The following is a 106,934-nucleotide window of genomic DNA, read 5'->3' as shown; positions in this document are numbered from 1 at the left end:
TGATGCTGACTGAGATCAGTGAGGTGCTTCGCAGTTCAACTGGCCAGTCATTCTGGTGAGGTCTATCCCAAATCCAAGGTTCAGGCAATGGCATATGAAGTTTCCCATGTCGTATGGTTGGAGTTGGCATAATTTCATCTGCTGAGGTCCATCGTAATAGACTGAAGTGTCTGGCTAGCACCTGCTGAATTTAAGAGACATGTAGCAGTGGAGTCCGATACTAAGCAGGAATGGAGCTGGATCCGGCCAGTTCTGGTGACCTCGGATATGAGTAATATCCCGAGGTCACATAATATAATGATAATATTAGCATAGATGCCATTAAATGTTTTGCAAAGTTATAGATCATGATCAATGTTTCCGGTTCTGGCACACTGATAATTTTCCTCAAGCAGGGCCTGTTATTAGATTGCAACCCCAGGAAAAAATTGGCCTCTGCATTTAATAATCCCACCGGTTACAATTGTGACTGAAATTTTGTTTGAAATTTGAAGGCTTTAAAAAGAGTTGCTGATTGATTTTACAAAGATTTGTAAAGTGCAGATTGTCTTGATTTCATGTGAACATTTCACATGAGTGGAGCAAGTACTCACATGACCAGAGCCATTTAATCACACTGTGAGCCGCTAAAGATTATTATTTAAAGTTGCCATAAAGTATACCATAAAAAGTATTACCATATTTTGTAAATATAATGTTTAAAGGGTCTATTATTGATTTATTAATAAGATTGCTCAGCCTCATATAAATTATGCTCAAAGGACAAGTTTACATGTAAGTGGTCACAATTGTGGGAAAATACAGAGACACATTTGACTGATTGACTCCCATTATAAAACTGCAGATTTCAAAGTATTATTACAACAAATAAAAAAAAAGTAAAAATACATATGCACTTATTCTTGGTTTGTCATTCCCCTGTCTCCACAATTGATTGATAGTAAAAAAATTTACTGTTTGCAATTTTTTATTGGGCCCTATTGAGGAACTGAGCATAACGACTGTATCACACTTTGTATTTTCCCACTGGTCACAACTGTGACTATGAATAAATCTAATACTTTCACTAATAATAATAATAATAATTAAAAAAATTGTATAGTTTAAAGTTTCTTTCATTGGGCTATCCAAAAAGTAATATACATGTGCCCACTAAGCCGGGGAAAATTTTGGAATAAACGGGTTAATACAATTCTAATGTCTCGAAATGTTTCCACAATGGGGGCGGGAAACGACACAACCCCCACAGTAAGAGCAGTAGTAGGGAGTGAAATGGCAGCACAAAAACCAGAGTGGGTGGAGGAAATTACCGATATGATCCGGGGGTTGGCTGTACCCCCACTCACATGCCAACAGACAAAGAGTTAATCTCTGCTGGTTGGTTAGAAGCTGCCCTGCATTAGTAAAGGTGGCAGGAAACAAAATGGGGTTGCAGTTGGCGGGACACTGCAGGCCCCCACACCCATGTCCCACCCCTGGAAGACACAGGATCTACAGTTACAGTGGTTTTGTCTGAGGTGGTGCCAAAGAAAACAGACCTGGATGACACAGCAGTTCAGCTTCGCACAGTTACTGGTGAGCTAGCACCAATGAGAGGGAGGGGACTTCTGACATTGATGGTTGGGGGAAGAACATGCAGCACCTTTTGTGGATAGCAGAGTTTCAGCACATATGCATTCTGGGTTTGGACTTTTTGAGTGACCATGACTGTCAGTTGGACTTGGTGAGGGCCACGTTGAGTTTCGGCAGTCGTCATGTAGTGAAGATGAGGCCACCACATATCCAAAAGGAAGAGGAACTGACAGCCGGGGCCCAGACATCCAGCTTGGGGGAAGGTAAACAATCATCCACTGCAGCACCACATATTATACCCCAGCCCAAGCTCCAGGTACAACCCGCACAGTCTCCACAACTTAGAGAGCCTAAAAAGGGAAAGGTCCTGAATAGAGACTGGGAGAAAGCTTTGTGGGAGGTCTGGCAAAAGAGTGCCAGCATCTTGGACACGCAGCAGCAGGAAGAGCTATTGCAGCTGCTGGTATTCAGGACTGCTTTGCATGTGACGAGGGGGAGTAGTGGAAAACCTCCCAGGCATAGCACAACACTGACACAGGGGTTGCTGTGCCTACATGACAACACCCATGACGCCTCCCCCTGGAGCGACCGGAAGGTGCAGAGCAGGCTCTGGTAAAAATGCAGTGTGGTGGTATCACTGAGCCTTCTGAGATCCCTTCTGAGATGAGGTCATGGTTCCTAAAAAGTGTGGTAAGTGGCACTTTTGTGTGGATTACAGGTGGTTCAGTGAAGTCACAAAAAAAAAATACCCCTCCCACGTGTGGATGAATGCCCGAAACTTGTGGCTGGCTCATGCTGGTTCTTGTCATTGGACTTAAGTGATTATTGGCATGTACCTCTTGCCCCAAAGGCAAGGCCCAAGATGGTGTTCTGCACAGGGAAAGGTCTTTTGTTTCAGCCTTTGCAACGCAACCGCCACATTCAAACACCTTACGGATAGGGTGCTGGAGTGGGTTCCACGTCATCAGTGCCTTGTCTTTCTGGACAATATTATGGTCCATGGGAGCTCATTCAATTCAGCTGTCACTGCCCTGCGTGAGGTCAAATCAAATCAAATCAAATCACTTTATTGTCACACTACCATGTACACAAGTGCAACAGTAGGTGAAATTCTTGTGTACAGTTCCGAGCAACATAGCAGTCATGACAGTGACGAGACATATACCAATTACAATAAACAACATACACAAAACAAGTTATAAAATCAAATTTACACATACTTACACAACACAATAATTATATACAATGTACAGTAAACAATACACACAATATACAATACACAATATACAATACAATAAGTAGGAGTATATGAAAAATATATATATATATATATATATATATATGAAGTAGTATATTGAGGTGCTGGGGAAAATCAGGGCTGCTGGACTGAAGTTGCACCCGGAGAAAAGAAGGCTTCTGAGCAAGGAACTGACATTTCTAGGGCATCATTGATTGGCACTGCAGAGGACAAGGTGCATGTCAGATGTGAATAGCCCATTCCAACTGACCAGAGACAACTCAAAAGCTATTTGGGACTGGCCTCATATTACAGGATGGTTGTGGAGGGTTTTTCCTGCATTGCAGGCTCTTGCAAAAAGATAAACACATTTTCTGATCAGAGGACTATCTTTAAATACTGCAGCAGTCCCTAGCAAGCACACCTGTGCTGACCACAGCCTACTATTTTTGCTGGACACTGAAGCAAATGAAGAAGGAGTAGGCACAGTCTTGTCACAGGTGGGTCCTAGGGGGAGAAAGTAGTTGCCTATTTTAGCAAGGTGCTAAGCAAATCTGAACAGAGGTATTGCATGACACGCCAGGAGCTTTATGCTGCCATCTTCGCCATCAGACATTTCAAATATTACCGGTACTGTGAGCGTAGATAGATCAAAGACTGTGAGATATTACACCGGGCGGCCATGCATGTGTGCTGAGAGCTGCAGGAGGTGGATGCTGCTGAGTGGGCAGAAAAGCAGGGGCAAGTCCCAGACCTGCAGCATGTGATACTGTGGGTGGGTCCGCAGCAGAAGTAGTGGCACCCTCTCCATTCACTAAGGGACTGTGGGCCAAGTTCAACAGTCTGCGGCTCCTAAAGGGGGTTCTCCAATGAGCTTGGGTGGTACCTCCATCAGGGTATAAGAGGTTGCAGGTCGTGGTACATGCGGTGTTAAAGGCCATGCATGGTTTTGCAGGGTTCAGTCACTTCGGAGTGACAAAGAAGCTCCGCCATCTGTGTCAGGCCATATACTGGGGACGGCTGCGGGACGTGGATGATTTGTAGGTACTGCGACCTTTGCACAGCATGCACAGTTGGGGTTTGTAACAGGGTTTAAAATGGGCAAGGACGAGGCGGGAACCAGCTGAACAGTCAAAATAAAGTTTAATGATAACTTAAAAGACATAAACATAAATACACACGGCAGCTGCATGTGGCTCTCTCTCTCTCGAACTGCTGCATCCGGCTCAGCTTTATCCGTGCGCACTCACGGCATCTTGCATTATCATTGCATGTTACAATATGTAGGAAATCATGACCACTAACATTAAAATACTCCAGTCATATCAGTAACATTATTAAAACGGTTTAATTCTACATGGAGAGGGTCTGCACATGGGAGTCACATGACCAGCCGAATACTACACGCATAATCTCAGTAACCATCCTGTTATTTTACACTTTCACTCATTTATTAAAGTAATCATAGCTGACTGTTAATACTACATTTCTACAATGCCATCTGAAACTGAAAACTATGATTTTAAATTATACTGCAAGTCGCCATGTGTCAGTGTAAGTCCAAGAGGTCATTAAGACATAAGTTACTGAGTGCATATATAAACTTTAAAAATTACATGTAACAGATTTTTTTAGGATATCAGTTACAGTTTAACATCTGTAACACCTACAGTATGACATTCATTGATGTCATAGGTCCAGTCGGAGGGTGAACCAACTCCAGGGCAAGGCTCTATGTGCGCTTCCCCTTGATGCATTTAAATCGATTTTTGTAGGTTTTAATCAACGTGTCGCCTAGCAACAACTTAAACGTCCCAGTATAAACGCTCCCGTTAACTAATTTGTTATTAACGCGACTACGTTTACAAACTGTTAGCAAAAAAAAAAAAAAAATGTTTTAGCAAAAAAGCAATCAGTACTAAATAATAATCAGCCAATATAAATAAACACTGCTTTACCTAATGCAGCAAAATCCTGCGTTTAGACCTGGCATCATATGCGTTGATGATGTCCTCGTTATTTAGTTTTGTGGTTATGTCACTCTCAATATGCAGCAGACTCAAGGATGAAAGTCTCTCCTGTCCCATTGTTGAACGCATCCAATTCTTTACGCGTCGCATAGCTGAAAAAGATCTCTCGCATGTTGCGGTCCCCACCGGTAATGTTAGAGCCAACTTGAAAAGTTTTTCGAAGTTTGGATAAAATCCAGTCGAGAGTGCCTCCTTAACGAAGCCAGGAGATGTGTGACGTGAGTTCAGTTTCAGTAAATTCATCTCAGTACATGCCAATTTAGGGTTGATAGAGAGGGTGGTCGCATATTTATTTAAAAGAAACTGCGCGCCTTCTGGGTCACATTTTAGCACTCCACCCGCGGTTTTAGGCGAGTGCGGTATGGGTGTCATTAGCATTTTTTTTTTTTAAATGAATGAATTTGTATTTAATGTGATCACAATTTAATAAAAAAATTGTAATTTATGAATTATATTGCTTTCATTTATTTAAAAATTGTTTATCGAAAGAAAAAAATCCGGCATATACATGAATTATCTCTGCGCGTGCGCACCGCATGCAATTTACGCTTTCCACAGACCACAGCTGAGCCAGCTCAGCCGCGCTTATCATTTGGTTTTGGAGTGGAGGAAACTGATCCTAGACCAGCAATTATGGGCAGCTTTTCTTTATAAAAGCAACTAGTAGTAGCAGGCAGGCTGCTTTTGAGGGATACATTTTCACTGTCGAATTGTATATTGCTAGTCTGAAGTCCGTGGCCAGGGGAAGGCTAAGGCTAAGCTTTCCCCAGCCTTACACACGCTCCGCCTATGCATAGGTCCATATTTAATACTATTGAGTCTGATATGATAAAATATTTTCTTCACTCTGCAAATCATAAATTGTACAGTAGGCTGATGAAAGCATTTTTGTTACGTTTTTAAATAACCTACTTAGGAACAATTAAATGTGCAAACTTCAGTTTCAACATACACTCATGTGTGTTTTTGCAAGATACTATGACCTTTAATTGAGTAAAAATGACAGTAGGCCTATACCCATGCTTTCACTTTAGTGTAATATCTGTGCATTGAATGATCCATAGCACATTGCCTGATAAAGTAATTATGTGGCAAAAGTAGAACGCTTCATTAAACCCTTATGGAGAAGAAGCAGGATGCTGTCCAATGACCAAGAAATAGCCAACGTGGAAAATCACTGCCTTTTTTTTATTGCTCCACTCTCAAGTTATTCATGAATGGGCTACTGTTCACGAGGTGAATACATCTTTGCTTGATTGCTCTCCTCTGACAACGCACAAAACTCACTTATAAAGATCGCGCATTTTGTATTCACGCACACCAGGATTAAAATATAAAAAAGTTTACGTGAGCACTTCTTTTGGCGTTCATTATTTTAGCTATTAGAGCTGCAAACATATATGCTATTATTATGCTCTTGTTATCACGGCAGGGTGATTAGTTGATAGCGGAAAGCATCGCTTGTGTTATTCTGCTCTGAGAAGCTGAAACACAGTCGCTTTATCGCGTTACCGCTTCAAATAACACAGCTGGACTTTTTATTAATGAAATTAGTTGATCGCTAAATCCTGGCCCCTGAACTAACCTGAGGCTTTAAACAAAATCCGTGATATTATAGTAGTTCGCATCTCTAGCTACAGGTCTGCAGTCATGACGCTACGTTGCTAACTGAGAAATAACATCCAACCAAGAAAGGAAAACGGCATGTTTTACTTTCTTGAACTGATAAACTGAGTTCACTTGTATGTCTGCTGAAATATAAATGTGTCTGACTACTTAAACTGTCACACATTTTGTTGGCGTGGACATTAGCCTGGTTAGCTTTGTGCGGGCGCTTGTGTTGCACACATGCAACTGCGTTTTCTATAGAAACTGTCATATTTCAGTATAGTAGTGGATAACTCATTTGTTAACGTATATGCTTGAGTACTTTAAAACTGAAGCGGACTGACAGGTCTTTGCCCATCCCCGGTCTTTACTTCGTAACTTTCAGGCGTGAATCTCATGTATGAACGTGAGATACATGCGAGTGAAATGCAGTGGTGGTGAGGAAGAGATCAATGCCGTGTGTGCTGGAGGATGATCAACATCATTAACAGAAGAATAATGAAGATCCTGATCGCCCTCGCTCTCATTGCTTACATCGCCTGTGAGTATATGAGCCTATATGCCTCTGACACACTTTGAGAAGATGAAAGCTCTTTGTCTGTCACACCTTCTCCCTTACTGTGGTGGTATCATGGCACGTGATGATGGTGCCATACTATTGAATGGTTACCATGTTCATGTATCATGGAATTATCATGTATGTGCCCAAAGACTATTATTTTAGCAGGGTGATATGTCCAAATGAACATTGTTTTATCATGCAGTGTTCACACAGTCATGGAAAACGTAAATATATAAGGACATTTGTGATTTCCAGGCCTGGTTAGGTCACAATTTCTATTGTGAATATGTTATTTCTAGATATTTCGTCAGCTTGAAATAGCATTTTGTGACATGTGAGTGCAATCTTTGTAAAATTATAAAGTGTATATATATATATATATATTACATTCTTATCCAGTAATCACAAACGCTTAAAAACTAGTGAAAATGTCATGGAAATGCCATTGAAATGTCATGGAATTTCATTGTTCAAAAGGTGTGGGAACCATGGCACTTAAGTTTTTCCTACAGGATTTTGTGAGACTGTGGTGGGTGGACCTCGGACCCTCTACATTTACATTTTAAATTAAATGCATCAATCTGGTGCACTTTGAAAGAAATAATTAAGAGGCTAGATCTATGAAGAATCAAATACAAATACAATATTTTTGTGCTCTTGTAAACTATTTTGTGCTCTGATAGTAATTTAATCATAAACACATTGGTTGTACAGATATGAATGGTGATGACACGACACAAAAGTCACACCCACAAAGCATAAACGAGACTTAGTTTAACACAGTTCACTAATGGTCAAAACACAAATTCACTAGAGCATACATTTGAGCCAGGGCTCGACATTAAGCATTGAATTGGTCATTCAATTGTCCGAATAAAAATGTACTTGTCCGGAGAGAAAAAAGGACATTTAAGTTACATGCTCCAAATAACATGTCAAAGTTTATGTTGTATATTTTTCTAAAATTATGACCGATGGCCAACCTAATAGTGTATCTATGTAATTAACTCAATTCTTTGTGACAGAAATGTAAACTGCACTGGGAGACTATTGTCATATGATCATTATTTTATGTTACGTATGATGGTCATATAAAGAAAAGGCTCCATCGCCATCATTAACAGCAGGGGTGCTCACACTTATATGGAATGAGATCTACTTTTTCAGCATGTTATTGCAGCAAGATCTACCATGTACAATAAAGGCTATACATTATCACAATACCAAAGTTTTAGGAGTCTGTTGAGAAAATGGACAATTCTCAATACCAGCTTCAAATCCACAACAAATAATAACAGGAAGCCATTCTTCCATAATTAATATATAATTGAAGTTCTTAATTATTCAAGACTAGCAAACTGTCAGTAATGAAATAACAATAAATTTACAATAAATGTGCTGGCCAGGATGACGTTCAGCAGCTGTTGCTCTTTTGGCAGCGACATGATTACATGTTACTGGAATTACTGGCTGCAGGACTGTTGCTGCAGGACTGTTTAACAGGCTTTGCAGGTCAGATCAGTAGGAGTGGTGGTGGTGTAGTGGTCTAAGCACATAACTGGTAATCTGGTAATCAGAAAGACACTGGTTCAAGCCCCAAAGCCACCAACATTGTGTCCTTGAGCAAGGCACTTAACTCCAGGTTGCTCCAGGGGGATTGTCCCTGTAATAAGGGCTCTGTAAGTTGCTTTGGATAAAAGCGTCTGCCAAATGCATAAATGTAAATGTAAATGTGTACAGATACAGTATGCCTGCAGTTGATTTTGATGTATTTAAAATGTGATCCATTTAGAGACGATTCTCTTATCATTGAGGACTTGTAACTAATTTAGTTCATCCCTTTAATTAGCCTATATGTTTTATCTAATTCATCAGATGTCCTATATAAAACAAAGGTGTTTCATTTATGGCGTATGTATGTTTATTTTTGTTTTTGTTTGTCTGTCTCTCTGTGGGACTCTGTGAGTGAGTGTCGTTGCCGTTAACCTAATCTTTGGAACTGTGATGTGAAATGGCTTTATAGTCAACTTTATGTGACAGCTTTAGGGCAATTTATTTAATTCTATTACCTTTGGCTAGCAGCAACACAATTAGATGATGAGGAACAGACTAATGTGACAATCATTATTAGCTTTAGAGCAACTACATAATGCACAAAACACATTTTCACATACATTTCCATTTTCAGAGATGTTTCTTCACAAGCTGAATTAGGTCAAATTAGAAAAAAAGCAATGAGTAGAGATGGTTTTCCTGACTAAATAGTGTGCGATTATGCTGTTCAATGATCATTTGTGTATTTGAAGACTTGCAAAAGGAATATTTCATTATCAAACAGGAATAATAGATTTAAATTACGGCTGTCGATTTAACATGTTAAAGTATGTAGGCAAACTTTTTCAGTGTAAAAATACTTTCTCCTTTCCCAGCTTAATATGCAGACACAGCCATAAATAAGCCATTCATTGGTTCATTTATTTAACATCTGTAAACACTGTGTCTTTGTGGCACTATTCAAATTATTCTGTTTTGCGCGACCGTCTCAAGTGAGACAATAACGTTGACTCAACTAATGCCGTGAATTGGGGGCGTGACTATCTGTCTGTTTGAACAACTGAAGATGTTCAGAAAGATGTTTTGAAAGCGATGTTTATTTTTGCAATTCCGTTTGGTGGCGGTAGTGGGGCAGAAATTTCTTCAGCTTTAATTTAGTGCAATTAAATGACAAATAACACGTAAAAAAAATAATGCAAATAATCATGGCATTCGTATTCATTCCATTGGAGCAATTCAAGCTTGATCTTGATGTATTTTATTTCAAAATAATAAATAAGTTGGCTGAACTTATTCAATCGTGGACAGTGGATCCACATGTTTAAAATTAGTTTTCTTAATTCAAAATGTCTTTGTAATCTCATCTCATACACTGTGTAGGAAAACCTAGTTGAATTGGCTAAATCCAACAAAATTAGATGTCAATGTAACTCAAATATATTTTATTTCTTTATGTACTAACTAGTAAAAGTGAATGCTAACATGATAAATGCATGCTGGTTGGAACCACTACAGAGTTTAGTGACTATGCTATTGTTAGCACAGCAATTGCTCAACGAAGCAAGCAATACATTTTATGTGTGACATTTACCTGTCCTCACCATTAGCACAATCCACTATTTACCATAATGGTAACCCCACAACTCTTGTATTCTTTTATATTCATCTTGCACAAAAACACAAAATAACACTTAATTTAAACATTTACTCTCCCTATCAAGTCCCAAGCAAAGCATGCTGTGAAATAGAAATCACCTTCCCAGTTTCGTCTACATTAACATTCGTCTACATGCTACATTAACATCACACAAAGTATTTACATAGTCCAACTCAAATGGATTAAGTAAACTTCCATTTTACAAATTTAAATGGATAAAATTAAATAAATTGAAGTCAAGTTGAGTGCAGGTGCAAGCAGAAGAATGTGTGAACAGCCCCCAACTTGCACTAAAAACTGACTAGAACCTGGCACAAAACATTTCTCAGGAATTCCGGCTGGGTTGAAGACCTCTATTGCACATGTAGAATAACTGAATAGTGATTTTGGTATTAGAATACAGGCACGTGGAACAGGCAACCTAAAAATAACTATCCGTACACATCCCTTTTGCATACATCCTTAGCCCTTTGTCCATTGATTCAATATTTTGGCTAATTTAATCATGATGCAGCTTTAACATTTGACAAATTTTAAATCCATTTTGCGAAAGCCGGCTATAAAAATAAAAATAAAATGTCATGATTAATCTTGGGCACCACCAGCATTTGTTTGCTTTGTAGTTGCTTGTCCATCAGTCTGCAGTCATGGTTGGATTAGAGACTATCATTATTATTCAGTTTTGCTTTGCCCATTAGATAGCCTTCTGCTGAAAAGACCAGTGAAAATAGACCGATTTTCTAATTATGCTGTTCACATTGAGAGTTGCATAGAGGGCTATTCATCACACTGATGGCTAATAGATGGAGCAGATTATTTAGAGATTATCCACTCAGTTTTCCTCTCTGGTGAGACTTTTCTTGATTTTTAAATTAAGTAGTTCATTGTAGTATTGTCTTTACAGAAATCATTGAAAACAAATACAGAAAAACTGCCCATAAAACAAAACAGTTGGACAAAACACAATGTTAAGAATCATGTATGCTGGGTTGATCTGATAGATTCATTAATATAGACCACATGCATGTCTCATAACATAATTTTATTCTGCAAAGATCCTCTTTTTTTTTTAAACATGCTTGCAGTAACATCTCTTTATTAATACAAAATATTATTATTAGTAGAAAATCAACAAAAAAGTAGGTTTAGATGTATTATTCCAAGATATAGGTTGGCATGCTGATGCAAGGGACAACTAAATAAAATAAATTACATTTATATTATTTTTCGGTTTTATTGCTCACCTAAGGATGCCAACCCCTATATCACTCTGAAAAGTCTGAACAGTTTTATTTTTACATAATTTGCATATAAATCTACACTTCTGGGTAAGATCACCATAGGACAGAAAGGAGTTAGCTGCATTCGGCTTTAAGGGGTCGGTACTCAGCAGCACTGTGAACTGTTGGTTTATGTGCCTAAAGCCTCAGAGACAGAAATTAAAGAGAAAGATTACAGAGGATCAGTGAAAATCAATCCGCTAATGGTTAGTGATCTGACTGTCTCAGTCAAACACAGCAGGGCAGACAGCACGGTTCAAACATTGCTTTGTGTACCATATGGCATAAAGTCACCCTTATTCTGTGGTTGCGGGATTTTCTAAGGAACAGAGTTCAGCGAGTGAGAATGGGTGGATCACTATCGGAGAAACAAATTACTAATGTTGGATCCCCACAAGGCTGTGTCCTCTCACCACTACTGTTTATATTGTACACAAATACCTGTATAAGTACCCATCCAAGGAGATATTTAATCAAATTTGCAGATGATACTGCATTAGTTAGTCTCCTTCAGGGGGGTGAGGACAGTCATGGACCTGTTTTAAATGAATTTATTTCTTGGTGCGACATGGCAAACCTTAAGTTAAATATTTCAAAAACAAAGGAGATGAGTATTGATTTTAGGAAGGAGTCTTCAGTGAGTGTGACCACTATTAAAGGGGTACCAATACAGAGTGTTAATGAGTATAAATATCTAGGGGTAGTCTTTGATCACAAACTAAGGTGGGATAAATGGACTGAAGCTGTGAACAAAAAAGGACAGCAAAGGCTATACTTTCTTAGGAAGATGCTGACATTTAATGTAAATGTTTCAATCCTAAGAGTATTTTATGATTCTTTTATTGAAAGTGTTTTTACATTTTGCATCACCTGCTGGTTTGGAAATGTCACAGTGAAGCAAAAAAGTTCGCTTAGAAAGGTTTTGATTACAGCGAGTAAATTAATTGGTATCCCTTTAAGAGGTCTTGAACAAATTTATAAAACTAGATGCCTTAGTAAAGTAAGAAAAATTATATCAGACAATAGACATCCTCTGTTTGATAAATTTGAGATATTACCCTCAGGTAGAAGATTCAGGATGCCAGCAATTTTTAAAAACCGGGGGAAAAATTCCTTCTTGCCACAGGCAGTAAAATTATTAAATGATAGGTAGTGTGGGTGTTCACTGAGCGGGTCTCGGTGAAAATTAGAATTTTTTTTTTTTTTTTTTTTTTTATATAAATCTGCATATTTGTTATATGTGTATTGTTGGTCTTGTATGTACGTATGTTGAAACACAAGCAACAAAAATTTCCCTAAGGGGATAATAATAAAGCAATCAAATCAAATTTAAAACCACAAAATTGTGCAAGACATAGTAATAGTTTACATATAACCTGTGGCTAACTCTAGTGAGACATTAATGATAATACATAACTAGTTTGGGTAAAACTTGCACATTTTTCTTATTTGGCTAAATTTGCATTCTACATTAACGCAATCCATTCATCTCCTCCATACCAATTAAACATGGCTAGTAGAGATGCACCGATTGCAATTTTCTTGGCCGATTCCAATTTCCGATTTTTTTTTTACAAGTGTGACCTGCCGATACCGATTTTTTTTGATTACGATTTTCTTACTAAGAACTATTATTGACTGCATATACAAACAAAATCTACCTTTCTTCAATGCTAAATTATATTTTCATAATAAAATTAATTATTAAATATTACAATTTCCCCCAAACTGCACTAAGTTTATAGGATCTTCTCTCACTTAACAACTCTCAAAATAGAGTGCATTGTGACTGAAAAGAGGTAGAAATAACAATTAACTTCAAATTAGTTGCTTTATATAACAAAACATATGTAATTTTCCACTATTTTTTTAAACTGAGCCTTTTCTCTTTATTATTCGTCTAACAGAACAATTCCAAAGATTACAAGCCTATGAACAAAACTGACATGTCCAATACGCTCAACATTGACATTACGCTTGTGTTAGATGTCCAAATATCAGTTGTAAAACTGATTGCTGCTTCGTGATTGGCTTGTAACATACCTGTCAACACTCCCGGTTATCCCAGGAGTCTCCCATATTTCACACCCATCTCCCACCCCCTCCCGTTTTTTATTTCTCCCGGGAAACTACCGTAGTTTGTATGGCCCAAACCACGTTATGTGAATAATCACATCAAAATATTATTCCAAGGTTGTCCAATTGCCAGATCTTGTATGAAATGCATCCTACTTACACAATCGACACATACAAATTTCTAATAATTTGTGACCTCAACCTGGCAACCAAAACCCAGCTGCTCTTTTGATATCTGCGCAGGCAGTAGACGCGGGAAGTTCAATCAAGCATCACTGGTAGATGGGAGGAGAAGACTCAGGTGGTGCTCCGGCAATATATGTATATATATACACACACACACGTAAATTTAACAACAGCTGGACGGAAGAATTTCATTTCATATCCCGAAGCCATATCAACAATACCTCTTGCAATGTGTGTCGCCCTGATTTTAATATCGGATGTGGTATTTTCGCTGCTCATACCAAGGAATGATAGGAGAGGCTGCTGACTTGTGGCTGGCTCTGAGTTCTGGCTAGCTTTAGCCGCTTTCCCTTTTTTAGCTTATTTTTTAAAATGGGCATTTTCAGCTGGGTGATGGTATTCTAAGTGTCTAAATTAGGTTTGTTTTTCTGAACGTTATTTTGGTGGTTCCCCCGCTGTTTACTTTAGCCGTACAATCATTACAAATTGCGAACTTTATGTATTCTTCACAGTGATGAGCTTCCACGCCAATGACATGTTTACATGCAGCTGTGACGTTATTGCCTGCGCCGCTGGCAACAAAACGGACCGGCTTGGAATCGGAAAGACACGAGGCTGACCGGCCGGTCACCGGTCCGGGCCGAGCATGTGTAAAATCGGCTGATTCCGGTCCCTGGCCGGTCGATCGGTGCATCTCTAATGGCTAGTCTTTATTTGCATATTCTCTATATTAAGCCCTATCATGTGATTTCAAATTGTCAGCCCAGAGTTTTCATGGCCCATCTGAGCTGCCAGTGGCCATATTCAAATTGACACTCGGTGAACCTTTTACCTAGTTTTCTGCCTATTAAAGTACGCAGGTGAGATCTAGATATAAACATGAGAAGCAATTCATTTCAGAGAAAGTGCGTGTTATTAAGATTGCATGATAAAAAAAAGTGTTCCTTTTGGTAGGGATTTGTCTGCTATTTTGAGGATTTGTAGGGATTTTTCTTTTTGTTTAAGTTCTGTTTGTTTGGGTGGCTTTCTCTTTGTTAGTCACTCTGTCTTCCCACCTTTTACTACACTCCACGTCTCTGGGAGATTTGCTGTCTTTCTGGGATAATCATCTTAGAAAAAGTCAGGCACCGTACCAACTTGAATCTACAGTAATTATCCGTTTATACTGGCCACTATAAAAAGTCAATTTAGGGAAGTAATAAAACCTGCCTGCCTAAACTGCCGTAGAGTTTAAATTCCAAAGTCACCTTTTCTGTTTTGTAGGAAAGTTGCAGAGCTCAATCGAATAGAATGTGCTCAACTGGCTCATTGTGTCAACAGTTTATCAGCACAGGATTGGGGTTTGGCCATATTCTGATAATACTGTTACAGTGCTTCCCATGAACTGACAAGACTCTGGCGGCCCGCCACAGTCTCATTTGTCCCGTCACGGTCTCATAATGAACCGAAAACATTTTTGAACATCTCATATCAAATGTTTTTGCACTTCTCAGTCTCAGAATAACATAAAATAAAAGGTTGTATTTTGTGCTCTCTCTCGTGTGCCATTCAGTTCAGTCAGCTCCACACCCGCTGCTGTAATCTCACGTTCTCACACACACTCACAGGTATATGCACTGGAGTATTCTTGGATCCATCTAACTTTATTTGGTTGAGGAGGTAATCTTTGAGGTAATTGACGTTAACTAACATTAAATGTATCCACTGCATTTATACACTACTCCACACACAATTTATCATCATCAGTATACAAGAGCAAACATAATATTACTGCTGAAGTTACAATCATGATGATTAACATAAATTAACGTTAGCTTTACTAAGTTATTTGGCATAACGTTACACAGCATATGCCTTCACTAGCTAGCTATCGTTAGCAGTCTGAGGAACATTAAAAGATAAAAAGCTGAAACTGACATCCCTAGTTTGTACCCTGCTTTTCAGAATGAGCATACAAAAATATTTTAAGAGACGTCAAACCCCAGATGAGGAAGAGACATGGTGTCTAAGTTAAATATGGCCCTGTGAGAGATTAGTTAGCACCACAGACTCAAGCTCTAGTCTGTGGTGCTAGTGTCAATCCAGCTAATTTTAGCCAATCGCTTTGGCAGGCCTTGCTCTGTCAATTAAACCCCGCTGGTGGTGAAGTGCATCATGTAAATGGGGACGCATTTGTGGCGCTGTTTCTTACAATTCAATTGATTTCAAAGTTGCCTACTGCAGCTTTAAGAGCACAAAATTGTTTACAAGAGCACAACACTAGCCTCTTAATTTAGCTTTCAAAGTGCAACAGATGGAAGTATTTAACTTTAAAATACACAACATTTTTCTTTCGGTGGATCATGCCTGCGGACCCCCCTAGAGGATCGGAGGTCCACCCCCATAGTCTCACAAAATCCTGTGGGAATCACTGATGTTAACATAATTATTACTATGCAATATAAATTGGAATATAATTTATTGTGAGTCTGCCAAATTCACATTTTGATCAAATTTTGCTTTTAACTCTTGTGGTGTAACACAAACACACAAATGTGGTGTTTAACTGTTAAATAGCCTAATATGAAGTGTAGGGCAATAATGTGTAAATATGATGTATAGCTTTATATGAAATCAAATGTCTATTTTCTCATATTTTCAGCAATGCTTTAGATCCTTGTATCAATATTTTATTTATTTATTTGTATATGCATATGATGTCTTGCAGATAAAAAGTTAAGCGGGTCATCAAAATAAATGCAAACTCTGATACCTGGGTTTTTCCACTGTGGTCACTGGGATCAGAGCCCCCCACTGTATTTTCGCCATCAGGCGGTTGAAGATTCTTCAGCTGAAATCAGTCTGTGCTTTTGTTGGATGAGAGAAGGATTTATGATGCCGTATTTGGCCAAGTGTGAAGTTAATTTTGGCAATACTTGTAATAGTTTGAATCTTATTGAATTATACTGTATTGGTAATCAGTTCTTGCTGAAGCCTTGCATACCATTGGAAAAGGATATTTTTCGAAGCGGTACGAGAAACTCTGAAGCTTGTCAGACCATTGTGTGTGGATGTGCGTTACGTCTCTGAACACTGACAGAGCGCATTTTATTAAAAGCCAACTTTCACCACTTGTTTTTCTGAATAATAACATGTGGAATGATAATTTTGTAGCCTTTATGTAGACTCTGAGTTTATAAATTTTATCCCAATGCAGTTAGTATTTGTTTCTATGTAAGCTTGTTAGTTCAAATGTTTATCCCCATATTGTTGTTTTTTTTTCTCCCAAATTTGAAGTCAGCTTTCTGTTTTTGGTGGCTTTTGTGAACAAAATATAAATTTCATGTGTCATACTTATTATTTTTAACTTACATTTTAATCAGTTGCGTGTTTGTTTGTGTGTAAGAATACTCAACTACAAAATTCCCTTCCCTACTTGTTGAACATATGACCATGTGTAAACTCCAGTTTACAGGTGAAATGTCCACAGAGTGGCGCCTAAAGTGAGTTGCTTGTAGTAGTAAATAATGTAACAGGAATGCATGTTTTTAACAATACGCCCCTTCCCTAAAACCTAAAAAAAAAAAAAAAAGTTTATTTTAGAGGGAAAAGGCAACATCTGAATAACACTCATTGATTATGTGAATGCAATTACTTCCCGGTTTCCACGGTAACAGAACTCATGTCTCTGAGGCTGCTATCAGAAGCCCCACAGAAAACGTAGAAATGCTTGAAGTGATGCAAAAATGTCTGATTGGAGAGGCCACTTGTCAGTAATTTGGCTGAATGGGGTTGATGTCAGGGTACTGGAAAATTTTTAAGCAACTTGTCGACTTCCTGTGTGATGATGTTGTCTATGAGGAGCAAGAGAGATTGAAACTGAACCTGCAGACTCAATAATTCTTTCACAGTTACAGTATGTAATACAATTCTCAGAATCTTGCGTGTGCACCATGTTTTTAAGTGATTTGTCAATCTGTCATAATTCAAAATGCTGTCTATCATTTTTACACAAAAAAGCAAGAAACTCAGTTTAAAACATCTTTACTTGGTATTAGTGGTCGACTGATATATCACAGAGGCCGATAAACTGGACGATATTCTGACTTTTTTAATTATCGGCATCGACCGATAAACTTTCCCTTTTTGCCGATTTGTTTCTAGAGGTTGCCGAGAATCGCCTTTTTGCATGTGAAGAAACTGAGACATGTAAACTACCAGTCATGGTTCATTTTGTTGTTACGTGTCATTGTGCTACTACAATAATAGTGCAACTGTGCAACACAGTGTCATTTAAACGGTCCATATATCAGAGCCGCGACAGATGCGTTTCAGCTCATAATGTTCAAGTGCTTGTCTGTTTCATTCTCCTTCTCTCTCCTCAACAGTTCCCCGTCTTGTCAGTTTTAACTGTCTTGTGTAATGATTAAAAAGGCAAATGTCAAACTAATATAAATATTCCTCTGAAGCACGTATTCTATCAAGCCAGAATAAAAACTTGAGGATCAAAAATTTCTTCTGATTCACAAATCATGACGAAAGTCCAAGTAGGTGACCCAGGCCATTTAAACTGTCAGGAGATTGCTGCTTGCGCTGGATACGCACAAGCATGTGAGGGCAACCAGAAAGAAAAAGTCTTTCTAGCAAGTCAGTTCACTGTCAGCCATCTGTGAAACACACTCGGGAGGCTATTTCCAGTCATTAAAGTGCAGCTCCTATCTACATGGAGAAAGACCAAAATCTCCTAAACGGTTGATAAAGATTACGATCAAAGAGCATATTTCAGCAGTAAAATCTGACAACACATGAATCATAAATGGTGTTTCTTTACCTCAGATTATGCTAAAAAACTAAAAGCTAATGTGCATGCGCATGCGCATGCACATTCTTGTGTTGATTGACAGGCGATGTCTGTATCTAAAAGGTGATTGGCTCTTTTACCTGTAAGGTGGGACTTCCTATCTACATCCGTAGACTGCAGTTGGGCGTTCTAATTTTTCCCATTCATTTTAATAGAAGTGGGTCATCTCTCTCTGTAAATAGTCTCTGGTGCAACTTCAAGGTAAAAGCTCTTCTCGTGTGCTATAAGTAAATGTCTTATTCACTATGCGCACTGTATGCACAATTGGTTTGATTTGGAATTTTTTGAGTAAATGAGATTGCTAATGTGGATATGCCATCCATGGTTGCTGGACTACTGTGTTTACTATTATTTCCTTCTTCCTAAAATATTAACACTTCATGTGCAAATAAATAAAGAAAATTTGACGACTAAACAGAAATCTGAAGAAACTGCTAGCTACCATTTAAAATACAATTAGTATTTTTTTTAGATTCTTTGTAAAAACTTAAATTGACTAAATGTCCCAGTGACGAATACGGGTTAAAACTAAAACTGCACGTCAAATTAGTTTTTGCCTTTTATGAGGATGTAATTGCCTTATTACTAAAATCTTATTTTCATACAATGTATTTTAAGTGTTTTAATTGAGAATCATGTGACGACACCAGTCACTCAAAATGTAATATGGGATAATGTTAATGAATTTTCAAAATATTATCATGTTAAAATATTTTTTTGTCAATAATACTTAATTAATATATAAAGTGAGGCAGTAACCAATATTTAGAACTTGGAAAATAAAACAATAAATGTTTCTCATTATAATTAGTTTTCTTTAAACCTGACCCTTGATATTTAAGTTCTTTACCCATATTTTAACCTGCAATGTGATTTAAGCTGCAAAATGTCAGAAAATGTTTTACAGTACTTGGCATCATACTATTATTGTTTTCTCAACTCCATAAAATGAAATTATGCATTTAAGGGAAAAAATCAGCGTTATCCTGCCTGACTGAAATTGTTACTCAGTATGACATCTTATGAGTTTACACATTAATTGTCATTTTTACAGAAATTACACATAATTGATGTTCATAAATCATTTATTTTTATGTTATGCAAAGGGAGTCACACTGAAAATATTTTTTTCAAGAAAATTCATTTTCAGCTACGCTGTAAAGAAACCTTGCTGCTCTCTCTTTGTTTGACAGTGGCAATTAGAAAAATCATCAAAATGTGAAAACTTTACATATAAATATTAACTGTTAATGATGAATAATTATATAAATATTTGCCTAGATGCTTAATGAAAAACACATATATAGTGCATTCTCTTTTGACACAAGTTTAAACATGTAATAACTAATAATGCACTGTGTATGATGAAGTATACTTAACATGCTTTATTAACAGAGAAGTTATTTAATGTTTATTAAGGGTTTATTAATGTGTGATGACGCTACACTTAATATACAATGTGACCCAACAATGAATCAGCAATAGTATAGGCCTGATTATGGAATAACCCTGATTTTCAATCCCAGCTTTCATTTGTCTTTGCATGCTCTCTACCAGTCTTTCACATTGCTGACTTTATGCCACTATTCAAGCAGGAATTCAACAGACACTGCAATGGAATAATATCGTACACCGTTTTGCGGTCCTCTTCAGCCTGTCATGACCGTTCAGCTTATCGTGGCCCGTTTTCCCCATTTCTAGGCCAGCCCACTGGGAAAAGTTCCAGTTCTTCCTATGGATAGTCTGCCCCTGTATAGAGATTAGGGCCGCAACTAACGATTATTTTGATAATCGACTAATCTTACGATTATTAGACCAAATATTCAACTATTTGGTTATTGCAACAATTAATCATTAGCTCTTAACCGACAATTCATCTTGTGCCTAGATTTAAAAGGTAGTGTTAAATGTGCTTCCTAACAATAAACGGGACATAATCATCTTTTGAAAATATCTCTAAATGACATTCATTGAATTCCAAGGAAAAAAAAATTATTTCAGTAAAAATTCACAGAAAAAAAAACTATTGTAATCAAGATTTTTGTCTTGAATTCCATTGTTTTCCACATATTCTCTAAAAGCAAGTCTTAATATCTTATATGTTGCTTCTCAGGTAAATGTATCTTGCTTTTAGTATGTTTTTAGATATTTTTAAATATTAAATATTGTATTCAACATTCTCCAATAACAATTTTTTTTCTTATAGCTGATAATGTAAATGTACAGTGTTTTAAAGGACTTTTAGATATTATTTTTGGAAAACAATACATTTTATTGCAGTGTATAATGTGATAAGTCTTCACTTCGATCCATCTTTAACTCAAAAAACAAACTCTATCTTCCTAATAGAGCTGCGTATCGCTGATTTACTTAACAATAAGATACACACGTGACAAATAGACTACAGTATATTATGATTCAATATGCCACAATCCATCATGTTATTAATCTAGCTACAGCAAACACGCACGAGGGACTGGCATCCCCGCGCCAGAGGTTGCCTCCAGTCAGGTGCAGTTTCAATATCTCCCCCTTCACGTGACTCGTAGACGTAACGCTAACCGCACAGAGAAATGCCATTTTTGTAGTTTATGATGCACTTCCTTATTATTTGAACTTTAATAAAGGATGCATTAAACATATAATGCAAGGTTGTTTGATTTTTAGATGCTCAGACATGCAGGTTTTGCATAAGTGGAATGCCAGATCCGGCTCTGCTTTATTTCACGATGACAGTGCTTCTGTATTTCCTTATTTTGCATTTTTCCATTATAATTCCATTATATTTTGTGATCTACATTACCAGAGGTTGTATTGAATGCATCTGGACATGTGATTTCTTCCTCTTCTCAGTCAGGCGCGAGCTGCTGTGCTCTGCTTCTGTATCTTCAACGTTGTCGATAACGTTGACTAATCGTTTCAGCCCTAGTAGAGATACTGATTTAAGAAGCATTTGGAGTGGTCTCTTAATTTTTTCCAGAGCTGTATACACATATATATGTGCTTGTATATGATTTTCCAAAGTTTGAGTCCACTTGTGCAAATGTTTCTATTTTGCATTTTTAATTGTTTATTTTAAAAAAAATTACAAATGATATTATCAGCAAAACAGTTTGAGTGAAAACCGATGATTGTGATATAATCATGATCCTGCATGTGAGTTTTCACAGAGCATCTTAAATGCTATAATGAATGAAAACCTGTCCTTTTTGTTAGGCTACTAAATGAGTCACAATTAATGTCACAAATTTGCTTATTTGAATACGGATCCCGAAATGTTGTGGAATCTAAAATATTTCTTATATTATGTCATACTACATTTTCGATATCACACAGAGGGGTAATTACTAGCACACAATCAACAGCTAGGAGACTCGCTCTGTGTGCAAGCCATTCGCACATCACAAGCCGATCAACTATTTAGCCTTTTTTGGTGAATCACACCTACAAAATCCTGAACATTTACAAAAAAAATTATTGGACTCAGATTTTTATGCTTTCTCATTTAATCTTTTAATGTAATTTTGAGTGTGAATGGTTAAAGGAGGGCGTAACTGTTGCTGGGTTGGAAATCTCAAGGAGTAATACAGTTTTTTCCTTATTACATCACGTATTGTACTGAAAGCATTAAGAAACAAATGAAACACGGAATACAATATTAGCTAACAAAAAACTTGGTCTAGCTAACTAGCTAGTCTGGTTGTTGAAGAAAATTTGATATAGTTAAACTTTAATATTTTGCAACATTTTTATTCTAATCACTTCTGGCATATTTTATGCCTACAGGGTTAACATGTTAAGCTTGGGCAGAGCAAGCAAGAAAACCTATGGAAAATTTGTCGGTAGGAAAGTAAGATACTCACTCACCTCAGTTGAATTTCCTGCCACTGAAGAGAGAAAAAAAAATGCATGGTGCTGTCACTAGAGTTGATGGCCTTTTCTTAAAGGGGCGGATTCCCCAATATGATCGGTTGGACAATCATTTAATTTTAATTTAATATTATTATTATTATTAATATATAATTTGTTAGTATTTAACTAAACAATGTTCATAATAATGTGTTAATATCACAATAAGACTGGAAATTATACAAATGAAAGCTGAAAACTATATTAAAAGAATATAATGTCAAACATTATGTCATCCGAGATAACGGATGACATTATGTGCTAACAGAAAATAACTGTTATCCTATGTGACAAAATTGTTATCTGGTATGACAATTGTATGACTATGTCTAATAATTTTTAAACTTTGTAAAACACTCATTGCATGTTCATATCATTTGATAAACAGAGATTAATAGTCAATAAATAGTCCAAAAAAAAAAAAAAAAAATGAACATTTTGCCTTATTTTTACTCCATAAAGGGGTTTGGACATCAAAATTGCACGTCACATCATTGGTCCAAATATTATGCTAAATACAAGTTTTTGTTAGTTTTTCTTTTTTAGACGTTTATTTACTATATTAAATTATGTGATATAGAGACATTGTTTCAGCCTATTGACCACCATGCTCTCTGGATATCGGCATCAGCCATTAAAAACACCCATGTCGGTTAGGGCAACCTAAAGGTGCGTACACACTGCCAGCAACTTTGTCGCCAGTGGCTGGCGGTGAAGTCGCTAGTGGGTGTTCCCACTACTGGTTGCCTAGTAACGTTTATAAATGACATTCACGGATGTCATTCCATTGCTGTTGACAGCGAATCTCTTTTCTTGCCACTAAAAACAAACATTTTGGAGGGAAAAGACTAAATATAAATGGAATCAGTACATAAAATGCTTTATATCAAAGATGAATGAGAAACAAGGCGTGCTGTTTGCCATAGCGACTGTTTATCTGCGGCGAAAATGCAAATGCCGGTCTGTCTGGGTCCACAAAATCCCTGCGATCTCAGATACACATTTCCATGCAGTATTTTGTATCATGCAGTAGGGAAGAGACATATCATAGAGCACTGGAAAATTTCTAACGGCAAGAATTAGATTTTCATCCATCTTTCAGAGAGAGAGAGAGAGAGAGAGAGAGAGAGAGAGAGAAGGATCACGTGAGCTCTCCCGTCTTCTCTCCTATTGGTTGTAGCTTCCGTTAGTCGCTCTTCATTTGAATAAAGTTGAACTTGTCTCAACTTTGTCGCGTCGCTGGACACGCCCACATCTAGTCGCCAACGGTCGCGACAGCTTGTGTCGCCGGAAGTTGCTGTGCTCTCATTGAAAATGAATGGGATGGAGTCGCTGGCGCGCGTGATGTCGCTGGCGCGCGTGATGTCGCTGGCGCGCGTGATGTCGCTGGCGCGCGTGATGTCGCTGGCAGTGTGTACGCACCTTAAGCTGTACCTTGACCTGTTGTACAATGGGTTCAGGCTCGACAGAACCTGACACTGTTGAAAATTTAGTATCAAAGAGGAACAGTATGTCAGTTGTGTGGACTATTTTGGCTTTAAAAAAGAAGATGCTGCGCAGCACCACGTATTGTGCAAAACCTGCCTGGCTAACGTGGCTACCTCACGGGGCAACACTACTAACCTGTATCAGCACTTAAATAAACACCACAAAGCCATGGACAATAGTTGCATGGCTAAAAAGCCAAACACCAGTGTGTCAAGTAAGCCACATACCAGCCGACAGGGATCACTGACCAAAATGTTTTTAAGCGTAACTCCATATGAATGTACTTCAAAACGGCACGTAGAAATTTCTCAAGCAGTAACAGAGTTCATCGTGAAAGAGGTGATGCCCCTCAGTACGGTGACCAAGCCTGGGTTCACGGCTTTGATAAATACACTAGATATGTGGTACAACATGCCCTCCCGCACATAGTTTAGCCAGGTCGCCATACCGGAGCTACGCAAAAAATGCAGAGCTGAGACCTATCAGAGTCTTATGGTGCATTTCATTATTGAAAACTTCAAGCTCAAAGCTCGCTGCCTTCAAACTGCCTACTTCCCTGATGACCACACAGGGGAAAATATTGCAGCCAGTCTAAGAGAGTGGCTTGTCAGCTGGGCTCTCTGTTTATTACAGTGACTTTGAATTATCTGAATAATACAGAGTGTGGTAAAGCCACAGATTTGTTTTTATATTTCTGCAATCTGCACTTTAGTTTGTGTGATTTGTTATTGACTTTCATATTAATGTTTACACCAGGCTTATTTGTCAGTGCTCTATTTTGTCATGATAATTATTACATGTTTACAAGGCTGGAAGTTCAACAAATCAGTAAATATACTACTCTGATTGACATATTTTTGTGTAACTACTTCATAACAATTCATGCATCACCTAATTTCATTGTAATATATAGGCCTGGCCTACAGGAAAGAACAGTTTATGTTTAATCTATCATCTGTATTATTCAACAAAGACAAGCAATAACTCATTGTATAGTATAAACAACACAATATTAGATAGAGCTTTAAAAATAATTGCATATTAAATCGTAATCACAATATTGGTAAAAAAAATCGCAATTAGATTATTTCCCAAAATCGTTCAGCCCTATTGTCGGTCGACCACTACTTGGTAGAGCTGCCTACGCAGCTACAATCTCTCTAGGTCTCTGCATGCATGGTTGAGAGAATTTGCTGAGCACTTGCAGACATGTTAGCATGAGAAAACAGTGTTCTTAATGCAAAAAAATAAAAATCCCTAACACGCCACTTTTAAAAAGTAATTTGCAAATGATTAGACTCTACAGTATATGTTTGGGTGTTCAGCTGTCACTCGCACCTGTCTGGGCAAATCATTTTTCCCATTTGTATGCTGTAATTTGCACTCACAAATGCCACAGAAAACCCTGAGTTAGACTACATATACAGGAGTCACAGGTTGTCAAAATGTTTTCCCGTCTTGTTTGCCATAACCACATATGAAGGGGTGTGCTTGAGGCAGAATACTGAATTAGTGCTAGCACATTTTTTATTCTGAATGAAACCTAAGGAGGTTTTATCTTTGTCTGTTATTTAAAGCATCAGATTTGCCCTTTAGGGTTGCAGATGGTTCCCTCTAGTCCTGTCCTTGATCATCCCACTTTATGAATATTCATTACATTTCCTGTTTGGCAGTAATTCAGTTTTGATCTCATAATGCTAATAATGTGTGTGATTTCCTCTGGTGTTCTCATGTGTCTTTTTTGTTTGTCTGTCTGCATAGGCTGTAATAATTATTTGATTAGTATATTTCTCATTAGAGCAAGATCGGTTTGGACGTTATCTGCCAAATTTTCGTTGATTTTCGATGTTTAGTGATAATACATAAAACATGAATTGTGCTCTTGACACATTTTGGAATGTAACTATGTGAGAAATTGAGCTTGCCTATGGCTAGAAGCATCTATGTTCATATCTTGTATAGAGTAGTGTTCCCCTAGGATTTTTTTCAGCAGCGGTGCTGTTTTGCATGCGTCCACAAGCCTGCAACGTCAGACCTGTATTAATGTGTGTTGGTCAAAGAATAGATTACACCAACTCAATTTCAGCTTGGCCACATCAGGGTTTATTTGTGCCCTCAAAGACCCTATTGAAAATGTGGCGCCAGCACCTTTGGTAGCACCAATGCTAATTTTATTACATATTTTATACGGATGGAAAACTGATAGCTTGGTCCTTAATTATCAAGATGCACCATAGTTCTTTCATAGTATCACATTATCTATAGTTTTAACAATTATATTTGTAATAGTTCATGGTAACCATGTAAAACCATGCATGGCTCCTCACTACCATTGTTAGTAACTATGGTTTCTATATAAAGAACTATGGCATTTTTGTAATGGAATAAACAGCAGTCTAAATATATTTACGATATATAGGCTTACACGATAAAGCAAGACACCTTGATTTCAAACTTTGAACATAATTTTTTTTATTATTTTAACTAAAAGTTCAAATGAAACTGTAAAAAAATAAGTGCATTTAAAATGTGTTTAACTTTTTGAAAGATGGCTTTACAACAGTTATTTGTTTAACAATTAGGCAAGAATCCATCTAAACATGCAGGCAGAATTACTTTCACAAATGAAGACATACAAACAATTCTAAATGTAAAAATAATAATTAAAATGATGATAATCACTGAAAATATGGTGAACGTGAACGTGTTTTTGTAATATTTTATAAATTTTGTATTTTATATAGTTTGTATTATTTTACAGGCTGCAGAGTTGCGTTCACAATAAACTGCTCTGTGGAAATAAAGTGAACTGAACTCAAAGCACTGAGATGAGATGTCTGAGGTCATTTACAGCACTCGGAAGGCAGAAACAAAGCATGAGATCCTTAGATGCGCATGTTCGACGAGACTGCACGCCTTTGTATCAGCGCGTCATATATGCGCATATGCGGCTATTCTGTCATCTGTACTTAATAATATAATAAATACTGTTTCTTCAAACACGTGTCTTTGTCTATGGGCAAATTATTTGTAATATTAATAATAATAATAATAGTCTAATAATAATAATTTAATACATGGGAAAACGAGCCAAATATCGTCATGACTTGGTCAAAGGCATCAGCTGTTGGCGATCACTCTGAGCATTATTGATCACGAGCTCATCATCTGTTTGCTCAACCCGAATGTGCATTTCTCTGTAAATTAACAAAATGTTCAGACAGTCTCTTGCTGTTTTTTCCGACACATTCAGAATCATTACCGCTTTTCCCGGTGTCGCTGTGGCTCGCTTCGTAAAAAAATATATTTTAAAGGCTCATTATTACGGTTTAGTATTTCTCTGTAATGTAGAACAGTGTTAGCAATATTACTGTGGCAGGGCGGAGGGCGGGGCCGGGTCGTGATCCTACACACCCGGTCCCGTATTAGGCTAATCAAGCCTCCTGAGAGGGATAAAGGTCGACTGCAGAGGATCGTGCGGGAGAGAGATATCGTTTACGGACATGTCCGTTGTGTGTGTGTGTGTGTGTGTGTGTGTGTGTGTTTAAGTTTTATATTCAAAATATTATTTATATTATCAAGCCGGTTCTCGCCGCCTCCTTTCTATTGATCCCTGGTGCCGGAAACCCGGGCAGGAGGAGGGATATGCCGTAGTAGAGTTCTCGCCACTACCGTCCACCCCAATGGAGCAGTCGCGGCCATCTGCCGGGGGACGAGGAGCCCAGCCTCCTGAAAGAGGACGATGGCCGCCGACCACGAGGGGAGAAAGGGGCTCCTAACCGACCGCTGCCAGGGGCGCAGGAGTCGCCTACCGGCCGCTGAAACGCAGCAGGGTTTAAGACCGCCGACCGCGAGCAGGGAGGGGCTCACTGCCGACCGCCTGGAGCGGGATAACCGCTGCCGGGGCAGGGAAGACCCCTTCTGTTCCCCGAGAATGCGGCGGGGCGTTCTGTCCTCCACGGGCTGGAAGTCTGCCTCTGATCCGCCCGGAGAGGCGCGGCTGTCGTCCGATAGAGGGTGGAGGAGTGGCCGAGGAACAAGCTACGGCGTATCGGAGAACTGGCGAGTAAGAGTTTTTTTTTTCATCTCTCTCGCTCTCTCACTGCTGCTCTGCGTTGGCCTTTTCTCTCTCTTTTGAATTTTACAGTGTTTTTGGGGGGTACCCCCCCAGTTTAATAATTTCTGTTTCCCTCCCCTTGTCCCCTCCCTCGTCCAGGTAGACGGGGATGACCTGCCAGCAGACGGGGCTTATGGCACGCCCTCCCCCAGGGAAAGGGGGGGGGGGGTGTACGTCATGCTGGGGGCTCCCCAGCCTGAGAGAACGAGGGAGGAATGTGGCAGGGCGGAGGGCGGGGCCGGGTCGTACACACCCGGTCCCGTATTAGGCTAATCAAGCCTCCCAAGAGGGATAAAGGTCGACTGCAGAGGATCGTGTGGGAGAGAGAGATCGTTTACGGACATGTCCGTCGTGTGTGTTTAAGTTTTATATAAAAAATATTATTTATATTATCATGCCGGTTCTCGCCTCCTCCTTTCTATTGATCACTTTACAATTACTTATAGCCCTGGAACTCAAACCATTTTCTGATACTAGTGTTTTGATAAATGCTTATCAATGACATTGACGAGATTAACCCCTTAGGTATCGAAATTTGGTACCAAACGACAAGACTTTTTTCAATACTCGATTGTTTAGAGGCAATTCGGTCGGTGCCTAAAATGTATTGAACTCGATACCCAGCCCTGCTCCCCACAGATGCTCAACAACAGAGTGACCTTGGCAAACCAGACTACTGCTGCCCACTTGCCCCAGCCAGAACACAACTACCCTCCCTTTTCACATGCCAACTTGTGGGCTGTGCTAAAAATAATGTTGCCAATGTGAGAACTTAGTATTTGGGCATGGTCCAACAAGTTTATTTCCTGTTTATTTGAGTCTGTCTCTTGGTAAATTTGTTTTATAATTTTTTTTTTTTAAATGGCCATTCCTCTTCCTTGATTTGATTTATTTCACTGTGCTTTTGGTTTGATACATTTATTTAGATAACAGAAATGTTCTCATAAAAAAATTTTCATCAGAGACTTATGAACTCAATTGAGAATGGATTGCTGTTGCGACTAGGCTAATAATAGGCTAATGTTATAAAAACAACGATATATGATATAAATGATCTAAAAATACTACAAGCAATATACACTCACTGAGAACTTTATTAGAAACACTATACTAACACTGGGTAAGGCCTCCCTTTGCTCTCAAAACGGCCTCAATTATTTGAGGAATGGATTTCACAAGATGTTAGAAACTCCTTTGAGATTCTGGTCCATGTTGACAAGATTGCATCACGCAATTTCTGCAGATTTTTCAGCTGCACATTCTTGCTGCAAATCTCCAGTTCTTAATTTAAATTTACATTTATGCATTTGGCAGATGCTTTTATCCAAAGCGACTTACAGAGCCCTTATTACAGGGACAATACCCCCGGAGCAAGATCATGTAGATTTACACTCTACAATATCAGGAAGATAAGACCCTTCCTCTCTGTACATGCCACACAACTGCTCGTTCAGTCACTTGTCATAACTAGACTGGGCTACTGTAACGCTCTCATTGCAGGCCTCCCTGCATGTGCTATTAGACCTCTCCAAATGATCCAGAATGCAGCAACACGTCTGGTCTTTAATGAACCTAAGAGAGCACATGTTACACCACTCTTTGTCTCTCTCCACTGGCTGTCGGTTCATGCACGTACTAAATTCAAGGCCCTGATGCTGGCATACAAAACAGTCACTGGGTCTGCTCCAGCATACCTAAAAACATTTATGCAGAGCTACGTTCCCACCAGAAGCTGCGGTTGGCTAAGGAATGACGCCTTGTCATACCAAAACAAAGAGGCACCAAAACACTTTCCTGGACTTTCAGTTTCATCATACCACAGTGGTGGAATGACCTTCCCAACTCAATCCGTGAAGTTGACTCACTCTCTGTCTTCAAAAAACAGCTAAAACACATCTTTTCCAAAAGCACTTAACCAGTCACAAAAAAATATATAATAATTTAAATTCTTGTTGCACTTAAATCTGTTTTGTATACTATTCTGATGATAGTGAAACTTTGTAGTATGGCACTTTTTGTACCACTGTCTCCTTAAGATGATTCGCTTATGTTTTCCTCTTTGGATAAAAGCGTCTGCCAAATGAATAAATGTAAATGTTAGACCACTACACCACCACCACTCCCAAAGGTGTTCTTTTAGATTCAGATCCATTGTCTGGGAAGGCCACTGAAAAACAGTGAACTCCTTGTCATGTTCATGAAACCAGTTTTAGAAGACTTCTTTGTGACATGGTGCATTATCATGCAGGAAGTTGCAATTAGAAGATGGGTAAATTATGGCCTTGAACGGATGCACATGGCCAGCAACAATACTCAAATACAGTAGGTTATGGCATTCATGTGAAGATTGATTGGTATTATTAAGCCCAAAGTGTGTCAAGAAAACATTCCCTCCCTGCATAATTGCACCACCACCCCCACCAGCCTGTACTGTTGACACAATGCAGGTTGGGTCCATGGATTCATGCTGTTGGCACCAAATTCTGACCCTACCATCTGTGAGCCTCAGCAGATTTTGAGATTCATCAGACCAGGCTAAATTTTTCTAGTCTTGAACTGTCCTGTTTTGGTGAGCCTGTGCAAACTGCAGCCTCCTATTTCTGTTCTTGGCTGACAGAAGTGGAACCCAACGTGGTCTTATGCTGTTGTAGCCCATCTGCTTCAAGTTTCGACGTGTTGTGCATTCTGAGGCTATTCTGCTCACTGCATTTGTACAGATTGGTTTTCTTAGTTACCGTAGCCTTTGTCAGCTTGAACCAGTCTGGCCATTCTCTGTTTACCTCTTTCATCAACATGGTCTTTCCGTCCGCAGAACTGCCGCTCACTGGAAACTCCTGACCTGTATCTATATGATATTATGCATTGTACTACTGCCACATGATTGGCTGCTTAGATAATCACATAAATAAGTGGGTTTACAGGTGTTCCTAATAAAGTGATCAGTGAGTGTATTGTCTGCTAAAGCCACTTTTTGTATTGTATAATCATGCTTTACTTGTCTTCTACAATAATGTGAAGTATTTAAATTATTTGAAAATTTGATTATATATTGGTAAATTTATAATTATGGAAAATTTATATATTCAATAATTTTTATATGGGGGCCTTTCTCAGAAGATATTGCTGTGCAATTAATAACAGTAAAGTTGGTTAATTAATTGGCACGTCTTTGTGTCAACTGTGCCAAGGTTTGCCAAACCACTTAAAACAAAGAGCTACATAAGTTATGTTGGCAGTTTTGCCTTGAGCGAATGTAGATGTGAGAGATGGATGTGAGGCAGCGGAGAATGGGACACGTGCATCTTTTATATTATTTATGGTGGTGATTTTCACCTGATCAATCCCTGGTCACCTGTATGACATGGATTGGCAGGTGGAGGTATTTGCTTTTGAGATATGCAGCCTAGTTGGTGTTATAGAGGGAAATAATGAGATTATCAGATAAAGGGCCTGTGTTTTTTATCTGTATTATTAATGCTCTTGATACTGATTTATTTATGAAGGTTAGACCTCACATACCCAAGGCAGATTCCTATTCGTTACATATGTGTGCTTTGCTCAGAACACTCATAGAGGAGAAACATGATGGAGACGGTATGTGTCAGTGATTATTGTTTTAGCTTGTAAGTACTGTTTATAGACGTTGGATGCTTATTCTTTTATTTATGTTCCACTGTGCTGAGGAATTGCCAGGGAGATGAGCAGCCTGGACTAGAACTTAATAAATGTTAATTACTTACTGTCTTGCAAAATAAATCCCAGCACTGTCCCACAAGTGTCTATTAAAGAACTGCTATCGCACACCTTGTGATCTGAGAAATTTGGATTTAAACACATTTTCTCACTCCTCTCCACAATAAATATTGGACATATCGCATAGTCATGTATCTTTACAATACTTATCTCCCCTTTTTAACTGAATAAACGTTTTACCACCTGCCTAAGGAACCTAACAGCTTGTCCTTATATTTATTAATAATCTCTTAATGGAAATGACTGAACGCAAACTCAGCCCCAATTTGTAATTGTATGGTGTGATGAATGATGTTGTTGATTTGTTAGTGATGTCTCATTTCTTCTGTTCACCTTTCAGCTGTCTGGGGATCCTACGCAAATATGAGGTAATAACGATTTCTTTTTGTGCTTGCTGAAGTTTCAGGTTTTTCTCTAGCTCAATGTATTGCTAAAAGAAATCCCAGTTCTTTATCTTTTTGTTGTGTTTGATGTCAGAGGACCTGCTATTCCTGTCAATGGGCTACTCAAAGCTGTGGCTGTTAATAGACCCACATGGAATCTGCTCTCTCTTTTTTGTGTTTCATTTTGCAATCACTGTGGGCAACGAAAGCATCATGAAACACAAGCAGAAAAAAATTTGTGTGAATCGTTAGTAAAACCATTCTTAATTAAATTGTAACATTATTAATTTATCAGTGTACTGTATATTATTCTTAAGACACACACACACACAGATATATATTTCATGAAAATTTATGATTACAGCGTTCAATTTAAGTCTGCTCATGCTGCTTCAATGGTTTCCATTTACAACATGTTTTTGCAGCTGTTGAGTATTTTTACCAATCACTAACAGCCACTCAGAGCCGCTTAGATTAGTCCTTATCTGTAATGACAACAGATCCTAATGCGCAAGTTTTAAACCATCTGAATGTGCAGATGCTTGCTTTATGTTCTTGCTCTGTTCACGGAGCACACAAAAATTAGTACTGAAGAAACATCACCTGACACTTGAAAAGAAGCTGTAGAACAAGCGCGAAAAGCACTTTGTAAATATTTTGGATTCATTGCATATTGCACCGCTGGCTTTGAACGTAGATGTTAAATACACTGCAAATGAGCAACACGACAAAACTAAAATGATTCTGTTCTAATCGAATTTTTTTATGCTTATTAGACAGCTTTGAGTATTCGCAAGAGTGCATAACATTGTGTTAAGCGTCACTGAGCTCGCATCAAAATGCAGATCTCAAACAGTGTAAACCTGCAGTGAGTGACAGCAGTCATTGTAATGGGAGAGATTGTCGCGTTGCTCGATTTCTGTGTACAATTTATTAATGTAATAACAGTTTTGTTTTGTCATGTTAATAAGTAGGCCAATGTGAATTTGATTTGTACAAAATAGCAATAAAATTATTCAGTTTAACTGTTCTAAGTGTGTTTTGGAGGTGTAGCCAACATAAAGAATATGACATGTATAGCTTTCAGGAATCACCATCAATGTTATCGCATCTGCTCTAATAAAACCCATTTGCCACGCAGCTGGTATTGGTAGATTTAACATTTTCACAAATCGCAAATGACTGTTTTTAATTTCCAAAGTGCAACCGCTGAGGCCAAAATGTATCTAACGATGATCTTACATGAACAAGATCACCATTGAAGATCTAACGGGATGAATGGCCCCCTGTCTCTCCATGAAAGTTCTTACTGAACGCAATAACTTGGACGATTTAAATCAGCCGTTAATAAGTTTGAATATTGAATATGCCATAGTATTTATTGTACGTGGACTAATAATTTAAGCAGTACTTTAGCAATAATTCAATTTATTCTATACCATAGATATCAATTTACAATAATTTTCATTTGCTTTACCTTAACAAACATTATTACAATATAATGCTTAAAAGAAACTGGAGCGCAGCTCATATCCACCATTGACATCTGCTCATCTGAAGACTCACACGGTTGCTTGCTTTGTGACGTCACATTAATAAAAAATGTTCATCAACATTAATAATCGCGATTACACTATCAAGAGCAATTATCGACAATTATGATTTTTGCTATAATCATCCAGCCCTTTATATATATATATATATATATACACACACACACACACACACACACACACACACACACACACACACACACACAGCACTGTGCAAAAGTTTTAGGCACTTGTGAATAATGTTGCATATTGAGGATGTCTTCAAAAAATAATGACATAAATAGTTTTCATTTATCACTTAATGTCATACAAAGTCCAGTAAACATAAAAAAAGCTAAATTAATATTTGGTGTGACCACCCTTGCCTTTAAACAGCACCAATTCTCCTATAGGTACATCTTTACACAGTTTTTCTTGGTTGTTGGCAGATAGGATGTTCCAAGCTTCTTGGAGAATTCGCCAATTTCTATTTCTCAATTGCTTCTGTCTATTTATATAATCTCTGACTGACACGATATTCAGTGGGGGGCTTTGTGGGGGCCATAACATCTGTTGCAGGGCTCCCTGTTCTTCTATTCTAGTGTTTTCTATTTGCAAAAGTAATGTTTGGGAGTCTAACATTTAGATTTCCTGTTGACACACTAAAGCAGTAGATATAAATAACCATCTTAAGACAAATGCTTTTCTGAAACATATTATGTGCTTAAGACTTTTGCACAGTACTGTGTACAGTATATACATACAGTTGAAGTCAGAAGTTTACATACACCTTAGCCAAATACATAAACTTAGTTTTTTACAATTCATGAAAGTTAATTGTAGAAAATATTTCCTGTCTTAGGTCAGTTATGATCACTATATTTTAAGACTGTGAAATGTCAGAATAATAGTAGAGAGAATTATTTATTTGAGCTTTTATATCTTTCACTATATTCTCAGTGGGTCAGAAGTTTATATACAATTTGTTAGTGTTTGGTAGTATTATTGCCTTTAGCAGTTCTCACAATAAGTTGCTTGAATTTTGGCCCATTTCTCCAGACAGAACTGGTGTAATAGAGTCAGGTTTGTAGGTCTCCTTGCTCGCACATGCTTTTTCAGTTCTGCCCTCAAATTTTCTATTGGATTGAGGTCAGGGCTTTGTGATGGCCACTCCAGTACCATGACTTTGTTGTCCTTAAGCCATTTGCCACAACCGGAGTTATACTAGACCCATTTGTGACTGAGCTTTAACTTCCTGGCTGATGTCTTGAGATGTTGCTTCAGTATATCCAGATAATTTTCCTTCCTCATGATGCAATCTATTTTGTGTGATGCACCAGTCTCTCCTGCTCCAAAGCACCCCCACAACATGATGCTTCCACCCCCATGCTTCATGGTTGGGATGGTGTTCTTCGGTTTGCAGGCCTCACCCTTTTTCCTTCAAACATAACAATGGTCATTATGGCCAAACAGTAAAATTTTTATGCCGGTTTTGGAGCAGTGTCTTCTTCCTTGCTGATCAGCCTTTTTAGGTTATGTCGATATAGGACTCGTTTTACTCTGGATATAGATACTTGTCTACCTGTTTCCTCCAGCAACTTCACAAGGTCCTCTGCTGTTGTGGTTTCTGGGATTGATTTGCACTTTTGGCATCAAACTATGTTCATCTCTAGGAGGCAGAATGCGTCTCCATCCTGAGGATTATGATGGCTACATGATCCCATGGTGTTTTTACTTGCGTACTGTTGTTTGTACAGATGAATGTGGTACCTTCAGGCATTTGGAAATTGCTCCCAAGGATGAACCACAATTTTATTTCTGAGGACTTGGCTGTTTCCTTTTGATTTTCCCAGAGGCACTGAGTTTGAAGCTAGGCCTTAAAATACATCCACTGGTACACCTCCAATTCAGTACACCTCATATCAGAAATTAATTGTCTAAAGGCTTGACATAATTTTCTGGAATTTTCCAGGCTGCTTATAGGCACAGTTAACTTGGTGTATGTAAACGTCTGACCCACTGGAATTGTGATTTATATAGTAAAGTGAAACAATCTGTCTGTGAACAGTTGTTGGAAAAATGACTTGTGTGTCATGCACAAAGTAGATGTCTGTAACGACTTGCCAAATCTATAGTTTGCTAATATTAAATCTGTGGAGTGGTTAAAAAATGAGTTTTAATGACTTCAACCTAAGACTTCAATTGTGTGTGTATACAGTGCATCCGGAAAGTATGCACAGCGCTTCACTTTTCCCACATTTTGTTATGTTACAGCCTTATTCCAAAATGGATTAAATTAATTATTTTCCTCAACATTCTACAAACAATACCCCATAATGACAACATGAAAAAAGTTTGTTTGAAATCTTTGCAAATTTATTAAAAATAAAAACGAAAAAAATCACATGTACATAAGTATTCACAGCCGTTGCTCAATACTTTGTTGAAGCACCTATGGCACCAATTACAGCCTCAAGTCTTTTTGTGTATGATGCTACAAGCTTGGCACACTTATTTTTTGGGCAGTTTCTCCCATTCTTCTTTGCAGGACCTCTCAAACTCCATCAGATTGGATGGGGAGTGCACAGCCATTATCAGATTTCTCACATCACAGCCATTATCAGATCTCTCCAGAGATGTTCAATCGGGTTCAAGTCTGGGCTCTGGCTGGGCCACTCAAGGACATTCACAGAGTTGTCCCATAGGCACTCTTTTGTTATCTTGGCTGTGTGCTTGGGGCCATTGTCCTGTTGGAATATGAACCTTCACCCCAGTCTTCCCCAGATCTGTGCCTCGATACAATCCTGTCTTGGAGGTCTACAGACAATTCCTTGGACTTCATGGCTTGGTTTGTGCTCTGACATGCACTGTTAACAGTGAGACCTTATATAGACAGGTGTGTGCCTTTCCAAATCATGTCCAATCAACTGAAATGTCAACCAATAGCCACATTTTATGTTGCTGCCTTATGCTAAAAATGATTTAAATGATTACATTTTTTTTCACATAATTCTTTAGCCGTTTTTTGAAGACAGAGAGTGAGTCAGCTTCACGGATGGAGTTGGGAAGGTCATTCCACCAACGTGGTATGATGAAACTGAGAGTCCGGGAAAGTATTTTGGTGCCTCTTTGTGTTGGTACAACAAGGCAATGTTCCTTAGCCAACCGCAGGCTTCTGGCAGGAGTGTAGATCTGCATAAATGATTTTAGGTATGCAGGAGCAGACCCAGTGACTGTTTTGTATGCCAGCATCAGAGCCTTGAATTTAATACCTGCATCAACCAGCAGCCAGTGGAGAGAGACAAAGAGTGGTGTAACATGCGCTCTCTTTGGTTCATTAAAGACCAGACGTGCTGCTGCATTCTGGATCATTTGCAGAGGTCTAATTGCACATGCAGGAAGGCCTGCAATGAGAGAGTTACAGTAGTCCAGTCTAGTTATGAAAAGTGACTGAACAAGTAGTTGTGTGGCATGTTCAGAGAGGAAAGGTCTTATTTTCCTGATATTGTAGAGTGTAATCTACATGGTCTTGCAGTCTTTGAGATGTGGTCTGTGAAATTTAGTTGTTATTGATGGTTACCCCTAGATTTCCGACTGTTTTGGAAGGCGATACTGTAGTTAAACCCAGCTGCACGGTGATGTTATGTTCAACAGCAGGGTTGGCTGGAAAGACAAGGAGTTTGGTCTTTGCTGGGTTGAGTTGCAGGTGGTGTTCCTTCATCCAGGCCAAGATGTCTGCCAAACAGGCAGAGATTCGAGCAGTCACTGTGGTGTCGTTGGGCTGAAAGGACAAGTAGACAAGATGGTCACTCTTGCGTTGTCTAGTCTGTTTACTTGGGGTCATTGTCCTGTTGGAAGGTGTAACTTCTGCCCGCTCTGAGGTCCTGAGCACTCTTGACCAGGTTTTCATTATGAATATCTCTGTATTTTGCTTTGTTCAGCTTTCCTTCAGCCCTGATAAGTCCCCAGTCCCTACCGCTGAAAACCACCCCCACAACATGATGCTACCACCATGCTTCACTGTTGGGATGGTATTGTGCAGTTGATAAGCGGTGCCTGGTTTCTTCCAGACATGACGCTTGGAATTGAGGTCAAACAGTTCAATCATCATTACATCAGACCAAATAATCTTGTTTCTCACAGTCTGAGAGTCCTTCAGGTGCTTTTTTTCTGTGTTGAACTGACCAGAGGCTTTCATCTGGCCACTCTGCCATAAAGCCCAGATCGGTGGAGTGTTGCATTGATGGTTGTTCGTCTGCAAGTTTCCCCCTTTCCCCCATCTCAACACATTATCTCTGGAGCTCAACCAGAGTGACCATCAGGTTCTTGGTAACCTCTCTTACCAAGGTCCTTCTCCCCATTTGCTCAGTTTGGCCAGGCGACCAGCTCTAGGAAGAGTCCTGGTTGTTCCAAACTTCCATTTAAGAATTTGAGGCTCTTGGGAACCTTCAATTTAGACAAACTTTTTTGTTGACACAATCCGGTCTTTGAACTCTCCTGGCTGTTCCTTTGACCTCATGGCTTGGTTTTTGCTCTAATATGCATTTTCAGCTGTGAGACCTTATATACAGGTTTGTGCCTTTCCAAATCATGTCCAATCAATTGAATTTGCTACAGGCCAATCAAAGTGTAGACACATCTCAAAGATGATCCAGAGAAATGGGATGCACCTGAGCTAAATAATATTTTTGCAATTTAAATGTCATACCAAAGGGTCTGAATAATTATGTCAATGTGATATTACATTTTTTTTATTTTTAATACATTTGCTAAAATTTTAAAAATCTGGATTTTGCTTTGCCATAATGGGGTATGGAGTGTAGAGTGATGTGAAACAAAAAAAAATTATAATATTTTTATTTTAGAACAAAGCTGCAACATAAAATGTGAAATAAAACGAAGGGGTCTGAATACTTTCTGAATGAACTGTCTGTCTGTCGGTCGGTCGGTCTGTCTGTCTGTCATCTAATTTTTTTTTTTTTTTTTTTTTTACCAATATCACATGTGCAAGAGTATGATATGGCCCTGTGATTACTTATACAGTTGAAGTCAGAAGCTTGGATGTTTTCGAAGACTAATTTTTTTAACCACTCAAGTTGTTTACAACATCTACTTTGTGCATGACCCAAGTAATTTTTCCAACGATTGTTTACTGTCAGATTTTTTTTTCTTTTAATTGACTATATCACAATTCCAGTGGGTCAGAAGTTTACATACACTAAGTTAACTGTGCCTTTAGGCAGCTTGGAAAATTATGTCAAGCCTTTAGACATTTAGTCAATTAGCTTCTGATAGGAGGTGTACTGAATTGGGTGTACCTGTGGATTAACTTTAAGGCCTACCTTCTAACTCCGTGCCTCTTTGCTTGACATCATGTGAAAATCCAAAGAAATCAGTCAAGACCTCAAAAAAATATTGTGGACTTCCACAAGTCTGGTTCATTCTTGGGAGCAATTTCCAAATGCCTGAAGGTACCACGTTCATCTGTACAAACAATTGTACGCAAGTATAAACACCATGGGACCACGCAGCCACCACACCGCTTATGAAGGAGACACATTCTGTCTTATAGATTAACATAGTTTGGTGCCAAAAGTGCAAATCAATCCCAGAACAACTTCAAAGGGCCTTGTTAAGATGCTGGCAGAAACAGGTAGACAAGTATCTATATCCACAGGAAAACGTTCTATATTGACAAAACCTGAAAGGCTGCTCTGCAAGGAAGAAGCCACTGCTCCAAAACCAGCATAAACAATCCAGACTGCAGTTTGCAAGTGCACATGGGGACAAAGATGTTACTTTTTGGAGAGCTGTCCTCCGGTCTAATAAAACAAAAATGGAACTGTTTGCCCATAATGACCATCATAGTGACATCAACCAAGAAGTTGAAGCTCGGTCACAAATGCGTCTTCCAAATGTACAATAACCCCAAACATACCTCCGAAGCAAAATGGCTTAAGGACAACAAAGTCAAGGTATTGGAGTGGCCATCACAAAGCCCTGACCACAATCCAATAGAAAATTTGTGGGCAGAACTGAAAAAGCGTGCAAGCAAGGAGGCCTACAAATCTGACTCGGTTCTCAGTTACATCAGTTCTGTCTGGAGGAATGGGCCAAAATTCCAGCTACTTATCGTGAGAAACTTGTGGAATGCTACCCAAAATGTTTGACCCAAGTTAAACAATTTAAAGGCAATGCTACCAAATGCTAACAAAGTGTATTGAAACTTCTGACCCACTGAGAATGTGATGAATGAAATAAAAGCTGAAATAAATAATTCTCTCTACTAATATTCTGAAATTTCACATTCCTAAAATAGTGTTCCTAACTGACCTAGGACAGGGAATGTTTTCTATGATTAAATGTCAGGAATTGTGAAAACTAAGTTTAAATGTATTTGGCTAATAATAATAATAATATATATATATGTATATATAAAACTACTTTTTGTCTTCATATGAAGCAACTTTTCTTTCCTATCACCTAGGCCACAAAGACTATTGGTTAATATCAACCAATTGCCACATTGCAATTTAGCCATGTTTTTAGGTCACTGTTGTAGTTAATGCAGACTTCCTAAGATTCTGACAAAAGTTAACAATAATGCAGTGCTGCTTTACATTACTCTGATAAATATTATCCCAATAATTGCAAATAATTATACATTTTGGGGAAAAATACCATGGGATACCTTGAGATTTCAAATATTGTTGTCAGATACAAATGAAGTTGACCGTAATTGAGTGCTACAGTCTTATTGCTAGCTGAAATGAACCCAAAGGTTTTATTTAAGTTGTGTTCGTTACTTAATTGCAAATAGACTTGAACAAACAGTCAAGTGGGATGTGTGGAATATTGTAAACAGTTGGCATTTAGATAAAAAATAAAAAAAAGCTTTTGTTGGTGATCTGTGGGCACGGATAAAATATTGGTCTTGTTATGAAGTAATAGACTACTTAATTGTACGTTAATCAGAAACCGAGATTAGGCCCACTCACTGGGCTGTGGATTGGAACCAAAGAGGGAGTTGGATAGAAAGCAAGCTTTTATTATAAATCAACACCCATCATGTGGTATTGTTGACTCTGTAAGTCTGCATGTCCCAAGCAGAGCTGCAAGAGTATATAGTAGTGTGTTCTTAAATAAGCTCTGCTGTGCAACTGTGAATGTTTGTGTACTTGTGTACATCTTTGTGGGTGTGAGAAAGCCAGTCTGTTGTTTTTTTCCCCACAGGTCTATACAAGAACACGGAGAAATGAAGGTTAAGCAGAAGATAGATGAGGTTTGTTAACACAAGATGGTCATGTGGATTTTTACACTGTGCTTTAATTTTTATGATTTTGTGTTTTATATTCTGTTTATTTTTGTCAACACCCGTCTCATTTTCACTGGAAACCATGTGTCTCTGACAGCCAGTATCCATGCTTGAAGCCCTTGGAAAAACATTGTGCTACACAAGAGTGCAATATAATTAAGATTTTAATTATGCATGCCTTTTAATAGCAGTTAAGTCTAGTCAGGGGGCACAGAACCAGCAGTGCTTATGTTCCACCCCGTTCTGCCTGGATAGTGAACTGTTCATTTACTGAAACAAACAAATAGTTAAAGAAACACTACAAACTTTCTGTTGTCGCCTGGCATATTCTCTCTTTCTAGCCCAATCAATGACTGATTGATGAAATTTAAGTCCAACCACGCTTTTTATTTTTTCTTATTGAATATCCAATTTCTTGTCTATCTTATGACTTGGCCCTGTAAGAAATTACCTAAAACACCGTTTAACCACCTAGTGATGTCCTAGCAATTGATAAGAACACCCTAACAACTACACTGCAAAGCACTGGCAACCATATTGCAATGCTCTAAGGCCAAATCTTCACCTTTTCGGTCTAAAACCTGTTTTCAGCTTTCTAACGGCAACATTTTCCAAAATATGCAATACTAGAGAGTGTTTTCTAAAATTTGCGTTTTCGATGGAGTAAAATGCAGTTTAATTGAGGATTAAACCACAATATCAATGCAGAAAAAATAAAATAAAATACATATTATATACAGTCAGGTCCATAAATATTGGGACATCGACACAATTCTAATCTTTTTGGCTCTATACACCACCACAATGGATTTGAAATGAAACGAACAAGATGTGCTTTAACTGCAGACTTTCAGCTTTAATTTGAGGGTATTTACATCAAAATCAGGTGAACGTTGTAGGAATTACAATAGTTTGTATATGTGCCTCCCACTTTTTAAGGGACCAAAAGTAATGGGACAATTGGCTGCTCAGCTGTTCCATGGCCAGGTGTGTGTTATTCCCTCATTATCCCATTTACAAGGAGCAGATAAAAGGTCCAGAGTTCATTTCAAGTGTGCTATTTGCATTTGGAATCTGTTGCTGTCAACTCTCAATATGAGATCCAAAGAGCTGTCACTATCAGTGAAGCAAGCAATCATTAGGCTGAAAAATCAAAACAAACCCATCAGAGAGATAGCAAAAACATTAGGTGTGGCCAAATCAACTGTTTGGAACATTCTTAAAAAGACAGAACGCACCGGTGAGCTCAGCAACACCAAAAAACCTGGAAGACCACGGAAAACAACTGTGGTGGATGACCGAAGAATTCTTTCCCTGGTGAAGAAAACACCCTTCACAACAGTTGGTCAGATCAAGAACACACTCCAGGAGGTAGGTGTATGTGTGTCAAAGTCAACAATCAAGAGAAGACTTCACCAGAGTGAATACAGAGGGTTCACCACAAGATGTAAATCATTGGTGAGCCTCAAAAACAGGAAGGCCAGATTAGAGTTTGCCAAACAACATCTAAAAAAGCCTTCACAGTTCTGGAACAACATCCTATGGACAGATGAGACAAAGATCAACTTGTACCAGAGTGATGGGAGAGAAGAGTATGGAGAAGGAAAGGAACTGCTCATTATCCAAAGCATACCACCTCATCAGTGAAGCATGGTGGTGGTAGTGTCATGGCGTGGGCATGTATGGCTGCCAATGGAACTGGTTCTCTTGTATTTATTGATGATGTGACTGCTGACAAAAGCAGCAGGATGAATTCTGAAGTGTTTCGGGCAATATTATCTGCTCATATTCAGCCAAATGCTTCAGAACTCATTGGATGGTGCTTCACAGTACAGATGGACAATGATCTGAAGCATACTGCAAAAGCAACCAAAGAGTTTTTTAAGGGAAACAAGTGGAATGTTATGCAATTGCCGAGTCAATAACCTGACCTGAATCCGATTGAGCAAGCATTTCACTTGCTGAAGACAAAACTGAAGGGAAAATGCCCCAAGAACAAGCAGGAACAGAAAACGGTTATAGTAGAGGCCTGGCAGAGCATCAAAATGGATGAAACCCAGCGTCTGGTGATGTCTGTGCGTTCCAGACTTCAGGCTGTAATTTACTGCAAAGGATATGCAACCAAGTATTACAAAGTGAAAGTTTGATTTATGATTGTTAATCTGTCCCATTACTTTTGGTCCCTTAAAAAGTGGGAGGCACATATACAAACTGTTGTAATTCCTACACCGTTCACCTGATTTTGATGTAAATACCCTCAAATTAAAGCTGAAAGTCTGCAGTTAAAGCACATCTTGTTCGTTTCATTTCAAATCCATTGTGGTGGTGTATAGAGCCAAAAAGATTAGAATTGTGTCGATGTCCCAATATTTATGGACCTGACTGTATATAAATTAATGTGATCATGGTATAAAACGCATTTAGAAAACTTAGTAACCACATCGCAACTCCCTGGTTTGGCTCACAACATTCCATCATCGTGGCTGACTTTTGCACAGGTATTCACTATTCTATTTTGCCTCAAAAATGTGGTATTGCTGTATACTGCCCTCATGCAGTATAAAGGCTGTAATGTATAGTTGGCTGTATGTGTGTATATATATATATTATTCCCAACATGTTTCACAAAGTGTACTTTACAGAACAAGACCACATTAATGTCTTGTTCAGATAAAACTGGATGAAACGTATTTAACTCTGCTCAAGTTGGTTTGTATACACACACACACACACATTCACATTTGCAAGTCAGTGCTATAACAGTGATCTCTTTTGACTCATTACAGAACCTAAATGTCTGCTTATAACTGGCGAAAGCTTATTAGAAAACGCCTTTCCCCTATCTGACTGACCTTATAGTTCAAAGTGGCTATAAGGTCATACACATACCGAGGCTGATTTTGCAGCATCTTCGATAGCTTTTAGAAAGGGTGACATTTATTCTCCTGCCTGAAGTTTGATATTTCATTTAAAGAGGTAGTATAGTTTGGAAACATGCACAGACAAAGATCTGTGCTCTCATTATGATGAGTCAAATGTCTGGGTTTTCAATCTTCATTCAGAATGTTAATAAAGTCAGGAATTCTAATTTAACATGATGAGAAATAAGGAAGATATTTGCTTTAAACGCAATAACTTTGGGTAATTAAGAAATATTATGCAAACAAAAGTGCTGAAGTACTGAATATCTGCATATAGCACAATTGCGAGTGTGATAGTGCTCTTACACAACAGGTCTAACAAGAAGTTAAGAGTGTTCCTGCATCAATACAAGTTTAGCTCAATCTGCAGCATGTGTAGCAAAATGTTTATTACTTAAATAAAAATATACATTTGACTCGTCTCTCGTAAATAAAAAAAGGCAAATATTGCTGTAAAAGTAAGGCACATACAATGGAAGTGAATGGTACCAGTATACAAAGGTTAAAAAGCAATATTTGAAAAGTCGAGCTACAAGATGTAAACAATATACGTGTTAACATGATTTTAGTCTATTAAAATCTGAAGATTGTTATTTTTTTTTTTTTTTAAACAAGTGACTATTTGAAATAGTTTTTTGTGGTAATTAACAGTATGCCATAAATCCTGTTGGTTGAGTTTAACTTTTATTGAACCTGGAACATTCCTGTAATATTGAGAAATGTTTCAGATACATTTTGGCCAGTTTGTTCCTGTGTTTTCTTTCTCAGCCAATGAAAATAGTTTCAAAATAAGCCTAAGAAGGATCAGCTACTGCATGTCATTGAGCAATACACAGACTGTCTGTAATGCTATGTACATAGATAAGCAAAGAGTTAAAAAACAGACTAAAGACACATTTTTTATGCTGATCAGTATTATTAATCATTATTAGAATTCATAATCATTTTGTAGCATTATTAATCATTTGTATTACATTATCATATTACCATTTATACTTTTATGTTGTCTAATGTGCATGCCTAAGGCATAGTGCAAATCAAACGTATAAATCCATTATGTCAGTCGTATATAATGTTTGGATGTAAAGAAAAAAAATATTTCAAATTATGAGGGAAGGGGAAGTAATATGAGTGATATGGGCTCATTTTAAACAGTGGAAGGATGTGGTTTTGTTTTTTGTTTTTTCCATGGATGTACTTAAATATGCCCTGTGTCTTCAAGACAGTCTAACATATCATTGCTGCTAAATTAAATATCTGCGATTTTAGAATGCCACTTGTCCAATCAAATGAGAGGTCCGGAGCTAACGCTTGTATAAATGAATTACATGTATACTGTACACTGGAAAGGCTTTAACCAAACCAGAATTTTTCACCTTTCTTATGTGTGATTGCTGATTAGTTCCTGAATTTAAAAGTGAATAATGATCAAAATAGTAATAATCTAATTTAGTAACTATTTCTATTCCCCTGCCAATGTCCATTTACATTTTACATTTTTTTTTTTTTTTTTTTATTTATTTTTTTTTTTAAATCTTCCTTTCACATATTTTTCCTTTGACTGATCTTGTCTGTTGTTGGATTTGGCATGAATCTATAAATCAATTTGAGAGCTGATAGTGCTTTATGACTGTCTCTTAGTGATAGATAATTTCCACTTGGCTGTTCTGTCTGTACTATTTTCCTTTAGTAGGCTGTGACTCTCACTGTCTCACCCGGTTAAGTAATGTATTTACTTCACTTCCCATAAATCTCCCTCTAATCACCCATTTTCCTGTCCCCCCTTGTCTCACTCTTACTTTGTCACTACATATACAGTACATGCACAGTTACAATGGAGCTACATGTAGGTTCTTTGTGTAGTCAAGCTACAGTCTTCATCTGTCTGTTCAATCAGTCAATCAATGGAGAAAGACAATATTTTTCTGACTAGCTTTTTCTTTCCCATAATTAAGCTTAAGCCTTTTCCAATTATAAAGCTCAATGATATGGCTTTCCATAAAATTGGGCTCATAATTTTGTAGGCAGTATAGGACTAATGTGTATAAAAATTCTCCTGCTTCTGACTGAAAGAAATTACAGAAAATTTGCTCTGAATTTCATTGATCTCTCCCCCGGCCGCATCTGTCAAGTGTATTGTCCGTCTAATGTTTAACAGCTGATGTTTCACACAATTTGCATGAAAGGTGTGTGTTTCAGTTCCATTTCTCTTTTTTTTATTTATTTATTTATTTTTTTAATAAAAGTAAATTAAAGGATTTTATACAGAAACAAAATGTTGTTCCCTCAAAAGCGGAACGATTATTATATGGGGCGGTTGGCAACCCTGAGTATCTCCTATGTTTCATTGTCAATCTTGTACACTTGTTTTTCATAACATTCTAATTCTATATTCTCTTTCTTACAGGCAGTGGCACCTCTCAGGGAGAAATTACAGGAGCTTGAGCTAAGGTATTGTTTTGTATTACAACCGCAATGCTTTTATTTTTTAAAGTCATCTTGAAAATACATTTGCTTATTGCATAGTTCGCTGGAATACTCAATTCAGATTGGTCACTTGCAGCATTTTATGGTCAAATACCAATCTCCTGCACTGTGCTACAGTATTTTCATGGCTCAGAGCATCTTTCTTCCCACATAACAAATTCTCTATACATCGATTACTAATCCTGCCGATTCATATGCATTGATCTTAAAATGCGAGTTTTTTAATAGAGAATCGTTTTAGCGTGCCCTCTCCCCAAAGATTCACACCCCATATAAAATAATTTTAACTCAAATCAATATTTCATGCCCAGTATGAATTAACTTATGTAATTAAGTAATGTACAGTCAGCTGGTCACTATCCCAAAATAACCAACCATCACCATGATACAAGACACCTCCACTTTGTGCTGGGTTTATGTGCACCTCGTGAAGGATTATTTTTCAAAAATGACAGACTGGCTTTATCAGTTTTATTTTTTCATAATTTGGCTTGACCTTATGCATACAATTATCTATTGATTCTTTTATATTTAGTTAAATCTGTGACGGTCACAGTGTGACTTCATCATCAACAGTGAAATTAAGAAATGCTTAAAAATGAAATATGTATTTAAAACAATAATGAAGTGAAGAACCAACTGGGTCAGAATCGCAGCACAGTCTTTCCTCAGTCCCTCAGTTTTTGATGAGGTGTTAAGTCTCCGGCTGATGTGGCTGTCTCGCTCTCTATTCTCTTTGCTGCATCCCAGCAAGGGCTAGAAGAGATTATTTGATGCTTTTTGACTGGCCCTGAGGCCAGACTAAGCCCAGAACTTATCAAACTGTACTTGTAAATTACTTGTGTTAGAAGTGGCTCAAGTATCATGACCTCAATATGAAAATGAATCTTGTTGCTACTGGAAGTACATCTCTTTGGCCAAACTGAGGAAATACGGTTTTGTGATTATAATGTAAACAGCTATTCGATGGACATTTTTCACCTTGAAACAGGAGACCACCAGTATAATCAATTGCTTAAAGGATATACATTTTTACTTCACCTAACACTGAAAATGGTTCTTGTTCTCCATCTAGATTGCTCATTTTGGTAGTTCTTACATTGCATCTTATGGAGACTGGAACCATAAAACAGTCTGGCAGAAATTAGAATCATCATGGTGGCGCTCCCTAGTATGGGAATGAAAACTTTTTATCCCTCAATTTTGAACCTTTTACATATGTGGCCTGGCATTGGCCAACAAAAATGTACATTTATTTGCTTTCCTAGAGTGAACGAACTCTCCTGAAGATAATTTACCCAGAGAACATGTTGGATTTTGAATCTAAACACTAGATTGAATTGATGACTCAACTAGAGATCGTTCTGTATTTGTGTTTCTTGTATTTATTTATTTATTTATTTTTTGCAAAAATGACATGTCTTTGTGGGGTGGGGTTTTGGAGAGAGGGCATGTTTATGAAGTCAGTAAAATGAGGGAGGTTAACAAAACAGCTAAAATTACTTACAGCACCTTAAATGTATTTTTTGTGTCTGGTTAATTTACAGAAGACATGTTGCTTCACTTTACGTTATTCAAAGTTTTCATTCATTTTTACAGTTTTACCCAGAAGTATCCACCTGTGAAATTCTTGTCAGAGAAGGATCGAAAGAGGATTTTGGTGAGAATTCAATTTCTTTTCTTAGCAGCATCCAGTCTTAAATTCTAATAGAACTGTTATTTTATTAATACAATGTGACTCATCTCCCCATCATAGATGCATGATCCCTTGCACCTACTATATTTTAATTGAAATTTTATTAACCCTATATTGTTGCCTGTATCAAATTTGATATGCAATTTTCTAAAGCCTAAGCATCATTAACAATATTTTATTTTTTTTTGCCGAAAATCCTGTTGTCTGCAAGGTAGAAGATGTCTGCTACCACCTGGTGGATGTTTCCGGGCATTTCTTGATGAAAAATATTTTTTTACAATTTCCTTAATGTCCGCCTTTGAATTACATGTTTTTTTTTTTAAATATGTGAATGTGAAATATTTGTTTATATAGTAAAAGTGGCAGTAATGAATATATTGTTACTGACTAAAATGAGTATTTGCTGAATATAAGCAGAGCTATGAAAATTCTGACATACTTTTATTAGGTACATTTATAGTGTGAACTAATATTTCTGTGTATTTGCATATACACTGATCAGCCACAACATTAAAACTACCTACTTAATATTGTGTCGGTCCCCCATGTGCCACCAAAACAACGCCAACGCAATTGTACAGAGTGGTTATCTGAGTTACCGTAGACGTTGTCAGTTCAAACCAGTCTGGCGATTCTCAGTTGACCTCTTTCATCACAAGGCATTTCATCCACAGAACTGCCGATCACTGGATGTTTTTTGTTTTTGGCACCGAGTAAATTCTAGAGACTGTTGTGTGTGAAAATCCCAGGAGATCAGCAGTTACAGAAATACTCAACACCAACCCGTCTGGCACCAACATTCATTCATGCGATTATCTAATCAGCCAATCGTGTGGCAGCAGTGCAGTGTATAAACTCATGCTGATACGGGTCAGTAGCTTCAGTTAATGTTCACATCAACCATCAGAATGGGGTCGCTGGGTTTGCGGTTTGCCTTCCTCCTTTTTTGTCCTTGGCTGATCACATGCCTGTATATTTAATGTGCTGAATTGCACTATGATACACGTCAGTCCATATTTATAGACCAAGGATAGGACGTTATCATGTCCAAACTCTCAAACATTTGGTATCTCTGAAAGGCCCAGGGATTCCTCTGATAATACCCCAAGATTTGCCACTGTAGCATTTTCTGACAATTCTTTCATATGTCTTTAAGAATGAACTAAAGGGTTACATTTGCTTTACAGGGTTAAAACCATTATGATGAAATCTCCTACATTTATAATGATACAGTGTCAGATTCAAGCACAATCAATAAGGATTTGGGAGCAGTGTGTTTCACTGAAATATCTATACTGTCAGAGAGGAAGTATACTAATAAGCTTCATCACATACACAGATAATTTAGATTGAAATTACGTACTGTAGCAGTGAAGTGGAAAACGGCAGGGTGCTGGAAGGCTGCTCATTTCCTCTGATTGCTCCCTGCTTTGATTTAAACCCCATGTTGAGATTTACCATATCCGAGCCCTCTGGAAAACTGAACTCCCTTGGAAACCACTGATTAATTTGAATGTTTTGCAAACTTAAGTGAATAAAGATAAAACATTTTGTGAAATGTAAAGATTTTGAGTTTTTTTACTGCTTTTCTCTGGTAGATCACCGGTGGGGCAGGCTTTGTGGGCTCTCACCTCACTGATAAGCTGATGATGGATGGTCATGAGTTGACGGTGGTGGATAATTTCTTCACTGGCCGGAAGCGCAATGTAGAGCACTGGATTGGTCATGAGAACTTTGAGCTGATCAACCATGATGTGGTGGAGCCTCTCTATATCGAAGGTGAGGCATATGAAATGCAAAACTGTATGTGAAACATCACAATTCCTAGCTTAGTAAAACAAACTGAAACAAATGTTAATATCGATGTGATTGGAAGAACACTTGGAAGCATTATAGCTAATGTTAAAGGTTAAAAATTTTTCCAGAGGTCCACTGATAGTGTTAGTAAAGTTTTTTTTTTTTCTCATCAGAACAGTAATACGTTTGTAATATATGATAATTTTCCACCCTGTATCTGACCATCTTTCTGAAAAACATGATTTTTGCCTCCGCTTCTGCCTCAACTTCTCCTTTAAACTTCATGTAAATGCCCTCTGTTATGATTGGCTAACAGCATGCAGTGCTGTTAGCCATATAATGATACTGTTTACCATGGAAGCGTCCGTTGCGGCGCGTCACTCCAACAGTAAACAAACAGGTGCCCGTTCCATTTTGCGCTGGAGCTACTACTGCCAACACCACAAAGAAACTTTTCAGAAAGAATGTAGACAGTGTGTCAGCATCATACACAATCATGACATTTGAAATATTAATGAATGGAACTGTTTACTTATGTTTTTGATCGAGTCCAATAATGTTTCTAACTGCCCCATATCCTTCAGTGACTATTCCTTTATTTTATGTCTGCTTCACAAGACGCACACATTCAGTTTATCATCCTGCACTGAGGTGCACATCGCCGGAAACAAATAAAAACGTTCAAAGACGTCCATCTAGTGCGTGTTTACATACACCAACAATTTAAAAATGGCGCTGTTAGGCAAATGAACAGTTTGTTGAGCCGTTTAAGCAACAAAACAATAGCTGCCACAGTAGATGATTAAATGTATTTTCTCTTCAGAGTTGAAACGTGACACAGCGTCTTTTAAAAGCATGCCAGAGAGATGACAACAGTCAAAGACGTCTGTGTAGTACATGATAATATACAAAAATAATTCTAAATAGTTTCGTTTTCAGGAGTAGTTATGCCACAGACAGTAGGCCTTTTGTCCTTCTCACTGTCTCGGTTTATGAACCAAGTGAGCACCAGTGGGTTGGGCCATGGGTGCGATGATTATAAAATAACTTTTTGTATTATTTTATGTTCACCTACACATTTTTAAAGGGGTCATGACATGCATATATACAGTATATATAATGATGTTATGTTCCCTGGAGTCCACTTATAATGTTATTGTAGTTTTTTGCACAATAACAGTCATAATTTGGTCAAATATAATAATTTTCCACCCTGTCTCTGGCCCTCTTTCTGAAACTCTAATGTGCCTGGCCCTTTAAGACTTCACCGTAAACGCGCACTGTTGTGATTGGCCAACATTGTACAGCCCTTCCAAGAGCCATATTTGAAACACAATCTGAAGAAAACATTTTACATTCTGCACCTAGGTCTCTTCGATCATGAAATCAGTTACTCCTCTCTCTTCCTCGTTCCCGTTTGAAAACCAAAGGTGATCGAGCGTTTGTTGTTGCGGCTCCCATGTTGTGGAATGCACTCCCATTTGTTGTTCCTCAGGTCTTCTTCTTCATTGCCCATATTTAAATCTAGATTGAAGACAGATTTTTTTCTCTTTAGCCTATAATGTTGTTTGAGAATTATATGAGTTTTATGTGTAGGTTTTACAATGTTTTATTAGTTTGTTCTTTTTAACATTTTAGAAGTTCTATTTAATTCTGTTATTAATGTTAAAAAATTGTACAGCACATTAGTTACAAATTTTGTTGTTTTTAAGTGTGCTTTATAAATAAACTTGAAAATGAATAAACTCCACAATACCACAACATTTATAAAACTACATTTCAGGACATAAAATTTAACCTACATGCAACAGATTTCATCTGAATATATGAAACTGTTCACTCAAGCGGCACCATAAACTATCAAATAGTCATGACATATGAAATATTCATTAATTAAATTGTTTACTTACAAATTTGCAGTCCAGTAGTGTTTAAACTGCCCCGTTCTTCAATAACATTTTCTGTGACTGGTTCATAATATGAGCTGAAAACATACAATCTGTTCTAAAATGTTCTGAATAGGCAATTGTAAACAGTCCATGGTGGTGGCGTTTGGCTGCTTTAACCAGCTTCAACAGGCCAAAGCAGAGACGCTGGTCTTCACACCTCATGTCTTCTGTGTTTGTTTACACACAGGACTGCGTGTTTCTCCCAGTCAGTGGCAGCAGCAGATTGAGATGTGTTTTTGAAAGTTGTGTATGTACGGCTCTTAAAACACTGCGTACATTGCCGAAAACATATCAAAACGATCATAAATATCCAACAAATGCATGTTTACAAAAGACCAAGAATTAAATATAGCAAATATAGGTGCAAAAATGGTCCAGGACGCCTTCAAAACAGCAAGGCAGCACAGCTGAATGAAACACTATGGGGGTCTCCATTTTAGAGTTGTAACTTGAAATTGCGTCTTTTATAAGCAGTGCGAGATGTATGATAAAGGTCAAAGCCGTGCATATTTAGTATGTAGAAGAACATTTAATTCCAGACAGGCACATGAAGATGTCCTTTGGATGAATTCCCCATGACAGGCCCATTTTTCTGCTCTTTATCTATGTGTATGTGTGACTGACTGAGCACCAGTGGGTGGGGCCCAAGGGTGCAATGACTGGAAAATAGGCATTGCATATGCAGATGTATTTGGTCCTTTGATATCACAAGTTTTTGCAGCATGGTTTAAATAAATGCTCTTTTTCTATTAAGGAGGAAGTTTTCAGTTCTGAAACACACAGTATGCTCTTATAATATAAAAACCTCTTATTTGTCTAAAGATTAAGGAAAAGTTTATTAAGTCATGTCATGACCCATTTAATGTTAGTCTAATACCGTAAGTTGGTTTAAGTAGTGTGTAATTTCTGTGCCACTAGAGGCACCAAACAGAATTGCAATCTCTATTTGTGTAGCCCAAGGAAATGACACTGGCCAGTGGTGCGTTTTTGCAGGAGGACTATCTGTTTTTAAATGATTTGAAAAACATCCCTTACAAAAATCTAGTGTTCTGGCAAACATGCCTCAAATTTGCCACTCGTTATTTTCACTTGCAAATTAACTTTGTGCTAAGCTCTTTATTTTTGTCAAAGTTTTCTAGAGAAGTGTTTGCCAGTTGTGGCAAAATGTCCATTGGAGAGCTGGAAACTTCTGTCAATAATTTGCTGCAAATGTACTATTTATTAAGTGCCACTTTCACTAATAAACTATTTTTGCAAGGGAATATATTTTTGTCATTGTTTTGATAATTCTGTTTGATGCAGAAATTACACTTCACCATTAATACAAAAAATTAAAAGCTTGATTAAATGTAAAGAGAAGAGGACAACACTAATTTTGAGAAAAACTGAAAATAAAAGGTGGTCTTTTCAGTCTTGCAGTCAGCCTGCGTTTATTATTAAACTCATGTCCAAAGTGACACAGATTGAAAAGAAAAGAACAGCTTGAAGAGGACAGCAAATTGCATATGTTCTGACATAATTGGTGTAGCTGCCAATCTCATTTTAGACTAGTTTCACATGATTTATTTTTGAAGCTCTCAACCCCAGCCCCTTTAAATGATAGCAATGATTTTATTTTTTTCCATTTATTCTTCAGAACAACTAATATATATATGCTGAATGTTCTCGAAGTAAAACCTTACTATTACTCCAAAGCTGCTATCCACATCAATTCTTTTTGAGGTTGGTGAGATTTAAGTGAGTTTAAAACAAATCATTAATTTGAGCTAAAGGAAATACTTTTACCTCAGTGCAGTTGTCACTACATATCTGTAAAATCCACTTCCAGAATGCAAGGGCTTTCTAAAAAGGGAGAGTTTCTAAAAAGGCTTTGTTTTTGTTTTTTAGTGAAAAGCCTTTCACCTAAATTGGAAAGTCATTTATATTTAGCTGACACTGTAAGTTTTGAAAGTTAGAGGTATACCGATATAAGTTATTAGACTAAGCGACAGGCACTTTGAATGCAACAATCTAAGTCTATGAAGAGCTTCAGGTTATTCTTATGGCCCAATTGTGAGTGGGACAGGTCTTTTCTGCCTTTCTTTTTCAGGCAGCATCACACCTCTCACCACTCCTGCTAATCAAGCCAGGAAAAGTGAGAGGAAGGCTGGTTAATCTCTGTAATGGAAAATCTCCCCTGCTGACTCCAGCCCTTGATGAGTATAGCCATCTGCTGACATGCTCAATTATGAGTGTCCGGTGGGCATGTCATGCGCGTCACCATCTTTCTCATCTTGTGATTTTGTGTGGGGGGTTAATGATAATTAGTTTATTTAGTAGTGCTTGCTACAAAGACAAGCACAGCTATTGCTCATACTTATTATGGCTCAAGCAATTATTGGTCAATTATAGTATTATTGTCTAACACCTATTGTATGTGCAACTTATATAGAACTGTATGGTAAATATAATAAATACAAAATAAATTGAATTTTGGAATTGGAAATTTTGCTATTGTTGCATTTTACATAGAGCTGTGCATATACAATCATATATCAATATATTGCCATAATTTCTCTCACAGCATTGTATTCATACTTTAGATCCCTGTATTGATAATTCTATTCAGCTATTTGTGTAATAATGTAATTTCTAACAGTTGAATAACGGAGAAGCAGGTTGTCTAAATAAGTACAAACTCTGAAACTGGCATTTCTCACTGCAGTCAGAGATGCTTCTTGAATCATGAGACTGAAACTGAGCCTGCATGGTTCACTGTTTCTCTCATGGACACGCTGGCCATTTCACTCTCACCAGTGATTGAGTAGTATTTTGGCTAAGATGTTCAGCTCTGATATCCTTTTACTGCGTTTTGAGTTAACGTTTGGTTTGACTCATTCCATGTAATATGTGTCCAATGATGAGATCCATGCAATCCATTTGTCATCGACTAATGTCTTTTTTAAATATCTTTTTTGGGCTTTACAGTCAGTTGTTGATAAAAAAAAAAAGAAAGAAAAAGAAAAGAAACGTAGTATGTGTTCTACATAATGTAAACACTTGTAAATAGTACAAAGTACAGTATGTATGTAATCAATAAACGTATAACTATTTGACCAAAATGATAAAAAAAAACAACTTACTATAAAATGCAATTAGTAAAATTTATATTTTCGAAATGTACCAAGTTAGAAGGTCTGCTATATGATTAACAGCATTAACTGAAAGAGAATTTCTTTCATATGTTAGCAAAATAGACATTATAACTGAAATATACCCAAATGAATTGGAATTGAATCAAATTAAGAGCTTGTGAATCGGAATCAAATCCAATATGTGTCAATATATTGCAATGTATTCAATCGTATCATGTATCATGACACTGTATATCGTGTGGTAGCTGGCGATACCTAGTCCTAATGTTACATATATTGAAATCTGAGATGTTAATGAAAAAAATATTGTGGTGTATTTAATTTCCTTGTCAAGTGTTTTTTTTTAAGCTTAAAGGAATAAATCACACAAAAATTTGAATTGTCTCATTATTCACTTACTCTGATACCATCACTCTGATACCATCCCAGAGGTGTATGATTGTCTTTCTTCAGCAGAACACAAAGAAAGGTTTTTAGAAGAAGATAGAGCTCTGTCAGGTCCTTATAATGGAAGTAAATGGGTGCCAGCACTTTGATGGTCCAAAAGTCTTATTTAGGCAGCATATAAGTAATTCATGCTACTCCAGTCGATAAATGAATGTCTTTTGAAGCTAATTGATAGGTTTATGTAAGAAACAAGTCGTTAATTAAAACGTTTTAACTTAAAATTGGCACTTCCATCCAGGACTCTGATGCTGTTTGAAATGGCCGAACTCGCGGACTTTGTGTCAGCTGTTGGCAGGAAGCACTTTTTAAAAGTTAATAAAGTTTTAATGATCTTTTCTTTTTTTTTTTTTACACAAATATATCAATTTGCTTCAAAAGACATTCATGATCGACTGGAGTCTCATGGATTATTTTATTGCTGCCTAAATGTGACTTTTGGACCGGCAAAGTGCTGGCACCCGTGACCAGACAGAGCTCTATCTTCTAAAAATCTACATTTGTGTTCTGCTGAAGACACATATGGGATGGCATCAGGTTATGTGAATAATGAGAGCATTTTCATTTTGGGGTGAACTATTCCTTTAAGTCATGACATTTTACCATGTCTTAATATGTTGTCAAGGTATTTGTTGTCCACATGAAATGAAAGCAGCCCCTCATGGTGGGTTGTATAAAAACCCCAGTCCCAGCCACCAACAGCATACCCACAAACAGTTTGAAACATATTGGGAACTATAATGACAAGAACTGGAGAATACCACTTGTACTAAACTGTACTAAAATGTCTTGAATAATGAACTGTTTCATCATTTTACTCATCCATTTTACATTCACTTCCTATCTAAGTGGGCTTGTCAGAATAAGCTACAATATGCACCAGACTCTATGATGAAAGCCAACAGAATAGCTGCAAGACTATTGTGATTCTGACTCAACCAGGTGTGCTGGTCTCCATTCTTATGTATCCTTAGCTGAAACCATTTGGGTAGACCTTAAAGGATTCTTGCTCTTTGTCTCCATACCAACTAATGCATAGCCAAAGCTTGAGTTTTGCCAGCTGCTGTGTGCCACTCTTATGGTTTCATTCATTTTCAGTCAGCTACTCTTTCAACGAATCTCCATCCTAAGCTTTCTTTTATCGATCAATGTCTATCACCACGTCTCGGTTGTGCAGGGTGAATGAGGACTGAATGAGGTGTATGTGTTTTTGTTTGGAGAAAATATTGACTTACTAATGCTTTATGTCAGTCTGATTCACATCCTCTCCTAATATTCTGAGTGTCATACTTCATATAAAAGATGAAGCATGGGTATAAAAGGATGGAGATAAGGATGTTAGATATTGTAGAACATGACCTTTCTGCCAAATGTGTGTGTGTGTCCACCATTGGTCGATAGATTCTCATGATGTTTGTGTTGAAATAAGCCTTTCCATATCTGTGGATTTCACTCCTAGCTGTGTTGCAAACATTAGCTCATTGGCTGAATGTCAGTAGAATTTTTAGTGCTCTAAAGTTTCTCTTGGAAGAGTACAATGTTTGCTAACAAGTTGAAGATTCTGGGACTAATTAAAATGTTGGATGATAATCTTCAGCCACAATAGTCCCCTCTCAGGCAGTAATCATTGATTTAGCAAGATGACAAATGTGGTTGGGTACATAAGCTGGCATATGGTAACTGTCTATATAGGCTGTTGTTTTGGAAATGGCCCAATTCAGTATCTGCAATTATTACACTGTTGGTTGATGTTTATATTAGTATAAATGGAAATGTTTTTCTCTGTCCAGTCCGGTTGAGTTTGTGATGCTAGATATTATAATTATCTAAAATTAATTCCTCAATAAACAGTTTTCCTTGTCACTTCAATTTCTCAATTTCTTTCCTCAGTTGACCAGATATATCATTTGGCCTCCCCTGCATCGCCACCCAACTACATGTACAACCCTATCAAGACACTGAAAACAAATACCATTGGGACTCTCAACATGCTGGGTGAGTAATTAAAATTTGAGGGTTGCAACTACAAGACTGACTGTATTTTCAAAACACTGTAAAAACATGGTACAGTAGTTAAAGGGAAAGTGTAGGCTTTTACATAGCAGGACAAAGCACAGCATATTTTGCATCCCAGATGCATTGTCCCATTACAGGCAGAGTCAGCTGTTTCAGAACAGGAACACTCCTTGCCCCTTTTCCACCTAAAATTGTGCTGGTGCTAGGCCAGGGGATCTGCGATTTTCACAGACTGCATTTTTGCTGACTTAAGCTGAACAATGTTCTACTGTATATTATTAACCTAACCTGCCCACCAACAAACCAGTCTTACTCCTAGTTTTTTTACAGCATATTTTAGCAACTTTATGGCTTTGATTTAACATCAGAAGTTACTTAATAAAATTAATATCTATCAATTCACACATGATATTTGTAAATATTTTTATTTTAAATGGATAGTGAAAATAAAGTAGCTGGAGTAGCTTTGCCATGAGATGAAAATAGGATGGTTTTTCTTCAACTTCAGGCACTTTTAACTGCATTTCTACGGAGCCAGATATCTGACAAAACAATTTGAATTCGAATTATAGACTTTTGAATTTGAATTATAAGTGTGATTTGTCCAAATTTAATATTACATTGTGTTTTAAATAGGTTTGAATTTGAAAATGTTTAACTCCAATCCTGGACATTTCATATTTAATAAAGTTGAAATGTTTTTATTTTTTTTATGGCACAATTTTATAAATATGTATCTTCAAACAGCAAATTTTTTGTTCTGCATTCTTAAACTGTAAATATTCCGTTTTAAAAAATACAGCTTCAAGTTTTCAAGATGAAGAAATTCAGAACACCAAATTCAATATCTAAAATTCAAACCGCAGAAATTCGGATCTACAGAAAGTGGGTCAGAGTTCAAGCTTCCGTTCCACAGGTAAGAGTAGAGGGTCTCAGAAAAGTCGAACGGAGCATTTTGGCTAATTACAGGCCGAGGTGCAATAATTCTCTGGCGCCAGCGTGATTCAAAGGTTGCCATTCTGACCATGTAGTGGTTCTTAAACTTATGCATTGTTGCATTGTTTGTACATGCATCACAGGAGATTTGTATTTTGTTTTAAACATTTTCTGAAAGTCATGAGAATTTTTTTTCCTTCACTTTATACATTCAAATTTAATTTACTACTGCAAGTAGTTATGCTATGCTTATTAAAATAGAAAATATCTGTGTTTGTCAGATAAAACTCTAGAGAGATAGAGATGAGAGATGTAACTGGTGTTTAAGTGTTTCTCTTCACCCTGCTGCTGAGTAGTTCTGGTAGCGTTTCACATAAAGCATTTTTCCTAATTCTGCCTTTCTAATAAATTATAATATTAATACTTTTTTTATTGTTCGGTTCCTCAGAAATTTGCTTTGCATTGAGATTACAGTTACCATCATCCAAACATACAATAACTAAAACATATACACAGTACATTAATACGGCATATCATCAAACATACATTAACTAGATAAACAGAGTACAGGACATTAGTACGACATATTGTTGTTATTCCAGTGCGACATCTCCGATTCACAGAACAAAATCTTATGCATTGAGTAGTCCAATGGACATCGGAATGAAAGAGCACTTTAATTTCTTAAGGCTGTGTCTGGGCTTCCTAAACCTCCTTCCTGATGGCAGAAGTTTATACTCGTCGTGAAGCACATTTTGGCTATCACCAATGATGTTACGTGCTATTCTAAGTACCCTCAGCTTGTGATCATACTGAAATATCTCTAAAACAGGGACCCCTACAAGCTTTGAGCACACATTGAGGAGTTTAATTTTGCTCTAAGCTTTACTGTAATATTATTGTACCATGCTGCCACCACATAGAGCAAAATACTATGAATGATAGCATAATAAAACAACAACAGCATTTGTTTGCTGACACCAAAAGACCTCAGTCTCCTTAAAAAATAAATACACTGCTGCACTATAATTCCACAGTAAATTAAAGTCCATATATACACCCAAATATTTATATGATGCAACCTGATTAATTGTCTTATTGTGGATGGAAAAAGCTGGGGGGTATTTATCCTCTTGTAAACCAAATACAATTTCTTCAGTTTTATCTGTTTTCACAGTTAAGAAATGATCACACCATGCTATAAATCTATTCACCTTCCCCTAATACAGTTTTAAATCAGCATCCCTGTCCAGAAGGGATATCAAAGCAGCATCATCAGAATATATGAAGAGAAATGGTTTGGTGTACTAGCAACATAAGCATCAGTATATAAAGTGAACAGTACACAACCCTGTGGCACCGCTCAGTTTGTTATTATACGAGAAGAAAGACTGTTAATCCAAAATTGCTGTGTTCTGTTAATCTGAAAGCTAAAACACCAGAGTATGAAATTAGTATTAAACTTGAGTTTCATAATTTTTGACAACAGAATATCAGGTTTTATGGTATTGAAGGCAGATGAAAAGTCAAGAAAAATAACTCTTGTATAGGTAGTTTGCGACCTGTCTAGGTGTTTACTCACAAAATGTGTCAAAGTAATGATGGCATCTTCAGTGCTCTGGCCTGCTTTATATGCGAACTTATATGGATCTAGGATGTAACTAGGTGTTTTACTACATTCTTTCCCAAGCACTTTTTTTAAAATGGGGTTAAGGGCTATTGGTCTATAATACTTCTCCTTAGGGGATAATTTTTTTTAGTACGGTTGTGATGTATGCCATTTTCCAAATGGCTGCAATTATGTGTTCATCCAGTGACCACTGAAAAATCTTCTGCCACACAGGAGCAAATTCTGAGGCAAAAGTTTTTAAAGTGGATGGGGTAGGTTGTCTGGACATGTTGCCTTCTTTTAATGCAAACGATGGAAAGTATTCCTTACATCTGTCACACTAATTTCTACTTTTTGTGCATCCACTAAGGAGACATACCACAACATATTGATTTTTTTCCTTGGTGCCTACTAATTCAAACCTTTTGAAGTCATTCCCGCCATGTATTTCATAGTGATGAAATTCATTATGGTCTTTTTTTTTAAAAGCCATTATTTTTTCCTGTTAATCAGCTGCTTGATACTCTTAGTCACATAGCTCTTATTGTTTGTATACACTTTCCAAGTTGGTATTACTGTCTATGTAAAAATGTTATATATTATGTCGTAACTCTTGTTGTATCTGTGTTTTCCCCTGACCATGTCCTAATTACTTTTGTGCACCAGTTTGCTGCTCTTCAGTTTAGTCTTATATATTGGTATCAAGACCACCACATTGTGATCTGAACTGGAAATTGGTGGTCTAATGTGGCACTCATACACCCCTGCCACATTGACAAAGCATTTACCTAGTATATTGACCTTTCTTGTTCCATGCCTCACATAATGGAAAAAAACAGGGATTGTGTGCTCAACCACATATTTGTTAAAGTGCCCAAGGACTGTAGCTGGTGCCTCTGGGTGTTGCTGCTCTAGTTTGTAAACACAGTCAGCGATGTATCAGCAGCTTTTGAAGCTATGCCATTCGGAGGAGCGTACACTGCCACAAGCAGTAAACAGCCAATTCCCTAGCAGATAGTAAGGCCTTAGTCGCATGTCAAATTAACAGGTTTATAGAACTGCAACATCTTAGTTTTAGTACGCAACTACGCTTCCTCACTGTGTGCGCTCACTAATATAAATGTGTTCAATGAGCTGCTGCTGTAAGTTGCTTGAGAAAGGGCGAGTTCAGCATGGATGAGCTGATTTATTAACTCTGAATTGTGCAGAATCTGGAATTACAGTTTGATACAAAGACAAGATTAATGATTTGATTTGTTCATCTGTTTGGACTGGTTTACCAATTCTCAGCTTCATGTTAAAGTGAATAAAAATGTGTGGGATTTCCCCGCATTATGATGGTGAAACATGCTGGAATTTCAGGCCAGGGTTAATACAGTGGCCATCCTGTGTACGGCATTATGGGCTGTTCATAGGGGGGAGGGATCCGCTTCAGTCTCGAACATGTTCCTTTCTGCCGTGCCTTCAATGATGTGCAATTTATGTCAAACGATTAATGGATGGTCGGGCACTGAAACTATTTGGGAAACCCTAATACATTTTTGTGTAGCTAACGTGATTTCCATGTGGTCTTTCCTTTTAAATGCTTCTTTAAATCATGATGTCATCTTTACAGCTGGAAGGCATAAATTGCATGGAACTGTAATATTGTTTTCCTCTTCTCCTTTAAAAAGACAATGTTGAAATGTAGAAAAACAATGGATTTTCTCAATTGGTCATCGTGATGCAAAAGTAGTGTTGTGAGACTGTTGCATGAGCAAATAACACCTGTGATTGGCGCTCCTGACATACGTGAAACACAAAAGAGAACCAGAAGAGATGTCTTGCACATTCTGAGCATTTGTACCACTCTTAAACATGCAGTAGTCTATATCAATTTATGTAATGTATTACAGTTACACATTATTGATGACATAATGCTGTTACCAGTATTCTGTTACTCCACAAGCCTGGTTGTCACTGTCAAAAACCCTGTAAAGTAATAATCACCATGAGTGTTCAACATCAGTGTAACACGTTCAAGCTCTGAGATGGGAGGAGATGCAGTCAAGTAAGGCTCTTTATTTCTCTGCCTTCAACACACTGCATGAACTCTTCTCAGTGCTTTTCTCAGTTTAATCAGATCAGTGTAACACACTTTGTCAACATAAACTTCTCTGAGTCTTCAGCTTCACAATAACATAAGACACGCCAGTCATTGGTCACTAAAGTCATTCTCTCTCGCGCGCGCCTCTAGCGGTGGCATGGCCATTTATATGCCACTCTCCCCATGCTCACTGAAATTAGAGACAGGTGTTAGGCATAATTTAGCTCAGGTGCAAGCGCCCTTACCGCTTTCTCTCCCTGAACGGGCGCTCGACCACACCCCCGCTGCCACAATCACATAAACCAGAGATACATTCAAAAATCAGGAGAGATATATCCAAAACTACTCAAGTGACTTTACTCTTTAGTGGGCAGTAACGCAGATCGCTAATCAGTGGCATCTCAGCATTAGTGGCAGGTGGGTTTGTATTAGATTACAGTAACTGCTAAAAAATTTGACTTTAATTTTATGCTGTTCTTGCTAGTTAGTGAGCTAATACGCACATCCTTTGATTTGCCTTTGCCTGTATTTGGTTTGCTTTCACTGTCAGCTTTTTGATGTGTATGTTTTAGTGATGTTTTGTACTGAGATTATATTATTAGGGATTGTTGTGCATGGCATCATGTTGGGTTAGGCAAGTGATTGTTTGTGCCCCACCAGAAATAAGCCTGATATGCCACTGTCACTAATAAGCATTTGCGTGAAGGCGTTTTAATGCCATTATTGTAAGATAAACTGTTTACAGAAAACTACAGTAAATTGAAAATTGATACCTCACAGTTCATACACATTTGATAGGCTATAGTATAAGTATATAAGTATATTTTTGATGATGAAATCATAACATGGGCCACAAAAGATGGTGCCGCATGTTGAGCAGCACTGGCCTAGGAGTTCATTTGTACATGGTTATAGAACTACTTGTACACTTGCACTCTAGCTAATTCTATGATGACCATGCAAAGATCTAAACTCTAGTGTTTGGATGAATTGTAGTTAAAAATATATTTTTACAACAATATGGTCGTAATGCTTGTATCCCAATTATATCAGCTCAGTCTGAAGCCAAAAGTTTTATACCATGTTCCATACAAATCCATACCTCTTTTTTTTTTCAGGTTCTAATGTCACCGTTTTCCAAAGTATGTGGTTATGGAGAGCATAGTAGTGTGGATGAGTGTCTTAAATGTAGCAAAATCGGTGTCAAACGAAAATGCATTTGTGTGGACTTGGCCTTACCTGCAATTATGAAACATGTTTAAACTAACAAACAAACTAACAATGCTTTACAGTTCCGTGTACCAATCAATAAGGTATAACACAGCCTGTGTCTTTAGTAATGGAACTGTGGAAGTAAAGCCAGAAATTGCCACATGGGTAAAACCAATTTGTCAGTTTGATTTTGTGGCTGTCAATTTGAAAAGGTTAGCCTCCTTTCAGTCATTCTTTGTTCAGTGTCTTTGCACTTTTCAGTCAGACATCCACTGTCTGTAAGTACAATAGCAAAGAGCCATAATATAGATGGCTTGGTGATTGAGGTTTCCTGAGCTATCATTTCTGTGTTGACATTAAATGAACCATCTTCCATGTACCCTCTGCAATTACAGATATAACTACAAACGGAGGCTGTGCCCAAAGAACTCCAGATAAATTCTACAGATATCTGCAGAATTGGAATGCTTGTTATTCATAATGTTTTACACATTGCTTGCCCCCTGCCTGTCCGTTTAGTTTAATACTGTTGGGGAGTATTATTATTGGGAATATTGTTTCAGTCCCCTAATCTGACTGTCCAAAAGTTGTTTCAAGAGTGATAATATTTTTGATAACTTTTTGTATCACTCCACTGTTCACTTTGTTCCAGACCAGAGTATGTGAGAGGTGCAGAAGGAAAGCAGAGTTCGATTTTTGCCTCAAGCAGAAGCATGTTTTTTGAAGTCAGAGTGCACCTGTGTTTTCTTTTGCTCCAGTATCACTTTGATCAGGGTTTCTCACTAATGAGTGTGGATCGAGGAGAAAACAGCAAATGGAAAAGTTGGAGTGGAGTTTAAGTGAAAATTAAAAAATGATTGCCGATTCCATCTGGACCTGATGATTGCTTTCATCTGAACAAGACAGACAGAAGTACAAATTCCTTACTGATCTTAGCATTAGTTGTAGAAAGTATTGCTGTTGTTTTAAAAATCTGCCTTTTGGTCACTAACCAGCTATTTGTGTGAGGGACAAAAATGGCATATCAAACTACATGCATATGTGAACTATGCGTATGTGTGCATATAATCATTTATATTGTCCATGCTATGCCCATACTGCAATAATAGAGCGACTATCAGAATACATTTCTAGCCTCTCAAAATGCTTAAAGCAATAATTAAAATGTTACACCTCAATCCAAACATTGAGCTGTGAAAGAGAAGGGTAGTAGCTCATTAATATTCTTTTGCTGAAATCTTGATGAGGCTGTGTGGTTAGATTGTTGTAGCCTTGCTGACTTTTTCTGACTGATGTCTAGTTTTGTTGTTTCTGACTCTCCCTATGGGAGATGCTGGTAGAGTCATACTCTACCTTGTTAGATACATTTTAACAAATTATTTTCTCATGTCTCTTTCTATTCACAGGTTTAGCCAAGCGAGTCGGAGCTCGACTGCTCCTTGCCTCCACTTCAGAAGTATATGGAGGTATGTGTACATATATAAACTCTCAATACATTAATGCTTGAGTGATGTGAAAAAGTATAGCCTATGAAAAGGTCAATTAGAATCTGGGAGAAATCTCAAGTCTCAGATACCATGCAGAGTCCATGCAAAGGCTTTAAAGGCCATGACTTAGTCAAGTCTTTAGCTGTGTCCCAAATGACACACTATACACCCCCAACACACACACCCCCCGTTATATTACCCCGCAGTCCTCTTAGGCCTGTTTTCAGTTTCACTTGTTGTTCTGTTGTGTTTCTTTCATAACCTTTTTATATGGAAGCTGCTCTTAACTGAGGCTGTTGACATGGCGATCGTAAAAGCAAAAGTCAAAGTCTCTTTGACTGGGCAATAATGATAGTGGCACACAGGAAAGTTTTCAATTAGTCCGTTCATTTAAAGAAAGTAATTTATTTAGATTCATCCCTGTGAAATCCTCAATGAACTTAAAGTCTGTTTGCTCTGTCTGTAGCTGGGACATGTTCCACTGCCTCAAGTAGAGATGCAAATGCAACTGCAGGGATGAAACTTTCCTTATTTATGCTCCATGTGTAGCCTCAGATCTGTGAATGTGCAGACTGCTGACAGCCAACTATTCTATGTAATTTTGAAATGTAAGTAGTGGGAGTAGTACGTTAACACTGAAAATGCAACATAAAGAAGTCTACTATAAGTGTCCGGATGATGTACTACTACAACTGTCAAAACAGAGTATGTATTGTTAGACACTTTGTGCATTTAATGCTCATGGTTTGCCATACATAGCAGACTGAAAATGTTTGAGTTATTTTTATAAGACAAAGTAGCTCTAACCCACACTTCCAATCTCGTTTCATTAATTGGATGCCAGGTTTGCCAACTCCTGACTCTTAATTAGCTTTGTTGACATCACTAGCTTAGGGGTTCGCATACTTTTCCCCAACCTAATCTGTGATTGTTTGAATTATGTATTCAGTATGTTCAAGAACAATACAACATTTTGTTATTAGTTTAAACAGGGTGTGTTTGTTCATTATTGTAACTTGGATGAAGATAAAGCAATTATTTAAGACACATTTATACAGAAATACAGGAAATTCCAAAGTGTTCACATTCTTTTTTTCTTGCCACTGTATATGGCTTTACATATACAATATACAATATTTTGAGGGAAAACACACACAAAAAAGCTGTCTTTGACTGAAAGAAAAAAATATTGTGACTGTTTGGAGTAGATCTTGAATTACTATGGTGATTAAAACAATTCACTAAAGATTTTGGTTAAGTCAGTGGCCAAGCATATAAATTATGCTGTGGGGGGGACTAGAAGCTTAGTACAGTATATGTTACAAAGTCTTTAAACGTCACACAGTTGGAGGAGTGAGCAATTTCAAGAAAGGGCCTAATGGACAATTAGAAGAAAAATCTACAGGAAGTCTGAAGATGTCTACCAAAAGAGTACCCTCCCACTTTTTTAGCTCTTTTGTTTCTGAAAAGTATTTTTCCCCATTCATTTTGTCCATAGGGATTTCATAAAATCATTTCTAAAAGAATTCTAAGACATTAACCACAACCAGGTCCAAAGTGAATCACATAACAAATTTAAAGCAAAACAGTATTTGAAAACCGGGCAAAAAGACAAAGGTACAATACTGTATACTTGATGTCTTAAATGAAGGAACTAACTATAATCCCATGAAAAATGGTGTATGACATAATCAAAATAAAAAGAATGGTCAGTTATAAAACTATTGATTTAAAGTTGTTGATTATAAGTGTAGAAACCAATATATTTTAAGTTTATTGCTAAATATTCAGCTATATATAAATGTCATTTGAGAATGTAATGAGACTGACTTAATATCGGATTCCTGGATTTTCCCCCTCCGCTATTAAACACGATTTAACATAAATTTAAATTCTTTTAAAATTAAGTTTAAATTGTGCAGACTGATGACTTCAACAGAAGAAAACTATTAACAACCTCGGAGCTCAGTGTAGGTCTTTTTTTTTTAAAGGTTTACAATTTATCAATCAAAATCTATTCCTTCATTAAAACATTTTTATAGCATTTGCGCTGTATAATTGTTTTTGAAAACCATTATTTTCAAGATTAAAAAAAACAAACATTCTTGCCTATTTCCATTAGTATTATGGAACTGTTGATTAAACATTGTTTGGCCTCTTTTTCTCATACAAATGCCCTTAGCCACAAGAAATACTCAAAGACTTTAAATGCCTTTCATTAAACATTAATTGCACTGCTGAGAGGTCATGGTGAATTGAGCTGTATGTTTAGAGCACACACAGTCAGGCGTCTGAAACAACAAACCTGTTTGAACCAGAAAATCTCCAGACATAGAGTGGTTTGCATGCTAGAAAATAACATGTCCAGCCTAGCCCACACCTTTTCTGTGTAAATCTACATTTCTTTGAGGAGAGGTTATTTATTTCTATTAGACTGACAGAGAGGAAACCACAATTGATCTTTTAGATTTTGATGGTCGGATAATGAGCTCATTTGGGGATGCTCACAGATCTCCATCCATGATTGCATCGAGAGAGAATTGAAGATGGTCATCTTACCAGTTATTACCATCTTATTGCCTTCTTATCAGTTATGGGGTGGACAGATGAGATCAGAGGGCTCTCTCATGTTCAACTTTTGCGCAACATTGTGAATCCAAAGACTCTGCATGCATTGTTTGTTCTTTTCAACCATCATCTTTGAAGCTCATTTTCGACCCCTACCCGCATGTGCGTGGCTAAAAGATACTGCAGAGAAGATTAATAAAGTACAGCATTCATTCAGGTGAAACATTTTTCACAAGAGATTTTCTATGCCATCACTTCACCTGTAGAGGCCTTAACCTTTGATCCAGCCTTCAAAATCTGACTTTTAGCTCAATTAAAAACCAAGAACATTGCTGTATAAGCAACTTTTGCAGCGAATTGGACGGATTGTACATTTGTAATAACACAAAAAATTTCTTCCATACATGAGCTTATTGAGAGAATTCTAAATTCAAGTCAGGTCAAGTCATTTTTATTTGTATAGCGGCTTTCACAACGCACATCGTTTCAAAGCAGCTTAACAGGAAATCATGCATTAAAATTGTTTTAACTAATATCTATAAGTCTTAGAGTGATCATTGTGTAGTTTTATTAAATATGACTGTAAATAGTGTATAGAAATTTATTTATCAACCCCTATTGTTTGTTATCGCTCCCTTTATACAGTGTCTGAGATCAAATGTACATTTTATCTCCTCTAAACTGGTTTATGCAATAAAAGAAAACACTTTCACAATTATTGTTTTTAAGAAGTTGATCAGGTATAACTCGTTTGAGGGTCCAATGAAAATTTCAGCAGGATAAAATTGTTCTTACTTGATTGCTCTCAGGAACGGCTTTTTTTGGGGAGATCAGCAGCATCGCTTGGTTATTCTAAAGAAAATTTGTATATTTTTAAAGTACAATGCAGAGACACAGTTGACTACATTATCAGTGATGCAAATTGTGTATTTATTTGACTTTCTAATATGATATAATCATGCCCATGCCAATGTTTGTCTTTCTAATTTGATTGCACCCATTTATATTCAATCAAGTCACAGCAGTGATAGATGAGAATACAATCTGTGGCAATAAAATGGCAGTTTAGTAGTTTATGACTGGAACAGTCAAGCTCCAAAAAGGACAACATACAGTAAAGTATGACACGTGTGCTTTAAAAAGCAATGTGATTTGGTTTGTGTGAGAAACAGACCAAAATTAAAGTCATCATTCACTTAAAATCTTGCATGGTGCAAATGAAGAAGCGTTTATGATAAAAGATTTGAACAAGCAGAAGGCAGGAAATGTATTGAACAAACACATAAATGTACGTTTCCCAAACAAAATATATTGTATGTCTTTAAAAGACAATAGTTCTTACTATATGTAAAAGGCTGCCAGGACATTATGCTAAAAATTGTGTTTGTGTTTCACAGGAAAAAACAAAACAAAATAAAACATGTTGGTGATGATGAACATTTTTCATTTTTGTCTATCTAACACTTTAATGGCCACTGTCCTTTTTAACAAGAGAATATAGGAAATATGTATGTTTATAGGGGATTGGGTTTTAGATGTGTGTGTCTGTCTTAAACTAGACCCAGAGGTGCACCCCCAGAATGAGGAGTACTGGGGCCATGTAAACCCCATTGGTCCACGGGCCTGTTATGATGAAGGAAAGCGTGTTGCTGAGACCATGTGTTACGCCTACATGAAACAGGTACAGTAAAAGTGACTTTCATACAGTGTTGGGTAAGTTACTCTTAAAAAGTAATTAATTACAACTACTAATTACATCTTCTACAGTGTAATTAGATTTCTGTACTAATTACTCTGTCTGAAAATGTATTGCATTACTTATCACTAATTACTTTCTAAAACACCTATCAACCTCGACCAAATGAAAAATACATGGATAGACATGAAATCTTTCTTACAATTCTTTCAAATAAATAATATAAAATCAATTGAATTATTCATGAACTGGCCACAGAATTTAAGGAGGCTCCATTTAATTAGAAAACATACATTTTAAAAATAAGCCACTAGCAGGAAGGCTGGGTATACCAGGCTGGGTATTGATGTCATTGCCTTAGATAACAAAATATTAAATCAACTGGCATCTAAATACAAATGATGCTAGACCTTTCCTGAGAACTAACCTCAGTCCCACTTTATATTATCTGTCTTTAACTGCTGTATACTAACATTAAATGCATAAATTATAGTGTATTTATCTCCAACTCTGGAGTAGGTACTTTGGGGATTTATAGGGTCTGTGGGAGGAGCTCCAGCCTGTGATTGGTCAAAAACCTATGACACACAAAGCATTGAGAAAGGAGGGGATACCACAGTCGCCATTAGTAAACAGCTAGCCTGCTACTCAGAGGATTGCACTCATTTTACAATTCCCTTAATAGAAGTAAAAAAAAAAAAAACTAAGTATACAAAGAGGATCACCCATTTCACGTGTGTGTGTGCGTGCGTGCGTGCGTGCGTGTTTTGTGATTTACGAGGACAATTTTATTATGCTATAAATGTGATTTATGAGGACATTTATAGTGTGCCCCCTTAAAAATCATACTAAACAATGTTTTGTTGAAAATGTAAAAATGCAGAAGGTTTTCTGTGAGGGTTAGGTTTAGGGGTTGTGTTAGGTTTAGAGGATAGAATCTATAGTTTATACAGTATAAAAGTCATTATGTCTATGGAAAGTCCTCATAATGATAGGTAGACCAACATGTGTGTGTGTGTGTGTGTGTGGGAGAGGAGAGGGAGAGGGAGAGACTTCATTGGGAGACACGATTTGTTTTCATTGCATCTGTACTGTTTTACTGTGACTATAAAGAAAATAATGATTTCTGGATTACTACATAACATTTTTCCTGGGATGACGGATATAAAGAATCAGATGTTTATCGAAGAGTGGGTAATTGAACTCTATTCTACACTAAACCATCATGAAATCTAGTTAACATGAGGGAAGTATAGCCTGCCTGTTACTGTTTGGTAACTTGTATCAAGACATATTTTTATGACAGTGATTATTTCAGTACAGTAATATATATGTTGAGTCATGAAAGCATTTATTGTAAAATATTGGGTCAATAAATAGGTTTACAGTGCTTTCAACATGTTGCCCACTAAATTCAGAGCATGCTGTGTCTTAGTCTGACCGCTCGTCTCATTTCTGCACAGCTCTCAACTGTAACCTAAACACAGTCTGTGTCCGAAAACAGGAAAACGCTGCCTTCGGGGGCTGTATAAGGAGGTCGGATGAAATAAGGTGCTGTTTAAACTGTTCAGTTTTCTTTAGTGTTACATTCATCCAAAAATGCTGTCGTTTAAACCACCATCTGCCTACGTTTTTGGATGCAGCCAAACCTTGTGTTAAACAGCCCTAAAAAAAAGTGTAACTCATATACCGGCTTTCTCCGTCAGTGTTGTTGATTTTGTTGTGGTTGTTCTTGCTGTTGCTATTAAAACACACGTTCCAACAGTGTCAGAAAAATGGTCAATACTAGATGACGTCACTACAGTGGTGACTTTTGGGAATGCGAGTGCAACTGAGGAAAAGTCTCATTGACTGTTCCGTTACTTGTAAGAGTTCTCATCTAGAAAGTTACTAAAGGTAAAGTACCTGGACTGTAGGTGGGAAAGGTCCCTTTTACACATGAGGAACTGCATTTACTTTTAGCCGTTTATAGGGACCTTTTTATCTCCTACTCCTAGTCCACATGCATGATGGACAAAGCACTGAGAAATGTGATGAGTTGAGCATCGTAGCATCGCATGGTTTACACACACATTATAACCTGCTGGTGCAGTTTGTGTGAAACAGCCCTAACAAAAGTGTATGTCCGATCCTGTCATTCTTCATCAGTGTTGTTGTTGCTGCTATGTTGTATCGCACATGCAAACAACATCAAAAGAAAAATAGTTGACACTATATTAATGACAGACTTGAGTTGTTACTTGGATGAACACCAATACAATTTTTTTTATCATAGACCGTATAACTTAGAGAATCACCTCGATGTTTACATCAAATACTTTTTGTACATTAAAATGAAAGATAATGCACAGACAGTAGTAAAGTGGTGTGTCAATCTAAAAAAAGTGTACAATGCTGAGGTTTATTAAGTTCGATAATGTAGAATTTATTTATCAAAACTGACAATCCTCCATTGAAAAGAATGCAGGCAGAAGTTTGTTTACCCAACTATCACACTTGGGCCATGTCCACACTAATCCTTTTTTGTTTGAAAATGCATTGATTTTACAACATTTACGTCTCTCATACACAATGGAACTTAATTTTCCCCTTCTGAAAATGCTTTCAATAAGCACATACTTTGGAAAACAAAGGCGTTAGGAAATTTGAAAAAGGGGGTTTCAAACTCTGGACATGGCCTTGGATATGATGTTTTTTGTCTGGTTTAATCTAGCTTTTTTCAAAATCTTTTGGATTCAAGTTGATAAGATGGCACTAACAACAAAGATGGTAAATTTAAGAGTGAAAATTTGGGATCACAAACTTTTAAATAAAGAGTTGAAGTCTCTTTACTTGATCTGATGTCTTCCACAGTGTCTTAATGTGATTAGATTCCAGTGATGAGCTATTTGTCTGTCTGACGCGCACAATAACTGCCAATCAGAACATATCTGAGTTATAGAATGCAGTTATGTTGAGCAAGATTTTGAACCATTGAGATTCTGAACCAGTGATGCTGCAGAAATTGGAGTGATCAAGAAAATATCCAGTCTCAATCACAGCTGTTTAGGATAAGAACTCAGATTTTCATGGAAGAGAGAGAGCTTTTATCGCTTGATGCTTGAAAGTGTCATATATGAAGTGTGAAGTAAACTTTACCTTGTTTGCCTGCATAAAATTTAAGTTGTTATTTAGATGAGAGGCTGTGGTGAAATAAAAATGTTTTCTCTGAAAACATTAGTGACAGAAGATCATGCTTCTGTGAGAAGTTAAACTCCATATTAGGATGTCAGCATCACATCACAGGGGTATCCAAGACCTTGAAATTGCCAATTCTCTCTCTGTCCCACTCCCTCCCCTAGCATTGTCTTGCTCATTTATCTTTTTTTTTGTTTGTTTGTTTGTTTTTTTACACCTTGCACTTGTTTTCCCTCCTGTGTCTGAGGAAAGATCAGTGAGCTGGTGGAGATGCTTCATCCGTCTCTGCCGACTTCTCTACACTTATTCTTATGTACAATTTGACTTGAATCACTCTTCTATTCATGCACTTCCCTCCTTCCATATCAACTTGACTACTCTATTTAATGGATTGCTTTCAGCTTTTAGATTGGAAACAGTGGATTCTTTGACCATCGCATTTTCACTCCCAGTCAGTCCTTGGGCCCCTACTCTTCAGCGCTATCTGAGTTACCATAGACTTTGTCAGTTCGAACCAGTCTGACCATTCTCTTTTGACCTCTCATCAACAAGGCATTTCCATCCACCAAACTGACGCTCACTGGATGTTTTTGTTCTTGGCACTGTTCGTAGTAAATTTTAGAGACTGTTGTGAGTGAAATCGCAGGAGATCAGCATTTACAGAAATATGATGTGCTATTTCCAAAATTCTGTTTACGTTTCATGACGTATTCAATGAGCCCTCAAGTAACATACACGTTTTTGTTGCCTCATGAAACATAAACAAAATATAGGAAATGGCATGTTACTTACAGCTGATGATCCTGATAAAATCAGACCCAAAACAAAGTAACAAGGTGCAGAGATGTTGAAATAATCCTCAGAGCGACTCTGTTAAATACAAAGTGTATGCGCTGTCGCTTGAGACTGCCCGGGTCTCTGTCTGAAGGAAAGAAGCCACAGGCATAATATCGGCGCTAATTCCATTATTAGTGTGACCATAATTTTAAGATTTTCCTGTTTATCATGCAATAACACATTGGCCGCCAATATATTGTGCCTCCCTAGTTTTTGTTCAATTAATTGCTCTCTAGAATGAAAATGTCTCTACTCTTATTACCACCAGCCACTGACTAGCAATAGCAAGTAGAAAAATGTCTAAACCCAACTTCCTGATTCAATTGGAAATACATCAACATAAGAACAACAACTGTGATAATCAAGCAATTTTGATGGGTCTTCAGGTTTTTTCCACCATGTTAATAATCTTACTGCATTTACTAGTTCATTGAAAATATGCATCTATTATAATTATTACTGCATGCATATTAGTCATGAATTAATTTACAAAATGCAGTTTAACATAGTTTTAGATGGAGTGTAGCCTTTCACACTGCAGGGCATGTCATCTTCATAATAAGAAATATTACATATGAAACTACCTATGTGCAAAAAACACAAACTAATTTAATGGCAGTTCTGGCTGTGGCAGCTACTCTTGGATGATGAAAATATGGGGAATATGGGAAAATGTGACCATTATCATCTTAAACCTGTTCAATACATCCATTTATTCAATAGTAAATCAGCAGTCTTGCCATCTCCCCTCCATCTCATTACTAAGGATACACGTGCAGCATGGAAGGCCTTTTACCTGCTGAATTGTCATCCCATTGTTATTCTGAGCTCAAAGTGAGCAGCGGAATTACAATTCACACCCTGCTGCTTTTAATACAAGCTTCCAGCATTTAGCAGTCAATCAGCAAGCTGGACTCTCATTCCTGGGATGCTGGAATATGTAGGGTTCAATATGTGCATTTTATGTTGATTTATAATATAGATATTTCCATCTCTACCATCTGATTGGCCATTCTAGGCTTTTCCATTACTTAATTATTTTAAAAGGCTGTTGGAATTAAACCATTGCAGCTGTGTTGATTTGGAGGGTTAGGGAGGTATGTGTAAAGTAATTTTGTAGTCACACACTTGGTGGCCTAACAACAACAGACAGGGAGAATAATGAATGTCCCCAGAAATGAATGTTGTGCCATTGTTTTGGTTTTTTTCTCCCAAATCCATGCCATGCACACACTCAGTGTGTTTGTGCATGTTGTTAATATTTGTGTGTTCAAATGATAGCCTTGCAATCAGGCAAGTGTGGTCCTTTTTAGCAAGGCCACTTAAGTATGCTGTCCTTGTTTTGTCATCGTTATGTGTGTAGTTTGCCATTTTAGTTTCCGTCCTTCATTTTTAATGCTATTCGTTATCATGTTTTTATTCATGTCCACGGAGTTAAAAAAAAATAAAACCGTTTCTAGCTATTCCAGTTAAGTTCCTAGTTTCTCTTTGTAAGTAGAGCAGTGATTCAAGGCCAGTGTTTCATGCGAATGAATGAACAAACCTTACATTTATTTTGTGCATTTCTGACATTATACGCACTAAACTAACACTTTACACAGTGAACAGGGGGTTCTCCTCAACCACCACCAGTGTGCAGCATCCACCTGGATGATGCGACGGCAGCCATAGTGCCCCACTATGCTGACCACACACAAGCTATTGGTATAGAGGAGAGAACAGGGTTATAAAGCCAATTAATGGTTGTGGATTATTAGGAGGCCATGACTAAGAAGGGCCAATGGGGGGAATTTATAATGACCACAAAGTCAGGACTTCAGTTTAACATCTCATCCCAAGGACGGTGCCTTTTTACAGTATAGTGTCCCCATCACTATACTGGGGCATTGGGACCCACACAGACCAAAGGGTGAGCACCCTCTGCTGGCCTCCCTAATACCTCTTCTAACAGCAACCTTAATTTTCCTAGGAGGTCTGCCATCCAGGTAGTGACCAGGCTCAACCCTGCTTAGCTTCTTTAGGAACTGGTCTTGAGCTACAAGAACATATGGCTGCTGGCTACTTGGACCCCATTCACTTGGTACATGTGTAGGTTTTATCTCGAGACCGTATACATCTCTTTGATTTATGTAGATGATATCATATCAAGTCTCCTTTCCTAGAAGACTGTTCTGTTATCCAGAGATGAAGAAATTATTTTATGCCCATGACTTGTAACTGCCACCCTATAACATATCACCGTGCTGCACACAAATAATGAAGGGTTTCTGATTTAACCGAGTGAGTGGCGCAAGGTTTGAAGACCAATGTGCTCTCCCCAGTATATACTGTAATTCAAACATGCTCGTTATCTAACCCTGTTGTCAATAGTCCTTGAGAGATAACTACTTCCTTGGTGCAATTGTCTACAAGTGTGAGTACTCTGCTATCAAAGCATAGTTAACTGATCATGGAACCAACAACAGGTCCCCTCTCTGTGCCATCCTAGCTAGTGTTTATGTTTATGCAAATCCAGGCTGTTTGTTTAGCCATTTTTGCTCTTTATCACAAATATTTTGCATTGTTTATATGTCATTCATTGACAGTGACTTTCACCCCCCAAAAAATGTATTTACTCACCCTTATATCATTCCAAATCTGCATGCTGTTTCTTTATGGAAAACAAAATCTCCACTGAGGTCTTTTACATGCTTGACTGTAAAGCTCAAAAACTAAACTTTAAAAGCACTTTAAAAGTAGTTAAATTTTTGTAACGGTTTGCATTACATTCCAAGTCTTCAGTGCCATACAATAGTTTTGAGTGATAAAGATACAGAAATGTATGCAGTTGCTCACTTTCAAATCAAATAATTTCTGCAAATCCAGGGCTCAACATAAATATTTTTTTCTGCTGGCACAGTTGAATCAGTGGTTTAGATTTTTACTTTGCCTGCCAGCATTTTCACTGTCCCCACTACAAAAAGTGATTTACATTTATTGTTAACAATATACACTCACTGAAACATTATGGTTATGTGTGCAATATGTTGAACATTAAAGTTCCCGACGTGGTCTGCTGCTGCTGTAAGCCCATCTGCCTCGGTTCGACATGTGCATTCTGAGATGCTATTCTGCTCACTACAATTGAACAGAGTGGTTATCTAAATTACCATAGCCTTTTTGTCAGCTCAAACCAGTCTGGCCATTCTGCCTTGACCTCTTTCATCAACAAGGCATTTCTGTTTACAGAACTGCCACTCACTGGATGTTATTGGCACCGTTCTGAGTAGACTCTAGAAACTGTTGTGTGTCAAAATCCCAGGAGATCAGAAGTTACAGAAAAACACAAACCAGCCGTCTGGCACCAACAATCATTCCATGGGTGAAATCACTGAGTTTTTTCGCCATTCTTATGGTTGATGTAAACATTAACTGAAGCTCCTGACCCATATCTGCATGATTTTGTGCACTATACTGCTGCCACACGATTGGCTTATTAGATAATCGCATGAATATGTAGGTGTACAGGTGTTCCTAATAAAGTGCTCAGCTTTAACCATTGTCTTTTTCTTTGTTTTGGTGTCTCTTCCTTGAAAACTTAGATTTGTATTTTGTCTTTTTAAATTAGTCACAGAAGCAGCAGTGTCTTCTGGCTGTTTCTCCTAGTATAGATTGAGTTTGCAAGCTTGGAGCATTGTGTCACTGAGTGATGGGAGATCAGAGTCTTTTGTTGTCTTTTAGTCCATTCTGAGTGCTAGAGTAGCCTTAAAATCAGTCTCTCTTTGAGACTTTGTTCACTCACTTAAAATGAAACAAACAGATATTTGCATATAGCACATGATGGAAGACAAATTTAGCACCTGTTAATTTCACTTGTATGTGGACAGTGGTTAATAAAGGATTTTTAAGTGTGTTTGGGCCATGTCTACATCAGGAGTGTCTCAAAAATGACGTGGCAGTTTCTAAAGCCAACTATTTTAGGAGAAGACATTGTTGTAGGTAGCTAGACAATAACACTGTAGCACTGTGAGATTGGCTGTTGAAATTAATATAGCTGTACTGTAAGCCCAAATTACTGTATGTTGCGAGAAGCAATGTCAGCTATAATAAGCATTAGGGTGAAAATACTGTATGTATTGGAGTGATGCAAAAGAATGAAAGAGATGTTACAGACTCACAGCTACGGCTGTGACCGAAATTAAAATTCAAGAAGCATATTTAATATAATTAGGTATAGACATACTGAATGGATGTCTCCATCATATAATGCCTTTGTCTCCATTGGCTCCATGATTCTGTGCTGTTAGCCTGTATTCATAACAGGCTGATATAGAAAGTACATAAGAGAAAATCTAGTATGGCTGGATCTCACCCACTAGTTTGCAGAACAAGACGGGTCATGATTCAACAAGTCGCAAACTATGGCAATATCATCATTGGATCACGATTGAAACATTTCGGTGCTTTACTTTATCAAGTACAGCACCTCATAGAAGTAACTCTGATCACACTGACTAAAGCTGGTTTTAGAGTTTTGTTTATTCCGTTTATTTCAACAACCTGCTAAATAATATATGACATGTATGGTATTATAGATATATTAATATATGATTGTATCGGCACAGCTCTATATTCTTGAAAAGCATTTTGAGCTTCATCTAGATATAAACCTGAACGATGTCTTTTATCATACAATGCTGCCTCATTAATTAATTATTAAGGCTTACAGCAGAGTTGAGGTGGTGCTGATGGTATTTTCCTTGTATTTTGTATCACAGGAGGGAGTGGAGGTGAGGGTGGCTCGGATCTTCAACACCTTTGGGTCTCGCATGCACATGAACGATGGGCGAGTGGTCAGTAATTTCATTCTGCAGGCTTTACAGGGAGAGCCACTGACGGTAAGACCCATTCACCTCAACAATGCATTGAACCATGCACATGCACACACAGTGTTAATCACACCTCCTAACACTCACATCAAGATGTTTTGACTCAGCTCTACTGTTGATTTCTTGCACTCATAGACATATACAGCCATGGCCAAAATTATTGGCTGTGACATACATTTTGTGTTTCGCTAATTTTTTTGATTCAGTTGTGGTGGTGTTGATTCACATTGTTTCTCAATTATTGTGCAGAGTCATCAGATTCATTTTAAATAATTGCAAAAAGCTTAATTGGCCCAAAAAATTAACTATCACAAAAACCCAAATTTCACAGTTTTTTGGTCCTGGCACAAAATGACCAGCTAACATAATTTCACTAATCATATCAGCAGCACCTGGGAAAGTGTGAATGAGTAATCACTCTATCATTCTGATTGGATTATAAGAGCATACATATTGCTATTAATGGAGAGAATATGTGCTTCCAATCAATGTGTTCTTGTTAGCAATGGTTACTTCTAAAGAAAGACGTGCAGCCATCATCGCTTTGCATCAAAATGGACTCACATGGAAGGAAATTGCTGCAAAGAATATTGCACCTGAAAGAACCATTTACCTGATCATCAAGAACTTCAAGGAGAGAGGTTCAACTGCAGTGAAGATGGCTTCAGGACATCCCAGAGTGTCCAACAAGTGCCAGGACTATCTCCTTCTGAGGAGTCAGCTATAGAATTGTGTCACTACCAGTGCAGAGCTTGCTTAATATTGGCAGTAGTTTGCCTCAATGTGCGTGCAGATGCACTCACACCAAAGACTTTTGGACATTGGCCTGGTGTCATGAAGGGCAGCAAAGAAGCCACTTCTATCCAAGAATAACATCAAGGACAAACTTAAATTCCAAGAAAAACATCAAGGACATACTGAAATTCTGCAGGAAGTACAAGGATTGGACAGCAGAAGACTGGTGCAAAGTTATTTTCTCTGATGAATCCCCCTTCCGACTGTTTGGGACATCTGGAAATTTGATAGTCCGGAGAACAAAAGGTGAAAGCTACCATGAGTCTTATTTCATGCCAACACTGAAGCATCCTGAGACCATCCATATGTGGGGTTGCTTTTCATCCAAGGGAGTGGGTTCTCTCACAACTCTGCCCAAAATCACTTCCATGAATAAAGAATGGTATCACAACATCCTGCAAGAGCAACTTCTCCCAGGAGCAATTTGGTGATGATCCGTGCATTTTCCAGCATGATGGAGCACCATGTCACAAGGCAAGAATGATAATGAAGCTCTGAGATAATTACATTTAAATTTTGGATCCATGGCCAGGCAACTCCCTGGATCTTAATCCCATAGAGACCCTGTGGTCAATCCGCAAAAGTTTTTCAAGCAGAATTTCACAAATTGTGATAAATACCGAGCGCTAGTAAGGCAAGAATGGATCGCCATTTGTAGATAATTTTTTCACATGTTTCTATGGTATACTGGAAAACCATGATACGCGTTTCATATGTTTTAAAGGCCAAATCCCAGAAGCTGGATATCAGCTTCTGGGATTTGGCCCAGAAGCTGATATCCAGCATGCCAGAGCGAATTGCAGAGGTTATGAAGAACAAAGGGTCAACACTGTATATATTGACTCTTTGCATATATTGAATGTTTTTGCCATAAAAAGCCTTTAAAACATATGAAACGCGTATCATGGTTTTCCAGTATACCATAGAAACATGTGAAAAAATGATCTACAAATACTGAAACGGCAAACTTAGCAAAACAGCCAATACAAAAGTATGTACAGCCAATACTTTTGGCCATGGCTGTACAGTGGCCCCCTAAATGATTTGTAATCTTAAGATATACTTAAAATGAATTAATTCCATTAGATAACACAATTTCAATCCAAGTGGCATCTGCAAATAAATGCTAAATCTTTTTCTAGAACACTAAAAATGTTCAAATCAACAAATATGTTATATTTTACTCTATCATGCATTGTGATTTGTGGTTACTCTGGAACCTGGAGGCAGGATCACTTTTGCACTCTATCCAAAACATTTGTTACCCACCTTCCCATACCTCTAGACCAAGGAATGTGTGCCGTAACACACTGATTACTCATTGTCTGTCTTCTGCACCTTTTCAGGTTTACGGTTCAGGGTCTCAGACAAGAGCTTTCCAGTATGTGAGGTAAGTACTGATATAAAACTCTAAAAAAGATGGATGTTTCCTTTTAATGGAGTTTTTATTTGTTTCATTCCTCCCAAAAGCACTTAGGTTTGCTTGTGGTTAACTTTAGTTTGCTTGTGTAATGGGCACAAATATAGTAGCTAAATGTACCACAATTCCAGAAAAGTTGGAAGAGGATGCAAAATGCCAACAAAAATCAAAATGTAGTGATTTGTAAATTTACATTTGATTTGTATTAAAACAAAAACTGAATACATTTAAAGTACTTCATGTTTTACCTAATAAGCATTGCTTTTCAATATATAGACTTTTTCTGAAATTAATGCCTGCAACATATTCCAAAAAAGTTCAGAAGGGCAAATTAGGACAAATAACAATATGGCGAGTTGAAATAACAAGGTGATATGAAAGAGGTGATGGTAAACAGGTTAGTCAGTCGTGTTGTAGTATATACAGAGCATTCGAAAAAAGCCTAGTCCTTCAAGAGCAAGAATGGGTTGAGGCTCACCAATTTGTTGCAGATGCTTCAGCAAATAATCCAGTACTTTAAATGGTTAGTTCATCCAACATTTTTAGTTATCCCATAATGTACTCACCCTCAAGCCATCCTAGGTTTATATGACTTACTTATTTCTGGCAAACACAGAGTTATATTGAAAAATATCCTGGCTCCTCCAAGCTTTATAATGGGAGTGAATGGTACCTTAGATTTTGAGGCCCAATAAAGCACATCCATCCATCAAAAAAGTAATAAATATGGTTCCAGGGGGTTAACCCTCTGTGGTCTGAGCCTTTGAGAAGTTTTGACATGCCTTGACATTTGTGCTTTTTCAATTGCTTATAAACATATTAATGGCTAAAGTGTGATAACACTGTATTCAGCACAAACTGGGCTACAATAATATGTGAGCAACATGTGTGTACATGTTTGTATTATTGAGAAAATAACGTTTATGCGTGGTTTTTGAAAAAACTGACATTTTAAGTCATTGAAAAAAGGCCATATAGCACATACTAAACCTTTGTCCACAAGACTTTTGAGAACTGGAACTTGTAGCCTGGAGTTTTTGCTACAAAATGATGAGAAAACCATCCTGATCACTCATTCATACAAAACAATATACTAATTTAACTTTTGTAAGACACTTTTAGTGTTAGAAAGGTCATATGCGAGGAGGTGTGAACTATCATGAATATTGAGGTGATTTACACCCAAAGAGACAAAACACCCCTGCCCTGGACCTATCACTGAGGAATGTGTCAGAAAGAGAATGAATGTGAGGAGACTTAATGATCAAAATAAAGTTTTAAGTTAAAAGAAGTAATCTGACTATACATTTTCTTGTCCGAATTTGTATCTTCTGCTGGATCGTCTCTCTCTTCAAAATACAAATGTTCATCGGAGTCCCGCTCTTCTGAGGAACATGTTAACTCTTCCTTACTATCCGGGAGTTTCCCCGCCTGTGTATTGTTACAAACTGTCGGGGGCGTTTACCATTTGCATTGATCGCCTCAGCACATTAGCGTATGAATAGCGCGCTCTGCTTGTGGGTGTGAACCTGACGGAGAATCTCATATGCGCGTGCGCATCTCCTTTATTCCTTGTCTACCTGTCAGACTCATCAAGTTGCGAGACGTGCGCGCACAGTGGAGAAAATGTCTGAGAGAAGGGAGTTGAGGGGGTCTGTGTGTGTGAGTTAAAGCAGTGTTTCTCAACTGGTCTATTCGGACTGGGTCACAGACAGCAGGGAAAGAGCAATGCCATGGTTCTCCCATTGAAGACATTTCGGTGTTTCAGCTAGTATTTATTTTTCATAAATACATTATTATTATTATTATTATTATTATTATTATTATTATTATTACTATTATTTAAGACTAGCACACTGACCTAACCATGGTAATGAGGAGCATTTCCTTCTGTGTAATATGTGTATAAGTGTATAAATATGTAATATTAGGTAACAAACGGGATAATAATGGGCTCATATAAGTAAATATGCTCTTCAGTTTTTAAAAGGGGGAGAGAAACTTCCTGTAGATTTTGTTTTTGACAACATCAACAAAAATAATGACACTTGATGCATGCCCTTGTACTGGAAAACCATGAACAAATCTATGCAACATAAAGCGAAATGCAACCCAGGATACATTAAATACAGGTTATGTTTAATCTATGGCAGGTCGACACTTTATGTCCAATGTAAAATCTGTCCTGAAGCAAAACCAGTTGAAAAGCACTGAGATAAAGGTACAGACAGGAGCATTCTGGCTGTGCTGTCGTGCATCTTCAGTATGTGTTAACTGTTAATAATCATAGGACATTACTTTAAAACCTCACAGCTGATGTTATTTTTCATTTAGTTGTTCATTTAACATGCTATGATGACATGTAAACTAACATGCTTTAGTTATATAACATGTTATTTACATGATATTGTTTATCACGTTTATAATTCTGTTTATTATAATTGTTAGCTTTCTTATTTTTTCTATTTATTTATTTTCAAAAGGGAGACTTTTTTTTTTTTACAAATATGGACCAAGAGTGGACGCCGCATCATTCTTAAAAGTGTAACACATAAAATACATGGTTTCAAGTTTTAATTATAATAGTGTTTGCTCAAAAATAAAAAATAAAAATAAAATAATCCTTCTGTTTTCACTAATAATAGTAATTGTGTTGTACCGTATACTGTGAAACCGTGATATTTTTTGAGACTGTTATCATACCGTGAAAATCTCATACCGTTGCAACCCTACTTGAGCCTTGATAGTCCCAAATCTAAAGTCAGGGGTGTTCCATATACCTTAAACCCGGAAACTGTGGCATAAATGGCATAAAGGACTGAATCATAAATTTAAATTGGACTTACAACAAAAAAAACTAAAAAACGAGAGGGTTTGATGCCTTGTTTCAGAAGTCCAGTACATGCAATTTCCATGAAGAGACTTTAAACATTTAGACGACACGTCCGTCTGTCCCCCTTTCTGGCTTTTCATTGTCAACTGTAGCTTTATTTATTCTGCTATTTGTCAAAAGAAGGGAAAACACATATTCAAATGACACTGACTGCTTCTGTGCTGGCCCATCTATTGCAAGTCTTATTTTTTTATTAAATAACTCTTGGGGGAAAAGAAGACATTTCTTGATTGATTGCTTAATGGTGTTTACAAGGATGGAGGCCTGCTTTTGGTGGGATTACTAAAGCTTTCTGGTAATTGCGTTGAAGGTATTTCAAAGGCTGAACTCTGTTTTGATTTAAAAGACTGCAGTGTTTGCGTACAGACTGATGATGTCGTACTTTGGCAGAGGCAAATGTATCAGTTTATTAATGGTCTTTGCAGACATTATCATGTGATAGCCATGTGATTCTTGAATACAGGGGAGAAGTGAGAGATACAGATGATGGGGGCCGGGGAAGTTACTGTCATTCACCTTTCATAGTTTCTGTTTGGTAGGAATTTTGTTGTCTTTACTATACAAGACTTTGGTAACACCTTCTTCCTCTGACCATCAAACACTATACTATTTACTATCTGTCTGCCTTCAAGGACAGAAAAGAATAAATTAGTTTGTTGAAGGTCTTTTGACTATTATTTAATCAAGCCGCTTTCATTTATTGGGTGTGTGGTGCTTTTGCTCTCACCTTAGAAGACTCAGCGCTCAGGAGAGATAAGAGATCAGAGCCATCGTTGGCTATTTGAAGCCTCCATATCTCAGCACAGCAAACATTCTCCAGGATGTACAAAGTTCACTTACAGTAATTAGGATTGTGCAAAATAGGACATGTGATTTACCACAGAATTTTCCTCCAAGTTTCCTCCAAATCTTTTCAGAGTTCTGGCTTTCTTAGGCCACAGTTCAGTTTGAACGAGTCTAAGGCACTGTCTTAACACTCTAATTAGTCTTAGGTGATCCAATCTTAGGATTGATGTCAAAAGCAGAGAAAAACTTGATTTATAATCTAAATTATACACAGTTTATTATAAAATTTAGTTGTGTGTGTGTATATATGTGTATATATATATATATTCATAAAAAGTTACATTTAGACATTTATGGATATTCAGCAAGTTGGGAGAGACAAAGAAATAATACAATATTAACAATCAAAAAGGATAACAATAGCACTTAAAAAAATCAGCCAGGACAAACATAAGCTGTCTCTACACAAATCCTATTGTCAGGACGGAAGCAATATCAAGGCCTATATACGTCAAAATGTTCCCAAATTTGATGAAATACTATGTCTTTAGCATGCAACATACATGTCAAATAATCTGATTTTCAACACATATTCAAGGATAGTTCATTGCCAGGTTTTAACAGATGGGGCTCTATCTGAGATCCACTGCAAAATTATACATTTTCTAGCACAGAATGTTTGGATACTTTAAAGCTTTATCTTGTGCCTACTAAGACCTAAGGGAGGAGGTATCCCCAATAGATAACACGCTGGATCTCACACCAAAGCAGCATCTAAGTTTTGTTCAACTCTTCAGAATTATTCCACCAGAACCTCTGTATATTGTTGCAAAAATATAAGCAATGGGTAAGACTCCCTAATTCTATCTCACATTTGGGGCAGAGAGGAGAGAAATCAGCCCTAAATCTGCTGCGTTGGAAAGGAGAAATGTGAGCTCAATGAAGAATCTTGAGCTGAATAGCTCTCACTCTATTACATACACTCAAAGTCTCTGCATTTTTCCAGGCCATATTCCATTCCTTTCCCAAAATGTTTGGAGGTATTAACATACTTAAACAACATACCATAAAATAAACTTTTAGATCTGGTTTAATGTAACACAAAAAGCTGCTTATCTATTTCTGAAGAACTTACTGTAGAGAGAAGAGTATTATCATTTTGAATATAATTTCACATTTGTTGATAACATAAGATATCCCAACCATCAAGAAGGCAAGAAAGCCCCTTAAGAGCCCATTGTCGGAAGCACACATGATTCACCCCTGGAAGAAATTCAAAGTTATTACATATTGGAGTGAAAACTGATGTTAAAGTACATTAGCATTACAATCACCTAATAGATTGCCAAGCCTTAACAGTATTAACAGTAATAGGGTTTGTACAAGCTACTTTAACAGTCTTCATCCTTTTGAGGAAAAGCTCATTTTGAAGAGGTACCTATGATTGACTCTATGGCCAGCCAAAGTGTAGCTGGTTCTTCAGATATCCATATAGTTATATAACAAAAATGGGCACCAAGTTGGTATGTTCAAATGTCTGAAAGACCAAGACCAACCATGACATCTGGAGATGCAATGTGTTGATCCTGTGGCAAGGTTTTTCTTAGCCCGTATTTAACCATCTATCTAAGTCTCTAATAGTTTTCTGTGAAAAGAGAATTGGGATCATCTGGATTGGATATAATAATCTGGGGAGAGTATTCATTTTTAAAATAGTAATACACACCAGCCTGGAGATAGGGTGAGTATTCCATTTTTCCAAGTCAAGCTTTATATGATTGAGAAGAGTAGTAACATTATTTAAACATCTGACTAAATTTAGATGTTCTATATATTCACAAATATACAAAACTGGGTGGGGACCACATGAAGGGGACACTACCTAATGGCAAGGCTTCTGATTTGCTAAAATTAACCTATATCCAGATAAAGCACTAAATTCTGTGATGACAGCAATAAGATGATTTAGACCAGAAATATCCACACAAGGATGATAATAAGAAAAATAAGAATGGCATCTGCATACAGAGTGATTTTTTTGCTGCCTATTGGTTATAGTCAAACAATCTATACCAGAATTAGACCTGATTGCCTCAGCCAGAGGTTGTATTATTAGGGCAAACAAAAGGGGCAAGAGTGGGTAGCCCTGCCGTGTCCACCTGTTAACTCTAAAACTTGTTGAACATAGACCATTAATTATCACAGTGGCATGGGGATCAGTATATAATAACTTGACCCAGCTAATAAATTTTTCACCCTGTCTGAATTTAAAGTATTAAAAAGTTATGACCATTCAACTTGGTTGAATGCTTTTTCGGTGTCCATCAAGATAACAAGACTGTCCACTCTGAACTGATGAGAAAACTGAATCAAATGTAATAGTCTGTGAGTATTATTACTGGAACTGCATCCCTTAATGAAGCATGTTTGATCTTCTTTAATGAGCTGGGGTACTAACTATTCAAGCTTTGATGGAAGGATTTTGGAAAGGATCTTAAAATCAGTGTTCAAGAGAGATATTGGCCTATAAGAGACACAATCCTCTGGCTGTTTCCCCTTTTTTAATAATAAAGAAATGTTGGCTTCCTGTAAAGAGGGTGGAAGAATAACATTATATAAGGAATAGTTAAACATTTACAAAAGCGGTCAACTAAAATATCCTGATATTCCTTATAAAAATCCATCACCCAGTCCATCTGGGCTTTTGCAGCCTCCAGTCCCTTAAGAGCTGTTAACATCTCTTCCCTCAAAATAGAATCATTAAGGGCTGACTTCTGGTTATCAGTTATGGAGGGTAACTCAGTTCTATAAAAAAAACGCATCCATGAGGTCTATTGAACTAGGTGGAGTCTAAGATTTATACAAACATTTGAAAATGTTTACAAATGAACTGTTGATTGTTGTAACATTAGAAGAAAGATGCACTTTCAAGTCAAGTGGTTTTTATTGATCATCTTTAATTGAGGAAATCATTTTAGAATCTGCTTTTCTCTTAGTGAGGTAGGCAAAATATTCCCTGCCTTATCGCCATGCTCATATACAGCCTTTGTTTAGCAAATCTAACTTTCCTCTCAGGGTGTCTTGTAGTCAGAGTTTAAAGCAAAACGTAAAGCAGTAATTTCTTTCAATCTAGCTGAGTTGGATTCTGGATATGCTCCCCTTCTGCCCATTTTATTTTTGCCACTGGAATATCTTTCTGTTCAGCCTGTCTACACCTCTTACTAGAAGTATAGGAAATTATAAGACCCCTCGAGAAAGCCTTTATTGTCTCCCATAACAATGATTTATCTTCCGTAGAAGGAGCATTAATAGGAAAACAAAATATTGGAACTTGAAGAAATAAATGCTCTATACTTAAATATAAAAGGGTTACGTCTCCAGTACCTAGTGTGATTTATAGGGTCCTGAAATTTCAAGTATAAAAAAACAGCAGCATGGTCAGATATTACTATATTGCCAACGGCACTACGATGTACAAATGGCAACTACCCCTTAGGGACAAAAAAAATATATATTCTTGTATGGCAGCATTGTTGTTTAGATGAAAAAAAGGAAATTCTTTATCAGCAGGATGCTGAGCCCACCACACATCCACATAATCCAGATCCTCACATAAAGAATTAATAAATGTAGCCTGAAATGAGGGAGCCATAGTACCTGAGTGAAATTTGTCCATATGTGGATTCAGCTGGCAATTAAAATCTCCACCCACAAGGAAACGATTGACCTTGCATTCAAACAATTTGGCAAATGCTCATGTTAGGAATCTCATTGATGGCCAGGGGGAAAATACACACTCATAATGGCGATCTCTTCCCCATAAACGTGCCTATATCTCACCCAGAATTTAAGATTTTCTAAACCGAAAGAATAACTCTACGTAAATTAAGAAAATAAAATGTGACAGAAGCCCAACTGTTGGAACTTATTGTGTTGTTTATCATCAAGATGAGTCTCTTGTAAAAGGGCTATATCAAAGTTTTCCTTTTTGTGAGTATGTATCCCATTAGATTTGTACCAGGAACAAATATTAAGAGTGCTAGCTGACCCTCTATCTCTTTGCAAAAAAAATTTATACATATCCCTATCAAAGTCATATCCCCTAAAGCTGAGAAAAAAGAAAAAACAACACATAACTATAATACAAGAAACAGTGCAAACTGCACTAAGACTTAACTCAATCATTACACTGTTATAGTACAAGTAATGCAACTCAGTGTAGAGGTGATCCTGAACAACAAAATAAAAGCAGTCTAGTTAACATGCAACGTTGACAAATTTGCAGACATTAAATGTATCATTCATGTACATGTAGCAAAGATTTTAACATATGATGATCCAGAAGATAAAACGGTAGCATAGGCTAGCTTACCGGATCTTACAGTGTAAACAAACATACACATGTGCCAAACTACTAGTATAGCAGTAAAAGTGGCAAGAGATTTAATAGGTGAAGACGCACTTTTGGGGGTATTTCCTCCAACGACGCCAAGTAATTTTCCACATCAGATAGGTCTTGAAACACATTGGTGGTTCAGACGGTTGGTGGTTTGTGGTTGAGGCAGGATTGATCTGCCCTCAGAAGTTTCTTGATATCATCAAACCACTTGCGCTTACGCAGAACGGCTGCAGAAAAATCCTGAAAAATTCTCACCTTAGAATTCCCCAAAATCTATGTTTGTTCTGTTTCCTAGCTCTCTCACTGCAGTAATGACCTGTTCCTTATCCAAATAATTGTGAAATCTCACCAAGACCACCCGTGGATTCTGAGGTGTTAACTTGACAGACCTGCCTTTAACGCGATGGGCTCTTTCGATCTTCATTCGTCCTTATTTTTTTTTGGATACTTAAAGAGTTTGTCGAAAGCCTAAAAATGCGTATATTCTTCCTTCACCCTCTATTTTCCAAATCATCCATGTGCTCCGTCAACTCACAAACCCATCTCTCAAGTGTCTCCAATTTGCCCTCAACCGGGGCAGCAGCATCCTTCACAGTGGATTTTCGGCTCTCTGATTTGGTTATCCGTTTCTTGTGATCATCAAGTTTTTCATTCTGTTGGTGCAAGAGTTGTGAAAGCTTTTCATTTACCAATTTGGAAAACTAATATTAGCATCAGAGCTAACAGCTGTATTGTCCTCAACCTTTCGGCTAGCCTCTGGCTTTGATTTGCTTGAATATTTAGTATTCTTGTGAGGCATGCTGATCGACTGTCTCAAAAAATAGGTATCCAGACTCATAGCAAGATGTGCAAAAAGCAATGCATGAAATAATGGGCTCTTCCAATAAAAATAGTAATAAATGGATGTAATGGCATACAGCGTCTGACGAACGCAACCGTTCTCTAAGCCGCCATCTTGATTCCCCCAAACGCAGTGATCTTGTTGTGTCAGATTTGTTTTTTACAAGATGATTTTTGGGAGTTATCAGCATATTGTTGTGCCTTTTAATTGTTTTAAGCTTTGATAGTGTGCACATTGTCCTTTTGAATAGCAGGATGTTGACTTGTTACAAAAGAGTTTGAAAGCAGATTAAGTGTTGTAAAGAATTATAGGGTTTACAATGGGAGGGAGTATTACATGCTATTAGATCAAGTGAGTCTGCACAATCAAACCTACCCTGGATTAGTTCTGTTGCACCACACTCAAAAGTAAAAAAATTACTTTTGTGAAAGCCAGGAAAGATACAACCAAAGCTTGTGATTTATATCAGTGCTCACAGTAAAATACTAATAAGATTTATTTTGTAATTAGAAAAAGACTGGCAATGCTCAGAATCATGGTCAGGCAGGTAGGCCAGAAAGTAGTTCTGTCTATAACAATCATATTAAGATATACTGGTGGTGGCCCTGTTCTCTATTTAAAAGTGCTTTGGGTGTAGTGTCAGAAAAGGGATTGAAGTGTAAAATTAATTCAAACATGTAAATAAGAGTGTTGTTTATCTTCATCAAATCACATAACATTTCCTTTTCAAATGTTTAAACGTATCACATAATATCAACTTGAAAGTAGCACATTATGACTCCGGCTCCAGTATTGATCACAGGCTATGTGATAAGCTCAAAAAGATTCATCCGCCAGAAGAGCAGTGCAAGAACACTACTGATGTAATGTATTTTTCAGCAAATTGCTTGCAATTTTAAGTTTCAACCACAGATGTCGCTTGAGAGCTCAAAGTTACTTAGTGCAGCTTTAATTATGAGATCCCACCCCCTTTCAATTAGTTTAATTAAAGGATAGATTTTAGTGAATATTTTGAATGAAAGATCAAAAGGACAAAAAATAGACATATTTTTCACAGACTTCTTTGCCAATATTTTTATACTCCGCTCTAAAATATTTAAACTGCTAGAAATTAAGTGCAATCTCTATAATATGATTTTAGTAAAGTAATCATGAATGTGTCATGAAAAGTAATTTGAAAATGAAAAAAATAATTCATCAATATCACCAGAGAACAAGAGAGAGAATGGAATCAGAGAGCAGAAATGGTAAAATCAAAGGAACATGCCAGCCGGTTGGAAAGGTTGCTTTTCACAGGCTTTTATAAGCCTCCCAGGGTCAGAGCCCACGCCGTTCTAGGAGATAGCTTTGCAGCCCTGCTCTGATTCATCCTCAAGATAAATGTGTTCTCAAATAGGCACTCTTTGAAGAGAAGATGGTCCAATATAGTTGATCTGACAGTGTGATGAAAGGGAAAGAGACACCCATCTTTATCTTTTCTACTTTATTTACAGATTAAAGGAAACTCTTGGGGTTAGCGGCTGCACAAATCTTGTAGTTGCAGTTCACAATTTCTCATCATTTACTCATCGTATTAAAAAGAGTGGCCAGTATTCTTTAACATTTCTCCTTTTGTGTTCTTCTCATTCCAGAAATGTTAAGAATGTTAACCACTCTTTTTCATATGATGAAAGTGAATGGGGATTCAACTGGCGACTGTTGAGCACCAAAATGGCAATTCAAATTAAATAAAAGAAATCCTCACAATTTGCTGTATTCCAAGTTGCTTTGTGTGATAAACAGCCCAAAATGTAAGTATTGTAACACTATTTAATTCACACTTCTGAATTTTAAAACTTCAGCATTGTAATCAGTGACACCCAGTCTGAGACTAACAGCGTGAACCTTAATACAACCATAAATAAGATGATATAAACAACTTTACAGCTCAAATAAGTTTTAAAAGAAGAATTCATGTAAGTGCTTTTATAAAACTGGTTTTCTCTCTGACAACAAAACATTTGATTGTTATTGCAACATCAGATAATTAAGTAGGATAATTCTGATGGAAGCATCACTCTACGATCGCTCAACTTTTTACTATTACACCACAGCTGAGGAATAGAAGTTAAACATAAAGCATCAGCTTTACTGTTTGTCAGACAGAGATAATCACAGTCGCTCTCTCACACACATATCCTTGTTACTCTTAAGAACTTGTTAGAAACAGCCCAGGCCGTCGTTACTTATTCTAAAGTGATGATTAGTAATGAAGGCTTTCGAAATAGCAGGGGATCCTGATCAGTAAGAAAGTAGTTCAACACACCAGAGCGATTTTTCTGATGCATCTTTTGGTTTTCCTTAATTATTTATTTACTTGTCCATTGAACTGTTGTATAAAAGCGATTTCACACACTCATTTGCTGTTTTGTCCATAAATCTGCATGGCTGTGTTGACCTGATATATGTCCACAACAGCACATGCAATATTGCTTTAATAAGCTTCACATTTCTGCCTTTAAGCTCTTCAAAAATGTGCCCCCTTCCATTGTCAGTGCCTCACTGTAACCTAAAGAGAAGGTTGGACGAGTCTAAATCATCCATTTGGTAATTAACATTATGCCACAAATGCTGTTGATTGTGCTTGTATTGATCTTGTATCGAGCACAGAATATTCCTTTAATAACTTGTTTCTGTATAACAGACTGAAATTTAGAGTCCTAGAGTACTCACTATAAACTCTGTGTGTGTATAAACTATATTTTGTTCTCTGTTTAAAAAGTCCTGTAATTGTGTAGAGAATTATTGCCTTCCATAATGTAATATTGGATATACTGTAGGTCTAAAACTTTTCATTCAGCCCCTCATTAATCATCCTCTTTTCTTTAATTGCATTTGGCAGAGTTCCCAGCTGTAAAGTGATTATGACCATGAATGGCCAGCCTTGCAGATGGTGGCCTCATGATCACTGAGGCCTTCATTACACCCCACTCCCCGATGAGCAAGAAGCATGTCTCCAGTTTGACTAAACAGCTTTGTTACTTAAACAAATGGCTCTCTTAAACTCTCTTCACCATGATGTATAAAATATAATAATTTCCATAGCACACTACCTATCATGATAACCCTGTCAATGTCTGTGCTATAATGATAGTATATAGGTAAATTTCACACAGCCCTGCTAATTGCATATATTCGATGAACTCTTCTGACACATTCTTCAGTCTTTATTCCTTTTGGTATGTGCTGCCGAAAGTCACTTCTAATTCTCTCAACTTTCTGAAGTTGCTGGACACGGCCACATCTAATGGCTGTCGCTCATGTCACCGAAAATATAATGAGATCATGTTGCTTTGTCGCTGGAAGTTGCTACATGTGTGAACAGGGCTTAAGAGATTTTTTTATGAAATGTTCAGTTTACAGCCTCATTTATGACTTAAGGTCAGGCATGAAACTCTGAATGACCTAAGATGATAGGTTCTTTAAACATGTTATCTGTTAGCCAGTCACCACACGTTATATGTCAAGCAGAACGGCTCACATGGTGTAAGCTAATAGGTCCTTTGACGTGTAATCGGGTAGCCAGTCAACTTGCATACTCTCTCTTTGCTTAGCATTTAAATTTGCTCAGGTTGCAGCTTAACTGCAGCGCGCGGCAAGATTTTTCTCTGCACAAACGCATAACACAAAACACAAATAGAATTTTCAGTTTCTAACCTTGCTTGGGGGATTGTGTTTGTCTAATTGTGCATCAGAATCAGAATGAGCTATATTGCCAAGTATGCTTACACGTACAAGAAATTTGACTTGGTGACAGAAGCTTCCAGTGCACAAACAATACAACAAGAAGAAAGAATAAATAATAAAATAAAAGAATAAATAATAAAATAAGTGAAAAGAATCTTAAGTTTATATAAAAATACACAATAAGTAAAAAAAATATATGTATATAGAAATACAATATATTATATACAGAGAGTGTAAGGCAGTAGTTCCCAAACGTTTTACAGTTGCGTACCCCTTCAAACATTCAACATTCTTTCGTGTACCCCCTCTCTAACGCATAGATAAAATTCACACAATGTCATTTGAAATAAAACAACTACACCAAAATCGTGAACGACTGGCATGTGCGAGTATGGTAAAACAGTGAAGTATTTTACTTGCTATCACTTAGCTACGTCACCAAGCACTGGGCTAATGAAACAAGATGTTTGTGAAGAAGACTTGTGTGACGCACAACGCATGAGTAAATGCATTTTTTAACTGCAAAACATCGTGTTATTTCATTGCATATTTTCTGACCTTTATGACAAAACCATTTTGGTGTTTCTACACTAGAGGGCACAGAAAATATTTTTTGCCATTGAGAAATACATGAACTGGGTTTGATTTGCTTATTCTGTGATGAAATTGAAAGAATGTCATTCGCATACCCCCATTGTCACCTCACATACCCCCAGGGGTACGCGTACTCCAGTTTGGCAAACACTGGTGTTAGGGGAATGTAATGTGCAGAAGAGGTAGGATATGTTAAATAAATATAATTGACTAAGCTTGTTATTGCACATAATTATTGCTCAATGGGACAGTTTTAACTGTTCATGAGATTGATGGCCTGAGGGGAAAAAGCTGTTCTTGTGCCTGACTGTTCTGGTGCTCAGTGCTTTGTAGCGCCGGCCAGAGGACTACAGCTCAAAGAGTTAGTGGGCTGGGTGAGTGGGGTCCAGGGTGATTTTCCAGCCATTTTTGTGTACAGTTCTTGGGAGGGAAGAGGAGAGTCAACAATCCGCTAAACAGTCCGAACTGTCCTTTTGTAGTCTTCTGATGTCCGATTTGGTAGCTGAACCAAACCAGACTGTTATTGAATTGCAGTGGTAGACTCAATGTCTGCTGAGAAGAACTGGATTAGCAGCACCTGTGGCAGGTGGAACTTCATCAACTAGCGAAGGAAATGCAAAGTGAAGTCCACAATCATCTCCACTGTTTTGAGTGTGTTCAGCTCCAGGTTGTTTTGGATGCACCAGACAGGCAGTTGTTCAACTTCCCTTCGATATGCAGACTCATCGGCATCTTGGATGAGGCTGATGACAGTAGTGTCATCTGCAAACGTCAGAAGCTTAACAAAGGGGTCCTTGGCAGTGCAGTCGTTGGTGTACAGGGAGAAGAGTATTGAAGAGACCACACATCCCTGGGGGGTGCCAGAGCTGATCGTGCAGGTGCTGGAAGTGAATTTCCCCAGTCTCAATAGTTGCTGCCTGTCCGTCAGAAAGCTGGTGATCCACTGACAGATAGAGATGGGAACAGAGAGTTGGTTTAATTTAGTCCAGAGAATAGCTGGGATAATGGTGTTGAAAGCTGAACTGAAGTCCACAAAAAGCTAAATGAACCTAACTGAAATATAATATGGAGTAGGTGCATGTCAGAGAACATGTGCGAGAACATTAAAAGCCCCCAAACACAACTATTTGCTGTGTTAAGGTTCTGGTATACTCACTACAAAGTTCTTCTTCATTCTTTGCTCACAGCCCAAATGAAGTTCATACCTGTTAGTTCTTCGATTTCATATTAAGTATTTGTCATTCCAAACCCCTGTGACTTCTGTGGAACAAAAAAGGTGAGTTTTTGAAATATCATGGCGTTTTCCATATAATAAAAGTGAATGGGGACTGCCTATGAAAACTTAAAAACTGAAAATCGGTTTCCTTTTGTGTTCCAAAGAAGAAAGTTGAAGGCCCTGATTCTGCCTGGTATTAAGATTTTTGTGTTTTCTGTGATCTGATCACAAGTGGCTAGCTGTGACACATCTTTGTTTCCACCTGGTATTACCGTGTGTCTTAAATGTGTCTTCTGTGACAACTGTGATCTGACTTGTGGGGGTCTCTGATTTCGTGACGACATATATCACATAACTGCATGATAGTAAAATTTAAAAAAATCAGAAAAGACAAAGCAAGCATGAAAAAACAGCACACTGTTTCTCCCAAAATGCACTACAGATTCCCTGTATTAACATGGGCTTATCTAATCTATGTCTCTGCATGTTGATATCAGACACGCTGGAACTTCTGGACTTTGAAGTTCTCGTGGTGGTATATGTATTCGCTTTAAAAAAAAAAAAATTCAGATTGTTATTACCTTTTCAATCCGCACGTAACCAGGTATAGTTTAAACTCTTGTTTTAGTGCATAAGTTGATTGACAGGTGAGGGTTGGCGCTTCACTGCTGTCCGGAACACATTTTGGATGTATTGTATTTCACACCTCAAAAGCGATGTGGTCCTTTGTGTTTTTAACTACATCTGTATGTGGTTTCTCTGATCTGATAACAAAATGTTTTGGGACCCTGTTTCCACCTATATTTAGAACTGAACTCTTGTAATCAGATCACTAAAACGCACCTTGATACCAATTTGAAACGGTCATTCATGTTTAGAACAATGTGAAGGTAAGCAAATTATGTTAAATATTCATTTTTGGGTGAACTATCCCATTAATCTTCCCTTCAGATGAGACTGATGGGGCTTTTGTACTGTAGGTGACAAGTTCTTCCTGACTGTTTCCGTCAAGATCAAGGGTGTCCACAAACTCCAAAAACCTTTCTCTTTTTCCCTACATTTCTTCTTGTGTTTTTGTTGTTGATCAGCTGCATATGTTTTTACATTTACCTTGTTATCTTTTCTGCATATTCCAAAAAGCCTTCTCAATTGTTTTTTTTATGAAACAAAACCCTACACACTTATTTATTCTCATTTTTAACGTGCTAATCAATTACAAACACATTGACCCTTGTATGCCACACATGAATACAGACGTCAAAATAGGTTTCCTTTGTATAGTTTATATAGTCATGGCAGTCATTATGCCAATATTATGTAGGACAGTGTAATTTGAATATCATGTTCTCGGTGACATTGGCTGGAAGTCAGTGGAGTATGTGCTGTGTCCCACTTTACGAAGGACATTCTATTGCCTTGTCCTTTCTCAAGCTGTGTCTGGCTTTATGTTTGCCCTCTTGCTTATAGCATAAAGGGGGTTTTGAATAAATGTTCTGAATGAGCTGCAAATTGTGTAGTGTATTGAGGAGATGTGTGTGATTACTTTTTTCTTTTTCCTTTTGATTTTTAACTTTTTAACATTGTTTTAAATGAATATTTCACCCAAAGAAATAGAAATTCTGTCGCTTCCATGGAACCCAAAAATGTTAATGTATATCCTGACCTCCTTAACCATTTAAATAAAGTGAACTGGCTGTCATGCCCCAAAATGACAAAAAAAGGTATCAAGTAAAAAAAAAAAAAAAAACTGGAAAAGAGTGGACAATTTATTCATTCATTCAAAAAAAATTATCTTTTGTTTTCCACGGAAGAAAGTCTTACATGTTTGGATGTGAGGGTAAGAAAATGATGACAGAATTTAACATTTTTACTGTGAACTATTTCTTCTTAAAAATGAAATATTAAAGCCTTCATTGATCTATCCTTGTCATCTTTTAGCATTATTTATTACTCACTATGTGTGTCATGTCCAAATATGCCTTGGCACAAAAGCTCTTAGGCATTGCAATTTACTGTCTTGGCTTCTACTGGTAGGAATTGTTTGAGTCTGTCATCCTTGGCCATGTGTAGATGAAAACACGAGTGGTTTCTAAAAGCTGTCATTAATGTTCTTGATACGTAGTTGCACATTTCTAAGACTAAATGGATCATAAATGTGTTTGAAAAGAATGTGGCGATGAATGGAGAAACTGATGTTGAACCCGAGTGGTTGAATGGCTGTGCTTGTGCATTAGTGAGAGCTCTGTTCCCCCACCGTGTTCATGCCCACACACACTGAACAACTGAAGCTATGAAAGAATTCACATAAGCATTCTTGAACACCCATAAGAGGAAATTAACTTTTATACAACCAGATAAGCAAATTACTAAAGGCCTATTTTAATTAAGCAATTTGAAGGCAAATGTGTTTATTTAATTTCTTCTGTTCATTTGCTCCTCACATTTACTGCATATTATGTCTTTACATCAGTCTTTTACTGTGCTGTCACAATGCCACATCCTTTGCTTTAGTGGTATTTCTGTTGCTTTCTCCTCCAGTGATCTGGTGAATGGTCTGGTGTCCCTGATGAATAGTAACATCAGTAGTCCAGTCAACCTGGTGAGTTTTAAATTTTTCAAACCTAAATTTACAAGCCTTAGGGGGGCCATTCACACAGGATTCGTTATTTTTCGAAAAAGTGCTAGACGGAGCACAACGTTATTGAACAACACATTTATAACTGCATTAGCTCACACCATTGCTTTGCACTCAATACACTTAAGATACTTATCCCATTCTCATCTGATTAGTCCACTCTTAAAAACTAAAATGGTAGGCTGGTATTGGCCAAAAGCTGAACTATTTTGAACTTGCCCTAAATGGAAGGCAGGATATGTCCATCTGACACAATGTGTACATTTACATTTACATGTATTCATTTGGCAGACTCTTTTGTCCAAAGCGACTTACAAAAGACATGTGTGTATATAGACCAACAATTAAAAAATAGCATAGATAGTATAAAAAATAGCACATACTGTGTGAACACCCCCCTCATTTTTTGTTTTGTATTTCACTTTACATTTTTGATTATTTAATTGTTATGGCTGTCAGAACGTATGTAAATTCTGTAAATAATTTCTCGACCAACAGAGAAATTTAAACTTAAAGTACCACATCCATATATTTGCGACTCACAGTTGGCAGGGGGCAGTCAGAGCAGCTCCAGCTGTACAGGCAACAAACTGACAGCAGTGCAAAGACAGCTGGTTAGAGACAAAGCACAAATCCAAATGCAATTCTCTAGACACGTTTTTTTAAACCTTTAGACTACATTAAACTCTACTTATTGTCCTAAAAACTCGGAGCTTGTGGCGTAAGACGCTGAAAAACAGAGAAACGCAACACACCCAGAAATATATCATAAACTGATGCAAGAATATGTGTGTGATGTCTATCTGGAAAAGATTGATGAAATCAATTGCAAAATATATTGCTATTTTAGGGGGCCTCTCTCAGAAAATATTGATGAATGTGATTAATTGTAATTAATTATATTAATCTGAATACATGAATTGTAATTTTGCAATACATGTAGGAAATCATGACCACTCACATTAAACTGAAGACTTCAGTCATATCAGTAATCTTATAAAAGCTGTTTATTCTACATGGAGAGGGTCCGCACATGGGCGCTGACAAGTAATAATGGCTGACTGTGAATTCTACATTTCTTCAGTGCCATCTGAAACTGAAAACTATTGATTTTAAATGATTTCAAGCCGCTAGGTGTCAGTGCAAGTGCAAGGTGACACAAAGACAAAAGTTACTGAATGCACCTTTTAGTTGATTGACAGCCCTGTTAATTAGATAAAAACATGTATATCATGTTCAGACAAGCAAGTTACTTTTGGTGATATATAAATGCACAAATATTCATAGTTTTTGCAGACAGAAAACCAATATTTTTTTATCCTTCAAAAATCCCAAATGGGATCTATTGACACGTTGTTCCACTTTCCAGAGCTGTTTTCAGACCGTTTGACAGAATAATTCTGTCTTGGTGTTACCCATAAATTGAACCGAGAATTCAAACAGCACTTACCTCTAGGCACATTGTCCCGAGGGTAAATTGCTTTGCCTTCAATCAGAGCCAGTTCAAGTTGAAGTTGATAGTAATACCCTCACTGTCACTCTTATGTTGCCGTATTGATTTCTCTTCACTATACCTGCTCATTCCTCTCTCCTAGGGAAATCCAGAGGAGCACACCATATTGGAATTTGCTCAACTTATTAAGAGTTTAGTAGGTAAGTAGGAGTTCTGTAAAATTGCAAATGGGGAATTAAAACATTTCATTAATTTAAATGATTCATATCTTGATTGCCTCCTCAGTGAGTCGCAGTCATATTCAGTTCCTTCCAGAAGCACAAGATGATCCACAAAGACGACGGCCAGACATCCGTAAGGCCAAAATGCTTTTGGGCTGGGAGCCTGTGGTGAGTTAACAAACTGTTATATTTGACCTATTCAAAACTACTTTGAGAATATCTTGATGACCACTGATTGTTTAAAATAAAGCAATAAGCCGCCAGAAGCTGTGAGGGATTTTACCACAGGTAGGGGTTTTATTAGGCACATGTAAAGTGATGAGATATAAGACACCAATGTTCAATTAATATAGTAGTTAAAGGAATATTTCACCATGAAAATGAAATTTGTCATTCAAAACCCATATTACTTTTTCTTCTGCAGAGTCAATCAAACTGATCGCAACAGAGAAAAGGAGCGCAACCATTGATTAATCTATGTAGTTTGATAAAATGTTGGGCATCAGTTTTAGCTTTAAATGTGACCATTTATTTAAATCATACGTATCATGCAAGAAAATATATTTTCAATTGTGGGACTATAACACAGTCCCTTTTTTTTTGTGTCCCTTATATTTACAGAATTAAGACATTAGGCTACAGGTGGACAAACAGTTTTTATTATTATTGATTTTGTTCACATTGTATAGCTCCACAACAGTTTTTAAATAAAAAAATAAAAAAAAACTTTGCATTAAATATAGGATTTCAAATGTCTTTTTTTTTTTTTATCAGATTGATTGAAGAAATAATCACAGATTATTGCATTATCAAAATAATTGATAGTTGCAGCAATAATGAAATGATCGTGTGTGTTTTATAATCAATTTACAACAGCCTTTAATGCAGCTCATCCAACTCAATTAAGAATAATCCATTTCAATTTGTGTGTTTGTAGGTGCCACTGGAAGAAGGCTTGAACAAAACCATTCAGTACTTCAGTAGAGAGCTGGAGCATCAAGCCAACAATCAGTATATTCCCAAACCCAAAGCTGCACGGATGAAAAAAGGGAGGCCCAGACACAACTGAAGAATTGTGTTTATCTCAGGGATGCTGTGAAGGACCTTAGATATCCAGCAGCCATTTCACAGAGTGGGTATGCCATCCCCCACTTAAAAATCTTTTTGGAAAAAAAGTTTTTATTTTTATCTGCAGTGCTTTGAAGAGTTTGTTTTTCAGCCAAACGTTCCTCAAAGAGATCCAATTTACAGACTTTGCCTTGCACTTTTTGATTTGTCTGTTGTCTGTTTATTTAAAAGCAAGCTTCAATCTTCATGTGCATTTTTTGCTGTGTGTTTACATTCTGTGCCATTTTAATTAATGTGATATATATTTATATCATTGTCAAAGCTTTTATTTTTAGTGCACAGCTCTTCCAATGTTAAAATGTATAATCGAAATTGGTGGTTGCAATTTATTTCAAGATCTTGAATGTTTGATCCAGAGCAGGAAATCTCCCCCAGCTCTGCCACGAAAGATTTGAGGACACCGATGAAGAAAATACTTTGGTTTTTAATTTTTGCGGTGATTTTGAAAAGATGTTGTTACCCTTGTGAATCTTCATACAGAACTTTGAACCTATAATTGATTTCAGGTGAAAAATAATATTTTAATAAAATATTTGCTGTGATTTTCACTGTATTCTCTTTTTAATGTTACTTTATCTGCCTTTCCGCTCGATGGTGGCATCCCTATTCCCCATTTATATTGCTTTTATCTCTTGTCTGCAGTGTTTTCCTTTAGCTTTTTCTGTCCCTCCTTCCTTATCTACCTTCATCACTGAGAGTGGTGCATGTGTTATTTTATGCTGCAAAACCACATGGTGGCTATGCAGACTTAGACAGCCATGTGAGGTTTGATGGAAAAAGTGTAGTCAATGAAAGCAGAAGAAAGAAGAAAAAAAAAAAAGCAGTGAAAGTGAATGGTGACAGAGGCAAACATTGTAACATCTGCCATTCATTAGTATTGATAAACTTCACTTTTTGCATTCCATAGAAGGAAGAAATTCATGTATAATATAGACAAGTTGAAGGAGTAGTTCCCTCCGACAATTCTGTCATTTTATCCTGCCCTCATGTCATTTGAAGTCTTTATAACTTTCATAGAACACAAAAGGTGACATTTTGAATACTCTTAACAGTGCCATATTTAATTTGAGAGCTACAGCGGGGGGCAACATTTTCAGTGAATAACGACTTGCGTATGAAGCCTGTTCATCACACAAAGTGTATGCCTTCAGAAGACTTGTAATATATCCCATACTGAGTCATACAGTTGTAGGACTACATTTGATATTTTTATTGTGCTTTTTTGCCATTTTAGAGCTTTATTGCACTCGTGCCCATTCACTTTCATTAAATGGAAAATAGTGGCCACGGTATTCTACAAAAAATGTCAGCCTTTGTTTTCCACAAAATAAATAAAATTTACAGAACGAAATGATGGTGAATAAATGAATAAAGAGTAAATTAACTTAAAAATACTTTTCATGATTTTTGGCCCATTACTATTTCCAAAAGGAAGTACAAAAATGGAGTCCAAGCTACAAAAGGAAGAACCAAGTTGGTATCATGGTAAAGTCAATTAAGTGAAATGATGTCAACCACAGAATCCTACCCAGTTTTTTGCAGCAGTGAAGCAGTTCTGAAAGGAAAAGGGGTCTTAGAGGTAGACATAATTGATGTTTGTGCCATGCCTGTATGACCCAGCAGCCCAAGGTCTCATGGATGCATTTCATCATAGTGATGCTGTTGACCCTGATCATTGGAACGGTAGTGGTCCATCCAATAAGAGAGATCAGCTTCAAGTCTCTGAAGGAAATACAAAAAGTATTTCATTACAGGATCAATAAAATATTATTTGTTCCAATATATTAAAGTAAAACATCATAAATGTGTGTACAGTATGATGCAGGATGCAAGTAAATCACAGAGACACATGACTGTCAAGATCAGTTAATATATATATATATATATGTCAGATATTTTGACCTTTTAATGACATTGGAAGGCACATTTAGGATGTCAAGTTGTGTAATCTCAATAAAAACATTATTCTCATTCCAAAATGCATGATTTTTTGCTGTATTAAGGTGCTATTCATTGTAAAGCTGCTTTGGAACAATAATTGTCAAAAGTGCTATACAAATAATATGAATTAAATTGTTACTATGAAAAACATTTATTTTTTAAAATAATTCCTAAGATGTGAATACAAGTGTTTTCAAGTGTAAGGAAAATATGTTATTACTTAGCGACACCACTTTACCTTTTTAGAGTCCTTAAATTAAAATGTGTTTTGAAAATAGTAAACGTTTTTCAAAAAGATATGAATCCACAGCAATACTTAATTACATGTCTGAGAAAAAAAGCACATTTTGAACTTTATTTTTCAATTTATTTATTTATTTTTAAAGGATTTCATTGACCTAACAACAGAATCTGATTCATAAATGTAAACATTTATATACTAGATACGTGTTCTTGTGTTGCGATGTTTGCCTCTTCAGGAATGCAATTTCTGTTTGCAACATCTATTAAGCGCAAGGTGAAAATGCACACTGACTTCCTGTTCGGGATGCGCTCTTGAATCCCTTCTGCGCTTTTTTTATGTAGTGTTAGTTATTTGCTGGAAGTTTTTGTCCTAACATTGCATATTGCAATGGTTCTTCACTGTTTTTTCATTATCCATGTGTGAAGTTAGGGGCTGTTCACACTGGACACGTTTTTGCTTCTGTCCTCGCTATGTTTTCAATTGTTTTCCTTTGTAACTAGGCGCAAGACAGACATGTTTTACCTTTTCTTAGGAAGGAAATGTCATTTAACAAATTTGGTTACTCTTTCCATATTTATGTAATACAAATTACTGATTTATGTCAATAACCTGTAATACGTTTCCCTTGTCTCATTTTTAACCCCAATGATTCCTTTCTACATGTCAAGTCATTTTTATTTGTATAGTGCTTTTCACAATACACACCATTTCAAAGCAGCTTTCAGAAAATAATACTGTAATGTATTAAATGTCTTAAAGGTCATCAGTGAAGAAGTTGAAAACCTTTTATTGAAAATCATGCCTTAATGTCAGTTGTACACAAGTTATTTTCCTCTTACACGGACAACCAGTATTGTGTAAATCCTTGTGTGTAGATTATCTTTGTTTTTTTGCATGCTGGATTGTCTCGCTCACCGTCGTGCGCTCTGCCTTTCAAAGTACACTCACTGAGCACTTTATTAGGAACATCTGTACATCTACTTATGTATGTGATTATCTAATCAGCCAATCATGTGGCAGCTGTGCAATGCATAAAATCATGCAGATACGGGTCAGGAGCTTCAGTCAATGTTCACATCATCCATCAGAATGGGGGGAAAAATGTAATCGCAGTGATTTCGACCATGGCATTATTGTTGAGTATTTCTATAACTGCTGATCTCCTGGGATTTTCACGCACAACAGTCACTTAGAATTTTTTAGAGTTTACTTCGAATGGTGCATCCAGTGAGCAGCAGTTCTGCGGACGAAAATGCCTTGTTGATAAAAGAGGTCAACGGAGATTGGCTACAGTAACTCAGATAACCACTCTGTACTATTGTAGTGAGCAGAATAACAAGTCGAACCTTGAGGCAGATGGGCTACAACAGCAGAAGACCACATTGGGAACTTTTTTCGGACCATATAAATTACTCAGTGACTTTATTAAGATTAAGATTCAACTTTATTGTCATTGTGCAGAGTACAGGTACAGAGCCAATGAAATGCAGTTGTTTTCGCATATCCCAACTAAGCTGGGGTGAATACAAGGTCTCATGGATGTATTTTCATCATAGTGATGCTGTTGACCCTGATCATTGGAACGGTAGTGGTCCATCCAATAAGAGAGATCAGCTTCAAGTCTCTGAAGGAAATACAACAAATATTTAATTACAGGATCAATAAAGTATTATTTGTTCCAATATATTAAAGTAAAACATCATAACTTTGAGCCATGAAACGGCACCCCTGAAGCAGATAGGGTCAAGGGCCCAACAGTGGTATCTTGGTGGTACTAGGGCTTGAACCCCCGACCTTTCGGTCAGTAACCCAGAGCCTTAACCGCTGAGCCACCACTGGCCCTTTATACTCTTTTGACCGTGATTGATACATGCACACTACTACTGCTTTGTGATACTCTTAAAGTTGTCAAATGGCAGAAGCATGCACAGACGAGGACTTTCGAGAAAATCTGGGCCGCACGTGGACAGTCGCTGCAGATTGTGCTGATGATGAAATTTGCATCACATGGCAAACCAAAGTATACTTTGGCCTTTTAACACGGAAGAAAGATAAACATTGGTGTTTTGAAAGCGAGTTCTTACGTTTTTTTCAAGTGTGACCCCTAACTAAAACACTAAATCTAAACCTAACCAAAAAGACTTACCCAAACTCAACCTAACCATGAATAATATTATGGTTACGTTTGGGGTTTGGATAAGGGGTGGCCACAAAGTCGGATACAAAATAAACATGCTGAAGTGTTTATTGGAATTATTGAAAACTGTATACGTTTTTCAAATAGTTGGACCTTGGCAGTCCAAACTGCATGTACACCTTGTGTAACAGGGCTTTCACATATGGGAGTTGATTCTGTATTGTTAATATTTATGGAATTGAACAATGAACTGATCATGTCCTTCAAAATATACACTTTCTATTTGTATCCTACTTAAAGTTTAGAAAGTTGTTAAGTCATGTCATTTTTATTTTAAAAGCACATTTACAACAGAAGTTGACACAAATGATGTACCAAATTTGACACACATGGTTTTTGAAGAGTCAGCTCAAAGTAACGTAACAACCCTGAAGAACTGAATTAACCTAAAAGAACATTTATTGGAAAGGAGGAACTGATGAAATCCCTGTTGCCTTTTACGTATACTTCTAAGAATGCACTCTAAATCAAACCTTCTCTCTAAGGATACAGGGATGGGGAAAAGTGCAACAATCACAAATGACAGCAATTTTCATAGAGGACTGCATTTTAAAACAACAACAACAACTTAAAAACATATATGTGATAAAGAAGTAAAAAAAAAAAAAAAAAAAAGACAGAGGTATTTAATCACCAAAGTGCCTTTGAGACTTCACAATTTCCACAAAAAAATCTGAGATTTTCCATTTAACTTTATATGTTTTGTGTTAAGGAGACCTTAGGCTGTTAGAAATGCATATTGGTCAAGCTCCAGCACTTTTTATAAATTAACTGCAAGCTGACAATATACAAGCAAACCATAAAATATGTCCACCCTGTCATGGATAAATTCAAAGTAGAATAAATACATTTTCATTGCATAGTGATTATAAAATGTAGATCTGCAGAAAGATAATGTGTCCCTTTCCCAACAAAACATTTGAGTTAATGGTAAAAGTTTTTGATAATAATGAAGTTACTGCCTAAATATGTTTTGCCCAATAAAATATGCGATAGTTGCAAGTTGCAACTTGTTAAAATAATTTGTTTATTTTCATAAAAGTTGAACATGACAGGGTGGACAACAAGATGACAGGGAACAGGAACAACTAGAAACCCTTAAGCAATATAAAGAAGGATTTCAGAAATTAATTTACTGCATCATTCTAATTGATCTTCCACATACTTCCATACAGATGGATCAATCTGTAGAGAGCGCTTCTTCAGAGCTTGTGGTTCTGGCATTAGGCAAAGTATCTGCCAATCATGGTACCAATTGATGTCCTCCCTGGGACCTGGCCAAAAGAACTTGTTGGTGCCATTACGGTGCATACACTTAATTTTCACACTGTGCCCTTCCACATCCATGATAACACATGGGTAGCCTTCATTGTCATAATTGACAACGCACCACTCTCCGATGTGCTTTGACTCGATCATTTCTGGTCTCATTTGGATATCTTGTGTCTTTCCACATGCTTTGGCCTTATCAGATGAAAGTGGAACATCAGTGAGAGTGACCTCCTGAAGAATAAAGCAGGTGCAGTCCAAAACACCATCCTCCCTTTTACACAGGCATGAAATGTCTCTGTACATCATCTGTCCAGAGTTGGGTGGTGTCTCTGACTGTAGCAAAGCACTGGCTCTGGCTCTGGCTTGCCTTTTTGCCTCCTTCCATTTATTTCTTTTTGCCCTTTTCTCTCTCTCACTTAGCTCATTAATACCCTTCTTCTTTCCAGTCTCTCTTTCTCAAGGTACTTTCTTCTTCTCTCTGGGTCAGCATCACGACATTCCCTATATCTCCTTGCTATCTCAGCTCCACTTAGACTCATTCCTGGAAAAAATTATAATATTTCAAATCAATTCAAACCATTCTCTTACAAACTCCCCTTTAATTGGTCCAGCTAAACTAGGCTTGCCTAGTCTTATTTATTTACATTGTTAGGGCTGTATTTTTTCAAACAGTCAACGAAATTCATGTCAGTCTTTTATTACATTGGAAAAAAGGCTTGTAAACTATCATCAAATTATCATCATCATCAAAACACCTGCTGATAGCAATATTGCCAAAAAAGTTCACGTCCACTCATGTATAGAATCTACTGTTATAATATGTGTTATAACTGTGTTATAACTGTTCTGATATGTGAAAAAAAAATTAAAATGTGGCAAAAACTGTAAATGTCCTCCCTGTCATGAACCATGTCCACCCTGTCATTGGAAGGCTTGGTGACAGGGTGGACAATGGCAGGGTGGACATTTTTGGCTAAAGTTAGCATTTAATGAGCACATGGTGTGTAGCAGTTAGCAAAGTGATTCACTGACTGACTGTGCACTGTTTAAAATATATATTTTGAATTTCTGAAAAGTTTTTATATTAATTAATATTTCACAATAACAGGGTGGACATATTAAGCTTGACAACACGCAACTACAAACACAATATG

General features: G+C 37.3%; 1 protein-coding gene across 1 annotated transcript; it reads left to right on the top strand.

Moving 5' to 3' along the window:
• The first annotated feature begins 6,293 nt into the window (after positions 1 to 6,293).
• LOC127655233 (UDP-glucuronic acid decarboxylase 1-like) lies at positions 6,294 to 101,425 on the top strand. Its single transcript, XM_052142912.1, has 15 exons — positions 6,294 to 6,988; positions 32,210 to 32,237; positions 41,018 to 41,066; positions 46,428 to 46,471; positions 48,107 to 48,167; positions 49,802 to 49,982; positions 57,418 to 57,522; positions 64,793 to 64,852; positions 69,001 to 69,122; positions 77,909 to 78,028; positions 80,161 to 80,204; positions 97,228 to 97,288; positions 98,920 to 98,977; positions 99,063 to 99,166; positions 99,936 to 101,425. The coding sequence occupies exons 1-15, from the start codon at positions 6,919 to 6,921 to the stop codon at positions 100,065 to 100,067; spliced, it is 1,239 nt and encodes a 412-aa protein (XP_051998872.1). The 5' UTR covers positions 6,294 to 6,918; the 3' UTR covers positions 100,068 to 101,425.
• Positions 101,426 to 106,934: the final 5,509 nt, after the last annotated feature.

Source organism: Xyrauchen texanus, chromosome 14 (genome assembly GCF_025860055.1).
Source record: "Xyrauchen texanus isolate HMW12.3.18 chromosome 14, RBS_HiC_50CHRs, whole genome shotgun sequence".
Classification (NCBI taxonomy): domain Eukaryota; kingdom Metazoa; phylum Chordata; class Actinopteri; order Cypriniformes; family Catostomidae; genus Xyrauchen; species Xyrauchen texanus.
Note: the sequence above shows the minus strand (reverse complement) of the source record. Positions and strands in the feature narration are given on the sequence as shown.

Bases quoted from the DNA above. Each gene is read 5' to 3' on its own strand.
- LOC127655233 (XM_052142912.1), top strand. From the start codon at position 6,919: ATGATCAACATCATTAACAGAAGAATAATGAAGATCCTGATCGCCCTC. The intron at 49,983-57,417 runs GTGAGGCATATG...TTCTTTCCTCAG, and splicing joins GGAGCCTCTCTATATCGAAG to TTGACCAGATATATCATTTG. The intron at 99,167-99,935 runs GTGAGTTAACAA...GTGTGTTTGTAG, and splicing joins TTTTGGGCTGGGAGCCTGTG to GTGCCACTGGAAGAAGGCTT.